Raw genomic sequence first — 132,989 nt, 5'->3', positions numbered from 1 at the left:
TTGTGAAAAACTTAGAATGGGAAATATCTGAGGACAATCACCAGTGTCAACAGATGGTCATTGACACCAATTCAACATCAACAGAAACCCCCACTTTGGGGTGCCGTGAGGCAGGAAACTTTATTCAGTACTAAGCAGCTCATTCGTGACACAGCACATCTCTGACACAGCCCTGAGGCCAGGCCCCTCTTCTGCTGGACAGCTCTACGCTTCTCCTCAATGGTCTGCTTCACTCTGCTCCGTGCTGCACCACTGTGTTTTGGTTGTTCTGATTTGTGCCACTCTGCTCTGGCGAAACATCTTTGGTGTGTCACCTTACCCAGGGAGACAGAGTCTGTTGGGAACCACCCTACCTGGTTTCAGGAGCTGTAACCCCCCCATGGCTAAGGCTGAGTGAGCAACCTTCAGATCATAAGCCTCTAAGAAGACAAAGCTTATCTCCCTGGCAGGAGTGCCGTTTCTGCTCCTTTTTTCATAACTGGCCCCCAGTGCTTGATCAGTTAGCCAATGACGGGTAAGATTCCCCAAGGTGGTAACAACCTAAGAAAGGCATGATCAAGTGGAGGCCCCAGGGAAGGACTTGGGGGGGCTATATGGAGAAAGGGGGTGATGGACCCTCACCCCTTGGCTTTGACAAAGCCTGAGTCCTCAATTTTCCTAATTCCTTGGCTATCTTGCCTCCTCTGCCTGACTTAAGCCTGAAACAATGACAGGGGGCGGTGCAGCCCTGAGCTGGAAAGGGTGGGCTCCCCGGGTGATTAGGCCTAAGAAAGGATCTGTAAAATTCTGTGAAACCTGCTTTGCTAAGAATGCTCTTAGTTAATTGATAAAGACCCAAGCAGGAAATGAGTTAGTTTCCCAGTTTTGTAGCCTTTTAACTGATAGACCCTGACTCAGAAGCAGCCCTGATAGTTTTTTGTATGCTATCTAGTGTTTGATCCTTACTGCCTGACAATGATTAATGAGCTGTACCTGTATTCCTGCTCAAATTAAACTCAATAAAAGCCTGCCTAGGCAAAGGTCAGGGCGCTCTTCCCTTGAGTGGCCAAACTGCTCTGAGGTGCTCTCCCCTTGAGGGAGTAGCCCTGCGGTCTTTTCCTCCACAGGACTCGGTAGTCCATGTGAATTTGTCTCATAGCTCATCCATGACGCCACAGACACTGCAGGCTGGTGACCACGTCAAGAGTCTACATTGGAAAGGGAAAGTACACACTCCATATAACTAGCTTATATGGACAGAAGCCCCCATCCTTGGTCCTTGATTGGGCTGTCTTCATGCAGATGAGGACTCCAAATCCTAGAAGTTGGATTGGTCCAAAAGGCATTGTTCTGATTGGTCAGTATAGAGCCTCTCAGGTTGGTTGACACTGCACAACTCCATTTGGATTGGGAAAACCCCAGTGCTATTGGTTGAAATAGGATTCTAGGAGCTTTGTAATAAGGCCTGGCTCAATTCGAGAAGCACAGTGCAGAGCCAGGCAGTTCAGCGCAGGTTTCTCCCTGAAGTGGCTTGTGTGGGAGGCTCCTGTGTACCGATGACTGCTAAGTTCCCTCTGTCTCTCTCCCTCTCTCTTTTTCTTCATCTTTCTCTCTTTCCCCCTTTTTAAAATTTGAGCCCAGTTAACCACCAAGAATCCTTCTTGGTAGGTGTCTTCTTTCTCAGGGTTCAAACCTGTGAGCAATTCCCATTCCACTTTCCTTAATCACTGGAAATTTCAACATTCTGAGCACTTTCCTCTCTTCTTTTTCAGGGTGCCCACACCATTACTTTTCAGACTTTCTTCCAGATCTTTCTCTTTACTGAACAAACCAAACATCCTGACTCCTTTTTCCTACCACCTGGCAAGACCCTTTTCTGTGGATAATGAACTGCCCTCTATCCCAGCCTTTCTTTCAGGATCTCCTTACCTCTTAGATAATTTTAGAGTGTTTTTATACAGACAACTGTAGAAAGACAGTCTTCTGAAGACACTGGAGATTTAGCCCAAAATGGCATCTCATAACTGTAAATTTTCTTTGTCATTTATTATTTTACCATCAACATGTACATAAATTTTTCACCTGACTTCGAAATACAGGGTCCGGCAGAAGTAAGGCCTGCTTGAGTATGGTTGGTAGGGTAGTAATATGTGTGTAATAACTTACAGTTTTAATTTGAATGTTTCACCCCAAAAATCATATGGTGTGCTTCAGTGTAATGGTGTTATGTTACAGAATTACATGCTTATGATTTTTAATAAAAGATTTTGTAATAAAAAGGGGTGTTATTTGTGCTGGCCCCTGTATATGTGAGTTGTGCTAAAGATGTATGAAATTGTTTAGCATGGGTAGAAATGGAGGCCACAGGAAGATATGCCTTGATTAATTGTGGCTTTCGATACTCCCGTAAGCCTCCCTCCTGAACGTTGTTATTTTCACATATCCACAAGAACATGTTTCTTGAGATACAGTGGAGGCCCCATTCCACTGCTCCTCCAGTTCTGCTTCCAGGCCTTTAGTCTTCCACCTGCCTATGGAGGCCCAGCCTCACCGAAGGCTTTTTATCTTGTATCATCCTTGTTAAACTCATTGTATTCAAGCCAGACTTTCAGACCCGGCTCACAGTCTTTTTTTGCCACACCCTAGGAGATTTCAGTGTTCATGTAGGAAAAGATTCCATCCTGATTTCAAATTACCAAGATCTCTTTCACGTCACCCTGTTTTCCGCTGCAATACAGCCCTTCTCCAAGGGTCATACCTCTAACAGGTCATTCAGAAACTTCAAACTTCCATATTCAAAGCTTTGTAAAAAAAATTTTATTTTCTTCACCTCTCTCATACTATCGTTCCTACCAAATTTGTACAACAATTTCAACAAACCCTCCAGCCCCTGGATTCTCTCTCTTTTTTTTTTTTTAAGTTCCTTGTTCAGTCCCTAGGTTGCCTTCCTTACTTAGCTTAGACTTCAAGGTTGTTCATCTGAAGTTTAATATCACCAGCAACCTGCAAAACGCAAATGTTTAAGCAGTAACAATCAACATTTTTTGTTTCTACATATTGGCAGTTGAAAATATTGGGTTCTAGTCTTGGCAGATTTCAATCCCCCTCCATCTTCATCGAGAAAACAAAGGCTCTCCCCTTCAGCTTCCCATGTCGTCACCCACAAAATCTGTGATCTCTATACAAACAAGTAACAAAAGATCCTTTAATTCAGAGAAAAATATTTAAACTATTTTCAATCCTTTCAGAGGCCCTAACTCATTTGATAGCTTAGATTTCTTAGAATATAGAAATAGACCCAATCTGGTCTGAATAATTATAGACAACAGGTGGTCTAGTCTATGAATTCCTGCCTAAATGATAACTGGACAAAAATATTTCCTACTCCGGCATTTATTGTTTATAAACCGTACACATGCTTTAAATTCTGACACAGTACAACAGATGTCTAAAATTGAAAGCATTTCAGTAGGGTGGCACGAGACCCTGCTTTGTAAGCTGAAAACAACAGTCTATCTTTGATGACTGTGTCAGAGAGAGAGCTGCCGAGGCCTCCTTCTCTGCAGCTCCCCACTTCAGAGCCCTCACTTTCATCAGGACGGCTGCCTGCTGTTATTACGGACAACTCAGGAATACTACAGTTGCTGTCTTGGAGAATTTGGGTTCTGTGCCTAGAAACAATACAAACCAATATTTTTTTTTGCAACATTCAAGAGAAAACATTCAGCTAGTCATTTAGAAATGACTTCCCTCCAGTAAAAGAATTCAGTGTCATTGATCTTGGAACACTTTACAACAAGCAGGAGGATTTGCAATAGCTTAATGAATTATATTTCTACTTCCCAATTGAGAAGGCAAAAAGCTAATACAGATGGCTTTGTTTTGGAAAAGACTAGTAGAAAATTTTATGCTTTCAGCTGAGCTTCCAGTTTATCAGGGCTCAATATTTCTTCTCTTTCTTAAATGTAAAATATGTCTTATGTAAGCAAAAAAATAGTATAAGACACCAGTATGTTTCATTTCATAGGTCAGATTTTCTCTGCAGAATTTTTCTTTTCATTTTCTGCCAGAGCAGTGCTCTTACATTGACTAATTGGGATTATTCCCTGAGTGGATGAAACATTGCATTTTTCTTCCACTGTTCGGGAAACCAGCAAAATAACAGATTCCAATGTAAGAAAAAAAATTAGGTTTCACTTTCATAAAAACCAAGGATCTGTCTAAAATATTGGTTGCCAAGATAAAAGTATATTTGTAAGATCCACCCCCCACCCCCAAAAAGTTGGTTAAATACTTTATTTTTGACATTTCCCTGTCTTCAATACAAAATGTTTCTATTCTCAAAGGTAGCTTTCATCAAACTAAGCCCTTTTTTCTGGGGGTTGGAATTTCTCCTTTTATTCCAGGTAGAGTTTCAGCAACTCAGATAGTGGTGCTCATCCACACTGCTAAGACCCAGGCTCCCCTGCTCCTTCAAGGGGTGGGAGATTCAGGGGCTGGCCCAGAGAGCGCTGAGCACAGAAGGGCAGATGGACTCTTCCATGGTTCAGGCACCCGCCAGCTCAGCAGTGCCCCCAACAGGCATCCAACGCTCCACTGCCACTGCCGTCTCCTCCCCAGTCTCACAGCCCAGCTTCACGCCACTGCCCAGGTCCACCCTCTTGCTGGCAGCCCCTGATCCTGCAGACAGCGGGCCTTCCCCCAACCCTGGGGCCATGCCGTGCCACCTGCAGAGGCTGAAGCAAACCTCTTTTTGTTCATTATATTTTTAATTTCCAAAATTAAAATGTTTTTTGGATCTTCTCTTTTTATGAGTGTTTTTGTTTCACGGGCATTTTCTCTTTTCTTATATCCTTGATGATATTGATTTCTTTTTGTTTCTTCTATGGCATTGATTGTTTTTGTTCAATTTTTTCCTGTTTTTGTCTGTCTTCTAAGTTATCTTTTCTCAAACGTCTGGTGATTGTTCGGCATCTTTTAATACGTGAAAATGGGAAGCTTCCTGCAGGAAGTTGATTGGTGGGTATTAGTGGGGAGCTCGTGAACCTGGCTGTCTGGGATTCCAGGACCAAGGCAGGAAAAGCAGCCTGCTTGCTGGCCCTGTATTTCAATATGTAGATTTTTCCATAGTGCTACTATACTTAGCTCCTATAGTCACCCCTACCTTACCCTGCATCTATTATCTCTGAATCTTGAAGCTCCCTGGCTCAGCTTCTTCAGACTAAGCCTGTTGCTTCCTTATGGATGTGAGTAGGGTAGCTTCCAGAATGTTCAGGGAAATACAGAAGAGCTGGGAAGTTCAACCAATCGGTACATAGATTTTTTGCTCCATCATGGTCCCAATCATACTTCACCCCATACTATGGACATTCTATAAGGCAAATTATATCAGCTACTGTAGAAATTCCATGTCCTACAACCACACAATTTCTATTTCCTCTAGTCCGCTAGGTCTGTTCAATTTTTGCCACCAGTTTATTGTGCAAATATTTTTTGAAATCTTTCATCCACTGTTGTCTCTTATGTTCTCTTTGTCCTCGTGGCTAATAGCTTTTTAATTCCTCACTGATATTTCAATAAAGTTTTTGAGGAAGAGATGATGAACAGAATGGCCAATCATCAAATTTAACTGGAAGGGCTCAGGAGTTAGCTGTTGACATTTCTGCAACACTGGACATCCTGTGTATATATGACCTGAGAGCAATATGGGATGCTATACATCATTTGTGGCTTTTTCTCAACCTTCAGTGTATAATCACAATTTAAATCCCCTAGCAACCTTCATCCTAATCCAGGGATATATCCTAGATCAAGTCATTACAGTCTGTCTCATGAGTTGAAACAAATGTAGGAAATGACAGAAACTAACCTGGATTTACCCCAATGCCTGAAATCTGCCCAACAGCTGACTTCAGCCCCACACCCAGCATTGGAGGAGAGGTCCTATTTCATGGCTGCACCATTCAATGAGCAAATACCTGGCTGCCATTTTACTTATTTTTTTAAAATTCCCCCCCTTCATTCCCCTCCACCCGCACACTCCCTCCCCCACCATTCTCCCCCCTTAGTTTATGACCACGTGCCTCAAGTTCTTTAGATTCTATATTTCCCCTACTATTCTTGCCCTCCCCCTATCTATTTTCTACCTACCTTCTATGCTATTTTCTGTGCCTTCTCCCCCCTTCTCCTCCTCCCACTCCCCTGTTGCTAACCCTCCATGTGTTCTTCATTTCTATGGTTCCACTCCTGATCTAGCTGTCCTCTTGGTTTGCTTTTGTTTTAGGTGTGGTTGTTAATAACTGTGTGTTTGCTGTCCTTTCACTGTTCATATTTTTCATCTTCTTTTTCTTATATAAGTCCCTTTAGCATTTCATATAATAAGGGCTTGGTGATGATGAACTCCTTGAACTTGACCTTATCTGAGAAGCACTTTATCTGTCCTTCCATTCTAAATGAAAGTTTTGCTGGATAAAGCAATCTTGGCTGTAGGTCTTTGGATTTCATGACTTGGAATACTTCTTTCCAGCCCCTTCTTGCCTGTAAGGTCTCTTTTGAGAAATCCGCTGACAGTCTGATGGGTACTCCTTTATAGGTGACTGTCCCCTTATCCCTTGATGCTTCTGGGATTCTCTCCTTCATTTTAGTCTTGGCTAATGTAATTATGATGTGCCTTGGTGTGTTCCTTCTTGGGTCCAACTTCTTTGGCACTCTCTGAGCTTCCTGGATTTCCTGGAAGTCTATTTCCTTTGCCAGACTGGGGAAGTTCTGCTTTATTATTTGTTCAAATACGTTTTCCATTCGTGGCTGTTTCTTTCCCCCTTCTGGTACCCCTATAATTCGGATGTTGGAACGTTTAAAGATGTCCTGGAGGTTCCTAAGCCTCTCCTCATTTTTTTGAATTCTCATTTCTTCATTCCTTTCTGGTTGGATTTTTCGTTCTGCCTTCTGGTCCATTCCATTGATTTGAGTTCCCATTTCCTTTCCATCTCTATTGGTTTCCTGTGTATCTCCCTTCATTTCAATTAGTTTAGCCTTCATATGTTCCTCTAATTTGTGACTATAATCAACCAGTTCTGTGAGCATCCTGATAAAGTGTTTTGAATTGTGCTTCTGAGAGGCTGGCAATTTCTCGGTCTCTGAGAGTTATCGGCTCTGGGACTTTGAGTTCTTCTTGAGCCATCTTTTGGGCTGTTTGTGCCTGTTCCGTAGCAGGATCGGAGCCCTAAGGTGTTCACTAGCGCAGGGCAACTAAGTGGCTGGGTTGTGACATTGTATGTGGAGGCGGGGTCAACGAGGATGTGGTGTCCCGTCAGCCGCCTCCCGCTGCGGCCCCCACAGGTGCTGCATCTGCCACTGTTACCGGGCCAAGCATTTCGTCCCACTGCACTCGAGTGTGCCACCACCGTCAGCCCTCGCCCCCTGGGGCCTGTGCGGTCCGTCTCACTGTGCACGAATGTGCACCCTCGATCAGTCTGCCCCACACCCCAACTGGTTCCGGGCTGCCTGCGTGCCTAGGTCGGAGGATCTGTCCTGCCCGACCCTGCTCGCTGCTGGCTCCGCCCCTCTTACCGTCCCCGTTGAACGGTTCGATGTTGTCGGACTTCCGTATAATTGAATTTTCTGTTTTTTGCTATGTCTTTGTTCTCCAAACCTTTGTTGTATTCAAACTTGGTTGTGGGAGAAGGCACAGTGTTTCCACCTATGCCTCCATCTTGGCGGAAGTCCTATCCTGACTGCCATTTTAAATAATAAACTTCCAGTTTCCCCCAGATTTAAATCTGACCTAATGTTCATTTGCCACCGTCATGTGTGCTCACCTGCTTGTTAACTGCCTTCCCCACCTGCCTTCAGTAGGAGAGGTCTGTGTGACTGAGACCCCTGCATTCTATGGCAAGAAGAAAGGGGTATAGAGTGAAGAGAGGAAAGCCCCATGAGTCCCCACAAGCAGGAACCACCTTGCCTGATATCTTTTAGTTTTGTCAAAATAACTACAGTAACCTTTCATTGAGTAATCAGCCTCCCCTGCTTATGGTGTACTTGTGGTTCCTAGTTTTGCTTTCAACAAACCCACAAAGAGATGTGGAAACCACGTGATGCTAAGGGTAGGTAGCTGAGCCAGTCCTAAAATGAGCACCTTATCCCTTAACACCCAAACACCAGCACAGCTAGTGCAGCTTGGAGAATGGGTTCTGGGAGCATGTGAAGTACCACTTTCAAGGGAAACATTGTCAAAAGAACCACTCACCTTCAGCGTAAAATCCAGGTTTCTTTACATGACATACAAGGCTTTCCAGGACCTGCTCCTACCAGTACCTTTGAGGCTTCTGCCACTCCTTATCCGATGGGTTAACTTTGAGGAAAACTGATCTGCACACAAGCACGCATGCGCCCGTGCACACACTGCGCCTTTGCTCATCGGGGCCTATCTAGAATGCCTTTCTCCTCCACACGTCTCTCATCTCCACCCCTAATATTCTCGAGCTAACTCCTCATCCTTTAAGAAGCACCTCTGGCTTCAGTTCCTATAAGTAATTGTCTCTGATCAATCTCCACCACCACATTGCTGGGGCTTTAATATTTTAAATGTAGGTTCTTTATATTTTAAATGCTGGCTTGTTTTTGTAGTACGGCTGTTTCCCACATCAGACAAACAGTCACATGAGTGTAGTGACTGTGTGGTTCGCGTTGGAATGCTCTCCGTGTCTAGCACTGCCTGCCAGAGTACTGGATACATGTATTTGTTGAAGGAAAGAACAAAGGAGAAGAACCATGGGTTTGTTTAAGGGTAAAAAGCAATTAGGCTAAACACTTTCAATTAAGATTAGTGTTTATCTATAGCTTCAGAATTATCCAACCATAAAGAATACCATTGAGACTCTTAATGAAAGAACTAAACTTCAATACTTTAATTGGGAAATAATACTGGAACAGGGACTGTAGAAAATTAATGTTCCTGTTGACGGCATGTGTACACCTGCACACATGTTCTTAGGCTCTGTTTTTCCAAGATAACGTTTCACTGAGCTCTCAGGAAAAGCTGGCTCAGGGGAAGCTCTTGTCAGGTCCTAAGTTGAGGTGGAGAGAAGAGAGCTTGCAAGTGAGACAGAAAAACGGGAAAACATTCATCTGACTTCGGTAGGAAGTATCTTTCATGTAAAAAACATGTAATGGTATGTAAATACACCTGTTATAGAGTAAAACATTGAGATTCAAGAAAAATATAAAGAGATACATTTATATGAGAGTATAGATATGGCTACTATGCCATGAAATAAAATCTTAAAATATGTGGTAAAAAATCGGATTAATAGAGAAAATAGATCAACTTCACAATGGAAACATTCTGAAATTAAAAATAACACCAACGAGCAACAGAAAAAGTAGAAAATATGTCTGATATTAAATGAACAAGGTGAAGTCAATACTGTGATACATCACATTAGTTGTAGAACTCAAGAAGAAAAATAAGGAATCTCCAAACTTCAAAAGTAGTAGGGAAGTAAACAGATTACTCTTAGGACACCCCACTTCATAGAGCTCAGTCTGCAAAAGACAGTGACGTGACCTCTGTTCTGCAGTGGTCTAACTTAAAGAGAAAGCAGGTGACTGAGGCTGCTGTGCTCTCGTTCCCAGACAGGCCGACTTCCAATATATTTTCTACTCATGAGTCTTTCTTCAGAAAACAGTAGAATATTATACTTAGAACACAAATAGCTAAAGGAACACTCAAAATAAAATTTCAAATGTGTTGTAAACAAACTACTCATTCTAGTCAGACATAAATAATATAAAAGAAGAAAAGATAAAGGAATGATCATTAAAAGGGTAAAATACAAACATCCAGACAGAGAAGTTTGTATGGATTTTAAATAACTCCAATAATTTTTGGAACAAAATCATATTTTAAGTGTCAGTTCTCTATATAAAAATCATTAAGAATATGACAGGACAGGAACAGAAAAGATTAAAAAACATAAAATACCCAATATAAAAAAAAGTTTGGGGATTGCTGAGGCAGATGCAGCATTATGTATTATATCAGTCAACAAATATTTATGGTGTATTTATGTGCCAGACACGAAGCCAGGAACTGCAATAGATAATAAGTGATAAACAGCAAAAACAAAATGCCAACTGCATGTCAAGTAAGAATAATTGATGCAAACAAATGTAAATGGCAGAGAGAGATAACAGAGGATGCTCAAAGGCTATGGAGAATATAAGGAAGAGTCCTAATGTTCCTGGCTTTCCCAGTAAGAACTGAAAGTGTGATTTAAATTGTTTACAAGAAATTTTATAAGTAGAATGCTTACATTATGAATGATGCTTTTCCTTCTAGTCTTCATTGCCCTAGACAACTCCATTCAAACTTGCTCAAGTATCATCTTCCATCTCTTCCTTCATTTTCATGATGCGTGCACTCACCTAGAGTGTTATTGTGACATCTGTCCATGCTGCCCATCACTTACCTCAATCACTATAGCCACTGATTTCTCAATCCGAAGTCTCACACGTAAAGCTTCTTGGGGACAGAAAACACGTTCGCTCCACTTCACACCACCAGGGTCTAGCATAGGAAAACCCTGTCCTTCTCTGTCTCAGTGGAAACTCTCAGAGGTCCCCTCTTCCACTTCAGTTAGGCCTATATGCGTTATAATCTATTTCGAGAAACTCGTCTAACACACACACACACACACACACACACAGCCACTCAAAGATAGAGGGAACTTCAGGTCCTGAATTGAGTTCTTGGCATTTCTGCTTCCAACCCTGGGACAATAAAAATAAAAGCTTCCCTGTGTTCTTGAAATGGGTTTGGAGGGGTCTCCTTTATTTTTTTCCATGGCTTTTAGCAACCCAACACAAATTATCTCTACAAATTATCTTGCTATATTTATTGTGGGCAAATTTCTTAGCAAGAAAATTACATACTACTTAACGCAATAATAAATAAACTCACCAATTGCCATGATAAATACAACATAATGGGTAATTATTAGTGGTAAAATACATGATCTGCAAAGCTTCAACTTTATGTTACATTTCAATTCAGTTTATCTTGAATGAAGTGTTACCTTTTGGATTCTGTGTATGACACAAGCCATCGGCTCACTTTCCTGCACACAGCTGAGACCACATAGACTTATCTTGCCTATTTTCACCTATAATGTATCAAAAATTTTCATAAATGTGGGTCATATTAATTTAATCCCTTGAATATTTAATAAAATGTTTTAATATACTTGATTAGAATTCTAATTAAGGATTTGTTCTAATTACTATTTTTACATAAAAAATAACCCTACCTCTTAGCAACTTAAAGCAACCATTTGATTTGGCTCACAAAGTTATGAGTCAATTACACATTAATAAATCTGAAATAAAACAAAGAATATGAAAGAACTCAGCTGGGTGTTTGTCACTGGGGTCATTCATGTCATTATAGGGAGACCTTAGCTGGGGCTGCAATCCACCCACATGACTCACGCACATGGTAGGTTGCTGACACTAGCTATCAGCCGGAGCTCCTGTCTGCTGTTAACCAGAGCCCTTACATGTAGCCTCCAGTCAGGCAGACTCACATAGTCCAACTTCTTACTTGGCGGTTCAAGCATTCCAACGAACAAGGCACGAGAGGCTTTTTGTGGCTTAGTCAGAGATGTAACACAACATAGCTGCAGCTACAAACTATGGTTACAAAAAGTAATGTGTCACCCAGATCTAAGGAGAGGGGATGTAGACACCAAGTTCACTAGGTAAGACATGGGATGGAAGATACTATTGCAGCCATCTTCGAACTACACAATGACTTAACAGGGTTCAAGGCCATCTATTGTGTTGGTGTATATACCAAAAATATTAGGAATGTTTCCTAAAGTTTCTACAGATATAAAACAAGTCTTCCACATGTATCATCTTTTAATTTCAGTTAACAACAAATTTTTTTTATTGTTGCTCACATAAAACTGTCTCCATTTTCACCCATCCATGCCCTTTGACCCTGCCTATCTCTACCTCCCACCCTTGATACCACCCTCTGGCTTTGTCCGTGTGTCTTTCATCATGTTCCTTGATGGTCTTTCCTCATTATCCGCCATTGTCTTTCTCCCCCCTTTTCTCTAGTTACTGTCAGATTGTTCCTTATTTCAGTGTCTCTGGTTGTATTTTGCTTGTTTGTTTTGTTGACTAGGTTCCACCTAGAGGTGAGATCATATGGTATCTGTCTTTCACTGCTCGGCTCGTTTCACTTAGCATAATGCTTACAAATTTTGTTACTAACCGCTTTTTCACCTGTCACTTCACTACATACTTCGAAGGAAAAGATTGTTACTAGCCTTAATACTAGATGTGGATTTTCCTTCATGGGCTCTGATGAAGGAAGATAATCAATAATAATGTTTATTAGATTCATGAGGTGAGAGTGACAAATTATTCTTACCCATTAAATTATATCTCTTTAAAAGAATTGCTCTTATAGTTGCTATTTGAGATGAATCAAGAAAAAACTAAGGTCATTTTTTCATTCGTTTTTTATTAATTCCTTTAAAACTCCTCATTAAATCAGAGATAAATGTATGCTGAGTTACATCTCTCTGCTCTGCTGTGATAAGTACTATGTTTCCAGACATACATGTATCTACATCTACATCTCCAAGTACATCCATATCTACATTCAATCCTCATATCAACCCTCAGGTGAAGTAGAGGCTCAGTGACATCGAGTAGCTCCCCAAAGTCACAGCACTAATCTGCAGCAGAGCTCAAAGGCTCAGTGACATTGAGTAGCTCCCCAAAGTCACAGCGCTAATCTGCAGCAGAGCTCAAGTTTTCAGTGACTTTCAGCCTGTGCTCTTTCCACAGCATCATCTACATTGAAATACTAGTATAGGAACATAATTTTTCTTGATTGAGTGGTCATCTGAGGACCTTCTCAAATTTCTTTTCTTTGAAAACATGTATTTTCATCAATCAGTATCTCTTCAGATACTAGATAAGTAGGCAGCTTTCGTAAGTGACACATAATGATTTCCTCGGATTGCAGTCATGTTTCATATTGACTTTCTCACCATCTGAAAATGTCAGGAAACTCAACACACAGTTGCAGAGGTGAGAATCTCTTCATTTACATCTGCATTCATTCAGTCATGGCTCAGAAATTCCATTCTAACTTGATAAAAGAGTCCTTAACACAACAAGGACCTTAATTGTTTCTCATTGAATAAAATTTGCCACCAGATAGGTCATTTTATAAATCAAATCCTTCCAAATAACTTTACCTTGCTTGGATATCCAAAACCAACACTGAGCAGCTTGCATATATGCATTATTAGAGTTTTTCAACAAATACATTCCTACAATCTATATAACTGAATCTCTAAAATCTTTGCTATTTCAGTTTTTATGTAGAACACTTTAATTGCCACCTCAGTAATACTTTAATAAATCATATGTTTTCAGAGCAGTGAATTATTACTTCCTGAAAGGATAATAAGAAGAGACTTCCGCCAAGATGGANACTGAGCAGCTTGCATATATGCATTATTAGAGTTTTTCAACAAATACATTCCTACAATCTATATAACTGAATCTCTAAAATCTTTGCTATTTCAGTTTTTATGTAGAACACTTTAATTGCCACCTCAGTAATACTTTAATAAATCATATGTTTTCAGAGCAGTGAATTATTACTTCCTGAAAGGATAATAACAGTTCTTCCATGACCCACTGTGCCTAGTTTATGCCTGTGTTATACTAATCATGGGCTAGGAATGTTTGAAATCTTTGATCTTCTACTTTAGGCACTTTACCATATCATTTTGGGGGCCTATGAGGACTGCCACAGTGTCTGACAGAGAACTGCAGCTGTGAACTGACAACTAAATTAAGAGTAATTCAGCTGTACATAAGCAATAAGGTTCTTTATGGTGATTAACTGTCACTCCCCACTAAAATCTTTAAGGTAGGTGAGAATTTGCTATTTCTCCTCACCTCACTATCCAGTTTAATGAAAAAAAGATTCAGACCAAATTCTCCCACACATACAGTCATGTATTAAACCAGTGTGTCCTAGCAAGGAGGCACACAGAGACTGCACACGCTGTTCTGTAAGCTCAGTGAGATCCCAGCAGTTTGTCCCTGGGAGTTCCAGCCACCACTGTGCACCACTGTGCCTGAAAGGATTACCAGAGCTGAGTGCAAAAGGATGAACTTGGGGAAACAAGATTAGTTTGGTTTTATGTGTTAAGGTAAGCAGTTTGAACTTTTCTGAAAGATAGGGGAAACCATGGGAGAATCTTAATCGTGGCAGTAATGTACATTTCAGAAAAATCGCTCCATCAGCGATGCGTAGGATGGGCTGAAGTAGGACTGGAAAGAAGCAGGGTTGATGAGGGGTTAATGTACTTGAGAAGAGCTGGAGCAAAGCACTGGTAAGAGCATAAGCCTCAAGAGCAGTGAGGGGGACAGAGTCAAAAGAAATAAGCCAAAGGAATTGAGAATGAGTGGGCTATAGGAGTGTCAGAAAGTTCTAGAATTTCTCAGAACCTTGGACAATTGCGTGGATAGTGCTGCACAATAGTGTGAATGACTGAAAATCAGTGACTAATCAGGTCAACAGTGGCTTTAACATGGGACATTTATTCTTTATATATGAAGCATCCAATAAATTAATTTTCCTCAGAAGTTTTATAACCATAAAATACAAGCGGAAGGCTATGACAAGAGCTTTTTCTCATGATCAGATACTAATACACCCCTGCCGACCCACTAGATTCTCTTTTCTCTTGCTTGGCTTCAGTTATATAGGCTCAGTTCTTTCTACTTCTTGAAGCACATTCACTACAGATGTTTGCCCTCATTGGTCAGCCTCATAGTAATGACAGTTTTTCACAGTGTGTGCATTATTGTGAAGCACTGGGAACCCCAATCCCACAATATGCATGTTACTCTGCAGTAAGCATAGCTTATTGTGTACAAATTTCTCCTGAAGTAACTGACAACTTAGACTGACTGGAAATCCAATGTAATTCATAAAATGTGTTTTATATCTGTATCAAAATTGTGAATTATTCTAAGTGACTCTCCCTGTGCAGTCACTTCATCAAAAAATATAGATTTATATACTATATAGTTTAAAATAAGAACATACACTTTTATCTACAGCTGCTCCATCATGTAAATGCATATTTATCTCCTAATTAAATATAGCTAAAAAAAATCCTAAAGGATAGCCCTTGTTTTCTAATAAAATGTGAATTTTTCCTGAACATCTTGTAATACTTTAATTTATAATAGAAAAAGTAAAGTAAATCAATATATTGAACTCAATAAACAGTATTGTTAACTGGGAAAGCAATGCTATATCAAACAAGTAACTACTTTTTAAAGACCTAGAGAATGATAAAATACACTTAACTATGAAATTCATGCAACATCATTATAACATACAACAATATTTTAAAGTTAATCAAGAGATATTTCAGAATCTCCAAGACCACTAAGAATAGAATTTCAATAGTCAATTATCACATTTTGTGTGTTTGAAAATATTACTTCTATTAATGCTCTTCTATTGAACTGAATACTAAACAATAGATTTTATACACAAAAGTCAAAAAAGAATGCAGTGAGGCAAATGCAGAATGATTTCTTGTGCCACCAGTTCTCATTTAACAAAATACACCAACTAACACTGAATATGTATTTTCTAACTTTACACAGAAATAACTGTGTAAGAAATTGACTACTAAAGTTACATCTTCTAAATAGAGAAACTTCCGATAGATAACCACATATGAATATTTACACTAAGAGTGTAGAGGTTTATTTAAAAGTATGCTATCATATTAACATGTTAAATCCTAGAAGAATCATGACCCCCTTTTTTGTACATTTTCTGATTATACTCAGAGGAAAATATTACAAAATGATATTAAAAATAGGTACATTAAAGAGCACTAAATACAACTTTATCGATGAAAACACTATGTGCATAGTGAGCACTCACAGTATTATCAGTCACTTCAATGTGAAAGCCATTCTAGGCCTTAGGACAACTACACTCATGTAAATGTTTCCAAGTAAAAGAATGGCGCAGAGATGTCTTCCAGCACATTGCTTTAATCACAATAACTGAACTGAAAAAATTCCAAGGAATAAAGAATTTATCTAGTGAAAACAGCCCTAAAATAATTACACATATTTTCTTTCTGATATTTCAGGAGTGAGTTTTGGCACCTCCTCAAATATTGAAAAGGTACTATTTTGAATTTATTTAGTTCACACACATCACATTTTTATAAGGTTGCCAATGGTATAGATGAATAAAATTATATGCAAAAAATCATATTCAACAGAGTATATATTTTTAGTTTTAACCACTTATTTTGCTCAATATTATATTTTCTAATGTATATTGACATATAGAGACATTTTTTAAAAATTATGAACTCAGAAACAACTTTATAACATTCTCTTCTTTATATTTCCAAAGAAATGAAAAACAAGAATTTAGAAAAATTGATTATAATATGTCTAACCATTAAATAACATCTATTCATAAAAAATGTTTCAGTTGTTTATATACCAAAAAAACCAAAGGTGTTTAGAATAACTTACATTCATCTTAAGGCACAAAATATCTTTTTATATTTTGAGAATTACTAAATTATCCCTCAGTCCATATATATGATAATGTACTTTTTGAGATGCTTATTTAATAATCTAAGAAAACATCCCATCTCCTATTTTGTACTGTTTCTCACTCAATAATAATTCTGTGCAGGTTATAAGGATCACAGATAAAAAATAAAATAGACAAATAGACCTGGTCCCTAGAATAATTACATTGTGTTCTATTGAACAAACAACAGCACATAATTTAGAAGGCAAGGATTCACAAGTCTGTGTTGAAATATGCATTTTAGGGGTAGGCCTCCATAATTCAAAAATATTTATGTTACAGAAAACATCCATAATCACCCTGCATTGAAATTTCCTCTTGCATGCCCTTTCATTCCTTCAACATTATTTTCATATGTTTTAAACAAGTTGAACTATTTCAATATTAAAAGCTTTGAGCTTAATTCCAATTTATCAAATTGAGAATGGTAGCAATTTTATTTGGGGAAATGAATAGAAAAAATGGAAAGAAACTTGGTTACTACAATAAACGATTTCATATAGTCTGATACAAATGTTACTTTCCTATGAAGGCTAATAAAAACAGCTCTGAAATATATTCAAGGTAAGTAGTAAATCAAAAATACAGATAATTTCAAACTTATAGACAGACAGGTACTCACACTTGCACATTAATATACACATTTCCCTATATATTCCTTTCTGAATAGTTCTCTTTCCAGATTCAACTTTTTTGAGGGAAAAAAAAAACAGAATAGAGCTCTAGAATAATACATTCCAATGACTGATCATACTTTGCATTAAATTAATCTCTCCTTTAAAATGCTTAGCGCTAATTTTAAAAAACTTTAAACTCCCCATGGAGTACGTAAGATAGAAACAAAGTCCTCATCATCCACCACTCCTATACTCAGACCTTCATAGTAATCTTCAAATTCCCCATACGACACTTCATCAGACTTGCTGCAGGCGCCTTTTAGTGTTTCTAGAAAAGATAATTCGATTTCTTCCTCTGTGGAATGACCTGCAAAATAGTGCTGACCATGTAACAATCTCCTTAAAATTTCAGGAAAATGACTGATGGTGGTAAAGAAATACTTAATCACCCTGTAAAATCTTTTCAACGAATTAAAATCTTATGTCAACCTATCCTCCAATTTATTTAAACATTTTCTTTCATAAACTGGAATTTAATGATTAATGACTTTAACAAACATTGGAGGCATCTTTTAAACTTCTGATAGGATGCATCCTCTCTGTAGAGTCAAAATAATAGTTAACTACCATAGATATCCTGATTTTTCCTAATGTTTTAAAGGATTCACCTTCATTCCCATTAGAAAGAAGAAGAAAACAAATGCTTTCAAAGATTAACACAGTGCTGCTAAGTACGACGAAAGATATCTCTACATTCAGGCATTAGTTACTTTGTGAATCAGTTACAACTGCAGCTAGAAAATATAACTGCAAACACAAGATTCTAGGGCCTATGAAAATGTTTGCTGGAAGAACGTACATTTGATAAATCATTCTATCTCCATCTCTTACATTATGTAGGCTATTTTTATTGGCTTATATTAAATATGACTGACTTTATCCTATTAGAAGATGCTGAGAATCATATATGTAAATGACTGTAATTCTTTAGTTTGTTATTTAAAGAGAAAACACAGAATATCTGATTCTTTCTAAAAATTCACTTTATTTTTTAATTCAGAAAGAGAGGAATACGCTATTTAAATAAGTAACTTTGATCACATTAAGGTCAGTTAGAGCAGAAGACCCACCTCAGCTTAAACACCATTCTCTTGGAAAGTTTCCACTGACCACCCCAAATGTGGGTTCTCCATCATAGAACTCTTCTCACTAATCTGCCACCCCCCTCACTGCCTACCCTTTCTTGCACTGATTTACTCTCAGGATCTTAGAATAGAACAGGAAAAGAGACATTCATTAATTTTTTAATATGAAGAGAAGAATTAAGAGAAGAAAGGAAGCTACAGATAGTCAGATAATAAAGAAAATAGAGGCCCATATACAAACAGAAAAGATGTCTAAAAAAATCTTTGGACTCTATAAATGATTTTATATTTTTAATTTATTTTTATAAGGATAGTTGGTATAAATCATTTTAAAGTCATATTGCATTTTAAAATAACAAACTTAAATTGGAATACCACCTGAACGTTCATCTAACAGAAGAGGCAAAATTATGGTAAGAGCTGGCTCTTTCTCAAACGTCAGAGGCTAACAGACTCAGGTACTCATCGTAAAGTACCTTTCGAACTAAAAGAATAAAATCTGCTTTGAATAGCAAAATGCTTGCTGTCTCTTAAAAACATGAAAGAAATAAAGAACACTGACTATTTTTTAAAAAACAGGTCAAATAAGGACTGAATATTTATGCTATACAGAGATAGTAATATAAAATAATAAAGTGAATTTGTGATTGAAATCATGGATAAAATCCATGGATAAAATCCATTTGTGAGGGAAATCATGGATAAAAATTAATCAAGATCTAATCTATATAAAAATATATAGGAATATTTCCCCCTCTGTGTATAATCCATATGTTTGAACAGATAAATTTTCATACTATTTTTCTAGGGAAAATTTTTTAATTTAAATTTATTTCAAATACTCAAGAAATTTGTACTTCTTTTGTATTCCCACCCAGGAAATACCTATCTTCCATCATTTGTAACTAACCCTTCTTTTGCTTCTCTTAATATTTTAATAAACAACATTAGACTTCTAATACAATTACACAGAAAAACACTTGATAAATTCCATTTCTATTAAAGCTAAGTACTTTTCAAAATAAATTATTTAAACAAGGTAAAATTGTTTTGTAGTTAAATTATGTCTGGTGTAAAAGTAAAAGAATCAATTTGAAATTAAGCAAAACTGTAAACAATCTATATCCCAAAAATGGGCATGTGAATAAATTATAATTTTGTAATAATATATTATAAAATTTTTTTACACAGTAACAGGTTTTCCTCTTTTTAAAACTGTATAGTTTTTTAGTTTATCTTCTTTAATCTGAATATAAAGACAATGAATGTAATTTTTTAACCTAACAGAAGTTTATCCAACTACAAAACAAAAATCTTCACCAACAATTCAACAACACAGTAAAAAAAAACTAAAGCTATTTAAACAACATACAATTATTAGAGAAGACAAAGATAAAAAACACATGGTGTTAAATCACCAAATTTTGAAATAAGTAAACTATCTTGTTTTTATCTTTACCAAGATTAATTAAAGGAAAAAAGCAGAGAATGATATGAGTTTTAATGGAAAGATATAATATGTATAACTAATTCTGTAAATTCTCTTTTGGCAACCGTAGTTCATTTTAAGTCATTGATAAGGAAATGAAGCTATTTTGACCTGAAATATATTTTTGAAAATTGGGAAGTCAGTGGTGATTATTAACTTTAATCTTTGTAACAAATTATGCTTCTTTTAACTTCACAATGAAAAGTAATAAAGAAACTATAAGGGCTATGAATAGTAATAAACCTAAATAATTACATTATATTTTTAATATTAAAAGGAAAATTCTAGAATAACAATATTCTTTAGTATTTAACTATATAATCTAAAATATGAATTAGAAATTATTCATTAAATGTTCATTAGAAATGATCAACAAATATACAAAAATGTTTAACTTGCCTAGTAACCACAGAAATACAAATTTTTAAAACTTTAGTCTATTAGATTGTCAAAAATCTGAGGTAAAATGAATTTTCCAACTAATGGCAGTATGATCTGGAATAGCCATCTTACAAAGCAATTTGGAAGTAGCAATTAACTTCAAACACACATTCTAAGTCATGATAGTACCCCAAGAAAATAGCATAATATAGACCCAGGTAAACTGTACTATACTGATTTTTTAAAAGAATAATATGCAGAAGATAAAAAGATAGTTCAATGTGGATTAACATGAAGATTTCTAAAATACATTGTTGAATATAAAAAGCAACCTACATAACACTATGTTTCATGAACACTATGTTCATGGAAAAAAAAAACCTCAAAAAGCACTAGATATAGCATATATATAGCTATGAAAATCCATAGAGTAAGGACTGAAACATGTATATATGAAAAACCAGTAATTGCTACCTTTACAGAGGGAAATGTAATGTAAAGAGGGAATTACTATGGTCAAATGCTTTCCATATAATGAAAATTCACTTATAAATCAATTATGTAAAAATTGAAGTCAAAAGAAAGATAATAGATAATAAACCTCTAGAATTACTTTAAGACATGTTCTATATCCTCAAATTTCCATAGACAATGTATATTCATTATATGTATAGCTCTATCCCTACAGAAAGACATCCATCCCCTCATTCTGCCTTAAATCGTCAAGTATAAACACGTTCAGTAAAAATAATTCGGAGAATTTGCAGATGTACTTATCTGTTCTCTATATCTATTCTGTCCTTTTTAACTGAAATTCTTCACTATGTCAACAGGAAATAAAAGTTCAATATTGATTATAAACATCAAGGGAAAAAAAGTACAGACAATAGACCCAAGAATTTTTTAATTACGGTTAAATAGCTCTCAGTTTTTCAGTTTTAGAAATAATTGTTTATTCCTCCCTTAATGGCCTCAGGTCCACATTATGAATTAATACTATTTGAAGATACTGCTTTTTTAAATAACATTTTAGAAATCTAATGCCTTTTGACTCATAATAATTACCTGAAATCACTTCAGGGTGCTTCTTTGCACAGTAACATTTTCTTATGTCCATGATAGGCACACTTCCAGTTTTGTTGAAATCCAATTTCATAAAGGCCTAAATAATGACAGAAATATTATTTTTTCTATGAAACCATTAGACATGTGAACCTAACTTTTTATTCTGCAGTAGTTATTTACAGGTTCTAAAAAAGACAATTTAAAAATACTAAACTGGCATAAGATGGCAGAATCATGAATACAAGGAAGAAAGGTATTGGAGGAAGATGGTTGTTGGCACCAGTTCAAGACCAACTGGAATACCCAATCTGCACCACACAGTGAAGCAGGAAAATGTATCCAGTGCGAACAACTTAACTGTGATGCAGCATGGCTGTGGAACAGCTCCATAGCATTACAGCTTTATATGAAACAGGAGGCTGTGTAAAAGCATGGCTGCAAGGTGGTCCTCAGGAGAGGTGGCCCTTGAGTGAGGCCCCTCCCACAAAGCTCTGCTCCCATCCAGTCTGCTCCACTTTGCTTTGATCTGGGTCTGCCTGCTCTGCTCGCGTCTGCTTTGCTTTAGTCTAAGGAGATGTTTTCAATGTTTCAGCTTCAGCCAGGGAAAGCAGTGTTAGTCTTCAACAGAAAGAGAAAGTGCCCAGAGTCACAGGAAAGCTGTCTTATAGAAAGAGAAGTTCCCACCCATGGACCCTAATTAGTCCATCCTCATGCAAATGAGGACTCCAGATCCTTGCAGTTGGTTTGAAAGGCACTGTCCTGATTGGTCAGAAAGGAGCTGCTCTGATTGGTTGGTAGGATGCTAATGAGAGTATAGCTGTACAGCTCCAACTGGCAAGGAAAGCCTCAGTCCTACTGGTTGAAACACAATTCCAGAACTCCTTTACGAGGGCTGGCTCCTATAGCAGGAACACACTGCAGCCAGGCAGTTCCCTGCAGGCTTCTCCCTGAAGCATGGTCTGTGTGAGGTGCTCCTGTTTAGGAATGGCTGCTAGGCTCTGTTTATGCATTTGAGAACAGTCACCAGGAGCCCTTCTTGGTAGGTGGCTTTGATAAAGTAACCTAACCTCTGTTGCCCCGGCTTTCCTCCTCTCCACACTGGAGTTAGGTTAAAAATCTGTCTGGTAAGTTCCAGCTTACGATTCACATGAAACTGATGAATAGCTAAAACAAACTGCCAGAACTATTTTGACATATAAGTGGATTTCCAAATATTCCATCACTAAAACCAAAGAAGTTATTAAGTTAAAAATAGAATCATCGGGGTGGACCTAATCCAATGTGACTGGTGTCCGTATAAAAAGAGATTGGGGCAAAGACAACGCAGACCGAGGGTGGGCTGCGTGAACACCCAGGGAGGAGATGATTACAAGCCAAGGAGAGAAGCCTCAGGGGAAACCACACTTGCTGAAACCTTGGTCTTATGCTTCTAGCCTCCAGAATTTGGGGGCAGATTTCCATTGTTTAAGCCACCCAATCTGCGGCACTTGTTATGGCAGCCCCAGCAAACTGATAGTGTACTTTGTGACACTACTTTTGTCCTCTACTCCAAACACCAAGATAAATAAAGGAGACAACTCTCCAGTTTCTACTTCGGATACCCAAACCTGCCACCAGGATATGTAAAGTGCCAATAAATGCAAATTTATAAATACTATGAGGTGAATTTGTTTGACTTAAGGTATTTTTGTGTATCTGTCGGCCAGTTAATATTCTGATATTTTTCTATTTGTGATTGATACTTGATGTAATTGTCTATACAACTCTATATACAATAGCTTTGTTCAGTATTAGATACATACACATTTTATATTAGGCACATGAACAAAAGGAAAAGAAAACTATATTGCTCAAAAGTATGTTCTAAAACTGGCTACCAGAACTGCAATAATTTGTAGCTTCCTATAAAAATCAGGACTCCTGTTTTTTAATTCCAATTTAACATGATTGTTTTAATCCACATTTTAACATTTAGCACGCATATTATAAAAACCAGAGAACCGTCTCAGTCATCCTAAGATAGCACATATTGAGCGCCTTGACCACAACAAAGCCACAATGTAAAGTTGTATGTATTATCTCATTCAGACCTTATAACAACTCTGTGAGACAAGGAACTGAGGTTGGGGATATTTAAAAAGCACATATAGTCACAGAGTGAGTAATTTATGGAGCCAGCAATTTATGAAACTAGTAATTTGTGAGCCAAAATTTGATTCAGATTTTATTTTCCTTTTATAATATTTCCTGAAACAAATGCATGAATTATTTAGCTTTATCCTGAGAGAGTTGTATTTGTACGTGTTTTTTCGTTTGTTTTACTAAAACCGAAATACATTATAGGTAAGGGATTTAAAACATTTTCAATGGCAATTCATTAAAGTTTTAAAATAAGGAACCCAGAAATCTATTAAAAGAAACTACATGTATTTGAAAGATCACTTAACAAAGTTACCTTCCGAACAAACGATTTCCTATATTCATTCATCTCACCAATAATGGCACGTTTGAATTCTCCGTGATCAACCTTGCCACTGCCGCTGTCATTCAGAATCGACCACAAAGAATCGAAATCCTAGAAGTAACACACAGACCAACCATTCTTGTACCCTGAAGTTGTATGTGACTACACGATCATAGTATTTCGTTACATCTTTTGTAGTACTAGACAAAGTAAAAAATTATATATAAATCCAACCAAAGCCACTCAGAAAGCTCTTTAAAGAAACTCTGTGGTGGGCAGTTCTGTAGAGTTAATAACCATTTGAGAGGCATTAAGACACAAATTAACTTTAAATTCAATTCCTTTGTACACAAAAATAAAAAACACCACTTACTTGCATCTGAACATTTAGTTATTTTTACATATTATACCTTTGACAATGAGAAGGTCACTTCAGGTTCTGGGGTACCTCCAATAGCATTGGGACCACTAACTATTTATGTTCATCTTCGTGCTTCCAAGTATAAAGCATTTTTGAATGACTCTAATAATATTCCATAATTTACACCAGAAGATGTTATTTTAAGTAAATCCCTTATGTAAATTTGTTCATTTTACCATTGCCACTTACTGTTTTTATAAATGCACTATTTAATAGAATGTTCTATTCCCACCCAACTGTTCTAGGCTCAACCAACTCATAGAATACTAGAATTAAAAAGATAACACTAGAAGCCCTGGCTGGTGTAGCTCAGTGCATTGAGCACGGGCCTGCGAACCACATGATCGTGGTTCAATTCCCAGTCAGGGCACATGCCTGGGTTGCAGGCCACTTCCCAGCGGGGGACTCACGGGAGGCAACCATACATTGATATTTCTCTCCCTCTTTCCTTCCCTTCCCCTATAAAGATAAATAAATAACATTTTTTAAAAAAGAAAAAGATAACACTAGAGGCTTAATATAAACAATTTTCAAGAATTGAATAATTTACCCAAAGTAGCAACAAATCTATGTAACTTTTTCAGATATGAAAAATGGTAATTCAGTTGAAAATAACTGACGTTAATTCAATCACGTTATTTCTATAGAAATTAAGCTATTTGGTTGTATACTGTTGTTTTTTTTTTTAATTTCCCATCAGGGAGAGCAACTATGCCTTATGACAAACTAGCTCTACAATTAGGTTGGTGATTATTATTTTCTTATTTTACAGCCACTTACATTTGTTTATCATTGTATGGTCAGTCTCCAGTGATATCAGTGATATCCAGTGATATCAGTAATATCAGGGGAAAACAGGGACTATTATTTAAAATACATGAAAAAGGGGGAAAAGCTTATTCATATTTTCATTATATATGTTCTCCCCATAACAGGTACCTTATATAATTTTTCTTAGTTTTTATTTTTGAACCTAATCATAAAAATATAGCAAGCCAATCAAAAAGGGAAATTCTGATACAGATTGTCCCAGATTATCTGGGCTCCAATTTTACCTCAGTTATTAATTACCTGTATAATTGCTGATAAAGACACCAAGGCTTTCTAATTTTCTATTGCTGTCTTTTTGGGTTTTTACTTTTGTTTTGTTTTATGAAAGAAAGAGGCCGTTCGATAACTCACGGTATGTGTCACAAGGTGGGCCATGAGATTAAACATTGCAAAACCCCAAAAGTTAGTTCTATCACAACAATAATATACAAAATCACACTGGTACAGATTCTATATTCAATAAAGCATATTCCCGTGTAATTTTCTCACTAGGGCTTCACAGCTCAAATACTCTGACTCTAAGTATTATCTCTGGTTTGCCCAGGCAGAGCCTATCAATTCAGAAAGTGAAAAGACCTACTCAAGATCACACAGTTAAGTAGTAAGCCTAGGACTTGAACCTGTATCTCATAAACTCAACTTCCAGTGTTCCTTCCACAAAATACACTACATCTCGTGACAAGACTGTTGAAGCAAAAATGAACAATGAAGGAGATTTTTTAACTGAAACTCTTAAGGTAAAGTGGTTTCAAATTTATAATTTTATAGTAAATTCCAAACTTAGCATGGCATGAAAGGCTTAAATGTAATAGACCCTCCTAAGCCTATTTCTTTTCATTCTTCTCTTTTCCTTCCACCCATCTATCCATTAAAAGTAATGCATTGTGTATTTACCTATTCGGCACTTGCTGTATGCCAGAGTCTACTGTAAGGTGTTAGAGCAGGAAACTAGAAGCACCCTGGTCCCTGCCCTGATGGGGTTAACATTCCACTCGCAGAGGAAGTGGCATAAAGAAAATAAAACGGGGAAGTGCAGAGGACCAGAGATCGGGTAGGGCTCTCCTACAGACAGAAGTGCCAGGGCTACTCTCAGTAGGGAAAGCTGGGGCCTGAATGATGAGAAAATCTAACCACGCAAAGGTCTAGAGGAAGATTACTCACAGCAGAGGGAACAGGAAGTGTGAAGGCTCTGGGGGTGGAGAGTGAGGGGACGAACCATTTGCAGTTCCCAGGCAGGCCACACTCCCTCTGTCCTCCATGCTTTCACAACAAGCTTCTCTTTTTGTGAACTATCCAGTGTCTGATCCACACTCCTCCCCTCTTGTCTGCCTAATTCCTCATCTTTAAAACTCAGCTCAGATATATCCTCCGCCAGGAATCCCTCTATGATCTTCCCTCTCCTTTCCTATAACATGGTATGGAATTTATGCCGCGTGTTCTGAAAGCATTCTCTACTTAACGCATATCATGTTGTTTTGTAACCATTTATATTTTTCAATCCTTTTGTTATGATTGTTATGAAGACCTTAGAGTGTATCTTCTCATTGTCTTAGGACAATGGCTAGTTAATATGTGCTCTCTCTATATATATCTATATCTATGAATATATATATGAATACGTATTCATAGATATAGATATAGATATAGGTATAGCTATATATGAATATGATAGAAGAATGAATGTTGAAATTTTAAAAACCAACAGGATTTGTTACCTGATGGCTGAACATTGATATCAGGGCCTAAAAGAATAAGGAGACAAATGAACTACTAAAATATCAGTAGAGAAGTGAATATCACCTAAGAATAAATCATTTACTGCAGTGAAGTATCTGTGATACATACCTTTTCAGACACTTGTAAGTGAAATACTTCTAGAGCTTGCTTAAAATCTGATTTATCTAAAAGTCCGTTTCCTTCTTTGTCCAATTGTTGAAAGTATTTTCCCAAACCAGACAAAATACGAACACCTTTCTTATGTAGCTGTTTTTTTAGCTCATCTGTTTAGGAAGAGGAGAGATGGAAACCAATAGTTCCTATTCACAAATGTATCAAATTGCAAATGCCTCTCACGTAAGAAAACTAAAGTTGATGTCATATTATAAAATTGCCAACCAAATCATATGTATGACTGATTTAAAAAAACTTTGGAAAATAGATTTCCTTGTAATAAAGAAGGTTAGATATAAAATTATTGTAAATATACCAGAACTATAGCACCACTGTGTGGTGAAAGTGTTATATTTTAAATGTAGGAAAATAATGTCACTTGAGCAGTATGAAAATAACCTAAATGTTACAAATAAAATTTTATTTTCTAGGCATTCTCTTCATCTAACGACACCACATTTTTCATCTCTTTCTTCTGTCTTTGTTGATACCAACTGAATTACAAAATTGACACCAGTCAAATCACTCAAAAATGATCAGTTCAAAATGTCTAAAATAGTTTGCAATTTTTCAAGTTATAACATATATGTGAAATGGCATCACAGCTTTGGAGTGTTATCCTATGCTGACACTTTTAAATTAACCCTTTCTTCCAGTAACTCATAAGAGGTTCTATTCGCAGGCCCCAGCATTTTTTTGTGGGTCATTAATCAATTTCACTTAATGAAGTTTGTGCCATTTTAAGAACATATAGTGAACTTTACTAAAATAGTTACTAAATGCAATACATTAGAGGTACAAGTCACCAGATACAATAGTGACGAATACGGTTTTGACCATGATAGAAAAAACAATTTACTAACAATGATGTCAAGAAAATTTGAGACTTCAAATACCAATTTCAGACAACTTTAAACATTTCTAGTCGTCTTACTCCCTGATTGTCTTTAAATGATAAACCAGAATTTTTTTAATTCATAAATTACATGTTGATTTCCTGTGGTTACTCCTAGACTATGAAATTGAGTGCAAGAATTGTCTGAGCCTATTATACTGTAGTAATTAAAAAATCAGACTCTAAAAATAAAATATGCAACATGTTTGAGTGTCCAAAGCCTGTATATATTACAACTATGAAAAGTTAATAGAACAGATTATTTTCCCCATTTTAGAGATGAAGAAAGAGGTACAAGAGATTTGCACAATCATATGTCTATTGAATGATAGAATTGAGGCTTCTAGTCTCAGGTCTTTTACACTAGGTGACCACACATCTCTTTAGGATGTCATCTAATGCATGAGACAAGTACTATGTTACAAAATTGGCTACATTTGATTCAGTTCATGAATAAAATCCATATAATTGAGTTCTTTCTAGAACTGTTAAATTCATAACTCAAAGAATACCAGTTATTCAATTAGAATCATTAAAGTAGGAGAAATCTTAAAAGTATTTTTAGACATATATATGTAATTAACTTACAAAAAGATAAGCAATTTGGAAATATAAATAAAATGCCATAAAACTAAGAAATATCTGAAAAATACTGCTTTAGTATGTACAAAGAAAACTGTTAAACATTTAAAATAGTCAAGAGTAAATAAAATGATACATACCTTGAATGGCTTTAAAGACCAGCCTATCATTGGCTTCTTGACTGGTTGTACCATCCTCATGTTCCACAGAATCAGTCCTGCAATTGACATGTTCACAGTGATAAAAGCACATTCTGTTTTGGTACCTTGAGTATGGAAACTCTAAGCTCTTCCCCATGCTAGATTAAATGAAAGTCTCATCAAAATTGGAAGAGTGCCAATTTAGTCAAATCCCACCTTCTATATGCTGACTTAATTCCCAGGAGGATTAAGTATATACTAAGGACTAAAATTCTTAAAACCTTCCAGCAAGTATCTTTAAGATTACATTCATTTTTTAGCTATTTTGGTGTCCTTTTAAAATATTTAAAACTATTAAATTTAAAAGCAGTTTTGCCTTATAAAGTATAAAATGTAAAAATGTTATACTACAAAGCCAAAAACTGCCTTTATTTTGAACTATACAGTAAAATGACATAGTAAATAAAAACTAACTTACAGCCAATTCATGGGATATGGACTCTGGTGCACATACAGTACAGCAATTATTAGCATTTTGAATTATACTTATTACCAAGAAATACTTGTAAGAATAGCATACTTTTACCACTAAGAATCATTCAGCAAGAATAACAGCACATAAGGATATAAAAAATAGCTGAAATAGCTCAAATTCATTTAAATGCATTTTCATTCATAGTATTATTCTTTATTATTCATATTACCAATAAATACTATTAACATGTGGAGGCTGAGATATTTTTAGTGCTAAAAAATATCACACTAAAATATGGGGGAAATATTAATATTGTACTGTATCCCATCCTTTAAATTTTATGGCTTTGTTAGCATTTCATAAAAGTGTTATAGCAAACACAAATTAATAAAGTACCTTTAACATAAAATGGACATTTTTGTTCTTTACTTGATTGTAACTATTCCCACACATGAAGTATAAGATAACACATAAAATAGACAAACATAGCTAGGCTCTGTTTTAAAAAATATAAATCTAAAGTCAAAATACTTTCAGATTGAATCTCATTTTAAAGTACTGAATAACAGTGTTTTCACTTACCTTCAAAATGACAAATGTATGTTTGACTTACCTGAATGAATCAAAAGCCATCTGATCAATATTTGTGATTCGCAGTATAAGTAATGTGCTTTCTTTTATGCTTTCTGGAAGTGTGGGATGATCAGAACTTAAAAATGTCAAGTTTGCACCCTAAAAAAATAACAAATGAATTATCTAAAGCTTAGAAAATCTGTAAGGAGTAAAACACAATTAATACTAACTTTAACTATTCTGATTATGTGACATAATGTGGTTTTATAATGATTTTTGGCAATGTGAAAAAGGTGGGATAACTGTAACTGAACAACAATAAAATGATTTCTTAAATAAAATCATAAGAAAAATTAAAAAAATAAAAGATACTGGATCATGTCAACATAAAAATAAATAAAAATAAAAACATTAGAGGAATTTGATAGTAAAAAAATAAATAAATAATACAAAGCATTTTAAAGACCAATTAGAAACCACATGGGCTTCAGTTAATAATGCAGGAAAATACAGAATAACCTCAATCAATCTCTGAATTAGAATCATCTTCTATTTAACCACCCATGTGAAAAATAATGTAAGAACTCCATTTTTATAAGAATCTGAGGAAGAAAGGATAAATTCTTTGAGGAAGTGTTTAGGAAAAGATCTTGGGGGGGCATATAGAAAAGATACGTTCCAGAGTAACATCTGGAAAGTGAAAAAATCCGCCCCCCCCCAAAATGAAGAAAAAGGTAGAATATGCCCTGGCTCGTGTGGTTAAGTGCCAGCCTGCCAACCAAAGGGTACCAGTTTGATTCCCAGTCAGGGCACATTCCTGGGTTGCAGGGCCACGTCCCCAGTAGGGGGCACATGAGTACAACCACACACTGATGTTTCTCTCCCTCTCTTTCTCCTTCCCTTCTCCTCTGTCTTAAAATAAATAAATAAAATCTTTAAAAAGAGAGAGAGAAAAAAGGTAGAATATGTCTGCCTTTCCTCTCTCTCTGTAAACAGATCTTCAGAGAAATAATAATAATAATAATAATAATAAATTTTAAAAAAGAAATGGGATTTTGTAGGGAGGAGGAAAAGATGCAAGGAGTCAAAAAAAATGAAGAGGAGGGCTTTTACCATGGGAAATACTCAAGGGACATATATCTAAGAATGAGAATGTCTAATCATAAATTGTAAGTTGCTGAGATGCTGTAGTATTAACCTCTTTCCATGTCCCTTTCAAAACGTCTGTCACATACACAAGGCATCATATGCATGGTTTGCATGCAGACTCCACCCTCCTCCCTCTTCCTTCTTTTCTTCCTTCCTTTCTTTCATGGAAATCATGAAAGAGAGCAGAATCTTACATCTTCTGAAGGGACAAGGAACAGAAATAGTGGGAATAAGGCATCAACGGCACTAAATCAGTGGGGACAGCACTCGGAGCAGGAGGTAACTGCAGTTGGGGGACCAGCACAAACATCCTTTTTGCAGGCTCTGAAATGGGGGTCGAAGCCGATTTTCTCCAGATCCCAAGACACGGACTTGAGTAATGTACATTTAATTCAAGTTTAAGATGTGAAGTTTTCCTCACCTCCAATCTCTCACCTAACAGTTACTACATCTTACTGATTCTACATCCTAAAGATTTGCTTTGTTTATTTCTCTAATTAGCTTCACAGCCACAGCTATCTGTCTAATTCAGGCTGCCATAATGTCCTTCCTAAATTTACATGTTCAGCCCAATCTGGCTCTTTATACCTAGTCTTTAATCTATTCCCCACATTGTGATCTTTCTAAATCACAAACTTAATGTCACCTCTTCCCCTTCTATCCACATCTTATCTTTCAATGACTCTCCAACACATTTCAGATAACTGTTTAGCAGAGGCTGCCCTTCAGTTCCCACTCATTCCTGATAACACTGACCTTGAACTCTACAGTCCAGACGGATTTTCCTACCCTCGCCGATCTCCCTATCCCACCTAGCTGACTCCTTCTCTAGGTGAAGTTTACATGGCATTTTCTTCAGGAAGCCCCTTGACCCCATAAAACTAAATGTGTATCACTCCTATATGAATGTTTCCCATGAGACTAAACTCAAAAGCAGAAAAAGGGTCTTACTTACTCACTGTTCTCTTTCCAGTGCCCAGCCTATGAATACACATTTGCTACCATCCCTGTGGACAGTGCTGCATTTTAATCACAAGATAACGTGTGACTATGATGACTTGAAATGCAAGAACACTACACACTTTGTGACATTATCTATGATTGACACATTCTAGAAAGATCCCTGTAATTCACCACGTGCCAGAAGTTGCATGAGGTGGGAAAGTCACAAGGATAAGCTAGCAGATACATGACAGCTCCAGAAGCCAACTACCCCTCTGTGTGGGGAAAAACATTGTGCATCCTCAGAAGATAAGCCTGTTCTAGGGGGAGCATCACCTAGTTCTATTGAAGTGGCCACTTACTCAATGGTACAGCCCTGTAAAGCCCTTAAAAATACCCAGAGACAAACTTTCCTGGGCTTATACTTCAGACTTAGGGGGCAGAGGGGAAGAAGGCAGTGTTAATGGGAATAAAAGCTGAGCCAGAGAGGCAGAACCTCCTGGGAGACATCAACCATGAGCCATTCACGCAAGGAAATGCCCCTGGCTCAGGAAGGATAGAAAATCAGCCGAAGATGAGACACCCTGGTCCGCCAGCCCCACAGGATCCCACAACACCCAGTATCTGGAATTAATTTTGTACACACACCCTTAACTTACAATATAAAAATCACCAAGTTGGTATTGTTTTCCTTTTCTTCGTCCACGCTGATGACTATAAATGTTTTTTTGAATAAAAGGAAGCACATTTGTTCTGGAAGTTAAAGGACAAAAATGCGAAGTCACTCAGCTTCTCTCAGAAGTAATCATCTTGAGAGTCGTAACGGTGCTTTATGGCATACCTATTTTTCCCAAACTGCCGATATTCATAAAGTGTAAGGGACTGGTCATGAATAAAAAAGAACCCAACCAGCTCTCTGCAAGCATCACGTCCATTTCTACAAAAAGAGAATAATATCAAAGAGTTTTCTCAGAGGAAAAAAAAGTAACTCCCTCAAATGTGTGGCAATAGCAAGGGATATGGGGAGCTACGGGGAAAACATTCCATGGCTTGCTTAAGTATGGGTATAAGGTACATTTGGATGGAGACGAGCTTTAATTACACTGGTGTGAATATGGATATACAGATTACTAATTTGATAGAAACTTCTAAGATAAAGTAAGAGATCTTTTAAAAATGTTGAGCTTGCAAGAAGCCACTCAATGATATACATGTATTAATTACCCTTTGTCCTAGAAAGTTTACAATCATTGAACAAACATGATAATTAAAAATAAACCTTTACCATTAGTATACACAAAGAATATCAAGTAGCATTATGTTTTACTGGAAGTTCGTAAGACTGAGAGATTTAAGAATCACCTACTTAGTCATCTTGAATCTATCAATAATATGTTTACTAAAACCATGAAGTTATATAAAGCAGCTTATATAAAGGTTAATTTTTAAATGGTTTATAATCTTTTAGTAGTAATATATATACCTTTTTAAAGTTCACTTCTACATTTCTTTTTGAAAGACATTTTAAACCACATTTTAAATGACTTCTAATTAAAATGCTTTTCTTTAGGTTCACATTTCCTATAACTTTTGTAACAGATTAACTTACATATATTACTCAAAAATATTCCAAAATCTCATTTTAAGTTGTTTGTGATAAATTTAACTAATCTCATTATTGTTACTTCTATTTGAAAACAAAATACATTTTATAATCCTAAGATTTAAAAGTTTAAAAAAGTCATAATTACCTTGATATGATCCTACCATCAAATTGAACTTTATGAGAAAGCATATTTTCGGTTAACGTAGAATGCGTTCTTATCCTGTTAAGGAAGGGACTAGTCAAAGAACACGTATGAGTGACCCATGGACATGGACAGTGGTGTGGGGATAGACTGTGGGAGTGGGGACAAAGTGGGAATAATTGGGACAACTCGAATAGAATAAACAATAAAAAATAAACACATTAGTCAACAATTATTTTAAAGTTATATACATTTGATATAAACAACAAAAGTACTAAAAAGTTAATATTTGGAAATGCACAAATTGTATTAGGATGACTGTATAAACCTCTTTTTTTCAGATTGTTCATTGTAACCAACACATAAGAAATAACCCTAAAATACAGTATACAAGCATGAACAACTTCTATATAGAATGAACAGTGACGTAGTGCTATAAAAGTAAGTACTGAACAAAGACAGCACTTTTGTGACCGAAATTGCTGCAGTGTGACCCAACAGGCATTTCTAGCCCTATTCCCCTTGCTTCCTTTCCACCGCAGAATTTGTTTTCTTAGGCTCTTTACTTTGAGGTGACTAAGGGACCCAGTTCTGCCCATAAACTCCCAAGAAAGACTCTGTTTTGTCCTGGTAAGAGAGTGGCATGTGAGGAGTTCCTGCCACTCGGGACGGATACGACGCTTGGAGCCTCTATGTCAGAAAGGCCAGTGAAACTGCAGGGAAGCCAGCCCAGAGCAGCACTGTCTCTGAGCCACTGAACTAAAACCAGCGGCAATCCCAAGCAGCTAGTTGTATATGAAAAATATATCCTGACTTGGTTAAACCACTATCAGTCCAGTTTTAAGTTAGGGGTAGCTTAAAACATCCCTTACGAAAATGACAGAAGAGTGAAAAAGTGGTAGATGAGGTTTTTAGCCTTGAACTTGGTCTAGCTATGAGACATACAGACCAGCTGTTTAATCTGTAGGGCCCTGAGACAACAGTGAATAATCTCACAAAGATGGCTAATTCTTAACATTCTGTTTACTAGCATTAAGCAAAACCCAAATGCATGCACTCTGGCACTCTGCTACTGTCTTCTGTACGCTAAGAAATCTAAACATTCGGTGATGTCTCTATTCACCTTCCTAAACTGTCTTACAATACTCCCTGTAGGTATAATCGCATTGCAATAATGTAAATAGTCATATGGGGGCATGGGGACCTTGAAATGTTATGCCTCTATAAAAGCTAGGTCTCTATGAAAAGTAAGTAAGATACAACCAACAAGAGCCAGTGGACCAAGTAAGTTTGTGAACACAGCCTCGAACTATAAAAGCTTGGACATCTTGATTCAATTTAATCAATTAGTATTAGTGTTTATTGAATGCCCATTCTGTGCCATAAACAATTCTAAATGCTGAGAAAATAACAGCACTAATAATAGCTACCATTTATTGAGAACTTCCTAGACACTAGTTGTTATTAAAATCACTTTAATGTGTATTGGTTCATTTAATGCTTGCAATAAATCCATGAAGTATTATTATCCCATTTCATAAATAAATTTTACAGAGCCATAATACAGTTAGTACACTGCAAGCTAGAAGAAACCTTACATTATATTGCTTCTCAAAGGTGAACAGAACTCCATTTAACAGTGATAGGCTGAAGTAACAGCTTCAAGAAGTCTAGAGTCTCCTTGGAAATACAAAATAGCCATTTATATTGTAACGGAAAGTTCCAAGTTAGGCTTCTAGGTATCTGATAAGTAGCACCAATAATCTACCCAAGTTTTTAACCAATACAGAAATAAGAATTACGCAGCTTAAGTCCAAAATATGAATTTTATTATTAATGAAACCTTTGGCAACTATGGCTTAGGAGTGCAGCAACAGGAGGCTAAGGCCTTGACATCAGAATTAAACAGACCAAGCCACTCACTCCCTCTGGGGAGGGGCGTGTAAACCTTCATGCGTGGGACAGAGTGTGGACTGCCACAGGCAGCGGTCCCTCTAGGGAAAGACAAGAGGGAGGGTTGCACTTCAGTTGCCAATTTTCCGCTTCTGTCTCTTTGAAGCAGAATTTTCTCCTCTTCCTCTAGAAATAACGAATAAGAGAGGAGGGTGAAATCCACAAACTCAAATATTCTAATCAATATCCTCATAGAGTTTTTCATAGAACTAGATTTAGACTAGCTAAATCAAAAATTTCTACTAAAGAGAAAAGGGTCTATTATGCCAAGGCAATATTTAAGATAAACAAGCTGCAAGTATTTAATAAAAAAACAATACTAATTAAAATAGAAAAATATTGAATATAACATAGAAAAATACAGGTAGATGAGACCAAAGAAAAAGCTTAGAAACCTACCATGCATTTACAACAACTTGATGTATGACATAAATGGCATTATAAGTGAGAGAAACAATGAGTTTGTGGTAAGCAGAGATTTCTCAAAGAAGATAGAAAGGATGCTAACAACAAATGGAAAGAATGGAAAACTAGCCTACCCTGAAATTAAGAAACCTGATCAAGAGAATGTAAAGGTAACCCCAGAGTAGTAAAATATGTGTCCAAAAATATAAGTGAAGGGATTTGTAACTAGAATATATAAGTGAGAATATATAAATATATAAATATATTTCACAACCAATATGAAAAAGATAACCCAACAGACTCGAAGGGAAGTTTCATATAAGAATATATTTATATGACCAATATACATATGTGAACGTGCTAAACTTCATTATTCACCAGAGAACGGAAGTTAAAATTACCATCTGGATGGAGACGTACATCCTTATAAGAACTAAGTTAAAAAATATAGACAATACCAAGCATGGGCAAATATAAAGTGCAAATACCACCCTCTTACTTCTACCGGTGACATGTTAATGGCAAGAACCACTTTGGAAAACTATTTGGCAATATTTTTTAAAGCCAAACATATGCATGTTAAATGGCCCAGCAATTCCAGTTCTAGGTGTGCACCGAGCAGAAAGGAGTACATACATTCACCAAAGGGCATGCACAAAAGTTCATGGCAGCACAACTCATAAAGAGCCAGATGTCCATCAACACCTGTACATACACTGTGATACATCTGTACAGTAAAATACTGTATAGCAATGAAAGTAAATGGCAACTACAATTAATAACACAAATAAAATGCACACCACGTAATGTTGAACAAAAGCAGCCAGGTGTAGAGTCAAAATTTCGTGCTTTCATCTAAGTGTCTGACCAGGCAACTATGACCTGTGGACAGCATGACAGAGAGGCCAACCTGCTGGGGCAGCAGAAGTGGATAGTACCTGGGAGACAGCACAGGGATGAGGGCTGGGGGTCCTGCTTCTGGCCCACTTCTTCACCTAGAGACTTGTTCTGGTTGTGAACATTCATTATGCTATACATCTAAAATGTGTACACTTTATATTTTAGTATTTCATTTATTTATACTTTAGAGAGACGGGAAAGGAAGGAGAGAGAGAGGTAGAGAAAAATGGGTGTGTAAGAAATATGTCACACCCCCAACTGGGGACCTCGCCTGCAACCCAGGCATGTGCCCTGACTGGAAATCAAACCAGCTACCTTTCAGTTCGCTGGCGCTCAATCCACTGAGTTGCACAAGCCAGGGTTAAAATGGGTTCATTTTGTGAATATATGTTTTATTTCAACAAAAGTTTACCTTAAAAAAGAGATTTAGAGATGTTCCCCTAAAGATATCCATGTGCTAACCGTCAGAACATGTAAATATGTTACCTTACATACTACGGTAAAAGGACTTTGCAGATGTGACTGAAGATCGGGAGATGAGAACATTATCCAGCATTTTCTGGGCAGGGTCAGTGCAATCACATGGGCCTTAATAAGAGGGAAGCGGACGTGCATGTGATGCAGAGGAGTGTCAGAGTGAGAGGACACAAGACAGGCTTGGCCAGCCACTGCTGGCTTTAAGGTGGGAGAAGAGGCCAAGAGCCAAGGAATGAAGGCAGCATGTGGCAGCTGAAAAGCAAGAAAACAGATTCTTCCCTGAAGCTTCCAGAGGGAATGCACCCTGTCAAGATCCTGATTTTAGGCTTCTGACCTCTAGAACTGTAAGAGAATTAATTTGTGCTGTTTTAGAAGACTATTTGTGGTCATTTGTTACAGCAGCAATAAGAAATGAATACATGATACATTCGAATACTTAGAGTTATGAAAACTAAAGCTTCAAGAAAATAAGACAAAAAGATAAAAGTTTTAAGAAAATAGCTGCCCGACAGTTAGAGCTGTCTGAAAATATACAAGAATTACTACAGAAACTGGTAGATTAGAGCTGAGGCTCTAACACTCTGTCTATTAGAGCTGAGGCTAGATGTCAATAGGCAGTGAAGCTGTTGGCAAATTAAAGTGAACTACACCAGACTGTGAAAGTTTACACCAATCTAAAGATTTTATAAACTACAAAGTAAATGCAAAAGAACAATAACTTTTAAACAACACCAACTTTGAATATATTATGTATCAATGAGCTTTGGCCACTATGTATTGTGTACATACCAAAGTCTCAGTTAATGTTATACATTTTATGCAAAAGGAGATACATATTATCTCCTAAGGTTGTGGCTATTACTCCTAAATCACAAATAAAAACCTGAAGATTAAGGTCAGAAATCTTTTTTTTATTATTTTTTTTTTAAGATTTTACTTAATTATTTATCTTTAGAGAGGAAGGAGAGGGAGAGAAACATCAATGTATGGTTGCCTTTCGTGCGCCCCCTGCTGGGAGTTGGCCTGCAAGGAACCGGCCTGCAACCCAGGCATGTGCCCTGACTGGGAATCGAACCGCGATCATGTGGTTCGCAGGCCCGTGCTCAATTCACTGAGCTACACCAGCCAGGGCTAAGGTCAGAAATCTTTATCCCAATATCTTAAAGTGGAAGGAGTAGAGACTAAACTCCAAAAATTCACTTATCTTTCAAGAGAAAAAAGCAAAAACTTTCCCAGTTGGACACAAAGTAAGATTTTAAATGATACATGTACAAACAGTACATCCTAACTTTATACACATTAAATCTTACTTTGTTTCATGTAGTGTTCTTTTCCTAAGTCGAAGAGGCGCTATGTTTGAATCTGGAAGGATAAAAGCACTTTCTTGTTTCTCCGTAGATAAATTTTGTTCTGGATCACTGATTACAGCCCTATACAGCAAAATCCAAAGTTCAACGGTTAAATGGGACAATCTATTGTGCTAGCATTCACATATTTGTAAGCAGTTTTGAAAAAGCCCATATAGGAATGCAAATTCACACTGCTATCAGAATTACCTATCTGTTAGATATTAAATGAGTAATTACTTTGTGGTGGCGTGGTTGGGGGTAGAAATATTAATAAAGTGAGTTCACAAGATAATGAAAAGAGATGCACTGGAGATTATAATAATTATTTCAATTTACAGAAAAACATGCAGTGGAATATCATTCTTTTTGCCACCTAATGAAATAATTTTCTTCAAAGCTAAACTTAAGTCTTACTTCTGAAATCTCCCAGTATTTACGTGTTGTCAGGCAATTTAGCTCAGCAGGTGCCAAAACTTTATATAGTTTTTAAGGGTTATTAAACTCAGATTATGTTTTGCAATTCATATGATTAGTCCCACAGTTCCCAAATGGTATACCAAGTCACCTCCGGGATGCCCCAGACACTTCCCAGGGACACTGCAAGGTATTTTTAATTTTCAGGAGAAACACAGTATTTGATACTTATTAGACACCACAGGAATTATTAGCGTCAAGTAATTTACAGTTTCAATAAGACACACTCCTGTCTCATCTTCGAAAAGCTGGGCTTCCTACCGTCCTGTGATAAAAAGCAAGCGCCATGCGAAACAGAAAGTGGGAGTGCCAGCATGGTAGACAGTCCTGAGGTTGGAGACACTGTGCAGTGCCCCGGATGGTGCATCCACCCCATTAGTAAGTGGTCATGGCTACTTAAGAATAAAAATATATATACCTTCTTTTAATTTACGTGTATTATTTTTTCCAATAGCCATTAAATTGTTAGGAAGTAAATATTCATTAAGTTGTTTGGATAAAAATATTTAATAAGTGGAACTGATGGGTATTTCTATTGGCCTAGGAGTACTGTGAAAAAAACTACTAAAACACCATCAGTGCATTGAACAGAGAAAGTGTGGGAATGTCTGAGTTGGCCACTGCTTGACCGACCGAGGATATGGGCTGTCAGCCATAAGAAAATATCTAATGAAGACTTCCTGGATGCACTTCTGGTACCAGACCAACTCTCACCGAGACAGGTGGTCTATCATCACTTGCTCCTCAACAGTCTGTTTCTTCTTCTCAACAGCCACAATCTCCTGATAAGAGAAAATAAAGAAAATCTCACTGTCCGGAAAGCAGAATAACACTATGGTTAACACGAGAGGCCTAAAACCTAAACCATTCATGGTGCAGGAAGCTGAAACTGAACTGAAATCATTCAACCCTATACCGAAACTAAAAACAAACAAAGGCATCCCATTATTAAAAGGGCACTAATATTTTCCACACATGTAATCCATTAATAAGCCTTGATCAACTTTTCTCAATTAATGCTTTGACTAAACTCTCTTTATAACATTGTTTGCTTTTCCAAAATTATCTCTACTATACTTTGGGTCACATCAGACTGGTGAGTAGTCACTCAATTCCAATTAGATTATGCTGTAACTAGAACCACTAAAATGTTTCTTCTGAAGGGCAAATAAAACCAGTTAAAAAAATTAAGAAGTCAAATAAAACTTGTTCCACTTTTATTTTTTAGTTCATCTTTATTGTATATTTCCATTACCATTTAGTCTCCTTAGACCCCTTCCCCCCGACCAACCCCCACACTGTTGTCCATGTCCACGAGTCTTTCTCCATTTGGCTCAATCCACCCACCCCCTAACTCTCCCATCACTAGATGTCACCCTGCTCTCCATCTGTGAGTCTGTCCCCATTTCCCTTGAATTCAAACTTGTTCTATTTTTAGAATGTAAATTACCATCACCCATCCCCCCTCTATCATTTCAATAAATGAAATCAAGTAAGGTAGTGTTGCTTAAGATGAAGACTTTGCAACTTTAGAGAGAGTACACTATTTAAAAGTGATGCAAAATTCAAATAGGAATAACTAAAGACATATTATAGAAACAAAAGGTGGAAACTCCTAAGAAACAAGGAAAAGCTGAGCACAATTATATAAATGTTAGTCTATAATTGAATTTAGATTTTTGTTTGGCAGAAATTTAAGATGTATACTTTATACATCCAAATATGCCCCATATACATACTTTAATACGTAATGGCATCTTGTATTCTTAAGCTAGTGACACTTCATAATGACTTTTAATGATTTTTTAAAGTTAGAACTGTGTAATTACAGGTAAGCAAGGTACAGTTTATATCAAAAGGTGATTCAGAAAATGAACACTGACTAAAATGTGAAATTGTATATGAAAGAAGATCATCCAGAACACAGATGTAAAACCCAGAACAAGCAAAAAAGGTAAGATTAATAAATATAGAGCCCATGCAGAAAGCCCACCTTAACTGCTGACATTTATGGTGGATTACATTTTGCAGAGAAGGTTAGAGCCACTCTCAGGCACTTTGATTTAGAGGTCTGTGTAAACATAAAGCCGATTAGAAGCAGAAATCAACTGATGTGAAGACTCTGATACCAGTGAAAAATGTCAAGCAAACTAGAAGAGATGAACATGAAAAAAACACACACTCACCGCTTCTGTTGTCCAGTAAACTAACTAAAATTAAACTTAAAAGTTGTCACCTACATTTTAAAAATAAATACTAGCTTTTTATGTACTCAAAGTTAACTTACATAAACACTTCCTTGAAAAAACAGATAAATGAGTACTACCACAATTAAGTGAAATACACTTGATAGTAAATTTATATATCTTGCCAGTAACAAAGTAATTGTAAATAGAAGAAATCCAGTAATACCCAGATGGCTTCGGATTATACCAAGAACAATACCCAATGGACCTTAAATACATATTGGTGATATGCGTTTAAAGTATAACTTCAGACCCATCAATAAAGCTTCATTTGAGACACTATTTTTGCTTTATAAAGTAACTGCTTTATTTTTTAGGATGATTCTGTTATATTCCTTATTCTATTAAGCTTAACTATCTAGATAATAATAGGCATAGAAAATAATGTGTTTGTGATTTCAGTAAAAGAACTATGACAAGTTAGCAACTTGGAACATCCAGAAAAAAATCAGTCCACCTGGTCGAGATTGATTACACAAGGCTGTCAATTCAGAAGACCATCATTCTGCATGAGTATGACCAAAAGAAAACACATATTAAACTTCCTCCCCTCAATGATAATGAAAATGTAACTGGCTAAATCCATATTGCATTATTATTATTTGGTTTATCTAAACAAGAATTTTCCCAACTTTTGAGCCAACACACATTGGTATTCCATCAATCCATTACAGGTGTGCCTGAGATTTTAATCACCCGGGTGTGTCTCGGGTGGCCAGTGGGCTCCAACTTTGAGCAGCTTGGTCTGACGGGTGGTGGACACCCAATGCGACATAAAGATGATGCATCGTAGAATCACATGTTTGAAACTTATAACTTTATTAACCAATATCACCCCAATAAATTTAATTAAAAATAAACATAACATTAAAGAGTATCTATTGAATAAAAAATAAAATTTTATTTTAATGTCAAAAATATGGTGTAATTATCTTGTACCAGGACCAGACTAAACAATACTCACTTAACAATATAATTGATTTTCTAAAAGATATATTTAATATTGAGAGTCTAACTTCTAAGTTTTGCTTCCCTCTTCCTAAAGAGCATTTACTTTACTCCTGTTCTTTTCTTTAACTGCTCTGAATTTCTCTAGTTTTCTTAGCTTCTGACTTAGAAAAAATAACCAGACTACTTTGGGGGAGGGCCAGTGCCAAATAAGTCCACCGATATAAATAGCAGCCAAGTAAAATTTGGAACATTATAAACAAAATTTTTACAAACTCCAAAAATTTTAATTTCTCCACAGTAAATATACCAAACATCAATCACTTATAAACATGAGGACTCAATTTGCACATTAGTGAATGTTCACCTCAGTCCAAATTCAATTGCTGAAATTATTTATTCAATTATAAACCTGTAAAATCTTGCAGGGCAAATTATCTTACCCGCCACCACGTAAGTAAATATACTGCCAACTTACGGCGTCAGATTTTCTCCCCCGCTGCTGCGTGCGGTGAGGGCTGTCTGCGTAGCGCTGCTGTAAGAGGGCCTTCCGATCCAGAGTGGTAAGGTCAGCCGTGAACGCTCCTTCTTCCCCTTGTGCACACTGTACATGAAAGCAACAAGTAAACCTCATATACATACTTTGCATATTTGTTTTTAACAACAACAAAAAAGGATTAAAGACCCACTGAACACATCAGTGGTTATTTGTGTAGGGCGTAATAGTAGAAGCTCAGACCATCAGACTTCCTGTTGGAATTCCACTCTTCCACTTTCTAGCTAGACGACCTCCCTGCTTTGATTCACACAGGGCAATGGGGATTCAAACAGGAATTAATAAAAGTAACTACTTTGCAAACACACACAGAAAAAGATTAAATGAGATGACACATGTCCAACACTTAAAAAAGCACCCAACATACGATAAGCATTAAATAAAAGTAGTAATAACTACTATAACTATTCCTGTCCGTTTAAGTCTTTGTAAAGTTAATGAATGTGGACATGTCCACTCCTTTACAAACTTAAATTTGGAGCTCAAGTACAAAAAGAGGGGGTATATCCTTTGAGGCGAAGATCCCCTGGGGTCCTGAAGAGATACGCACTACATTCTTCTCTGATTATAAGATATGCTGATGTTCCATTAACAGTAGCAAAGGGGTTCCAGTAGAATAATCACTGACGAAAACTTGTCTTGTTTTTGAAACTCTTGTTTAAGAGATTTCACACCTTAAAATGCTAATTATAATCCTTTAGAGTTCTTATGAATCATAAACTAGTTAATCTAAGTAAAATACTTAAAACAGTCCGAGGCACACTTATTATAAGTAATAGCAAGGCATATTAGACAAAAAAAGATGTTTCTATAATATGTATGCTCTTTTTATAAAGCCTCATACATTACCTTGTCCTCTATCTTGTTTCTTGGAGATGGTTGATGTGTGGTATTTGATTTTGTCTTTTCTGCATTCCTCTGACTATACTGTTTATACCCTTCGTCCATTTCAGTTTTGCACTGCTGATATTTTTGCTTATAATTTCCTGTTGTTGCTGGCAAATCTTCAGGTACAATGTCCTGCACCTAAGGCAAAAAGAAAAAGTATGCTGTCTACCAGAAAAAAATCAAAATAATTATTAATCTGTCGTATTAACATGAATAGGTTTATCACTTACCTTGACATTAATATCTATGTTCTCAACAGAAGTGGTAGTTAAAACATTTAGCTGTTCAGCATCACTAAGCAGACAGAACTGCTCAAAACAGGCACTGGCCTCCAATGCCAGTAAGTCGGAACCTTGTTTCCCAGTGAAAATCACCCCTGGTTCTAAAATAATTTGAGAAGACAATGAGCAACTTTCCTTTGTTTTTAGAAGTTCTAGATAGGCCCACAAAACCTCCATGGTCAATCATTTCTTCCAGAACAGTCAGAGGAATTACAGATCACTAATACTGAGAAGTACTGGCTGCCATTTCCAGAATATTAAGATATTCTATCTCCTGGTATTTTTTGGTTCCCTGCCACACTTCCATGGAAATGAGACATAATAGAGCCAGAGAATAAGAGAAACCAGAAGCATTAAACAAACCCCAGGGCATATGTATTGGCCCACAGAGAGGCAGTCACTTCAAAAGGAGTATAATGCCAGTACAACCCTTGAAAACTACTGATAACATCCAGGTCTAACCCAGAAGAGAAGGATGAGGCACCGCTTCAGGGTGAAAACCGCAGCATGATACAGACTAGTGTACTATCAGCACAGTTATCCACAGTGCGACTGAGGAGAACATGAATAGAGCCACTTAGGTGAACAAGACTAACAAAGACAGAAAAGTAAGCCGTACTCACAGACTACTCAGAACTTGTGTTCACAATGTGAAATAAAAAGCATTATTTCATAATGTGAAATAATGAAATATTATGTGAAGTATAAATATGTCCCAAGGAGATACCTTGAAATTAGTATACTTATTTATTCTATGGCATACTAGTAACCTAAAGAATGAGTCAGTTTCTAAGAAACAAATACTATATTGTTAAACTACCAAGATCTGATCTACTATTCTGCCATAATTTTTAGATTCCTGGATTCCCTATTAGGATAAACCTGTACTTTACCAATTTTATAGGACACCTTAATAATACCATTCCTATATGAGAACAAAATGTAAAACAAAGTCCAATTATTTCACCAACATTATTGTTTAGGATGTTAATACATATAAAATACTTAAATAACATATAGACTAAACCTAATGAAATTTCTGGATTAAATACAGTGCTAAAATGCACACCATAATTCAGAATGTTGGTAATAAGAAATAAACACTAACCAGATCACTCAGGTGATGCTGAGTATATGGTATTTGACATGGTGTGACCCAATCAAGAGCAGGAGATAATTTGGTGGGTCAAAATGAATATGCGCTGTACTAAGTGGAATATATTTTTTAAAATCCTAAAAATAAAATTAAATGAAACAGTATATGCTACAATACATGTAATATTGTATCCAAATGTTTGTTATATTAAATACTAAATAAAAATTACCTCTTCATCAGAGTCAACAAGGCTTCCCAAATCAAGTCGTGGGACCCTGAAAGAAATAATCTATGCAGACCATAACTTAAAAATAAGACTTTAATAGTTGAAAATTACATATGCTGACTCATAAAAAGGTCCACTGAAGCCAGTGGTGTGCTGATGCCTACCACCTCTGCTAGCTTTTGTTAAATGTTCAGTAATTTTTTAGCATATTGTTAACATAACATCATTAAAAAGAAAATTACATAAACTTAAGAGTTAAATAAGTTATATAAAAACAAAAGTAATAAATACTCAAAGTCATTACTTGTCAGTGATGTTATGATATTTCACTACTACTTGTGCCCTAGGGGTTATTATACCTATACCCGTATGGTAAGATAATGGTATACATCTCTCCAAATCTGTGTTCAGTGTTATTACATAGATAGCTTGAAATCAACCACAGTGGGATTATTTACACAGAAATTGGCAAATGCTATGAAGCAGGACTTGATTTCTTACTTTGTTGATGTCTGAGACTTTAAAAAGTGGTGGAGAAAATGTTAATAATGCAGACTAAACTTAGAAGTGTACCATGTCTTGCCCCGGCCAGTGTGGCACAGCCAGTTGGAACATTGTCCCATGAACCAAAAGGTGGAGGGTTCAATCCCCAATCAGGGCACATGCCTGGGTTGTGGGTTCAGTCTACTGTCAGGGCATATTTGGGACACAACCAATCAAAGTTTCTCTTCCATTGCTGTTTCCCTTCTTCAGTCTGAATGTATCCTTGGGTGAGGGTTAAAAAAAAGTGTATTTTGTCTTAACTGACACACCGTGAAGAACAAAAAACAGAAATAATGTTCCAGTATTCAAAACTATCACTTGGTTCAGCAAAGAAATCATATCATCCCACAGTAACTGAAAATATCAACCAATATTTATGTTGGAACTACATTGGTGAATCAGTTACAGCCATTGGTTGACTATAGCTACAAGAATTCAACAAAAAACAAAGATATGTTTCTGTGACAATCAATTCACTACATGGAATTTCCAATAAAAACTTTATATGTTTTATATAGTGTTTATAAATTGCTTGCTACATATCCTTTATATCTGTAAAATTTATAATCAATTTAAAATATACTTGATTATTGATAATTAACAATTGAAATTTATATGAAATTTACAGTACAGTTTCAGAAAACCAGTGGTTAAAAGCATTTGCTAGCACACACTGCCGGTTGTTACACACTCGACATCCTGTATCTAGTGCTTGCGCCTAGCTCCATTCATTGCCTAGAGGAGCATCCGGGTACCTATTATGTAGAATCTCAAGAAATTTCTGATACTTGCCAATTTCATGTAGCTCAGCTTAATAATAGTTGGTTTTAATTTCTATTTTCCAAGATGCCCTATAATCTAAAATACTGCAAAGGACATAAAAACATATACTTCCAAATTTTAAAAGAAAAAATTATAAAGCATATGACCAGCCAATGTATCATAGTTCAAAATAAAATCATTTTAATAAGATTGATAAAGTTGTCATATTCCTCAAAATAAGTTCCAATCAAATTCATTTGGACTATCCTAGTTATAAAATGCAAAATTTTATATATCTCTTTAATAAATGCACTTAGCTGAACTTTCTAAGTAAAGCAATATTTATATATTTTCAAGAATATATAAGAACAATATTAAATAAAATAAAAAGCGGGAGAAGTATGATCCTTAATCCTACCATCCTACATAAGAGTTACTTTAATTTTGGCATAATAACTTCAGGCCATCCACATGCATATAAATTTTTCTGTAGTTGACAATCATAGTTATATATATACATATTTTACTTTCTTTTTATCCTTATCAATAAACATTTGCCCATTAAACAGCTCAAATGTTTTTAAAAAGTGACTTACACAGGAAAGGAAGGAGGATTCTGGATTGCCCATGATCTGGAAGTCCATCCATGCTTTAATTTTTAAAAAAAACGAATCAGTATTTAGACTTCATTTATACTTTAAGAGATAAACAATGAATCAATGCAATATGGCTAATTGTAACTCTTCTTAGTAAACTATATTAGAAATATTTATTAAGTCCCTCCCAACTATGCTCGAAACACAGAGACAGAAAGATAAGCAACTTACTGGGTTGGAAAAAAACTGCTACGTTTTTTTATACCATGGCTCTCACAGTGCTTAGTGGTCTTTTAATTCTAAACAATTTTTTTAGATTGTATTGTGACAGCTGTCTTATCACCATGCACTTGAAAAAAACTTATCAAAACTGGTTAATTTTTGTGCAGCCATTTTAATATTGAAGATGGAAGAAGATTTTCAGCACATGGTGCTTTATTATTTTAAGAGAGGTAAAAATGCAACTGAAATGAAAAAAAAATAAAATATTTGTACAGTGTATGGGGAAGTGGCTGACCAAACATGTCAAAAGCGGGTTTGCAAAGTTCACTGGTACTACTGACATTTTGGCCACACAATTCTTTGCTGTGGGGCTGTGTTGGGCATTTTGTTAGCAGCACCTCTGGCATCTACCCACTAGAAGCCAAAAGCAGGAGATAGCTGACATACTCAACTGTCCAAATCAATAAAGTTATTGATGAAAATGAAAAATATGTCTTATTCGACAGAAAAAACTAAATGGACTTTTTGGCCAGCCCCACAGATAATTCCTACCTGCAGTCCATCTGCTGAGGAAGACACTCACTCAGACAACAATGGGAAAAATAAGCACTATGACAAAGCAGCTACATATACCATGTATGTCCAACCTCGTCTAGGGAATTGATGAAATTTGTAAAAGCAAAAACAACCATTACACGGAGCTCTGCAGGGGGAGTGGGAGTTAGCTAGAGGAAGAGAGAAGACAGGGAACTGCTTCAGCAAGAGGAGCAACTTGTGTTGAACGAGCCCCAGGGAGGAGCCCTTGCAGAGGGTACAAACCCAGAGTGTGAGGAAGTGATGGCCAGAGCAGTTACTTTGTAACAGAAGTAAAGGAACTTGGACCTTGTCCCAAAGGTAAAACAGTACAGACTTTAAGCAAGGAAATGACAAATAAATACATGTATATATTTGTAAATATTCAGTCTTACTGCCCCCCCAAAATTGTGCAGAGAACAGAAACTTATAGTAAGCTTAGCCACTGTAATAAGAAATACGTATGAGTCTTAAGGAAAGTTGAAGTTAATAAAAACAGGAAATAATTCACCCGGCTTATTCTGAAATATCTAACTAGTCTTTTTTGTGATTCTCACAGCAAATATAGAGATGATATATAAGACTGAGCTTCATCATTCTGACCACAAGAGTAAGAGAAAACAAATTTGCCCTTGTATCAACTTTGACATGACATTGTTTTAAATACTATCCTAATAAATAGTCAAAATGTAGATACAGAAAATCATAAGATTATTTCAATGTAAGTATATTTTAATATATAATAATCAAATAAAATATATATTAGTTATATTTAATTAACTTTATATAGTGATAAAATAATATACAGAGGGCCCAGCAGAACTAAGGCCTGCTTGAGCCTGGTTGGCAGGGTAATAATATGGGTGTAATAATTTATAGTTTTAAATTGAACACTCCACCTAAAATGTGATATGGTGTGCTTGAGTGTAATGTTGTTATGTTACAGAATTACATGCTTATGGTTTTGTAATAAAAGAGTTTGTAATTTTAAAAAGGCATTATTTGTGCCAGACCCTGTAATGTAGCAGTACATTTTCATCACACATCAAAGATTTTAACTGTACTTGGGAACACCATGACATCAACTAATTGTAGTAAGAAAATCCAAACAGAATTTAGCTGTAGTTGTCATAGTCATGATTATCATCATTATTATTCCCCAGAAAGAGCTTTAATGGACTTGTAGACAGTCTTCTGAAGTCACAGGAGTAAATATTTTTGAAATGGTAGTTATCTTTCTTTTGTGCTAGCCAATTTGATGCTAGCCAATCCAGAAAAAAGATAACTTACAGTTGATAAATTTCAAAGCCAATCCAGAATACAAAATTGAGTTAGCCAACCCAGAATAACAAAGAGTTCCTAAATTCCCTAGGGCCAGGAGGCAGCAAACTCTGGCCCAGCTGTTTCTACAGATGAAGTTTTATGGGAACACAACCAGGCTCATTTATCTGCAGGTTGTCTGGATTCCCACTACAACAGCAAATGGGAGCAGGTACAACTCTACAGCCAAAATATTTAAAGCTAAAAATATATACTACCTGGCCTTTCATTTCAGATGTTGGATTATTTGTGTAATCTCCATAAGGGTACATTAGGTTTCCCCCTTTGCGTTGTACATTTTACATAGGTTTACAAGAATTTGTAAGGGTACGTATACTATCTTTTTCAAGCCATTTTCTGTTACTACTTAAAATTGTTATTATTATGACTACATAATATTCTATCTAAAGGTTTTGCCACACTTTGTAGAATATTTTTCAATTGAGGACTGCTGGTCAAGATGGTGGCATAAGTAAACACAGCTTGCCTCCTCTCACAACCACATCAAAATTACAACTAAAATATAAAACAATCATCACTCAGAACCATCAGAAATTGAGTTAAATGTAAGTCTGATGACTATGAGATTAAAGAAACCACATTCAACCAGACTGGTAGGAGGGGCAGAGACATGAAACAGTCTGATCCTACATCCACATGTGGTGGAAAAAATTTGGAAGGATATCTCAAAAGCAAAGAGTCACAGCAATACACCAGAGCCCTATCCCAGGGTTCCAGTGCCAGAAAGATAAGTCCCTATAACTTTTAGCTGCAAAAATCACTGGGGACTGAGTTGGTAGAAGGAAGTTCTAGAGACCCAAGTAGTTCCTCTTAAAGAACCCATACATGGACCTACTCAGACTCACTCCCTCTGAGCTCTAGCACCAGTATAGCAGCTTGAAAGGCACCAGTGGCATATAGGAAGAAACTGAAGTATCTTGCACCAAGGTGAGAGCTCAGGGACAGCTTTCTCCCAGACAGAAAGGCAGGCAGAGGCCATTGTCTCTTTTCTGAACCCTCCCCAAACAGAGCCACAGAGCTGGCAGGGAGGTGCCATATCTGAGACTCCATCAACCTGGCTTAACACTATTGCCCCACCCTGAGATCCCCTAAGACTATATTCCACCCAGATTATGGGCCCACCCAAGCTGTTAACTTCCATATGCATGGCTGGTCTTGGCTCATGTTTCACATCTTCCTAAATCCTCTCAAACAGGCAACAACTGGCCTCAGTGATCACCCAACCCCCATACGTCTTGATAAGTGTCCCAGGCCCCAATATTAGCAACAGCCATCCTAGATTCACAGTTTGGCTTCACCTGGGAATCTCCAAGACCAGCACAAGTAGCAGCCATTTCAGATTGTTTTGTAGCCCAGGATGGCCCTGAGCAAAATACAGATAGGGGCTGACCTTGGCCGGCACCACCCAGGAAACCCCAGAGCCCGCATACCCAGTGGACAGTTACAGACCATGTCAGACATCACCAGCCAACCCCTGCACAGCTTATCCTCCACAGAGGATGGATGTTGGCAGTTAGTGGTCACAGTCAATCCTTGCAGCTGCCATTGACCTGCCAACAAAAATCAAGGCTCAACTACAAGAGGAGGGTGTACTCAGCCTACAGGAAGGGTGCGCCTTGAGTACCCAGCATGGGTGCTGGGAAAGGTCGTGCCACTGGACCCTACAGGACACCTACTACATGAGGCCACACTATCAAGACACAGAGTCATGGCAGCTCTACCTAATACATAGAAGCAAACACAGGGAGGCTGCCAAAATAAGCAGACAAGGAAACATGGCCCAAATGAAAGAATGGATCAAAACTCCAGAAAAAGAACTGAACAAAATGTAGATAAACAATCCATCAGATGCAGATTTCAAAACACTGGCTATAAGGATGCTCAAGGAACTTAGAGAGGACCTCAACAGCATAAAAAAGATCCAGTCAGAAACAAAAGATTCAATAATTGAAATAAGGAACAATTTACAGAAGAACAACTTACAAGAAACAACAGTAGAGTGACTAAAGCTGAGAATCAAATCAACGATCTGGAACTTAAGGAAGTAAAAAAACAATCAATCAAAACAACATGAAAAAAGAATCCAAAAAAAACCCCCCAAACCCAAGGATAACGTAAGGATCCTCTGGGTCAACTTCAAGCATTCCAACATTCATGTCATGGGGTGCCAGGAGAGAAGAAAATGCAAGAAATTGAAAAACTATTTGAAAAAATAATGTAAGAAAACTTCTCTAATTGGGTGAAAGAAATAGACATGCAAGCCCAGGAAGCACTGAGAGTCCCAAACAAGATGGATGCAAAGGGGCCCACACCAAGACACATCATAATTAAAATGCCAAAGTTTAAAGATAAAGAGAGAATCTTAAAAGCAACAACAACAAAAAAAGAGCAGCTAGTTACCTACAGGGGAATTCCCATAAAACTGCCAGCTGATTTCTCAAAATACATTTTGCAGGCTAGAGAGGATTGGCAAAAAATATTCAAAGTCATGAAAAGCAGGGACCTACAGCCAAGACCACTGTACCCAGCAAAGCTATTATTTAAAATTGAAGGACAGGTATAGAGCTTCCCAGACAAGAAAAAAACTAAAGGAATTCATCATCACCAAACCACTGTTATATGACGTGTTAAAGGGACTTAAGAAAAAGAAGATCAAAACTATGAACAATAAGTGGCAGTAAATACACATCTAAAAACAACAAAACCTAAAAAGCAAACTAAGCAAACAAGATGAACAGAGACAGAATCATGGATGCAGAGAGGGTTTTGATGGTTGCCAGATAAGAGGAATTTAGAGAAATGGGTAAAGAGGTGAGGGGATTAAGAAGTACAAATAGGTAGTTACAGAATAGCTATGGGGATATAAGGTACAATACAGGAAATGGAGTAGTCAAAGAACTTACAGGAATGACCCATGGACATGACAATGGTTGGTGGATTGCCTGAGGGAGTGGGGGCTGCTGGGTGGAGAGGGGCAAAGAGGGAAAAATCGGAACAACTGTAATAGCATAATCAAAAAAATATTATTAAAAGAAATAATAATAATTGCTACTATAGCCTAATACACATGTCAATCTCATTTTTTTTAAGTGTGGCACCCATCTGCAATGCACCAACTGGACTTCTGAGTACTCTCAATATTACATTTCCTCCCCAATTTAACCGAGGCATAAGGGTATATCATTATGTTAATTTTCATTCCNGCTGCTGGCTCCGCCCCTCTTACCGTCCCCGTTGAACGGTTAGATGTAGTCGGACTTCCGTATAATTCAATTTTCTGTCCTTTGGTTGTGTCTTTGTTTCTCCAAACCTTTGTTGTATTCAAACTTGGTTGTGGGAGAAGGCACAGTGTTTCCACCTATGCCTCCATCTTGGCGGAAGTTCCTCGATCAACTTCTTTATATTCTTATCTCCCACATGAATTTATCAGTTGATATTTGTAATCATATTTGAAGCATTAAGTCCCACTTTTTCAAAAAAGTTTATGCATTATTTCTATCTTTTACTTCCAATTTCAGAAATGGTAGCTGATAATTACAATAATGATACTTTGCTGTTAAACTCTAAGAAACAATAACCTGGACATCTGGGATTATTTTTTCTTAAGGAACAAGAGTTCTGAAAAAAAAAAACCAGGAACATGTCCCCTAAATCCAACACCAGGTCTGGACCTTTCTAACAGGGAGATGAAGGTGTTAAGTTTAAAGGAAGACATTATTTGGGCAGGAAAAAAAGGTAATTTTAGAAATCTTTCTTTTAAAGAACTTAAACCATGAGCTTTCATTAGCAACCAGGAAAAAAGTTGTTACTATGATAAGCAAATAGTGAGAAAGAATGTAATACTGTACTTGATCTTTTGACTAATAAGAAGTCTCCTCTGATTCACATTATCAAGCACTTCAGTTTGTTTTAACACATAATATTGTAAAACATTAGAACGCCAAAGTACCACCTTATTATAAGCTGTAGGAGACCTTTCTGCCTGGCATGGGCCCAGCTCCCACTGGAAGATGCACAGGACCCACGCCCACGGACAGGTTCTCCCGTGGGGGATCGGGCCTGCTATGTACCTAGGATGCTTTCAGTCTTGCTTTTTGCTAAAAACTCCCTCACGGGATTTGTGGCAAACATTTACTGCAGAGTAACTTCCTAAAAACCATGCTAAACCTTCCAAGGACCAGTGTAACCAGTTCATTCACTTTTGCCCTTTTCATTTGCAAATATCCCACTTCTGTGATGTAATTAGCGGCATTGGCTCCTTTGTTTTCTGTAAAAGATAACCACCTAAAGCATCCTGTGCATAGTAAAGGAGGACCATCATGTTAATGTGCCAAGATACCCAATAAAGGTTGTTCCCAGCAAGGGCCAGGGCTTTTGCTCCCCTTGAGAGAAAAGCCATGCCTGCCCTTTTGCTTCACGGGACTAGGTAGTCCTTGAGAATGTCTCATTTCATCCATAATGATGCAAACACTGCAGGCCAGTGTCCGCATCAATAAGGGAGATGGCGGAACTCAATAGAGAACACAGATCTTGAAGTCAGCATTGAACTTCAAAATCCTGGCAAGTCACTTATCTCTGTCAGCCTCACTTTTTTCATATTTAAAATAAGGTAAAAAAAAATCCTACTTCAAAAGTTTATTGTAAGAGTTAAGTGACATAAATTATTAGAACATTTATCACGGCTCACGGACAAGCAGTAGGCATTCAATATTTGGAATAAGAACAGCGAGGAAATATACATCACTTTTATGTGTTTCTAAACTAAACTTTACGTACACCCAATTACGTGGTGGATGGAGGAACAAAATAGCTTTAAACGTCCTTAATCAATGATATACACAACAGTGTATAACAGAAGTTGAGAAGAATAAAAGTCACAATAATAGAAGCCCAGATTTTCTTCCTACCTAGTTAACGCAACATATGAATTAAAATATTCATATTTTATTTTTCTTTCTACTGTTTTTATTTTTTATATTTTCTGCAGACACACACAGATAATTTTTAAATAATAGTAAGAAAATAGCAATAGCTTAATATTTTAAAATAATACTAAATTCAAGCAGTTACCAATTTTCAAGTAATGATTACCTCCAAGTTTAGAGGTTCAATTCTTTAAATCAGGGAAATATTGATCTTACATATTTGTGACTATAAGTAGCCAGAAAACTTCAAGAAAGGGGTCAGAAAGTTATTTAATGACTCAACTACAAGAGGGAAATTACATAGCACACCTACTTGCAGTGGCTTCTTTCTTCCAGAGAATGACTGAGTTTGGCTCCTAGAAGCGGCAACTGTTTTAACCTCTAAATCCATTCAAGTTCTTGTTTAGATTGTGCAGTATACCTTGAAAAAGACAAATACACACACTCACACATATATATATAAATATAATAATCCCTACCCTAATTTTAAGTAAACCATATAAATTACATAATAATATGTCATAGAAACCCTGTAGTCACTTTTCCTTCTTTCACTGAACTTAGGTAACTATGGTGGAGCAATTACATTATGTGAGGAAACATTTATGGGGTAAATTCTAGTCTGAATAATGGCCCCCCTAAGATGTTGATGTCAAATCACCCGACCCTATGAATATGTTACCTTACATGACAAAGTTCAGGGTTCGGAGGTGAGATTAAGTTAAGGGTTTGAGATGTGGAGATTATCCTGGTTTAGCTGGTGGGTCCACCAGAATCACCAGCGCCCTTATAAATGGGAGACAGAATGATCAGAGTGAGAAAGAGAAGATGTCAGGGTGGAAGAGAGGTCACAGAGAAACAAAGGCACTTGCCACTGGCTTTGAAAGGGGAGGAAAGGTCACAAGGAGTTTCTAGAAGAGACAAGGACTGCCTTCTCCCCGGGAGCCTCCAGAAGCAACCGCCTGTGCTGACACCTGGACTTTGGTCCATTCTGCATTCTGACCTCAGAACCATAAAGTAACAGATTTAAATGGCCTCAAACCACTACATTGTGTTAACTTTTTACAGAGGCAGTAGGAAGCTAATGCATGCACCTCTTCTCCATCACAAAGTGGTTTTACTTTCTTATTCTTTTCCTAAATATTTATGAGTTTAAATTTTCCCAGAGTAGGTTGAAAATATTTTTCAGCAAGCAGCATTATTTATCTAATACAAAGAACAAAGTCGAGTAAATGATCCAACTAGCAATTATGAGATGATAAGCAAAAATGCATGCAAAATAATCAACTTGGAAATATGTACAAAATAAAAGTCATATAAATATCTGTCATCCAAATTCTCAGTATTTTATTTCATACTTCAACCTCATATTATGAAAGATATATTCTAGTCTATCAATTCATTCATACTTTCTTTTTATATTATTAGACTTGGATTTATTTTTACAGTAAAATATTTTTGGTTTGTTTTATTTTTAAGAAAAGTTAACATGACACAGTGCTTGGAGTCAGATAGGCTGACATTAAAATCTTCTTTTTTGACACTTTCCCATAACATTAGCTTGGGTAAGAACCTAATTTTTCTGAGCCAAAATAGGTAACATGTAAGATGACTTTAATGTTAGCACCTTTCTCACCCTCCTGTATCACGTAGAACATGGTTAACATTCAATCCATGGTAGCCATCATTATTAATATCACATGTAAAATACAGTTTTATTTCATGGCCAATGAAATCCTCTTACCTGAAAGATATACCAATTCTTTATTAATGTATCCATGTGATTCCCTTCACCCCCGTGCCAAAGCCCCCTCTCCTAAACACCCCACTCCCAACACAGGAATTCTACCAGGGAAGTAAAGTCAGGAAGACTTACCAACCAACAGTAGACATTATGAAAACCTATCAAATCATGAGATTTCAAAATACTACTACAGCCCCGACAGAGGGCTTGCTTTTCACAGACAGCTTTCTCAAACAAACAACTTCTTTTTTTTTTTTAAACTTGATTTTATTTATTTATTTATCTTTAGAGGGGAAGGAGAGAGGGAGAGAAACATCAATGTACGGTTGCCTTTTGTGCGTCCCCTGCTGGTAGTTAGCCTGCAAGGAACCGGCCTGCAACCCAGGCACGTGCCCTGACTGGGATTCGAACCAGGATCGTCTGGTTCGCAGGCCCGCGCTCAACCCACTGAGCTACGCCAGCCAGGGCTTCAGACAAACAACTTCTTAAAGTTCTTGCTGGTTTGGTGGGCAGAGGGCTTTGCTGCTTGCTTTTGATCACATCACAAGAGCTGTTGGGATTTGCCATGATGATTAGTGGCCAACAAACCCAGGTTGAGTTGAGGGTGTGGAACAATCAACTAGGTGAATTTTTCCAAACATCAGTCACGCAACCATTTATACCTTAGTAATTACTATAGTCATTTCGGATCGCTATAGGTCACTTTAAATCATATAATTAATTTGCCAATACGAAAAGCAAAAAAATTTATACCCTCAAATCTCCAGGTCCACCTCATGGCTTCTGTCTTCACCCAGACTGTTCCCACTCATGACAGGTTATTGCTAGCAGGCAGTGAACATTACCAGACCATCTTCAACACTACCAAAAGGAATTAAACTCACTTCCCACTTTTCTCATTTTTTTAAGAATGCTTATTTCCAATTTGAATTATCATCACTTTTCTCTTGGTTAGTGGTATTAGTGGCTACACTGTTGCTTATACCAAATCAGAACACAGTGGAAAGCAAAGAAAAAACTGATCAAATCCAGCCCACAATCAAGGAGAAAGAAATGAGATTTGAAAATATTATTTGGTATTTTAAGCTCCATGCAGGCAGGGACCAAGGAAATCTATCTCAGCGCCCAGGTGATAACAAGCTCGGGTATCTTAATTGAACCTGGGGTCACTGATAATTTCAAATGAGGCAAAGTAATTCCCCTGCATCCTTCCCAAAAATTGAGGTTATACCTTGAGGCCATGGTACTTGAAAAGCACTGGAAGGAATGCTCCAGGCTCTTCCTATCTGGGACATAAGGGACAGCCATCCAGACTTAGTTCCATAAGCTGGGTAAAGACCTGGTCCAAAGTGGGAGTACCGGGAAAGCTTATAAACTGGGGCGATTCCGCCAACAACCCTCTTAAGACGGGTTCAGACAGGCCAAGCTGAAACAGGAGCAGTTCCCAGAAAAGGCTCCAGCCAACTCGAGCCTGCGTCTGCAGGTTGCCTGGCAACAGGCGCCTCACCAGGGCCTCCAACCTTTCTCTGAAATCCACAGCAAAGAAAGTGATCGGCCCGTCCCCTGCTCCATCCAGGACACCTCCTTCAGGCTGTGTTCTCCTCCCCCGGCATGCGAGGCAAAACCCTGCAGCCCCCTCGGAAGTACTCACCAAGAAAAGAAATCCCAGTGCGAGCCGGGGAACCTCACCCTCCCGCCCAGCTCAGTGATGCTTCTAAAACCCGGGGCGGAGTTAGAGCGGACTCAGTTGAGCTTTTCCTGCACAGGGAGAGGGCCAAAACCCGGCCCGGATCAATGGCAGTTGCATAATTCTTCATTTAGGTGAATTTTATTGTAACGTATTTTATAGAAAATCTACCAGGTGTGAGCTCCAAGAATGATTTTTTAACTTACTGGGGTTGTCTTTTACTGTACAATATTTTTATTGTTGTTCTATTACACTTGTCCCAGATGTTTTGAAGAGAAAAATATTTAAGCATGAGCTCTCAAGGAGCTTACAATTATTTAAAAGACAAGAATGCATATGGTATTACAGAGAGACATGTAGACACAGAAAGAAGTATTACTTTATTGATAGGTGCATGTATACACAAATATATATGATCACACAATATTATGATTACAAATTAAAATGCTGATGTAATAGGAACACACCTAGGAATCGGGAAACCTCCGTTTCATTCCTTGCTCTCCACACAATGTCTTTGGGTGTCAGCTCCTCTTCCATAACAGGAACCCTCTGGTGTGAGGTATTACTAAGGTTCCATTACACTCTAAGATGCTTAACTTTCCTGAACCTCACAGCTAAGTGTCAGCTACCCAAACTAGAACTAAGACCATCTGAAGCCTAGTCCAGTTCTCTTCCCACAAAATCAAGTCCTTTTCTGTCCTGTAGTTTCTTTTGAAAATTAGCTTCTTTCCCCAACCAGTGGTTTGGTTGGTTGGAGAGTCTTTCATGAACTGAAAAGTTGCCTGTTCATCCCCAGTCAGGGCACAAACCTAGAGTACAGGTTCTGTCCCCGGTCAGGATGCATAGGAGGGGCAAGCATGGATGTTTCATGTCACATCTCTGTCTCTCTCTGTCTCTCTCTGTCTCTCTCTCTCTCTCCCTCTCTCTCTCCCCCGTCCCCCCCATGCCATTCCCCTTTCTCTCTCTCTTTAAAAACAATGGAAAAATGTCCTCAGGTGAGAGTAGCTCCCTTCAAAATATATGTATTTAAATTTCCAATTGGAGTCAGTTTGAGAATAAAAAGACAAATACATTTTTAAAGCATAAAAACAGTAAAGTTAGTAGTTATAAGATCATGACTTTCCTACGTGCCATAAAATTCATCTACTCATTATCCCCACACAGGAAGAAAAGCAAAAATAAGCTTAAAAGTAATAATGAAACAAAAACTAAACTTCAACTTTTAAAACTTTATCAAAGACCTTCAAAATTCTAGTACCCAACCAACATTGCCCATTCCACAAACAGATATTCAAGAAAATAAAATATCTTTGTCTATTTCTGACACTTAGACTTACTATCCTTAAATTGCTTTGGTGTTTCTAGATGGGGTTCTCCAAGTAATTAGGAATATGGTCTAAATAAAACAAATCTATCTAATCCAGATATTGTGTTAAAACATCTGTATAAAAACAATAATCTTGGAGTATGTGTTGGCCAGATAAATTATACTTTTTTGCCACAATACAATTCATTACTTTACAAAAGCTCTGTTGTTATTGTGCCAATTAATTTCTCTATACATGAAATGAAACTAAATTAAGCAGGTTAACCTATATTATTTTCAGTATCAGAATAATTTGCATTTTAAGCTCAACAAACATCTATTGAACACCTACTATCTGAAAATGCATCCAATGTCATAAAAAGTGAAAGTACATAAGCCTGCTTAATATTGTCCTGTCAGCTGAGTTTAAAATATTTATTGTGTCACTACAACATAATGAGATATAGTTTCTAAAGAAGCTTACATTTGTATACAACATCGTTGGAAAGTTAAAGAGTGCTCATTTCTTCATTAACTCATTTTGAGTTAATTTTTTTTTTTGAGTTAATTTTTTTTTGAGGGCATAAGGGATCAGTACCAGATCTAGTGCTATATATATAGCAGTGAAGCAAACAAAGCCAGTGTCTAACAAAGGTTACAATGTAACAGAGGTGACAACCATTAAATAAATAAATAAATAAGTAATATGATGTCAGGTACCAATTGGTTGGGGATGTAGTGTACTCAGGTATGGCTTTACTGAGGGGAGTTCTGAAGGCAAAGGGAACAGCAAGGGTAAAAGGCCTAAGGAAAGAGCATCCTTGTCAAGCTGATAGATGTGGCTGGAGCAAAGTGAGCCTGGGAAAAATGTAGGATAAGGGCCAGAGATAAGCCATGGTCAAGTTTTTAGTGCCTTGCAGGACATAACTAGAACTTTAAATTTATAAGTATGACAGGAAATTATTAGAGGGCTTGGAAAAGAGAGGGCCTAATGTTTTAAAAGGAATAATCTGGCTGTTTATAGAAAACAAATAGCAATGAATTAAGAAAGGATGCAGAAAAACTGAGTATAAGGATAATACCTGTTTATTCAAATTCCTGTCTAGATGTTTTGTGGGGATCAATTTTAGATGTGATTCACATTTAAATCAATAGACTTTGAATACAGCAGATTATTCTCCACAGTGTTGGTGGGCCTCGTCCAATCAGTTGAGGAACTTAAGAGCAAAGACTAAAGTTTCCTAAAGAAAATTCACTTCTGCCTCGCCAGTGCAATGTAAAAATTCTGTCTAAGTTTCTAGGCATCTACTTAAGTTCTTAACATCAACTTTTACTTGAATTTTCAGCCTATCAGCTTGCTTTATAGATTTTGTGCAACAATAAGTTAATTGTTCCCACTGTATAACTTAATTTTCTGCTTTCTATTAAAAAATGATGAGTAGTTGCTTCAAAGTCCCCTGCCCTGCCCACGTGAGGAGGCTGGCTGACTACAAAGGTCACTACTTGTAAATATGTGTCCACTTGAATTATACGGCACTGTCGATGACCTGAAATCATCAAATAAAAATTTGAAACACAGAAATACTGAAAATTTTCATTTATTGTCACAGAAAAATACAGGTTTTGTAGTAAACAATGTGATAGCATGGACTTCAAACATTCAGCCAAATAAAGTTGATTTATATTGCAATGTAAGCAAAACCAGCAATTAAATGCACTCTGTCCTAGATTTTGGCCCAATCAAAGCAGTTTTTTATTTGAACTTTTTATACCAAACCATAAGACTGTTTCAAACTTAAATTTCGAGAAGATTTTTATCCAAGAGAATTAATCGGCTACACTTTCCACGTGTTTATGTTTTATCTTTCTAGACAGTCTCTTCAGATAAGAAAACAAGCAGCAAATTATTAAATTGTTTGACAACATAGTAATTTAGGATGACACTATGTCATAGAGTATATTCTGACTTTATCCACCATCTCTGAGCAAACAGGCAATATGATGTTGAAGCTTTTTTTAAACAAACAAACAAACAAAAAAAGAATGGACGCACGGAAGCTGAGTCTATGAAACTAACATACAGGGTTTTGCGCAGGCCCGGTCCATTATAGCATCTTCTCGCAGGTGACCTCTTTTACACAACACAGTGCTGCCTGCTTGTTGCAATCTAGATTAACATTCAGACGCCCTTCTCAGTGATTCCGGATTAGGTCCACAGAAAGTGCCTTCAAGATGGTCTAAACCCTGCATCAGAGAGCCACTCAAGGCTTTTTCTTCTGTAGCCCATGGCTTTTTGGCCGGCTACTCTTGCGGTTTATTCGGCCTCGGTCTGGTCCCGCCCGCTGGGGCTGCGGCGCACCCGGGGCGCTGGGCTCGAGCCTGTGCAGGAGGCTGCAGCCAGCAGAGAGCGTGGTCCCGGGAGGCCGGGAAGATTGGCCTAGCCGTTAGGGGTCCGTGCAGCCAGAGCATCCTTTGCGTTCCGCCATGGTTCTGAGGAATGAGTTAAGTTGCTTATGGACTTTAAGTTTCTGTGTGGTAGCCGGTAAATTGTCTCTCACTGTCCCATCCATCACAGACGAGAGTTTCATAGATGAATGTGTCGCTGCTCACAACGAAATGCGTGGCCAAGTTCAGCCCCCCGCGGCCGACATGAAACACATGGTGAGAAAGAACCGGGCTGGGGTCTTACTAGGTTCATCCTAAGGCATCTTGGTGATTCGTTTTATGAACGCATTTGTATGAATTCGCTCAGCACTTAATTAAAAAATCACTCCTTGGCTGACCTGTCTCCTGCGGGGCGGTGATAGAAGGGAATCAGAAAGAAAATCTTGAAGCTGATCTTTGCCTAGACTTAAATATCTGTGTGTTTACACACAGGATGAGGATCTTTTTTCTGGCACGGATTTATGTCCGTTAACATTTTTGACCCATTTGAGTCTATTTTTTTATTTGTAACGCAGGACAAAAATAGTGGTTGATGCTAGGGATAATTATCTCCCTCCACTTAGGGAAGGTCCTTCTGAGTATTCTACACAATTCCCAAGATTCTGAGGTTTTCCAATCCCGCTTGTGGGTAGAAGCAATATTCCCAGTAGTGTGTAAGTATTAGGTAACATGCTCTTATCCTTTTGAGTGATTCTTTCCCTGGCCTTGGATATATTCTTCATATGTGTGTGCTAATCAATAGTCTGCTATTGGAGGCAGAGGTGTCTCCTTTCTGGTATTCCAGTATGGCCTGGGCAATTATAAGACTCACCTTGTTGGTTTCCCTCCTCTCAAAAATCACTGGTCTTTATTGGCTAATATCATAGGTCTTGACTGTTGCTTTTTCACATATGTATTTTATGTTTATTGTTTCAAGTAAGAAGTTAAATGTAGTCCTGTCACTGTGTCTTGGCCAAAAACGGAAGTGCTGACTGCTAGCTAAGCCTTCAACAGGTGTTTCTCCTGCCACGTACTACTGAACCATCAGTAGACTGAGGAAACTAGCCTCCTCATTTTATATCTAGCTCTATAAATGTCAGAAAAGATAGACCACAATGTGTTAACAAATAAACTTTGAAATCATGCAAGCTTTTTTATTTTTATTAACATATAATCTTTTATTAAAGTAGACAACCTAACAATTTAATATCTGTGTTTATTGCAAAATGTTTACAGTAAATTTAGTTAAGGTTCATTACCTCACATAGTTATATTTTCTTCTTGTGACAAGAACTTTTAACATCAAATCTCTTAGCAATTAGCAACTGTCAAATATATATTACAGAATGGTTAACTATACTAACCATGCTATACTCTACAGCCATAAACTTGTTTACATTGCAATCACAAGTTTGTACCTTTTGAACACCTTTACCCTTTCACTTACTCCCCACCCCCAAACTCTGAGAAGCACCAATGTGTTCTCTGTGTCATGAATTTGGTTTTTTAATATTCCACATATAAGTGACCATACAGTATTTGTCTTTCCCCGTCTGACTTATTTCACTTAGCATACAGGTAATTTTTAAAACAACATAGGTTTAGCATCTCACTCAAACTACTCTCCACATCACTTGTTCTCCATGCAGTGCCTTTGGGCTGTTTATATCTTGGTTCTTTCATATCAACATTTGTTCTTCAGAGTCATCATTGAGAAAGCTGGAGGGCTACACCGGACTTATATGATCAGACCTAAAGGTGATATATGCCAGTCCCACCTGTATCTGGCCAGAATTAGTCCAGTGACCTTAGTGGGCTTACCTTAAATGTCTCTACTACAGACTGTTTTTTTGGTCATCAAATATTGTTTTATTCCTTTCATTCCATATATAGAACAAATTCAAGGCCTCACTCAGAGGATAAAACACAATAGTGTTCACTTGCTGAATTAGAGTCTCATAACATTGAGTGGTATGCAACAATTTTTTTAAAAGGGTTGGTTGTGGATACCCTTGGCCATGTGACTGCGTGTTTCCTCCACAGAAACATTTAATGCTAGCACAGAGACAACTACAAGGAACATTTCTATTCAGGAAGTAGAAGAATGGGGACCCACACAGCCATCATTGATTCAGAGTGATTTTGAAATCTTTAGAGCAGGTATTATGAAGAGCTGCTAACCTGAAGGTCAGAAAATTTCTTTCACTAAGGATGGTAGGAGTTCACTTGTCCCTTGTTTTTTCTTGACCCCATCTTCTCCATCTAAAATGTTCTTCCTTGCCCATCATCCTCCTTGGCCCAATTTTCTACTGAAAAACGTAATAGAAATTTAAAACTCGCTGGATGGGCTCAACAGCAGAATGAATGTGATAAAGGGGGGAAAAATCAGTGAATCAAAACTAGAGCAATAGGATACCAAATCTGAACAACAGACAAAATGGACTGAAAAGAAGTGAACAAAACATCAGGCATCTATGAGACAATAACAAAATATCTACATTCATGGCATTGGCACTCCAGAAGGAATAGAGAAAGGTGGGGAAGGGCAGAAATAATTTGGGTAAAGACATAAACAATAAACCTGAGAGATGACCAAGTATGATGAGCTTAAAGAATTTCAAGGCAAGATACAATATAATAAAACTTCATAAACTTAAGACAAACAAAATCTTAAAAGTAGCTGAAAAGATATAACACATTAGCTAAAAGAGAACAACAAGTTCAATGTCATCAAATTTCTCACCCAAATCCATGGGGGCCAGAAGGAAGTGGCACAACATTTTTCATTTTAACTTCAGTGTCAGTTTCAAGGAAGACTCATGTAAGAAGTCTATGCAGAGAAAATACACTTCAGAAATGAAGGTAAAATTAAGATATACTCATATTCAGGAACTAAGATAGTTTCTCATAAGCAGACTTACTCTACAACAATACTTAAGGAAAGATCTTCAAACAGTAAAATAATGATAAAACAAGGACTCTTGCAACATCAAGAATGAAGAAACAAAAAGGCAAAGAGTAAAAATATGGGTAAATACAATAAACTGTTCTTCTCTTATGTTTTCTAAATTATGTTAACACTTGAAACAAAAATCATACCATTGTCTTACATGGTTCTTATGTATGTAGATTTTTAAGACTTTTATTTCTATTTTGTTTATTCATTTATTTTCTTCTTTACATTCCACATAGAAGAGGCCATTAAGTAAGATAAAAGTTACTTGAACACAAGCACTGCAATGCTGTACCAGTATATCTGGAAATATTTTATTTACTTATCTTTAGAAAGGAAGGGAAGGAGAGAGGGAGAGAAATATCAATGTATGGTTGCCTCTCATGCATCCCCTGCTGGGAACTGGCCTGCAACCCAGGCATGTGCCCTGACTGGGAATTGAACCTCGATCATGTGGTTTGCAGGCCTGCACTCAATCCACTAAGCTACACCAGCCAGGGCAAATATTTTATATTTTTGATACTATCTGCTTCCAGAGTAACATGGAAATACAGCTTTTTATATTTTCCTGATATCTGGCAACCTTGATAGTTTTACTTATGTTTTACAGTATACCTTGTACATTCATTTGAATTTTCTATTATGCAGTTTTGTCATCTGTGAATAATGGTAAATTCCAATCAATCATTATGTTGCCTTCACTATTTAGTTAATTATTAATGAAGAAAAGGGGTGCAAAGGGAATAAACTAGGGCATTTGTATCTGTGTGCTTCACCAAGAAGCTACAGCTTCAACATCCAAAGGATTATAGCGCTTCTCTGCCCAGGGCATTAACATTCCTTCCTTCTCACCTCCCATACGTGATTACCTGGAGGATAGCAGGGGGAGGCAGGCACATGCACCAAAGAAGTCAAAATGGTGTGAAGGAGGTGCATGACCAAAGAGGACTGTCAGTCTAACTAGGGGTGTGAACCCATCTAAAGCCCATGAAAACTCGGGAAGTTGATCAGTCATTTTGAAAAAGCACCTGGTCCATCTCAAACCCAAGCTAATTATTTTCCCAGAGAGCTAAGAAGCTCTGTCTCTTCCTTGCTCATGACTGCCACTTGCCCTGTGCATTCACATGTCCTCTCTCACTCTGCAGTGTACGATCATGTGGGTGTAGCATCTACTGGAGCCCGCATCAGGTGGTGTGAGCTCCAAAAGGACTAAGCTTTAATATGAAGCTGAAACTCTGGCTTTTGCTGTGCCCTTGCTGAGGACAAGGTTGGACTTTTTCCGTGACAGGACAGACAAACATGGAAAACTAGAAACTCAGGGGGCAGCTGCTATATCCACCTAAATAAACCATGCCACACCACAATCTCTCATGTGTAGGTACTTTAAAATGCTTTCCTCATGGTTTCATGGAAGAGCTTAATTTTCACTGACAACAATTAGACATTTTATATCCTTTGTCCCATATATTTTATACTACCTAAAATCCAGTACAGTTCTTATTAAGGATTTTATTTATTTATTGAGGGAGGGGAAAAGAGGGAGAAAGAGGAGAGAAACATTGATGTGTGGTTGCCTCTTACACACCCCCTAATGGAGACCTGGCCTGCAGCCCAGGCATGTGCTCTGACTGGGAATCCAATCAGTGTCCCTTTGGTTCACAGACTGGCATTCAATCCACTGAGCCACACCAGCGAGGGCTCCAGTACAATTTTAAATAGAATTGAGACATCTTGTTTCATTCCTATTCTTGGGTGGAAGCTTTCAATAATTCACCATTTTTGTATTAATGTTTGCCATATGGTTGCCATACACACACGCACACACACTTGATCAAATTAAGAAAATTCTATTTCTAGTGTGCTAGGAAGATTTTTCCTTTTTAATTATAAGTGCATACTCATTGTTTACTTATGATATGTTTGCATGTCTTTCTGAATTACTAGACTGTGAACTTCAACTTATTTAAATCGCATTCAAATATTTGCTGACTGTTTATACTGTACCAGGCCAAAAATGAACTGTCATAGAGTGGGCCATAGAGGGTTTCTGAAGCACAACTAAAAAGAAATGACAAATGGTGAACATAATAAATGCCAAAGAAAAACTGTACTTTATTAAAATTAAAATTTAAATAAAATTTAACTGATTACAATAACTAGAATAACTTTAATGCAAACAAATATGCATAATTCAATTTAAATTATTTTTGTCTTCCAGACTTGGGATGAAGGTTTAGCAAAGACAGCAAAAGCATGGGCAAACAAGTGCAAATTTATCCACAACAGCTGTCTTAAAAAATCATATAAATGTCATCCCACTTTTGAATTTATTGGAGAAAATATCTGGATAGGTACATTACCTAAATTTACACCAAAATCTGCTATTGTTGCTTGGTATCGTGAAAAAGATTTTTATAATTATAGTAGTCTACATTGTTCCAAAGTTTGCAGCCATTATACACAGGTAAGTATTTGACATTTTATTGATTAGTTCTTATTTATGCCCATTTCAATCACAAGACATGTTTTTTAGCATTTTCTTTTGAGTTTCTGTTGTATATCCTAAAAACTCACCTTCATTTAAAAGGTAGTTTTACTGGGTATAAAATTCCATGGAGCTTTTGTTCTTTGAACTTTAAAAATCACTCTCCTGTCATCTCAATGCATTAATTCCAAATAAGCACTCTACTGTCAATCTTTCATTTATTTCTGTGTGTATAATGTGCCTTTTTTCCTTTGATTAACTTCAAAAATGTTTCTTTGTGTCAGGTCTTGAACAATTTCATTACTAAAGTTTTCTTCATATTTTTGTGTTGCAGTTAACTGAGTTCCTTAGCACTGTAGTTCTATCAAATTCTGAAAAATGTAGTTTAAATCAAATTTTGAAAATGTTGGATATTGTTTCTTGAAATAGTTCTGTCACCATCTCTCACTTCTCTCCTCCTGGAGTGCAGTCACCAGGTAGAAGACCACCTGAGTTTTCCTATGGTTGATTGATATTTTCTTCTCTTTTTGCCCTAAGTTTCTTAAATTTTTTAAACTCTGTGGTTAATTTCAGATGGCCTCATTTTTTAAATTCACTAATATGTTCTTCTCTAATGTTTAATTTACTATTAAAAACATTTAGTCTATTTTTCATCCTAGATGTTAAAGTTTACCTCTCTAGAAGTTTGATTTTGTCTTTTTTACGTCATCAGTAACTACTTAAAATTCTTGACCTTTTATCTAGTTTTTCAATCATATGAGATAGTTATAGTAATTGTTTTAACATTTTCTCTGTTAATACTAGCATCTACTTTAGTTCTCGGGTACTTTCAATAGGTTGATTTTCCCTCTTAATTTTTCTGCTTGTCACATCAGGTATGTTTTATTATATTCCCAATTTTGTAAATTTTGCCTTGTTGGATACTTGATTTATTTATATACTTATAATATTCTTAAATCCTCCTATGGGATACAGTTAAGTTACCTGGAATTTGTTAGATCCTTTTTGTTCCTTCTTTTAAAATATTAATTGGAATGAAGGCAATGTTTAGTCAGGGCTAATTGTCTCTCACCAGTGAAACCAAATTCTTCTATATGCTCTACCCTAGTGCCCCAGAAAGTATGAAACTCACCAGTCTAGATAGTGGGAAAGACTCTACTCCTGGCCCAGTGCAAACCCCAGTATTCTTTCTTGCAGTTTTTACAGATGGTTCTTTCCCAGGTTGAGGGTGCTTTATTCAAATGAATGCTCCAATTAGTACTGTGCTGAATTGATGATGGAGATCCCCTGAAGATCTCCACACAAGTGTCAGAGTTAGATTTTCACCACTAAACTCCCACCTCCTTGGTCTCCCCAGACTCTCCACTGGGTGAACCCATCAAGCTTCTCCTGATTTCCCACCACCCCTTCCCCTCCAGCCACCACGTGAAAACTCTCTCAAAGCGATAAGCTGAGACAATTGTACAGCTCACAGCTTCTCCCCACCCCAGCTCTCAGGGGACTTTATCCTTTGTTGCCGTATGTATAATACATTGAAGAACTTTAGTTCTATAATGTTCCAATTCTTTTGGTGAGAAATAGAAGTCATATTTAGCCAAATATACATACATGTAGTTGTATAGTTCATTAACTTTCTAAAACATTCAAGAGCAATGGGGTATTTTAAGAATCTAGCTTAATCTCACATTATTAAGTGGGAAACTAGCTCATAATTGATTCTTCACTCTCCAAAGCCACACACGTGGTTATAAGTAAAGCTCATCTCTTTTTTGTTCAGAGTGATTTTATTGCACTTTGCTGGCCCTCAGGCAAACAAAGAGCCATTAAAATACATTTTGTAAAACTGTTGATTACAGTTTTATACCTGGGCCATGGGAAATAGTGAGTAACGCATCAGCTGATAAATTGTGTCAACGTGCTTTGTTAACTGAATTGTAAAATAAATGGGTCCAGAAAACTCACTTGTGTTATCAAAATCTGTGTCAATTTTCCTGGTTATTTTGTTTTCCAAAACAGCACATTTTCTCCTTTGTCCATTTGGGAAATGGAGAAAAATTCTATTATGTCATTGTCACAAAAGAATACTAAGTTTTTCACCTCCTTACCTCTCTCCCCCATAGCTAGGTCCATGTAAATCTTCTTCTGAATAACTGCTCTTCTTTACAATGAAACAAAAATATTCACCATTCCTATGGCAGGCGTGTTTTTTGCACAAACCCAACATGTTCTGACTCTCAGTCCTTATTTGTCTCTTTTGGTTTGACAGAGATAAGAATATGGTTAAGACCACTAAATTTGATATGTGATAATAAATTTAATGAGAACATTTAAAGAAAAAGAAACAAAAGTTAATTGTTTCCCTTTTAAAATCTGATTTTAACATTGTGTGTATTAAATACCCATGGAGAAAATAAAAATGTTTCACAAATCATATAGAACAAGTTATTATTTTGTATTATATCACTATGTATTATATCCTTTTGATTTCTGAGAATTATCAATGAGGAAAAATTAGTTAGGTGCCCCCATGAGAACAGTCTTTTAAAAATTGTTTTAAACTAAATGTTAGGAATTAAGAAAAATAGCCAACAAGAATTTATGTCTATTCGTTTTTATAGCATGACTCTTATAGCTATTCCTGTGATGCACTGTGGCATAGAGTTGTTTTGCATATTTTATTTAAAATTTTTTTCCTTGTAGATAGTTTGGGCCAATTCATATAAAGTTGGCTGTGCAATTACACTTTGTCCTAACCTTGGGAAAGCTGAAACTTCAATATTTGTATGTGACTATGGACCTGGGTAAGTAACTTTGCTATTAACAATATTTTATATTGAAAAAAGTGTTACAAATTGTTTCCAAAATAGGGTCTTACACTAAAAAGACAAGAATATATTTAATAAATAAAGTCTCCCTCTATAATGCTAATCAAATGATACAGATGAAAATAGAAAATCATGAGAGAATCTTGCTATTACTTTGTGTAAATAATTATACCTGCCATGAAATATTTAAAGTTTAGAATGAAAATGATAAATATTGTTTAAGTAAAAAAACCAGATAATCTAAAATGCATCGTCATACTAAATATTGGGAAACAAAAGAAGTTGGTAGATGCTTTCCTAGCATAATACAACATAACTGGAATGAGCAAATGATTCAGAATTATAGTAAAAAGCACATTCTTCTAAGAAGAAAATACCAAAAGTTTTATTGCCTTTTTGGTAATTGCACACCTAATTGGAAATATAACATAAGCCTAATGAGAGGGCCCAAAAATGAAATTCTGGAACTCTAATATTCATGATGGACAAGAAAGAGGAAAAAATCCACTCACAATCCAACCATTTAACAAACAAAAATATTCAAATAAAATGTACAACAGATGAAAACACAGGCATAGAATAAGTATACAAGGATTTGGTTAAAAAAGAAGAAAGAATAAGGAGAAGAAAAAGGAGAAAGAGAAGGAAGAAAAGGGGGAAGGAGGAGGAGGAGGAAGAGGAAGAAGAAGAGGCAGAAGAAGAAGAAATGCGGAGATGTGCCAAAATTGCTGTGGAGAAGAACAAAGGTGTATATCTCTTTCTGTATCTCTTCTACTCCCTCAGTTAGCAACAGAAATAACTATGACAAAAGCATAACTTAAAGAGAAGAAAAATAAAGGACAAATGAAACAAATAGGATAAATAAGAAGATGATAGCTTTAATCTTAACTATGTCAATATTCACCTCAAATGTAAATGCTACAGACACCCAAATGCAAAAGCAGAGATTACGAGAATAGATAACAAATCAAGAACCAATTATATGCTGCCTATAAGAAATATACTTTAAACATAAAGACACATATACATTAAAAGTAAAAGGATGGAAAGAGCTTTACTATACTAACATTAGTAGTAAACCTGTAGTGTTTATGTTAACCTCAAATCATGTGAATTTCAGAGGAAAAAAATGTCACCAGAGATAAAGAAGACAATTAAAAATAATAATGCGGTTAATCAGGCAACTTGCATAAAGTGAACAAATCCTTAAAAGACACAAACTACAAAGAAGAAGTAAAATGAAAAAATAAATACAGAGAAGTGTCTCTTGTGAACATAGGTACATAGATTCTAAATAAAATTTAAAATTGAATCCGATAATATGGTAAAAGCACAATATACCTTGTCCAAATGGAGTTTGTCCCAGGAATGTAGGTCTGGTCTGACAATCTAAAATCAACCTATGTAATTAACCACATCAATCATCTTAGAAATAAAGATCATCTCACTAGACTTAGAAAAGGACAAATATTTATTCCCAATAAAAGTTCTCTGCCAAGTAGAAATAGAAGGAAAGAAACTTCTTAAACTAATAAAGAGCATCTTTGAAAAACCTGCATGTGATGTTATGCCAAACAGTAAACAAAATTTTCTGTAAAGTACCAGACAGTACTTTTTCTGTAAAGTACAGATAGTAAAAGTGTTAGGCTTTCCAAAGCACATGCATTCTATTACACATTTATCTTTTTGTTTTTTGTTGCTCTAAATAACCCTTTAAAACATAAAAAATCAATTCTTAGCTCACAATCCACAAAAACAGACCACAAGCCAGGTTTAGCTTAGCGACCAGACTTTGCTGACTGCTGATCCATAGATCTATATAGAAAATCTGAGAGAATCTGTGAAAACTCTTCTAGAACTAATTAGTAAGTTTAGAAATTTTTCAGGGTACAAGATCAAAATATAAAATGCAATTACATGTCCATACCCTAGCAACAAACAATCATAAATTGAAATAAAATGATAATACCCTTTATAATAGCATCAAAAACTATAAATTATCTACAGATAAATCTGGCAATAGATATGAAGGACCTATAAAATGAAAATTACATAATATTCATGAGAGAAATTAACACATACACAAATAAATAGAGAGATATACACAGTTAATAGGATAAAAGACTCAATATTGTTAAGATGTAATTTTTCAATAAATTGACCTATAAAACCATACATGGGTTTATTTTTGCAGTGAAAAACAGATTTTTTCAACAAATGCTACTGGAACAATATGTCATCCACTTATAAAAAACAAAAGTAAACTTGAATCTACACAAAATACAACCTACAAAAATAACTTAACAGGTCTTAGACCTAAATGTAAAACCTAAACTATAAAACTCATGGAAGAAAACATGGATGAAAACTTTGTGACCTTAACAGCCAAAAAATTTTAGCTATCACACCAAAAGCATGATCCATAAAAAACAAGCTTACAAGTTGGATTACATTAAAATTAAAAATTATAGCTATTCAGCTTCCCGTCAAGATGGAGGCATAAAAAAAGATTAAAACTAGTCAAAGGCAATGGTAAAAGAATAAAAAGATAAGCTACAAACTGGAATAAAGTCTTTGCAAAATGTATCAGATAGAAGATTTGTACTACCATACTTGAATATAGGAGGAACTGTCACAACTCTATATCAGAAATACTTAAAACAATAAAAATGGATAAAAAGTTAATCAAGGAAATACGCAGATGGCAAATAGGCAATGATAAAAACCGTCACATCATTAATCACTCAGGGCAATACAAATGAAAGCCGCGATGAATACTGCCGCACAACAATGCGAATGGCTGGAGACTGGCCACTCCAGATCCACGGGAAGACGTGAAGGCAGCAGAATTCCCAGCCACAGCTGGTGAGCGTATATAGTGTCAGAACTGTTTTGTAAAAACAGTATGGCAAGTCCTCAAAAACTTAAATATGTACCAACCACATGATCTATTTATTCCAGTCTTAGATATGTATTCATGAAAGTGTATGTCCATAAAAAGACGTATAAATATTCAAAGGTGCATAGTAGTATTGCCTGTAACAGCAAAAAACTGGAACAGCCCAAATGTCCATCAACAGATGAATGGATAAATGAATCATGGCTTATTCTTTAATGGAATACTGATAATGTCATTAATGTTTTGTTTTGTGTACCCTAAGTAACACTTTTTAAACTATGCCACAGACAGGGAGACAAAAAAAAAAAAGCAAGTTTGTTAGAATGTATCAGCTTATATTATTGAAAAGCAGGCATAATATCTGCCAGATGGTGGACCAAATGGTGCCATTATTTGGTACACCATCAAACAGAACTACATAAGGACTATGGTATTGTGTTTCCATTTGCAATTTAAATTGTACTTATTTCATTTACAAAATGAAGAGATAGATAGTCTTTGTGTTTTACAACAAAAATAAAATCTGTGTCTGTTACATACATAATTACTGGGTTCACAGCTAACTTGTGTTCTACAGAATATTCAAGAATATAACATGCTGGCCAAGCAGTTCAGTTGGTTAGAGCGTCATCCAGACATGCCCAGGTTGCAGGTTGGATATCTGGTCGGGGCCTATAAGAGAATCAAAGAATAAATACATGAAAAACAAATTGACGTGTGTGTCTCTTGCAACCCCTCACTTCCTCTCTCTCTTTCAAAAAATTAATAAGGAGGATACAACGTCGATATTCATAAACTGAAGGCATGTTTTTACAACAACAATGAAATATTAGAAACAGAAATCAGGGGGGAAAATTCCATTTCCTAGAGAAACAAGAAACATAAAGTACCTAGGAATAAACCTAACCAAGGGAGCAAAAGATCTGTACTCAGAAAACTACGCAACACTGAAGAAAGAAACCAAGGAAGACACAAACAAATGGAAACGTATACCACGTACATGGACTGGAAGCATTAACATCATCAAAGTGCCCATACTCTCCAAAGCAATTTGCAGATTCAATGCAATCCCTATTAAAATACCAATGACACAGATATAAAACAAACATTTCAAAAATGTAGGTGGAACCATAAACAACCTGCAATAGCTGCAGAAATTTTGAGAAAGAAGAGCAAAGTAGAAGGGATGACCATACCTGACATCAAGCTATATTACAAAAGTACTGTAATCAAAACAGTATGGTACTAGTATAAGAACATACACACAGATCAACGGAACACAACAGAGAGTCCAGAAACCAACCCAAGTCTCTATGGCCAATTAATATTTGACAAAGTGAGCAGAAGCATAAAATGGAGTAAAAATAGCCCCTTCAACAAGTGATGTTGGGAGATCTGGACAGCTACATACAAAAAAAAAAAATGAAATGACCACCAACTACTACCACACACAAAAATAAACTCAAGGTGAATAAAAATACCTAAATATAAGTCACAACAACAATAAAAGTCCCATAGGAGAACAGGGGCAGGAAGATCTCAGATATCCCACACAGTAATATTTTCATTGATATGTCCCCTAGAGCAAAGAACATAAAGGAAAAAATAAACAAATGGGAATTCATCAAAATAAGACACTTCTGCATGGCTAAAGAAAACATCAGTAAAATGAAAAGGAAACCAACCATATAGGAAAATATATTTGCAAATGGTAATTCAGACAAGGGTTTGATCTCAAAAATATATAAAGAACTCACATGACTCCACTCCAGGAAGACAAACAATCCAGTTTAAGAAATGGGCATCCCTGGCTGATGTAGCTCAGTGGATTGAGCGTAGGCCTATGAATCAAACAACCACGGTTCGATTCCCAGTCAGGGCATATGCCTGGGTTGCAGGCCAGTTCCCAGCAGGGGACGCACAAGAGGCAACCATACATTGATACTTCTCTTCCTCTCTCCTTCCCTTCCCCTCTAAAGATAAATAAATAAAATCTTAAAAACAAAAAAGAAATAGGCAAAGTACCTCAACAGACATTTCTCCAAGGAAGACATACAGAGGGCCCAGAGACATATGAAAAGATTTTCAGCATCACTAGCCATTAGAGAGACGCAGATTAAAATCACAATGAGATACCACTTCATACCAGTCAGAATGTCCGTGATAAACAAATCAACAAACAACAAGTGTTGGAGAGGTTGTGTAGAAAAGGAACCATACCACACTGTTGGTGGGAAAGCAGACTGGTACAGCCACTGTAGAAAACAATATGGGATTTCCTTAGAAAACTAAAAATAGAACTGCCTTTTGACCTGTCAATTCCACTGCTGGGATTATACCCTAAGAACCCTGAAACACCAATTCAAAAGAATCTATGCACCCCAACATTTATAGAAGTGCAATTTATAATAGCTAAGTGTTGGAAGCAACCTAAATGCCCATCTGTTAATAAATGGATCAAAAAACTGTGGTAAATTTACACAATGGAATATTATGCAGCAGAAGAAAAGAAGGAGCTCCTACTCTTCACAACAGAACAGATGGAACTGGAGAGCAGTATGCTAAGTGAAATAAACCAGGCAGTAAAAGACAAATACCATATGACCTTACTTATAAGCAGAACCTGATCAACAAAACCAACAAGCAAGCAAAATAGAACAGAGACATTGAAATAAAGAACAAATGGATGGTAACCAGAGGGGAGGGGGCAAGGGAGATAACAGGGGAAAGAAGGAGAAAAGTCATCAAGGAACATGTGTATGGGACCATGGACGAAGCCAAAGCGGGGTGAGATTGAGGGTGGGAGAAGGGGGTGGGTGGGCCAGGAGGGTAGGAGATGGGGAAAATAGACAACTGTAGGTGAAAAACAATAAAAATAAATTTAAGAAAATTAATAAAGAAATATTTTTAAAAGAATATAACTTACTTTTATGAATATGCCGTAAAGAACAATTTTAAAGTTTCTTTTTACAAAAGAAATAAACATAAAATTGGGACAAATGTTATTTTCCTTTCAAAATTTATCATTTAATGAGCAACCAAAAAACTTACATAAACAAATGAACAAAATTGGAGTAATAAATAGCCGTTTGGCTACTCACTGTTTCTTTTTGTTTACAGAGGAAATTATATAAAGACACTCCCTTATAAAAAAGGAACACCCTGCTCTATGTGTGGAGGAGAAACCTGCGAAAACAAGCTCTGCAGTAAGCAAAAAGGGGGGAAATAATTGTAACATTCTATTTAGAAGGCAAACATTTAGCTCTTTTCAAGTTTATAAAGAAGTTGTATACAGGATTTGATTGCTGCTATATGATGGTATAAGTCATTTGTGATAAATTATATTTAAACTCAGATGATTGTGGGGCAATTGAATGCTCTCCCTCTCAGGCTAAAGGACAGAAAGAAGTGAGTCATAAATTTGGTGGAGTCTGCTGGTACACGGTATATATTTGCTACTAGACAAACAACCACCAGTTGAAATGTTTATTAGCATTTGCCTCCATTCTCCTCCTCTTATTAATCATTATTAAAATAGTGACTCACTCAGAAGTAATACATTAATTAATGTCCAAATTAATTGTGATTTAAAATGAATGTTTCTCTTCTATCATCAGCCTTTTGGTTCTCAAAAACAAAGATACGTTTTAAGGATAAGTGCATAAATCCTTTGAGGATAAAGTCAAATCGGTGAAGGGGATAGATGATTTAGAAATTGTTAAAAAGAAAGTTGTGATGCAACAAAACAAGAAAGACACCAAATAATAGCATATCAAATGATTCCACTTACATAAAGTTCAAAATCAGGCAAAAGAAATCTACATGTGGAGTCAGGAAAGCTCCTCATCCTGACCTTACCTTTAGAGGACATAGGAGTTAGTAATTACAAGAGGATACCAAAAGGTTATCTAGGTGTGTTCACTTTGCGATAATTCATCAAACTTCCCATGACATATGCATATTTCTATATTCATGTTATACTTCAGTTAAAGATGTATGGTGCCTCTAATTCCAGATTACCTCAAAACAATTTAAAAAGTAAATATATTTATGTTTATTAATAAATAAACATATTGGCCAGTGTGGCTCAGTTAGCTGGGCATTATCCCACAAACCAGAAGGTTAAAGGTTTGACTCCGAGTCAGGGCATGTACCTGGGGGTGGGGTTGGTCCCCAGGTCTGGGCACATGTGAATGGCAACCAATCAATGTTTCTCTCTCCCCCTCTCTTTTTTCCTCCCTTCACTTCTCTCCCTTGCTCTCTAAAAGCAATAAAAAGAAAATTCCTAGGGTGAGAATAAAAAATAAATAACAAGTAAACTTATTGCACTATGTCTCATAATACAATAATGCATTTTGCATAATGCAACTGGAAACTATTGTTTTCTAGTCAAAGACATATCAAGATAACAATGATGCACTTTTTTTTTCACTTTTCCTTCCTGCCCAGTGTCCAAGCCACTGTCATTTTTCTCTGAACTAGTACAGATTCCTATTTCTGTTTGTATTCTATTCCAAATTGTTTACACAAAGAAAATTAGATCAAATGCCATATTTTCTTAATATTTCTCAATTGCTTCTTACTGCAATTGAAGACAAATCTGACTCTCTACTGCACAAGCTGCAAAGGCTATGATAAACTCTGAGATCTGGCAGGTCCTCTCCCAACTTGTTCCTTTTCCAGAAATTATTTGGCTATTCTTGGCCCTTTGTTCTTACAAATTAATGTTACGATAAGCTTATCAATTGCCCAGAAGACCTTGAAATTTTGGTTGGCATTACATCTAATTTAAAAATAAATTTAAGAAGAATTACTGTATTTTGGGGACCATAAGATGCACCTAGGCTTTAGAGGAGGAAGTTAGGAAAAAAATTTTTGAAGCAAGAAATGTGGTAAAATATTTAATAATATAAATAACATAATATTTCTCCAATGTAAATGTAAACAGAACCCAACAGCAGCATTAACAACCATTATTCTGAGACTTCCAGCCAAGATGGAGGCATAGGTAGAAACACTGTGCCCCCTTGCACAACCAGGTTTAAAGACAACAAAGTTTTAGTAACAAAAATGCAGGCAAAACACAGAAAATTGAACTACACAGAAGTCCATCAACAACGAACCATTCAGCTAGACTGGTAAGAGGGGTGGAGCCAGCGGCTGGTGGAGCGGGGTTGCGCAGGAAAACTCGGCCAGACTGACCCAGGAGGGTGGGCAGCAGTTGGAAAATCCCAGGTGTGGGGTTGTGACGGGCAGACCCAGTGAAGGCATAAGGCAGCAGGTTGACTGTGGTCACACATTCGTACACAGATAAACCAGTGAAGGAATGAGCAGTGAGACAGACCACGCAGGCTCCAATGGCCGAAAGCAGCAGAGGGGACTGCCATTGCCCCTCTCTGACCCCGCCCCCACATACAGCATCATAACCCAGCGACTGAGTTGCCCTGCCCTGGTAAAGACCTAGGGCTCCACCCCTCATATGTAACGGGCAAGAAAGAGACTAAAACATTATGGCTCAAGAAGAACTCAAAGCCCCAGAGCCAATAACTCTAAGTGACCAAGAAATAGCCAACCTATCAGATGCACAATTCAAAACACTGGTGATCAGGATGCTCACAGAATTGGTTGATTTTAGTCACAAATTAGAGGAACCAATGAAGGCTAAACTGATTGAAATGAAGGGAAATGCACAGAAAACCAATAGTGATGGAAAGGAAACTGGGACTCATATCAAGGGAGTGGACCAGAAGGAAGAAAAAAATGACCAAACAGAAAAATACTAGGAAACAAGAATTTTAAAAAATGAGGAGAGGCTTAGGAACCTCCAGGACATCTTTAAACGTTCCAACATCCGAATTATAGGGGTGCCAGAAGGGGAAGAGAAAGAGCAAGTGGAAAACTTATTTGAACAAGTAATAAAGGAGAAGTACCCCAATTTGGCAAAGGCAATAGACTTCCAGGAAATCCAGGAAGCTCAGAGAGTCCCAAGGAAGTTGGACCCAAGAAGGAACACACCAAGGCACATCATAATTACATTAGCCAAGATTAAGATGAAGGAGAGAATCCTAGAAGCATCAAGAGATAAAGAGACAGTCACCTACAAAGGAGTTCCCATCAGACTGTCAGTGGATTTCTTAAAAGAGACCTTACATGCAAGAAGAGGCCGGCAAAAAGTATTCCAAGTCATGAAATGCAAGGACCTACATCCAAGATTGCTTTATCCAGCAAGGCTTTCATTTAGAATGGAAGGACAGATAAAGTGCTTCTCAGATAAGGTCAAATTCAAGGAGTTCATCATCACCAAGCCCTTATAATATGAAATGCTAAAGGAACTTATTATATGAAATGTTAAAGGAAAAAATATGAACAGTGAAAGGACAGCAAACTCACAGTTATTAACAACCACACCTAAAACAAAAGCAAACTAAGAGGACAGCTAGATCAGCAGCAGAACCATAGAAATGAAGAACACATGGAGGGTTAGCAACAGGGGAGTGGGAGGAGGGGAAGTGGGGAGAAGATACAGAAAATAAGTAGCATAGACAGTAAGTAGAAAATAGACAGGGGGAGGGCAAGAATAGTATGAGAAATATAGAATCTAAAGAACTTGAGACACGTGGACATAAACTAAAGGGGAGGAATGTTAGGGGAGGGGGTGTGCAGGGTGGAGGGGAATGAAGGGGGGATATAGGACAACTGTAATGGCATAATCAATAAAATATATATTTTTAAAAAACAACCATTATTCCTCTCAAATTTGGGGGGGAGGAATGTGTCTAATAGTCCAAAAAATACAGTAACATCTTTACAGCATTGACTATATTAATGAAGATTGTTTATCTGGGTTTTTAAACATTTTTCAGTTAAGTTTTGAAATTTCCTCAGTAAAGGCCTTACATATCAAATTAGATTCCTTAATAACATGAATTTATTGCTATTAAAATGGTATTTTAAAATTATATTTCCCAATTGATTTTTGTTGATTTATAGAAAGATAAATTATTTTCACGTTAGTCTGATATCCAAGAATCTTACATAATTATTTTATTAATAGTTTGTTCATCTTCTTGGATTTTCTAATGCTCTCTATAAAAAATGTAAGTTTGTTCAGTCATCTAATCTTTATATCAGTTACTTACTTTACCAACATTAGTAGTCAGTGAATCTTCCAGTGCGATATCGGACATAAGGAAATGTCAGTGACACCATTCTCTTATTCCCGACTTTAAGGACGATGTTCCACCAGGTTATGGTAGGTTTCTCTTTTCCTTATTTTGCTTTGAACTTTCATCTTAAATGAGTATTTAATTTTATCAGATTATTTTTTGCATCTCATGAAATGATTCCAAATTTTTTTCTTTAATGTCTTAATATTGTAAACTACACCAAAGAATTTCTGTCTTTCTTCTTTCTTTTTGGAAATTGTCTTGGAAGTAATACTTTGTAATTTTAATTTTTTTAATTTACTTGTACTTTCAATTCCTCTTGAATAGATACAATTTTTAGAAATAAACTGGTTCAATTCAGCAATATTTTCAAATTTTTGTAAAGAGATTTTGTACACGGTGATTTTTACTTTTTTAAATCTTTTATCACATCCTGTTTCCTGTTTCCATTTACTTAATTGTTTCCTTTGTTCTTATTTTTTAAACAACTTTATTAAGGTATGATTGACATGCAAAAGTTATACATATATTTAATACATACAACTTAAACAGCACAATTTATATTTTCATATAGGTACTGAAAGTTATGGCCTAGAAATCCTCAACTTAAAACTCATTTTTGAGTCTCATAACAAATCCAAACTAGTCACAAGTTTTCTTTTATAGGTGGTTAGATTCTTGTTAATATATTACTTAGTGTTTTCATTTTAATTTTAGATACATCATTTGCCTGAAATTTTCCTTCCTCATTTCTCTTAAGATTTTGACTTCAAGGTTGAAATAGCCTCATAAAAAAAGCTGACAGTTGGAAGCATTACCTCTTTTAATATTTTGGTTACAGTTTGTAAAACATTCTGATTATGTTTTGAATGGGAGTTTTCTGCGAAATAATCTTGTTCTGGGTTGTATGTGTTTGTGCATTTTAAATTACTGGTGAACTTCGTTAAATGTTATATGATATTAAGATTTGGTGGCAAAATTAGCAAATTTCTGTTTTATACATGTTTTAATGAAAATATCTTTTATTTTTAACTACTCTATTTGTTACAGTTATGTAAGTCCTATGATTTTTGATTTGTGGTTTCTCTCTCTCATTGTTACTGTTGCTCAGTTTCTATGAATGCCAGTTTTGTTGACTTCCTTTTTGAGAGACAGGATATATAACTTAATGGATAAAAGTATAGGTCTTGGAGTAAGATGGCTTAACTCAGGAGGTGATTAAGAGCATTTGAGTATGATAAGTCACACACAGTGATTTGAGTACATTAAATAAGTTCTTATTATATTTTAGTTATTATTTCAGTTAAGTTCCTCATTCTTTTCTATCTTTTGGCCTGATTTCTTTATTTATTAGTTTTTAATCCATTCCCAAGGACACTGCTTCATTACTTTTTAGAGACAGAGAGAAACACTGATTGGAGAGAGAAGCATCAATCAGCTGCCTCTCATATGTGCCAGACCCAGGATTTTATGTGCCCTGACCAGGAATCGAACCTGCAATCCTTTGGTTACGGGACAACATTCCAACCAAACGGGCCACACCAGCCAGGAATGGCCCAGTTTATTTTTTTCATAATACTAATCATGTTCTGAAATGATTCTTTTTACTCATATATATATATATATATATATATATATATATATATATTCATATATATATATTCATATATATATAAAGTCAATTTTTAAATCGGTGATAGATTTTTCTTCTCTATTTTTCTGTAAGGAGAACTTTGTTTCTTCTGATAACCGATACATCCATATCCAAAGGCCAGAGTCATGCTAAATACACAATAGGCACTGAAAAAATGAATAAATAAGTTTAAAAAAATAAAATAAAATAAATGAATGCTTAACAAACTGCAGAGCACTGATAGAATGATAAATAGGGAAGAAACATTCAATGAGGAAAAGATGTAGAGCAAAATTTGGAGCAAGGGCCACTACAGAAATGAGTAAAATATTTGACGGAAGGCTCTGGGCACCCAAAATTCAACATGAAAAACTACCTTTTGCAAGGTTTTAAATGGGCAAATCAGAGCGGCAAAGGTCAAGTTACACAGTTTAGTCTGTGTTTGACTTTCATGCCTTCAACACGAGAGGCATTCTAGAAATACTTGTGGACATGACAGTGTTGGCAGGGAGCATCACAAGATTTTCTTAAGTTAAAAAGCCAATCTTTCCCCCTGAGTTGATTATCTTATTCTAAAAGCCAGAAAAGCAAATAAATGCTTTTAATTTTATATTTTTTCTATTTTAGGAAATAAAGAACGTGATGAAATTCAGAGTATGTATCAAAATATTTGAGTATTGATTTAAAGACTTTGTTCCCTTGAAATGAAATTGAGCTCTTAACTGTTGTATTTTGTTGACAGAATATCCGAATTGGAATCCTCAGGGGAAAGGGCTTCGGTGGAGAGCATGTAATCTATTGTGCTTCGTTTGTGCTCTTCTGAGAATGTTTTAATTGTAATTCCTGTACAGAAAAACTTCTTAATGTTTTAATTTTAATTTATGTAGAAATGACAATAAAGAAATAGTTTATGGCTAAATGTAAGTCTCCTCATCTTAACTATTAAAACTTCTACACTCTTATCTGTTATCTAAATTTAATGGCTGGTTATAATTCAAAAAGTGTATTGCAGTATAGAAGAATGATAGCAGTTAAAAATTTTTCAGGTTATTCATTTGAAATTACAATTTTATATGTATCAAGAGTCCCATTCTGTAATGTTTTAAATAGTCCTTTTAGTTACAACAGACCTACAGAACTAAACATTGTATTTTTCTTATATGCCAGTAGTTTCCTTTAAGAATACCATCAATATTTTCAGAAACTAAAAATTACTAAGGTAATATTTGGTAATTACCTTACTAAAAGTAAGGTAAATCATGTTTCTGATTACATGAAACATGAAAACATATCATATAATATTACTGTCATATCAATATTTGTGGAAATGGATGAGAAGAGAATTGATGTGGATCCTGGCCTGCAAGATCTGTGTGTTGTGGTTGCTATGAACAGATACAGAAGTCCTGTGGAGGAAAAGGGATGGCACGGCCACTCTCTGAGTGAGACGGGGCCCTGGACCCTGCCTGGACAAGCTTTTATTGCTTTTCTGGGTACATTACATTGAGGATGGTCCTCATTTACTATGCACAGGTTTGCTGCAGGTGATTACCTTTTACAAATAACAAAGGAAAGAATTTTGCTAATTACTTCAAAGAGAAGGATGTTGCAGACCAAGGCAAAAAGTGGTTGGACTGGTTACATTCCATACTTGGGAGGTTTAGCACAGACTTTAGGAAGTTAGAGTAAGCACTTCTGACTCAATTCAGGGTGAGGGAGTTTTAGCAAAAGCAAGTCTCATAGCAGCCTACGTACAATGCAGGCCCGATTCCTCCCGAGCAAACCTATCCATGGGCGCAGTCCTGTGTGATGACTCACTTTCCACTGGTTTTCCACGGTGGGAGCTGAGCTACATTTCCATGCCACGTGAAATGGCTCCTTACACAGAATATACAAAAAGGGAAATCAATAACATTTTAAAACTGATAGGGGACTTCCGCCAAGATGGAGGCATAGATGTAAACACTGTGCCTTCTCCCACAACCAAGTTTGAATACAACAAAGGTTTGGAGAACAAAGACACAGCAAAAAACAGAAAATTGAATTATACGGAAGTCCGACAACCACTAACTGTTCAACGGGGACGGTAAGAGGGGGAGAGCCAGCAGCGGAGCTCGGTCGGGCAGGAAAGATCCCCAGACCTAGGCACGCAAGTGGCCTGGACCCAGTCAGGGTGTGGGGCAGACTGACCGTGGTCGCACATTCGCGCACAGTGAGACGGACCACCCAGGCCCCAGGGGGCGAGGGCTGACGGTGGTGCACACTCGCGTGCAGTGGGACAAAACGCTCAGGCCCGGTGACAGTGGTAACTGCAGCACCTGTGGGGGCCGCGGCAGGAAGCGGCAGACGGGTCCTCATTGACCCCGCCCCCACATACAACGTCACAACCCAGCGACTGAGTTGCCCTGCGCTAGTGAACACCTTAGGGCTCGAACAGCCCAAAAGATGGCGCAAGAAGAACTCAAAGTCCCAGAGCCGATAACTCTTAGCGACCGAGAAATTGCCAGTCTCTCAGAAGCACAATTCAAAACACTGTTTATCAGGATGCTCACAGAACTGGTTGATTATAGTCACAAATTAGAGGAACATATGAAGGCTAAACTAATTGAAATGAAGGGAGATGTCCAGGAAACCAATAGCGATGGAAAGGAAACTGGTACTCAAATCAACGGAATGGACCAGAAGGAAGAATGAAACATCCAACCAGAAAGGAATGAAGAAATGAGAATTCAAAAAAATGAGGAGAGGCTTAGGAACCTCCAGGACATCTTTAAACATTCCAACATCCGGATTATAGGGGTACCAGAAGGGGGAAAAAAACAGCCATGAGTGGAAAACTTATTTGAACAAATAATAAAGGAGAACTTCCCCAGTCTGGCAAAGACAATTCACTTCCAGCAAGTCCAGGAAGCTCAGAGAGTCCCAAAGAAGTTGGACCCAAGGAGGAACACACCAAGGCACATCATAATTACATTAACCAAGATTAAATGAAGGAGAGAATCCTAGAAGCAGCAAGAGATAAGGAGACGGTCACCTATAAAGGAGTACCCATCAGACTGTCAGAGGATTTCTCAAAAGAGACCTTACAGGCAAGAAGGGGCTGGAAAGAAGTATTCCAAGTCATGAAATCCAAAGACCTACAGCCAAGATTGCTTTATCCAGCAAAACTTTCATTTAGAATGGAAGGACAGATAAAGTGCTTCTCAGATAAGGTCAAGTTCAAGGAGTTCATCATCACCAAGCCCTTATTATATGAAATGCTAAAGGGACTTATATAAAAAAAAGAAGATAAAAAATGTTAACAGTGAAAGGACAGCAAACTCACAGTTATTAACAACCACACCTAAAACAAGAGCAAACCAAGAGGACAGCTAGATCAGGAGTGGAAGCATAGAAATGAAGAACACATGGAGGGTTAGCAACAGGGGAGTGGGAGGAGGAGAAGAGGGGAGAAGGCACAGAAAATAGCATAGATGGTAGGTAGAAAATAGATAAGAGGGAGGGCAAGAATAGTGGGGGAAATATAGAATCTAAAGAACTTGAGACACGTGGTTATAAACTAAGGGAGGGAGAATGGTGGGCGAGGGAGTGTGCGGGTGGAGGGGAATGAAGGGAGCGAATAGAACAACTGTAATGGTAAAATCAATAAAATATATTTAAAAAAAGAAACAAAAAACTGATAGGTAAAAGTATGTATGTTATGAAAATTAAAATCATTCTTTTAAGAGATTTTTTAAAAATAGGCCCTGTATAAGATAACAAATACAGCCCCGGCTGGTGTGGCTCAGTGTATTGAGTGCCAGCCTGCTAGGGGCATGCAAGAGGCAACCACACACTGATGTTTCTGTTCCTCATTTTCTCCCTCTTTTCCCCTTTCTAAATATAAAATAAATAACATCCTTTAAAAAAGATAACAAATGCAGATAGTACACTTTTTAAAACTCTATACCAAATTATCTGTAGAACGCATATATTAACAACATCTTTACAAACCAAAGAATTGCTCATTTCTGGCATTTAGTCCGAAGACAATAAATAAATAAACCCACCAGATTATTCCATTAATGCAGTTTAAAAATCTTTTATGTTGCATCGTTGATCCCTCTGGACTAAATTATCTAGATCTTTTCCTTCTAAACTAAAACAACCAACTTCCCTCAGCTATAAATATTAAAAACCATTTTAAATATATTTTTAACTGAGAGTTATTTTATATACATTGCCAAATACCTAGGAATTTCCACATTGCTGGTTGATTGATGCTTTACTAAATATGAAGCCAAGTGATTTTGCATTTTAAATCCACTTACATTAGTCAAGGTTCTCCAGAAAACCAACAGGGGGAGATGGTGAGAGAGAGCAGGAGAAACAGGGTGGGGGAGAAGTTTGAAGAAATTGGTTTAGCTCTGGCTGGTGTGGTTCAATGAATTGAGCGCTAGCCTGCAAACCAGAGGGTCACCGGTTCAATTCCCAATCAGGGCACATGCCGGGGTTGCAGGCCAGGCCCCCAGTATTGGCTGCACAAGAGGCAACCACACATTGATGTTTCTTTCCCTCTCTTTCTCCCTCCCTTAACCTCTGTCTAAAAATACTCCCTTACCTCTTCTGTCTCCTTGCTCATACAAGCACGTCAAAGTTCCTTTTATCAGATTAATTGAAATTCTACAGACCACATGAAAACTGAATTCTTACAGAATGATATTCTCTGATTTTGAAGAAATATGTGTCAGAGTATTAAACTGACCCTGCCACAGGAATGTGCTAGAAGTGACGGTTCTCAAAAAATGGGGTGTCTATTTGCAGAGAGTTCTACCTATGCTTCAGCTGTGAGCAGAGCCTGGGCAGGTGGGAGTCCTCTGCTTTACCAGTAGAGTTTCCCTTCACTGGCAAAAAAAGAAAAATGTGGACCAAGGAGATATCTACCTTCCCTATTTCTTGAGTTCATAATGACAGACCCTTGACAGGTTGACAGGATATCTTGGGAGGCCTGGTATCACTTGGAATTCTTTTATTCTGAAGAGATCTTATTCTTAACAGTCACTGTAAGTAACCCTCCTATTTTACTCACATTGGATTTATTAGACAAAGTGCTCCGGGCTTGGCCTTTTCAAATAAAGGAAGGCAGTTAACTCCGGGTGTGGGCAGTGCAATTTTCTAGAGATCCTTTTGTCCTACTAGACTATGGTTGAAATTCCCAGAAATTGCCTGATTGCTTGGAGATTATGAGATCAGACTTGTCAGTCTTATCCGGGCCCGATTTACCCCATTCTTAACACTCAGGAAGGGTGGTGAAAAGATGGTTTAATGTAGTCCCTGTAGCTCCAGCCAGGTGGCCCAGTTGGTTGGAGGACTGTCCCACACACCAAGAGGTTGCAGTTGTTTCCCAGTCAGGGCACACACATCTAGGTTGAGGGATTGAACCTTGGTCCAGGCACCTACAGGAGGCAACTGGTCAATGTTTCTGTCTCACAGAGATGTTTCTCTCTCACATGGACATTTTCCTTTCTCTCCCTTCTTCTCTCTCTAATACATATTCTTCCCTGTAATTTTTAATGCACCCCTATCAGTTAAAAAATATTGCTGAGTGACCTATAGTCCTGATTTGCCTAGGACCGACGGGTTTCCCAGACCACAGGAAAACACAATAAACCCAAGGTATTCCCTAAACAAACCATGAAGTTGGTAACCCTAACTTTGAACCAAAAGTATGTATGTAGCATTCATTACATGTATTCTGTATATCTTTATAATAGAGCAAAATATGAAAAAATTAAACTAAAAAGGTGACACAAAATGAATTTAAAAATAAGTGTGAAATAAACATTGATGCCAGGAAAATGACAATCAAATTATTGATACTGTTTGCTTGTACTTGCACTTGTACAACTACAGTCTGCAATATCTTTTCAACTATTTTTGCAAGGCATGATTATTTTGTGATGCTTGGCTTAGTGAAAACAGGTAATATAATCTGCATAAATGTACCCAGACTGACACACCGCAGCAAAGGAAACAGATAAATCCCGTAATCACCACTCCCTGTGAAACTCCCATTTCCCCTGGGAAAGTGTGCTCCCCGGTCAAAAACACAAGGAACTCAGCTGGCGTTGCACACACTGGGTTTGCTCCTTGCAGCTAGTGAGACCACCGATTGTCGTAAGAACAATTCAGTATGTGTGTATTAAGAATGTATAATACGTCTGGCAAGATGCTAAGTGTTAAAAAAATCTATTTTAGTTCTTATCAATATACATGAAAATGAGGTACAATTTATTAACATGATCAATTTAAAAATACCTAATAGTAAGTAATGTTTTCAACATGCCAAGCACTAAGTGCTTCACATATAATAATACTCTCAATAATTCTGTGAGGTAAATGCTATAACTTTTTATTTCTTGAACTGCTGGTAGACTTAAACACATTTTCATAAACTGAACTCAGGTTTACAAATATATATTTAGGAATTATTAAGATAGTCTGGGAGAATACTGTTCTTTTAGGGAAGATTCCTAGGAATTGCTGCATACATATTACATTACTGAATAAATATTGAGCTCAAGAATATTAGAGTAATGATAATTTAGGGGTCAATATTTCATGTAAATATTCCCAGATTTATACTTGATTTTATGGTTTTGACTTTGCGATGGAGGCAAACTCTTGGGTGGCTCCTGAGACTACCTTTCACCACATTATTTTGTCTTTTTTTTTGTCCCTGTTCGGCTCCTTCATTTATTTTTCTAAGGATGCCGTACATTTTCTTGGTAATTTTAAATTTTTCTTAAGCATGCATGAACGGCACATTATATTTTAATAAGGTAAGTTCATCTTCCTGTTGGTAGGATAGGTAGTAAACTAAGGCAATGAGGAGGAGAGAGACATGTCTCACCCACCGACTCAGCAGTCCTGAGCCTGGCCCAGTAAGACTGCCACGGGTTCCAAACATCACAAGTGGGAGTTAACACAGGAGGAGGGGAGCCCTGGAGACTCTTTGCTGGGAAGGGAACCTCTCTAGCAATACAGAGTCTTTACTAGCTGAGAAAGAAAGTTTTTGTAGCTGTACATTATTCCCAAGGTTTAGAAGGTAAAGGAGGGGGAACCTAGAAATTCAGTAAAGTATATAACCCCTGAACGCTGATATAGCAGAGCACCCATCTATAGCCTCGGGGCATTCAGGCCAGCTGGGTGCCTGCTTGCAGCTTTGTGCTCATATGTGTTTCACAAGGAAACTTGCTGTCTCATTTCCACTCTATGAGTTCATCTTTCCTTTGAATTCGTCTCTTGCTAGTGAGACAAAAACAGAGGTGGATGGGGAGTCCTTGACTCGGGTCTCCCCCATTAACCCTTTCACGTTTTTTTCCGTTTTTCCGTCTGTAAAATGGACATAATAATATCTGTTTCTTAAGGGTTTTGTTTTTTAAATGAGTTGATATTTTCCAAGCATTTAAAACAGCACAGGAGTGGTGATGATTCTACAGCATTGTGAATGTAACTGCCAATTAATTTTATAATAAATGTGGTTTAAATGGTAAATTTCATTATGTATATTTTACAATAAAGTAAAATAGCACCTGACCCATAGCAAGAATTTTTAAAATAAATTTAGCATTTACTACTTTGTATTATAATTGCTTGATGATTGGCTCAGAACACCTTCAACTAAAAGCCTCATGTGGATAGAAATATCTAGCTTACCCAACATTTGTAGCTCTGATGCAAATGGGGTCCTAAAGAAATACTTGTCAAGTGAGGTGTGTAGAATTGAAATGGCCTGCCTGAGAGATGGTGACTTCACTGTCAGCGTGATGTTTTAAGCAGAGGATATAATGATCACCTGTCAAGTCTACTACACAGGACTAGTAAAAGTGTCTAAAATGTCTTTGTAATCTAATATTGCATTATTCTGTTTGCCTCGTGCTTTACTAAAGCAATTTTCATAATCCAAGAACAGTATCAACATAATAAAGAAATTACATCTCAGCACTGGCCATCTTCACCCCTAAAGCAGGTTCTGGTCATAGTAAAGCACTCTTAGCCTTTTCCACTCTCCTGGAAAAACTATTACATGGTTTTTCCTTCATTTAGAATGCACTATTTCACCTACCTGTGTTATTTACTTTCTTGGTGTCTCATTTTCCAGAAAGGCTTTTTATTTTTTATATGGTGTAATAGTTACCAACTTTCTAGTTCTCTAAACTGTAAGCTACTTGGAGCAGGGTCTATGTCTCATCCACTGGTCTTTCCCAATCCTGTTGCCTAATAATAAATATTCACTAAATGACTAAATGCTTGAATGAAACCATCTTATGAGGTATATTGCTTTCAATTGTGTATACCATAGACAATTTTTAAAGACACATTTCTTTTTAGACATTTTGGCCAAGCGGTTAACAATGCTTTCTTTGTGGCAAAATTCTATCCTTGAGTCAATAATTTTGAATACCTTAATTCTATCAAACACAATATCTTATATACATATGGGACCCCCCAAACAAATATGTGCTTTTATTTTGTGCCTAGAATTTATACTCTTCAAAGCAAGCTTTTGAAAGCAAAATGTTTGGAGGTAAAAACCACAGACTAAAATCTGCTAGAACACTAGTCAGTTTTGTCTGAAAGAAGAAATGAGGCCAAAAATAATTTCTTATCTAATATGCACTGGACAATTTGTCAGAGACAATTACTATTGATATTCTAGGCTGTCTATAAAGTGCTGATGAGAGAAAATATGTAAACATTACAAGCTTATGAGAATATGACTATCCCTAGTTTAACCCTTAATGATGAGCTTTCCAATCTTCCATTTATTTTGTGATCTCCCACAAAGAATCATTGAAACACTGAACAAAAGATATTTTTCATTCCACGATGAAAATAAAGGATGCATCCGGCATTGAATTCCCAACTCAACAGGTAAGGATGAAAACATAAACGTATTCAACAAACTCACGGAAGAATGATCATCTATCCTTGCATAATTAGAAGTTTCCTCAGGCACGTTAATTATTCAGCAATTGGCATTTACTGTAACGAGGGCTTAAATGATGATGCATCACTAGGTATCAGAATACCAACTGGACAATACCAACTGGAGGATAACCAACTACATTAATTAGTTCAGTGAAGAGCCTGCAGTCATTTGACTCAAGCCTCCCCTAAGTTCCACCGGCCAGCAGCTATGACCACCTTTCCCAAGGACACAGGCCACTTCTGCCCTCACTCTTTCCCCTCCCGTCCCGGCCGGGCGGGGCGGGGCCAGACCGAGGAGCCCAGCCCGGTAGATTCGCCCGCAGGTCACCGGGCGGGCCGGCGCGTGTGCACTGGTCTGTCTGCGGCCGGTGGACCATGGAGGCTCCAAGTTCCTTCGCACTGGCCTGGGACGTCCGATCTCTGCCTAAGACGCGAGGGGGCACAGCTTCAAATCAGCTGTGGCTCTGTGAGCTCTGGCTACTACTGCTGGCTTCTGGCCTGAGCGCGACTTTTCTGCCGCACGAAGAGGACGTGAGCTTCATCAACGAGTACGTGAACCTGCACAATGAGCTCCGAGGCAACGCCATGCCCCGAGGGGCTAACTTGCGCTTCATGGTGAGGCCCTGAGGCGGTTTGCCCGAACCTCTCAGACGGCGGGTGTCGGGACGCACCCCCTCGGCCTCACACAGTGCGGGCCTCTGGTCTGAGGCTTAAGGATCTCGGGCAACTGCACTTTTAGTTTGGGTTTAAAAATATGTACAGGTAAAGTTCATCCACTGGAGAACTAACAACCACTGTCTCTCTAACTCGCTTATTACCAAGATTTTGCACGGGCTGGGACTGGGATGAGTAGAGGCACTCACCAGATGGGCAAATTTTAAGGAGGCCTCAACTCGAGAAATTGATAGTTGAATTTTATATATATAATCAATGCAAAAATGTCATTGGTGAAGACAATATGAACTTAAACAGGACCATTGGGCTTGAATTAGAAATGCAAATGAGTCACTCTCAGGATGGTACAAGTGAAAAGATCTTTTTTTTAACTTTATTTTTTCTCATCATGGCTGTTTTTACATTAATTTTGCTTTTTAAAACTATTACTTACCTTGATTATTGACTTTTTGGTATCCACCCTAACTTTTGCTCCCGAGGGAGTGTGTCGGTCACAGCATCCTTGTCCAACCCTGATTTTGCGTTCCCTGAAATGCTTCTCGCTTCTTTCCAATCCTGCCCCCGCCCCCTGCCCATTTCTATTTAGGGTCTCATCGACTATTTCCGTGTTGCTACCGAGTCTTCATGATTGTCATTAAAACTGACTGCAAAATGTACTGAAATAACTATTATCAGGTAATTAGGAGCTTCCAATTAACATTATAAGTGATATTGCAAAGACTATCTCTGTAGACCTGACCCTTTTCTCCTGGATTAGTTTCTTAGGTCAAATTCCAAAAAATGGCACAAATAAAGAATGTGTTATTTTTAATTTATATGACACATAGTGATTGCTAGTCTAAAGCATTGTGCCAAAATAAGCAAATACCAACAGTGTGTAAATTCGTTTTTCAATCATTTGGTAAACTGATAAATTATAAAATGGTACTTCCTATTAATGTTAACTTTAAAATGCTATTTTGATTGATCATATTTTGGTTTTGTCTTGTTCATTTTCTTTGTCATTTGAATTGTCAGTGTTTCCACTTCTGTTTATATATTTTCTTATAGAAATATACTAGGATTTAGCACTGTTGCTGAATAGTAATTTCCAAGCCAATTTTTATATTTTGAATTTAATAATAATATTTGGGAATATTTGAGAGTTTAAGCTATGTACAACCCCCTTTATGAGTAATTCTGTTTTTTCTAAGTTTGAAGATTAGCCTTCTTTCTGATAGTTAATAAACACACAATAGCTTATAGTACAACATTTTATAAGTTATGTTTCTCTAATCTCTAAATATTATATTTCAAACATAAGGAAAAGTAGAGAGTAATATATAGAAAATATATAGAGAGTAAAAGTATAGAGAGCAAGTACCCTTGTGCACTTGCAATATATATTTTAATATATGGATATTTTAATAGGAATATTGTATTGGAAACAGTTTAAAGCCCCAACCTAAACGTATACCCTTCTGCTCTTTCTAAAAGTTGGTGTGTATTTTTCCATTGATTTCACTAGGATGTAAATATTAACTGTAAATAGCATAATTTATTATAACAGTATGGTCTCTTCAAACTTTTCCTCGAGAGATTTGAAAACCATACATTTATTTTCATTTTTATTGGTCATTCTTAACATTTTAATATGCACATGAGTTTACAAAATCCAGCGTTAATAAACATCTATAACCTCCTTCCAAGTATATAAAGATCTTGCAACGCAAATTCAGCCTCCTGCTGTTGTCATCTAGTATTTCTCTACCTTCTTATTAAACTTAAAAATGTAGTTTTTATTGTTCTTGTAAAATACCTAACATAAAGTTTACCCTTTTAACCACCGTTTAGTGTAGAGTCCTGACGCATAAGCACGTTCACGTTGCTGTGCCACCATCACGGCCATTCGCCTGCTGAACGTTTTCATCTTCCCCGGCTACGACTCTGTCCTGTCAAACACTGACTCCCCATTGCCTTCTTCCCCAGTTCCCAGCTACCTCCATTCTGCCTTTCGTCCCTGTGGATTTGACTACCTGAAGTACTTCATGTAGGAATCATGTAGTGTTTCTCCTTGTGAATGGCCTATTTCACTTAGCAATAAGATTTTCAAAGTTCACCTATATTGTAGCATGTATCAGAATTTCCATTTTTAAGGTTGCAAGTCAAAACTGCAATGAGATGTCACCTGACAGGTATTAGGATGGCCATCATCAAAAAGACAAGCGATAGCAAGTCTTGATGAGGATATGGAGAAAAAGAAACTATTTCTATGGAGAAAAAGTGCACTATTGGGAGCAGTGTAGACTGGTATAGCCGCTATGGAAAATATGTCGTGTATTGGTTTGATATTCTTTCAATTCCACTTTTATATAACAAAAATGAAGTTATTCTAAGAGCAAAGTTGTTTTGACATAAGAATGAAGTAAAATGTGTCAGGATATCATCACTTCATTTGTTGTTTTTGCTAAGCACTTAGGAGTTAAGCTGATGAAGCTCACTGCTGGAGCTTATCCATAACATCTGAAGGAACAGCTATGAAAGGACGTTTGGGCTACAAATAATAGAGTTTTGGCCTTAGCAAGGCCACTCTTTGCTGAAATAAATAGCTCTTTGAAGACCTTTGGGGCATTAGCTGTGACGGCAGTAAAGGCTCTTTGGCTAGCAGTGGCCAAGGCTGTGCAGTGGCCCCGCGAAGATCAGCTTGTCGGTCAACACCAGGACCATTGTACCCTAGCTGCTTGCTCTACCAACAAATGACTTCTTCATTTTTGCACTGGCAGCTGGACCCTGGGTTGCTTAGCTGTGTCTCCTGAGTACCAACTTATAAAAAGTGCACCTCCAGTAAATTTGGACTTTATTCCCATCATCTCCCCTTGCCTGGAACAATAGTGTAATTAAGCTATCATTGTTTTAAAGTATGTTATTTTTTAGCCCTGGCTGGTGTAGCTCAGTGGATTGAGCTCGGGCCTGCGAACCACAGGATTGCGGTTCGATTCCCAGTCAGGGCACATGCCTGGGTTGCAGGCCAGTTCCCTGCAGGCCAACTCCCAGCAGGGGACCCACAAAAGGCAACCATACATTGATGTTTCTCTCCATCTTCTCTAAAGATAAATTAATTAATTAATTAATTAATTAAAAAATAATAAATAAAGTATGTTATTTTTTACTGGCTTATTAAGGGACATCATATATGCTATTGGCTTATGGAATTATTATAATTCCCACAGTGAACCGTGTTAAATACTAGCAAAACATACTAAGTTTCTGAGCATAGTATTTTCACCCAAGACAAAACATGACAGTTCCTTAAAAATTAAAAACAGAACTGTCATGTGATCCAGCAATTGAACTTCTGGGTACATATCCAAGGGAAATTAAAAACAGGATATCAGAGAGATTACTCCACTCCAATGTTCATTGAAGTATTACTTACAATAGCCAAGATGGAGAAACAACCTAAGTGTCCATCATTGTTCTTTTTCCACAAATGGATAAAGATGTGGTGTTTATATACAATGAATATTATTCAGGCAGGAAAGAAATCCTGCCATTTACAACAACCTGAATGTACCTTAAGGTCATTATGTTAAGTTAAATAAGCCAGACAAAGACAAAAGCTGCCTGGTATCACTTATATGTAGAATCTAAAGCAAAAATGTTTTTAAAAGCCTGACTCTTAGAAACAGCAGAAAAGAAAGTTTCCATGAGCTGGGGGTGAGAGAAATAGGAAGAGGATGGTAAGAAGGTATTGACTATAGTTGAAAACACTGCATTATATAGTTAAAAAATTATGTATATTTCATTTGTAATTGAAATGTTTGCAATTGTAATTTTATTTCAGGGTGAGCAAAGAAATTTGTAAATGTCATAACTTATTTTACACACAGTCAGGGAAAACAGTGGAGTAAAATGCGTACGAACTTGGAGTTGAGAGTTAGACTTCCTGGGTTTAAATTTAGGCGCCACAATTGGCTATAAGTGACTACAGGTGAACTACTTGTTTGATTTTTAGTTGCTCCCTTTGTGAAACAAATAATAATAATAATGCATACCTCATAGGGTTATTCTGGACATCAGGTGAAATGATGCATAAAAACAATAGTGACTGGTACATACTGAGCATGTGATGAATAAATGATATGCAAAGTAAGGCAGTAAAAGGATGGTTCATAGAACATTGTTTGCCAATGAGACATAATGTAAAAGGTCATTAGGAGTGTAATGATAACATTCATTATATGCTATCCATACAATGGAATACTATGTAGAGATTGCAAAAGTTAAGTAGAGCTAGTTGTGCTAATATGGAACAATCTCTGTAAGGGAAAACTGTAAGTTTCCAGTCAATAGTGCAAGGAAAAAAATTTGTTTAAGTAGCCATTTTTTAAAACAACAATTACCTTTGGGGAGGGAAGTAGTAGGAGAGAGTATTCTAAAGGCCTGATCTGTATATTTTCTATACTATATACTTCTGTATTGTATATGATGGGGGACCCCCAAAACCGGAATTATCTTCTGGAGGGCAGGCCCCTTGTCATACTGGCTCCCCACCTAGGGTTCTGGGAACCCATCTGTAGTAGTGTACCAGCAAGTGTTGTTGTGAGAGGCTGTGCTGGGCTTCAGTGAATTTTTTTTTAAGACTTTCAACACCTTTGCCCGTTTCATGATGGGTGGTTTACAAGCCACCTGCCCACACTGCACTGACAAAAAACAGCCTGGCCGCCAGGCCCCACCCTCCCTATTCACCTGATCTTGCCCTGACTTTTTTTGTTTCCCCATGAAAGAAGTCCACAAAGGAAAATGTTTTGCCTATGTTAGAGGGAGAGGGGGGAAAAAAACCCAGCAGAAGCACTACAAGGTATCAAAATCAAGGAGTTAAAAAACTGGAGCAGTGAAAAAAACACCTTGATTAGGGGTATGCATCAAATGTAAAGTACTTAGAAAGTGATTGAAGTTTAAATATGTAAGAATAAATATACAAATTTTTAATAAATAGATTCCAGGGATTTTTGGGTCCCCCTCATATATGTGTAATCTATGAAATTAACTAAGAAAACCCTAAGGAAATCTTAGTATTAGTTTTAGATATACTGTAACATATATACTTAGCATTTTGGTTTTACTACTATTTTGTTGATTTTTCTGTGTGTGTTCTTTTTGTTCTTGTCCTTAACAATGAACTTAATGAGGCTCTAAATAATGACAAAAGTACACATTAGTGTATGTTTCCAGAGAGTGGCCAGAGAGCAGCATTTAATGAAATTTTCTCATGTTTCTGGGAACATCATAAACTTTATGTTCCTCTTTTACAACATTATAAACTACCATCTATTGTGTGTGTGCATATATATATGTGTGTGTGTATATATGTGCACATATATAAAATATCCCAGGTTATTACCTTACAGTAAGCAGCTACAGCACTAAATTTATACTTTATGTTTTATTCCTCACAAAACAATATTTTGCATAAAATCAGTGCTCAGTAAATAGTTCTTAGATGAATATTTTATTATATTACTATGAATACAAGTCATGAGACTAACGATATATATTCTGAAGAGACTACATGAGTATTACATAGTATTATAGAGTTCGGAACAGACTACATGTAAGAGTATCACAGTCATTTGCTTCATCTAACACACTGACTTTTTAATGACAAGTATGTCCATAATCCTTTGTCTGAGGAAATAGTTGTGTCGTTTATGATTATCTGTAAAAAACTGCCTCACAGAAATTCCACAAATAAGACCCATATGCACAAAATTAGGATTGTTTCCCTTAAATCCTACTATAAGAACTCCAGAAAAATAATGTAGAGCAAACAAAGCAAAACACCTATTGTTACTATTCTGTTTTCTTTGCTTTCTGCATTTTTTTCAGACGTGGGATGTAGCTTTGGCACGGACTGCTAGAGCATGGGGGAAAAAGTGTGTGTTTGAACACAACATTTATTTGGAAGAACTACAAAAGGTCCATCCTACATTTAATGGTGTTGGTGAAAATATGTGGGTCGGCCCTGAAAATGAATTTACTGCAAGCCTTGCTATCAGAAGTTGGTATGAAGAGAAGAAAAGGTACAATTTTGAAAATGGCAGTTGTTCTGGTGACTGTTCTAACTATCTACAGGTATCTAATTTTTATGTTATTAATTCCATGGACTTCTTCATTGCTTTACTATTCAGTTGTTATTGATTATTTCAGTTGTACAAGCAAATTGAAATGGTAAAATTATTACTTCTAATAGAATCAAATTCTTATCAGTCCTAGGTCTTCAAAAGGTCTATAATTTCACCTATCATGTGAAGTATACAATTAAAGCATTCTTTTATTTTTTATTGTTGTTCAAGTACAGTTGTCTCCATTTCCCCCCACCACCACTACCCCTCAACCCCACCTTGGTTTTGTCCATGTGTCCTTTTTTTTTCAGTTGTTTTTTTCTTTTTTTAAAGATTTTATTTATCTCTAGAGGGGAAGGGAAGGAGAGAAGGAGAGAAATATCAATGTATGGTTGCCTCTCATGAGTCCCCTGCTGGGAACTGGCCTGCAACCCAGGCATGTCCCTGACTGGGAATTGAACCGTGATCATGTGGTTTGCAGGCCCGTGCTCAATTCACTGAGCTACACCAGCCAGGGCTCCATGTGTCCTTTATACATCTTCCTGAAAACCCTTCCCCCTTTTCCCTCATTATCCCCTACAATTAAAACATTATTTTGAATATAGGAAATCTAATCTTCATAACCAAAGATGAAAGGTATTTTTTAAACATAATAAACACTGGAAAACGAAGAAACTGGAAGATAAAATTTATTTTTAAATGATTGGCTATAAACATACTGTAAGTAAAAGACTTGATATTTTTTGCACAGATCAGTACATATACTACAATATAACTGATGGGTTAAAACATTTAAATGCAAATGAATAGTACTATTTCCCTACTCTATATCTAATAATCTACCCTTACACTTGATACACCGCCCTTACACTTTATACTCCAAAAATATTGAACCACTTGTTATTTCCTATACATACAATTGTTACTTCACACATCACATTGTTTAATAATCATCTACATGTGATTCCACACTAAGAGCAGGGATCTTGTCATATAATTATTCTCAATACAACAACCTGACATTAGTTAGGCCTTCAATAAATATTTGTATCAGGGTGAACTTCCCACCTTATTTAAAATATTATTATTTTCTATCAATAGATTCTAATATCATGTTTTATGTACAACTTTATGTTGCATTCACCAACCACGAGAACAAATGTCAGAGACTTTCGGGGTTCCAAAGATGTTACTTTATTGGCCAAGTTTAACCTGCGCAGGGGCGAACTCTCCAAAGTGTCCGGAGACACGATGCCCGCAAGGGCTGTAAATGAGAGTCGCGCCAAACGCTTACAGGCTTAGGGTTTTAAGGAGGTGCGCAAGCAAGCTGGATACAGAAGCAGATGTGGCGGTTAGCGGTTGGCTCAGGGGCACAATAGGGTTACTGATTATTGGTGAGTTAACTCGTGCACTGGCTCGTGCTCCTTTACTTGATTGATCAGTTGAGCTCGTGGACAGGGGTAAAATTTCCCTCCCTAGTAACTGTCCAGATGGCTATCTGCCTGACTAACCTTTGCTCTTACACCACATCCTGGAACACACCCTGCTCTTCGGGTGTGTCCCGGAGCCTCTTTGCGTTAGTTAGTAAAACACCTTTTGCTTCCTTACAGCTATGTTCTGGCTAGTTCCCCTTTGCCCTCAACATTTACATCTTTGAAATTTTTCGTGTTGAACTCATATCGCTTTCATCAAATTAATCATACTGTGGAAATGTTTGATCTGTTTAATGTTATCCAAGAAAGTTATAGTGGTTTTCCATTGCCTTACTCATATCAAAACTAGTCTCCTTAATGTCACTTCACACTCTGCTCCCTGACCTACTACTGTGTATTTGGTACTCCTTAGTCCTAGGATCTTAGACATTTTTGTTTTCTGCATTTGACCTAACTCTAATTTAACTGTTGCAGACATTCTATTCTCTAGTCTTTTCATGCATCATTCTATTTCTCTAAGAATCCCATTTTTAAGACCAATGAGGCTTGGAATAAAAATAAAACTAAAACAGAAATGGTTCTCCTCTCTCTTACAGAGGTGAACACAACAAAACGTATTTTTTTGTCACTTGAGACTATTAGAAATATTAAAGTCATACAGACAATTTCTGGAATATCTTTAATTCTCCTCATATCATTACTCCAATTTAAGACCTGTTTTTCCTTTTATAAGAACAAGCTTCTTTCTTTATTTTTTAAATAAAAGGTTCAGACTCTATTTTTTTTAAAGATTATTTATTTATTTATCTTTAGAGGGGAAGGAGAGAGGGAGAGAAACATCAATGTATGGTTGCCTTTTGTGCGTCCCCTGCTGGTAGTTAGCCTGCAAGGAACCAGCCTGCAACCCAGACATGTGCCCTGACTGGGAATCGAACTGCGATCGTCTGGTTCGCAGGCCCGCGCTCAATCCACTGAGCTACGCCAGCCAGGGCCCAGACTCTATTTTATAACAGAATTTTTTCAACAAAAGAAAAGTGCTAATAGTATTCAATTCCTCTCTACTCTTGAATCACTTTTCCTTCCCTTCTGTAATCTTAGCATCGCTCTTTTTCTCCCCTTTGTTTGCAACTTTTATTCTTAGATAACTTTTCTCTTTCCATCTTCCTCTAGAACTCCCAGATCCACCCAGAAGGTGCAACTGATCCAGCAGGTGGGCCTTTCTTTGGCTCTGTTATTCTGGATCAGCATTTCTCAAACTCTTTAACCTAAGAATACTTATTGTTTAAGTATTCTTAAACAAAGTATAAAGGACACATGGACAATAATTAAGGTGGGGGGTGGAAATGGGAGGGAGGTGGGGAGCACTGGGTGGGGCAGAGCTGGGAATATAAAACAGAAAACTACTTGAATAAGAATTTAAAAAATAAAAAAGTATTATTNAGTGCGCCACTGCCGTCAGCCCTCGCCCCCTGGGGCCTGCGTGGTTTGTCTCACTGTGCGCGAATATGCGCCCGCGGTCTGCCCCGCACCCCAGCTGGTTCTCGTCCGCCTGCGCGCCTGGGTCGGGGGGCCCTGTCCTGCCCGACCCCACTCACTGCTGGCTCCGCCCCTCTTACCGTCCCGTTGAACGGTTAGATGTAGTCGGACTTCCGTATAATTCAATTTTCTGTCCTTTGGTTGTGTCTTTGTTTCTCCAATCCTTTGTTTTATTCAAACTTGGTTGTGGGAGAAGGCACAGTGTTTCCACCTATGCCTCCATCTTGGCGGAAGTCTCCAATTATTACTTCTTAAATGAATCTTAACTTTAGTATCATTTCACAATACTTAGCCTAATTAACATTGAATTTAAATTACTTTTCAAAATAGTTTATCCCATATTATAAGAAAAGTAAAAAAAGGTAAAATTACATGTGTTAAAATGTATGCTGTATGAGTTATTTCAGGAGTACATCTAATTTGTAATATGAAAAGACACTTTTAACTGACTATTTTTTGGAGATTGCATTATTAATGGGAGCTAATATCATACACATAAGGAACTGTAATATCTCAGAGATGGAAGAGTACTTTTAAGGTCTTCCAGCCAAACTATCCATATGGAATTTGAGTTCCAGAAAGATTGTACCAATTTACTGTTCCCTGACATTTGCTGTGCTTACATGTGCTTATCAGTTAAGCTTCTCCATCTTCTCAAAAGGATGAGTGAAATATCTAATGGTCATATCTAATATCTATGACCACTTTTCAGTGGTCATTTAGTTTTGCTTTTACCTCAGTTACTTCAATTATGAGTGGGACAGTAGCTTTTCATACAATTTATGACCATTTTCTTTTCAGGAGATAATCTCTTTATATCTTCTGCACATTATGCTCCTGGGTTGTTTCTCTTTTTGATTTGTGTGAATTCTTTGTAAATTAAGGCAACTGACTGCCACATATCCCAGAAATATATTTTCCCAGTGTATTATTTTTTTCTTTGGCTATGTCTATGATATTTCTTTAGCCATAGTTAGTTATAAGGTTTTGTAGTATCAAATATATACATTTTCTCTGGATTTTTATGTTCTGCTTGGTAAGGCCCCACGCCGTTTTTGGACAGCTCTCCATTTTGGCTGGGCCCCAACCGCAACTCTGTCTCCTCAGCACTACGCACTTTCTGAGACCTCTGTGCAGGTCTTCAGCCTCCAAGTAACTCCAGGGTCCTTCCAGTATCTTGCCTTGACACGTGCAGCTTAGGAACTGGCGTGGACCCACAGAAAATTTTTATAGGCTCTTGGGAGCTCTTTCTTGCAGCTCCTCCTCTTTGGGAACCTTGTTCTAAATAACAGATACCTTAACATCAATAAACACAGATGTCTCCTTTTTCCAGAAAATGCACATTCTTTGTTTGGATTTCGTTTCTCTAGCTATGTTTGGAGAATGCCCTCAGAGAGAAAAACCAGATAAATATAAGGTTCCTATTGAGTTATTTGCAAAGATCATAACCCTATATTGGTTGTTTTCTAATGCCTGAAAACAGTTATTTTATATACAGGGAAGGGTGGGCAAAAGTAGGTTAAATTATAAGCCATTATTAGCTAAAAGATAAATTATAAGTATGGATATGAAATAATAACGTTAATAAGAAGACAACAGTAATGCAAATAAATAATGCAATAATTAATAAAGAAATAACGCAAGAAAAACTCTATTTCACATGCTCACAACTGTAAACCTACTTTTGCTCACTCCCTGTATACTTTGTCCAGTCTTTATGGTTATTTTTAAAATTTTTTAATTTTATTTATTTATTTATTTATTTATTTAATGTTGAGAATGCTTATTAAGGCTCTGGACAGTGAAACAAGGAAGGACCTAGGATAGAAGAAGCAATAGGAAAGCCTAGGAGGGCTTAGTTCAGCTCCCTGAGAGGTCAGAGGAATGAGGCCTCCAAGACAAGCCCATTGCTCCCTGGCTGCCAGTTTCCTAGGGCCCCTTAAAGGTTAGGAGATGCCTGCCTGTAGGGGACAAAGAAGGGCAAGGGAAAGGTGAGGGTGTGCTTCCAGGAAGGAGAGTGAGCTTCTTTATGGTTATTATAAACAAGAGACTAATTTCTTTTTTAAAAGATTTTAATTTATTTATTTTTAGAGAAGGGAAGGGAGGGAAAAAGAGAGGGAGAGGAGCATCAATGTGTGGTTGCCTTTTGCACACCCCCGACTGGAGACCTGGCCGGGTATCAAACAGGCAACCCTTTGATTCTCAGGTCGAATTCAATCCACTGAGCCACACCAGCCAGGGCAAGAGACTAATCCGTATATCAACTTTCATAATGCCTAGAAGTAAAGTGTATCAAATATTTAAAAGTTAAAAAAATAAAGAATTGCTAGAAGAAAATGTGAGATACTATTGGGTTGACCAAAAAGTTCATTCAGTTTTTAAGTAAAAATAAAATACATTCTTCATCTTCACTAATAACTTTATTATATAATATATTCACCATTTTGTTCCACCATGTTCTGCCATCTTTGAGGCAACTTCATAATTCCATCTTCCCAAAACATTTTGTCTTTTCAAGCAAAAAACTGTTTCACGTGTCTTTTGCAGTCTTCCAGAGAATTGAAAATTTTTCCATTAAGAGAACTTTGTAAAGACTGAGATAAATGGAAATCCAAAGGTACAATGTCTGGTGAATGTGGTGGATGAATCAGAACTTCCCAGCCAAGCTGTAAGAGTATTTGCCTGGTCATCAAAGAAACATGGGGTATTGCATTATCCAGATGGAAAATTATGTTGATTAATTCTGGACACTTCTCATTGAGTGCTGCTTTCACTCGAGTGGTCCAATTTGGAGCAGTACCCATTGGAATTAATTCTTTGGTTGTCCAAAAGGACTCCCTTCCAATCCCACCATATACACATTACCTTTTTTTTTTTAATGAAAATTGGCCGTTGGTGTGGTTGATGGTCGTTCGTTTTGCTTGCCCTACGATCTCTTTCATTCCACATTACTGTAAAGCATCCGCTTTTCATCACCCATCACGATTTGTTTTGAAAACAAAGTATTTCCCTTGTGTTTAAGTAGAGAATTGCATTCAGAAATGTAGTCAAAAAGGCTTTTTTCACTTAATTTATATGGAACCCAGACACCAAAGCCATTGACATAACTAAGCTGGTGCTGATTTTCAGTGCTTGAATTGGGTATCTTGAGTATGGTGGCTATCTCCCGAGTGGTATAACATTGAATGTTTTCAATTAATGTCTCAATTTGATCATTATCAACTTCAGCTGGTCTACCTGACCATGCAGCATCCTCCAGTGAGGGGTCTCCAGCAGGAAATGTTACAAACCACTTTTGACACTTTTGATCAGTCGCCGCACCATCTTCATACACTGCACAAATCTTTTTCTGTGTTTCAGCTGCATTTTTCCCTCTCTTAAAATAATAAAGCATAATATTCTGAAAATGCTGTTCATTTTCTTCCATCTTCCAATATTAAAATGGCTACACCAAAATCCACCAATTTTGATAACTGTTCTTTAAATGCATGCTGATATGACAACTTGTCACAACACAATCTAACAAAATTTTTTTCAAATGAAGTTAAAGACAGCTAAGCACTACTAGAACCATCTTATGAAGAAACTGAAGAGATTTTTTGGTTAGCCCAATAACATTTTTGGAAGGCTTGTAAAAGTATGTCACAAATCTCACACCATGAAAAAAGTATGGATTTTTTCTATAATAAAAAGCTCTATTTGGCAAAAAAAGTATATATAAAGTATACTTTTTTCACTACAGTATATAAAAAGTCAAAAGTTAAACATCAAAGTGGAAAATACTGGTGAATGACATAACATGAAAGAGCTAATTTTCTTACTTACATAAAATATTCTGACAATTGAAAGAAAAAGTCCAAAAATAATAAATGTATAGGAACAGTCAATTCCCCCAAAATGAAGTCCAAATATTCTGAAACGTACAAAAGATACCTAAACTCATGTAAAATAGGAGATGAAATTTAAAAATATACTGAACTCAAAGCAATAAATAGCAAAATGTTTGAAAATACGTTAGCAAGGGAGTTGAAAAATAGTCTTATATGTTGATGTAAAAAAATTTTGTCATAAAAATGTTGTGACCATGGTGAATAGATATTTAGCAATATCAATCCAAATAAAGGTAGATGTGATCTTTGACCCAGTAATACCATGACTGCCAAACCACCAATTACTTATAGGTACTAACTCACGTGGAAATTATATGTCTACCTGGATAATTATGGCTGTAATAAAAATAATAGCCCGAATGCCCATTAAAAGAAGAAAATTACTTAAATAATCCTTTGCACATCTATTAGAAAACACTGAAAATCTTAAAAAGAATCTGGAGACTTCCAGTCATATCATTAAGTAAAATAATTAACACCACAGGAGGTGTAATGTGCTCCTATTTGAATCATGAAGATACACACACAGAGAGACTGACATACTCTTGTATATACACAGAATGAAACTTTTAGAATAAAATATTAGGGAGGGTAGCTGAAAGACTGGTATGGAAACATTACTTTCTCCTTGATGCCTTTGAATGTTTGTCATGAATATGTATCAAATATCAAGTGTTTAATTAAATATGAAGTAAATTTTTTATTGAACTGAACTAAAATATAATGCACAGAAAGCAACAAGGAAGAGGCTGTATCATATGGGATCCTAAGGTCCAGCAACAGCTGAGAAAATATATAACTGCAAATATTCTCAATATTAAGTAGGATTAAAGATAAAGGACTAGTGCATATCTTTATAGAAACAGCAACATACAACAGACCCTCCCCCTAAAAATACTTAAAAGATGAAATGTCTTTTGAAAATAATGACATAAAAAACAAAAAAAGAATGAGAACGGGTAAATAAATATACAAATCTTTTGAAAGATCAATAAAATACTTTAAACCCTCATGAGCCCAATTAAAGGAAGAAAAATTTCGCTATTAAGAATTTCACTACATTTTCTCTTCTTATAATTCTCTCCTGCTTTGTTCTAGATAGAACTTGCTCTTTCAATTCTTCCCCATCTGTTATATGTTCTGTTTTCTTGTTTAATTTAACTCACTAATGTGACACTGATTCACAAAACCATAGAGTTTTCAAGTATACAACTCAATAAAACATCATCTGCACGCCTTACTAAATGGAATTGTCATTTCTTCTTCCTAATTTTATTCATTGTCTTGGGAGCATCTCATACAGTTTACCAGCTTGTGCGTCTTGCCTTATGTTTTTTACTTGGCTTGTAAGTATTCTTATCAGAATTGTTTGGGATTTCCCCTTATCTTTTTTTTTGAAATTTTAAAGTCTTTTTTAAAATTTTAAAATTTTAAATTTGAAAATTTAAAGTTTATTAAATTCCATGATGAAAGCTATCCAAAGAATATCCTCCTGAGTCATTTTTTCTTAGGGAAAGAAAAGGGGACATCAACATCCTGTCAGCGTAGCCACAGATACTGTGGCAGTCAAGTCCCCCTGCAGCCTGGGGTAGTCTATGAACTGGTGAAGTCACTTGCGGGGTCAGCAGGGTCACCTGCATCATCCTCCAGTTCCAAGTCATTCATTCCCTGGAACAAAGACTCATTTACCTACACATTGTTTCCAGTATTCTCCAAGAACTGGCTATCACATGTGTCAAGAGAATGATCTATAATATTTTAAATAGTTGTTTCCCACTTAGTTTATTTTTTCCTTCTTGTTCTTCTTTCGTTCGTTACTTTTTAATGTCCAAGAGTTCTGCATCAAACTTGGCTTTTTCCAACTTAAGAAATTCTCAATAGGAACAGGAATGCCGTGAAATAATTGCTTTTCAGCTTCTTCTGCTTCTTTTTGTTTCTTTTCCTTATCTCCGAGTTTCTATTTGATCTACTATTTCATTTAATTTTTCTTGCACAGCTGCCATTAAAGATCATCCCCGTACCAAGGTTTTCTTCTGCCTGTAACACTATTAATTTTAAAATGCCTGAGACATTATTATATTCTAGATTTTCCTGGGGGAATATTTCACGGAGGGGGCTTGATCTGGGTATTTTTCACTGTATGTAAAGCTGAGGGTTGTGTGGGCAGTATTACCATTTGCTCCAGCCCCCGCTGTGGCAGTGATGGTGAAGCTGGGAGGATTTTCTGATAACGCTGTAGAGAAGTCGGGGTAGATGGACTTCAGTGCCTCCAACTCCTAGTGATGCGAGCGGGCTTAGAGTGAGGGAAGAGAAACATGTTGGCAGCTTGACCGTCTCTTACAGCACCAGATGGGAAGTGGAGCGCATCACTGCTACTTCCAATACATTAGCTAGGAAACTGTTCATATGCCACATCTAAGATACAAGAGTAGTTGGGAAATACAGCTTGCCATTTATATGCCAAGCTAAGGTATTTTTATTTCAGTATTTCAAGAGATATTTAAATTTACAACGAGTGGCCTCTATCACAAATACAGAAATGCTAAGAACTTTTGTGAAAACCTTTTTTCCTGGAAGAATTCATAGAAGCTATGAAAGAAGTTATTTTGGGGAGACAGATGAAAAGAGTAAGATGGAGACATTTTTCCTTTCTTTATAAAAAGATGTTATTTATTTTAAACAGAGGGGAAGGGAGGGAGAGAGGGAAAGAAATGTCAGTGTGTGGTTGCCACTTGCGCACCCCCTACTGGGTACCTGCCCTGCCCTGCAACCCAGGCATGTGCCCTGGCTGGGAGTCAAGTCAGTGACCCTTTGGTTCATCGGGTGGCACTCAATCCACTGAGCCACACCAAGCCGGGCATTTTTTCCTATTTAAGGTTGCTTTTTCTGCTTCCTCCATCTACCATATATGTACAAATATTATACATGTACTACTTTTATTTATTTATTTACTTTTATAGCAACAAAGGATATCTGGAATGATATTGGAGATGTATTTAACACATTTTAGAAGGTATAAATAACAGGATTTGTACATCATTGTATGAAGTAATGAGAGACAAGAAACAGTCAAGGAAGATTCTCAGATTTATGACTCAGTCATAAATAGCGTTGTTGTTAACTGCAATGAGGAACACTAAACCTTTTGGGAGGGAAAACAATTCAGTTCCATTTGGGACATAATGAATTTGAGTTGGCTATGAAATACTCACTTTGATATGTTTAGACAGCAGGTGGTTACATGGATCAGAAGCTTGCAAGTGAGGCATGGCACAGAGCAAATATTTGGAGGGCCAGTGGCAATTGAAATCATGGGAGTAGATGGATTGTCTGTGAGGGGCGCACAGAGTGTGAAGGGAGGAGGCCTCTAGACTCTCATACTGACACTTACGGGCAGCTAGAGAAAGATAAAGGGCAGGGGCCACCTAAGAAGAGTGGGCAGACAGATAGAAGAAAAAAAACGAGAAGAGCATATCATAGTGGCATGGGGAAAATGTTTTCAGAAGGAAGGTTTGCCTAACATTTCAAATTCTAAGAGGTCATGCAAAGTGAAGATTTAAAAATATCAGATTTAAAGAGCAGTTCATTGATAAACATAGGAAGAGCCACTGGTGTGGGGGAGAGGAAAGTGATCCAGGTTGGAATGAATCAAGGACTGTTTGTTATTGCCTTTATTTTGTTTTGTTTTTAAAATGGGAATGATGTGAGTATATTTAAATATTGGCATGAAGTACCTAGTAGAGAATAAAAACAATTCTTTATCTATAATACAGGTATAAAGAGATTAACCTTAGAAGAAGAAGTTCTTTAGTTTTATCAGAAAAGAAGGAAAGATGGGGTGGGAATATTTGTCATATTAGTGATAAAAATTTTCTCAAGTTCCAATCTAAGGGCCACTATGTTTCTCTGTGAAGTAAGACAGATAATGTTCTGAGAATAAAGGGGAAGACGGTGATGCTGGAGTTTTGAGGATTGGGAAGATTTGAAATAGTTATGGAAAATGAGAGAGAAGTCTGGCTAAGGAACTGTAGAAAGATTCTCTACCTAGTTTAATGATTTTTCTCCAGCAGCCTGCAGCACCCTGAAGCAGACATGGAACATTCAGACAGTGAAATGACCTCATGTTTTCCAACCCTGGGGTTCAATTAGGTGGATGTACAGGAAAAACAGTGCAAGAGGGTTTCAGGTTTTTAGCCAAATATGCAAACATTAGAATGTGTCAAGACCTAATCCAGACAGAGAAGAGAGAGCAGGGTGGATTGGGAGAAAATAGGCTTGCAGCACCAGTGAATTTAATGGATAAGTAAGTGAGCAACCAGGAAGGGTAGGAGGCTGCAGTCAGTGAGAGTAATGTTTGGTTTTTGTGATTTCAGAGGTGGAGCAATTTCGGGGATAACAAGGCCCAGAGTGTGGCTACAAATACAACAATTACAGAGTATTTGGGAGTTTTGTGATGGTGAAGACATCCGGTAACAGAGAGATCAGGTTATTGGACCAATCACCTGTAAACAATGTAATCATCTAGGTCCCAAATTCTAAGACAATGGCCAAACTTTGACTAAAGGGGAAATTGTGAGCCAGGCACCAAAATGAGTAAGAAAACATGATCAGAAAGGAAATAGTGTCTCGGGGAGAATTAGAGGATGGTACAGCAAAATAACATCAGCCTTGAAGGAGCTTTGTCAATGTTTAACTGTGGTCCCTAGCCATTTAGTTCCAAGAGGTTGAAGAGGCGGAGATGTGACCAACTGAGTTTTACCCAAAGTGATGCAAAGTCACATAGCTTTGCACATAAAGGGATAATTTGAGGCAGAAAAACAAAAGGATTCATGCTTTTCTTGACCTTGAATAAATCTAGGAAGCAATCATAAAGTTTTGGCAAAGACAAATATATTAGATGTATCAGAAGGAGAGTCAGACAGGCTCTCTAAAATATAATCTTCCTTGCTGCTTATTGCATTGTATTTTTCCCTAGCCTACTGGGATAGATTATTTGAATCTGCTTGGGAAACCTGTAGGTGTTCAGATGTGAACAAGAACCCAGCACTGTGGTATTTCTCAATGATACACAGAAGTAGTGAAAGTGGTTATTGTTTTCATGGTGTAACTATTCCGTAACTATGACATGAAAAGATCAACATCTATTGACCTTCTCTTGCCATTGTCCTATGGACTATGTACAAAATATGTGAGTCTGTACGTGGAAACTTTGAGAAAAATCTGCTTACAAATTATAATTGCTAGGTTGTCAATCCATGGAACTGAATTGCCTCCTCATGAACAAGGTAGTGGCAGAAATGGGTATAGTGTAAGCAAGTTTCTCCTTCCAGAACAGAAGAGTTCTATTATAAAATTTGAATAATGGCTTTCCAATGGACTTTGGGTTGGACATGGGTATATTTTCCCTTAGGCAAGCCAGACAATGTGTCCTGTCTAGGGCCTGCACACATGTCATGTAGATGGCAATAGGCTGAAGATGCAACCAGATAAGAGTTTCAGAAAATTTCCAGAGACTTACAGACCTAATGTTTGTTTTTATAGCTTCCAATGCATGTGGAGTAAATAAGCAATCCTGTTCAGATGACCAGTATTAATGACCCTCCCCTCATTCAAAAATAGTTTTCCCTAACTACTTCTTCTTTCTTATCCTAGGTCTTTTATGTAAGCTTCCCAAATGGTATCTACTTTTGGGCCTCTTTTCCTTACTTAGCTTTGGGCAATTGACAGAGTAATTTCTCACTTCTCCTCTCTGTTCTATACAATGGTTAAAACAACTTTGTAAAATTTCATTTATATTTATTTGCTGGTTTATATATTTATGTATGTTTCATGTAGACCTCGAAGTAAGCCATGCAACTAGGTCTTTGGGACAATAAACATTTCAAGATATTGCATACTCATCAGAAAATTAATATATCATTTCTTTAGAACTTTTTATACATTTGTGCTAACCAGAAAGTAGTTAATTACAAAACATTCTGTAACATCCATTTTTACAGAAAAACTTTGCTACAAACTAAGATGAAAGATGCTTTAAAACCCAATCATATTTAAGTTATACTATTTTGTTTTAAGGATAAGGAAATTAGTTTAAGAAGACACTTTTCAGTGGGGAAAAAGAGAAGGGAAGATTGCATCTCCAATTTAAGTACCTCCTTGAGTCCTTATTCTTAATTAAATCACCTCTATAACCTAACAAAAAATGACAACCATATTATTTAAGTAACACACAATTTGAGACTTTTTCTAAGTAAATGTTTTCCGCTTTTTTGTAGAGCAACTCGGACAAGAAGGCCTTATCAATCGGGACTAGTTTGCACTCAGTGTAACGTAGAGGACAGATGCACAGATTTTCTATGCAGTAAGACAAAGAAAATAACTTTAACATGAAAACAACCCATAGTGCATAGGATGATGAGAAAAGTGAAGTGTTGAACACTAATTTTTGTTCCTTTGACCAGAATAATATCATATTATTAAAGAGGGTTGAAACAGTACCATCTTTAGAGTTTTCTAAATCACAAAGCCCTTTCTGCCCTCTCCTACCCCTATTCCTGCCCCTAAGGTCATACCAGGGTGTCTAAAAGAAGAAATGAAAACTAATAGCTATACCTTGAAAAAGCTTCACAATCAAGTCCTGAAATAGCAGCTTGTTTGAAAATGACAATAAGATATTGCAAGTTATTTATAAAGAGAACTAAAGTAGTGAAGGTTCAATAGTTTTCTCCCCGAAGAGTCACAAGATGAAAGTAGAAAAAATGTTTGATTTAATTATTTTTAGTTTTTCCAAACATGAGAGCATAGACTCCAAAAGTATAATTACCTGGAATGTATGATACTTAGAGGAATGTAAAGGGCATATTATGCTTTGTGTTAAAGAAACCAGTGGGCAATTTTTTCATAATGCCACTTCTGGGGTGAGTCCACTCTAACATTTCTGCCCTTGGTTTACTTGAATCAAAGTGCAAAGTATTGCTCTTCCTCTTCCCCTTTTCTTCCTGAAACATTCAGTCCTAAGGCCATAAGGTCGGTCAGAATGAGGTAAACACCCACACAGACAGCAGCCAGATGTGGCAGGTTAGAGCCTAGGCAGGATGACAGGGCATCTATACACAGTGCAGTGGACGCAGGGAGACAGCCTGAGCAGGATGAGGATGGTGTCTTCATTGGAATATGGTCTTGTATGGAAAGTTAGAGCCCCCATGGAGTGAATCAGGGACCCTGCATGACATCAGGCTTGGTGTACCAGGGACATATCATGATGAAGGAATGTTCATGCAGAGATGGTCAGTAGGCGGTATCTGAGCCCAAGCAAGGGGAGGACAGCATCCCCATGGGGCGGGAGGGAGGAGCTTGGCATGGAGTATCAGAATCTGAACAGGTAAGGAAGGCATCTAGTGGGATGGTTTGGCACTGGTTGTTGGAGCTCAAGCAGAATAAAGGGAAGATTCACAGAAGGGTGGCCTGGCCAGAGGTATTGGAAATTAAACAGGTAAAAGGGCATCCATGCTCAGGAGCAACTTTGCATGAGATGTCAGAGCCCAAACCAAGGAAGGCTGTAACATGGACTAGGTGGCCTGGTATCAGAGGGCTCGGAGCCCGAGTGGGGTAAGGAACGAATTTGTACATTGGAGAAGTTCGAAGCTGGGTTTCAGAGCTGAGCTGGGAAGAAGGGGGTCCAAGTGAAGGATCAGATTATAGGTTTCCAGATTAAATACAAGATGCCCAGTTAAATTTGAATTTCAGATAAATGAAAAATACTTTTAGCTTAAATATATTTCTAAAAAATTATTTGTTGTTTTCTGGAATTCATATTTAGCTAGGTGTCTGTATTTTCATTTGATAAATCTGGCAACTCTTCCAGCCTGGTGTGGAGTGTCAAAGCCTGAGCAGGATGGGAGGGCAACCAGGTCGGGGGAGAGAGCAGGAAGTGGGGGGAGACTGGGAGCATGCCAGGGGATGGAGCAAGTAACTAAATAGATTAAGGATAGGGAGGCCAGTTTTCTCACTGTCTGATAATGGAGTACAAATATGTAAAGGAAGAAAATTAGCGTGAATCTCATGATGGATTGGAATTAGAAATATTAGAACTTAAGGATTTCAATAAATGTAAGTAAACTAAATGTAAATATTCCTTGCTTTGGGATGGCCTTAAAGCAGTAGCCCCCTCAAACCTCCAGTCAATGAGCACAACTAGCACACAGATCTTGGTTTCTAAATTTCAGTGTGTGCTCAAAAGAACTGGAGCTCATTGGAGGGAGGTTGGGTTCCAGGGTTAGGTCAGGAGACATGTAAGACAAACCTAGAATATCTTTTTATACCTGAAAGCAAGAAAGTGCTCAGAGAGTGATGGGGACATGCAACACAAGAGACACGGAAGGACACAGAAGCCATCTTCAAAGGGTTCTCACTGGTCAAATCTGGGACAATGTGAGCATGAAAATAATGATAATAGCAATCGATTGTAATCATTGAATAAACCAGGAGAAACTATGATTCAAAATGATATAAATGAATAAGTTAAAGTTTGGGAGGAACAGTGTATTTACGTAGTTCCAAAGTAACTGCCCATAAAAACGTTTAACTCCTAAAGGAATAAGAAATGGAGGAGCCTGGCAGAAACCTCCCTAATCAAGCTATCAGAGTAAACATCGTCAGTAAGAAAACACTTCCAAACTGTGTGCCACCTGAGAGGATGCAATGAGAAGAGCACAGCATCACTCCTGTGTTGTTCCTGCCAAACACCCATAACCTAATCTAATCGTAAGGGAGCATCTAATACACCTAAATTGCTCATTCGTTTTAAAAATTGAGAATTTGTCTACAGAATAACTGTCTTACTTTCTTCAAAAATTTTAAGATTGTGAATGTCAAATAAAGGATGAAAAATGGTCCCATACCCAAGAAACTAAAGAGACATCAAAACTAAATGTAGTGTGTAATTCTGAACATGATGCTCTTGCTGTCAAGGACACAATTGGCACAACTGGAAAAAATTGACCAAGATCTAAACATTAGGTGGTAGTAACATAACTGTTAATTTCTGATTTTGATGGCTCTATTATAGTTATATAGAAGAATATCCTGAGGAAATATTTAATACTCTGAGATGATGAGGTATCAGGTTGGCAACTTGCATTAAAATATTTCAAAATATAAGTTATTTGTACTGAATTAAAAAGTTATTTTTACTGATTGAGACATTTAAGACTTAGGGAGTCTTTTGCGTTTTAAAAATTTTTTTTTAAATTGCAAAATCTGACTTCCAGCCAAGATGGAGGCATAGGTGGAAACACTGTGCCCCCTCTCACAACTAAATTTAAAGACAGCGAAGTTGTAGTAACAAAAAACGCAGCCATAACAGTGAAAATTGAACTATACGCAAGTCTGACAACAGCGAACCATTCAGCCAGACCGGTAAGAGGGGCAGAGTCAGCAGCAGAGCGGGGTCCGGTTGGAAAGATTGTTCGGTCCCACCAACCCAGGAGCAGAGGTGGAGGCAGTTGGTGGATCCCAGGCATGGGGTGGTGACAGGCAGACCCAGTGAAGGCGCAGGGCGGCTGGCTGACTGCGGTCACACATTCACTTGCAGATAAACCAAGCAAAGGAGTGAACAGTGAGACAGAACACTCAGGCTAGGGCCCCAGCGACGGGAATTAAAGCCTGAAAGCACCAATTGGAAAGACATTCTTGGGGTCAAGGGGCTGGGAGAGGCTCCCAGGCTCCCAGAGAGTTTGTTGGAGAGACCCACAGGGTCCTGAAGAGTACACAGGCCCACACACCCAGGAACCAGCACCAGAGGAGCCCAATTTCCTTGTGGGAAGCTGCAGAGGGGACAGAAATCTGAGAGAGAGCAGAACAGAGCAAAGCGCCATTCCCCCCCCTCTGACCCCGCCCCCACAAACAAAATCACAACCCAGTGACTGGGTCGCCCAGCCCTGGTGAACACCTAAGGCTCCGCCCCTCAAACATAACAGGTGCAAACAGACCAAACATTATGACTCAAGAACAGCTCAAAGCCCCAGAGCCTATAATTCTAAGTGACCAAGAAATAGACAGCCTTTCAGATGCACAGTTCAAAACACTGGTGATCAGGATGCTCACAGAATTGGTTGATTTTAGTCACAAATTAGAGGAACATGTGAAGGCTAAACTGATTGAAATGAAGGGAAATGCACAGGAAACCAATAGTGATAGAAAGGAAACTGGGACTTGAATCAAGCGAGTGGATCAGAAGGAAGAAACAAACAACCAAACAGAAAAGAAGGAAGAAACAAGAATTCAAAAAATTGAAGAGAGGCTTAGGAACCAGGACATCTTTAAACATTCCAACATCCAAATTATATGGATACCAGAAAGGGAAGAGGAACAGCCACAAGTGGAAAACTTATTTGAACAAATAATAAAGGAGAACTTCCCCAGTCTGGCAAAAGCAATAGTCTTCTAAGAAATCCAGGAAGCTCAGAGAGTCCCAAAGAAGGTGGACCCAAGAAGGAACACACCAAGGCACATCATAATTACATTAGCCAAGAGTAAGATGAAGGAGAGAATTCTGGAAGCAGCAAGAGATAACGGACAGTCACCTACAAAGGAGTTCCCATCACACTGTCAGCAGATTTCTCAAAAGAGACCTTACAGGCAAGAAGGGGCTGGACAGAAGTATTCCAAGTCATGAAATCCAAAGACCTACAGCCAAGATTGCTCTGTCCAGCAAAGTTTTCATTTAGAATAGAAGGGCAGATAAAGTGCTTCTCAGATGAGGTCAAATTCAAGGAGTTCATCATCACCAAGCCCTTATTATATGAAATGTTAAAGGGACTTATATAAGGAAAAGAAGATAAAACAGTGAAAGGACAGCAAACTCACAGTTATTAACAACCACACCTAAAACAAAAGCAAACTAAGAGGACAGCTAGATCGGGAGCGGAACCATAGAAATGGAGATCACATGGAGGGTTAGCAACAGGGGAGTGGGAGGAGAAGGGGGGAAAAGGTACAGAGAGTAAGTAGCGTAGATGGTAGGTAGAAAATAGACGGGGAGGGCAGGAATACTATGGGAAATACAGAATTAAAGACCTTGTGACACATGGACATGAACAAAAGGGGGGGAATGGTGGGGGAGGGGTGTGCAGGGTGGAGGGGAGTGAAGGGGGGAATGGGACAACTGTAATGGCATAATCAATAAAATATATTTAAAAAATTGCAAAATCTAAGTAAATCAAATTAGTGTGTAGGTTTTTTGTTATAGCCCAGAGGAGAGATTAGGCTCATATTGGAGTATTTGTAAGAATTTAGAGATAATGTGACAAATTTGATTAATATTCATGGAGCAAAATTAGCAAGTCTTAGAGTGTAATTTGATATGATGATGAGAAAAAGAGAGTCTAATATAAATATTAGGTTTGGGGTTTGGGTGACTGACTAATGGTGCAATTTATTGAGATGAATTCTATGAAAAGAGGAAGCTTTGGAAAATAATGAGTTCCGTTTTAGTCATTATTAGCTTTAAATACCTGTTAAACATCTGTGGAGATAAGACTAGTAAGTTTAAGGTACAGATCAGGGCTGTGTTTTAAAATTACTAGCATATCGATGAGACTAAAAACATAAAAAAGGAAGACCTCACCCAGATACAATACATAGACAAAAATATTATACCAACAATGAAATCCAGGGGGGATGAAAACTACGGGGAAAAGGATGGGGAAAACAGTGGAATGAGAGGAACAGGGACAAGAGGGTACGCTAGTGCACGCATTGAACCTGCAACACAGAGATTGGGGCCTGATAGAGGTGTCAGAGGGCTGGTAGGAGAGCAACCAGATTTCTAGGGGTTGAAAGTAAAGAAGGAGAAATATCTACAGTAATACCACTGGGTCAAAAAGCTTGGTTAAGGAATTTCTATTTTAAAGTAGCATCTTACTCAAAGATTCCAAGAAAACTCTTAATTTTCCATTAAAGTGCCAATTGAGATTTTTATTTAGACAATCACTGGTTGACAGTGACCAGAGGGGAGGGAGTTTTAGGGGAAAAGGGGAAGGGTTTATGGGAACAAGTATATAAAGGACACATGGACAAAAACAAAGGGGGCTGGAAATGGGAGGGAGGTGGGGAGACCTTGGGGGGTGGAATGGGAGTAAAAGGCAGAAAACTGTACTTGAACAACAATTAAAATAAAATTTATTATAAAATTATTTTAAAAAGAAAATATATTGCCAAACATTCTACACTAAATAAGTGAATGTTATACAGAGAGAGAGAGGAAGATGTGGGTGGCGGTAGGGAGGAGGAAGGACAAAACCATGTATTTATTTAGCGGTCACTGTGTGCCAGACATTGTGCCATGCAGGGGTGGGGAAGCAGGGGAGAAGGGGAATGATGAGGAGGGAGACATACTCCCTGCTCCGTTTGAACTTACAGTCCAACAAGAAAGGTAGGCATTTAAAATAAAAAATAATAGTATAAAGAATAAAACTATCATTTTATGGTAGAATGGTCATCATTGATAAATCAACAAACAAGTGCTGGTGAGGTTGTGCAGAAAAGGGAACCCTAGTGCACCGTTGGTGGGAATGCAGACTGGTGCAGCCACTGTGGAAAACAGTAGGAAATTTCCTAAAAAACTAAACAGGAGTCCTGGCTGGCGTAGCTCAGTGGATTGAGCGCGGGCCTGCGAACCAGACGATCGCGGTTCGATTCCCAGTCAGGGCACATGTCTGGGTTGCAAACCGGTTNTAAAACTATCATTTTATGGTAGAATGGTCATCACTGATAAATCAACAAACAAGTGCTGGTGAGATTGTGGAGAAAAGGGAACCCTAGTGCGCCGTTGGTGGGAATGCAGACTGGTGCAGCCACTGTGGAAAACAGTAGGAAATTTCCTAAAAAACTAAACAGGGAACTGCCTTTTGACCTGCCAACTTCACTGTTGGGATTATACCCTAAAAATCCTGAAACACCAATTCAAAAGAACCCATGCACCCCAATGTTTATAGCAGTATTGCTTACAATAGCCCAGTGCTGGAAACAGCCTAAGTGCCCATCAGTAAATGAGCAAATCAAAAACTGGTACATTTCCACAGTGGAATTCTATGCAGCAGAAAGAAAGGACCTTCTACCCTTTGCAACAGTATGAATGGAACTGGAGAGCATTATGCTAAGTGAAGTACGCCAGGCAGTATGATCTCACTTATAAGTGGAATCTAATCAACAAAACAAATGAGCAAAATAGAACCATAGACTTGGAAATAAAGAACAAGCTGACAGTAACCAGAGGGGCGGGGGGATTGGAATAACAGGGAAAAGAAGGGGAAGGGGCAAGCCAAGCCACTGGCACAGACAGTGGTGGGGGAACTGCCCGTGGGAGACGAGGTAGGGGAGAGCAATGGGGGAAAAGGCAGGACAACTGTAACTGAACAACAATTACAAAAAAAGAAATAAATTAATGTATCCCTGAAAAAATATATAAATAAATATGGAACTACCATATGCTCCAGCAATTCTACTTGTGTATATCTATCCAAAGAAAATTAAAGCAATAACTCAAAATAATATATACCCCCATGTTCACTGTAAACCTATTGTTTACAATAGCCAAGGTATGGAAACAACCGAAGTGTCCATTGATGGATAAATGGGTAAAGAAATTGTAGTATAAAGTATGAGATGTTATTTAGCCATAAAAATGAATAGATCTTGCCACTTGTGCAAACAATATGGACTTTAAGGGCATTATGCTAAGTGGAATAAGTCAGTCTTAGCTTTACTTCTTGATCTGTTTTCAAACTCCAGAAGTTTTCAGCTATTTCTTCATATATATTTTTTCAACACCACGCTCTTTCTCTTCTCCTTCTGGGATTCTGGTGACATGAATGTCAGTCCTTTATGCAGGATTGTGAATTGCCAACACCATTATTCAAGTCAACTCTGTGTTGTGGAGCTGAAACCAGAACTAAGTACCTTTCTGTAAATAGAGGGGGGAAATTCAGGCTGGTCTCAAACTTTTCTACAGTAACAGTCAATGCAGAGACAATGGAGTGATGCTTAAAGTCTCCTTAATACAAGAAGTGTCATCCAAGAATTTATACACAGCCAACCCTATAATTCAAGTATAAGCAAATAGACACATATTATGGGAACATGCAGGAACTTGTACTGTATAATTCTCATGAGCATTTCCTCGATAAACTCCTAGAGGATGACTTTCACCAAAAAGAAGAGACGAATGGAAAAGCAAAAAGCTACAATGAAAGAACTATCCATAAGCATTTAATCTTTATTTATAGACAAACACTAAAAAAACCCCTGAAGTTTATAATTACAAAACAAAATATAAATGTAGTAAATTTTTGCAATATACAAATGGTGTAATTTTTAAAAACTTGGGAGGAGGAGAGAAGAATTCCCTCATCTTTTAGAGCCAGAGGTCAAAATATATTATTTAGATATGCAAGTTTAAGTGTATTTAAATGATCAAGTGCAAAGCTAAAAGGATAATCGATAAAAATTAGTGATGAGAAATGAAGTAATCTACAAAAAGGAACATACTAATTACATGATCGCTTATTCAAAGTGATCAATAGGTACATATACACAGAATGAAGTAGAGAAAATATATGGACTACGTGGCAAAAGATTTTTTTAAGGAACTCTCTAGTGTATAAATCCTTACATAAAAAATAATAAATATGATCAAGCACCAAAGGCTAAATAACCTCAAAGATCCATCAGAAGATCAGTTCATCCCTAAAGTGCCTGAAGAGTGATTTCTAAATTTTCTTCTGAGGGTTTTACTGTTGCTGGACGGAGCTTCACGTTGCCATTGGGCTCTGCCTGTGTGAGAACTCATTTATCCTCTTATTCTCTGCCCTAGTGGAATCCAGGAAAGGTGGTCTGACCGTCTCTGCCCAGGAGGGCAAAGGAAAGAAAATGTATTTCCTACAACACATTAGGATAGCATTAGGCTAGATAGCAAAAACAATGAATGCCTGGCTATAGTTAACTTTGCCACATAGGAAATGAAGAACTATAAGCTTCTTAAAATAAAGATTAAATGAGGAAAGTGAGTAGATTGAGAAGATTAATTTGGAATAATCAGCAGGGGAAAAAATAGAGATGAACAGAATCCTGAGAGATGTTATAGAATCCTAGAAAACTGGAATTGGAACAGTCTTTAGAAGGCAGACATGAAGTGATTTGTATAAGGTGACACAATGATTTAGAGACAGAATTAGCACTAGAATTCACATCTCTCATTCCTATACTTGTATGCCTTCTCTAGCAAACCAGGGGAGAAATCAAAGATAATAGACATATGCCTGAGAGCTAGGAGAATGATGTCGTTATTGTTGGAAAGATTATCTTATATTCTACTGAAAGAAAAAAATATGTAATTCCTTATGGACTTTCTTTTTTCTTTCTAGGTAATGTAGATCGTGACCAAGCCAAATGTATGTATTGTCGTCCTTTATTTCTTGAATGATTTAATTACTTTATGTGAAATCCTGCTTTCAACTGCTTGTTTGTTTACAGATTATCCGTTTTGGTATCCAAAATGGGAAGTGCCCCGGCCACTTGTGTGTGATACTATCTGCATATTTGTTTTCATTTTGAGAACACTGTGTCTTATACTATGTGCCACAACTGTTATAATAATACAGTATCGGTTTCCAAATATATTATTGGAAGAACAGATGGTATTTACCCCTGAAGTAACAGAAATAGAAGAAACATTGGAGGTAAAGGAAGACAAGGAGGAGGAGGAGGAGGAGGAAAAAGAGGAAGAAGAAAGGGAGGAGGAAGAAAAGAAGGAAGAGGGGGAGGAAGAGGATGAAGATGAGGTTTAAGAAGATGAGGGGTAAGGTATACCATCACCAAAGGACAAAACTATACAAAAATGGCCAAAATTAAAAAAATTAACACTGAGCTTTAACAAGAAAGAATATGTACAAACCACTATCGAAATATCTTTTATTCCTTCTATTTTTCCATACTTATTGAACAAGTTTAAATTTGACAAACAAACAAAAAACATGTATTTCTAGTAAGCACTGCAAGGCATGCACTTGGGCACCAAGAACAGATGAAGATGTGTTGATAGGAGCACTAAAACTTCTATTTGACAGTCTAATTAACCTTAAGATGTTACTATGTTATCCTGATAAAGTAGACAATTTCCATTTCTAAATATATTTCTATCTTTGTGTTTTAAATATTTTTAAAGAGGGTTAATAAGTTTCTCGAGCATTAAGATTTATCTGTGAGGTATGTAGGACCATTCCATTTCAGGACAGCCATTTGGTAACTTTTGGTTTGTTGTTTTTATCACTACTATTTTAGTGGTGATTAGTAATGGTGATCGTGGTAGTGGTGACATTTTCCTTTTGATATCAATGCACCAAATATTATTATTTTTATAGTTATATGTTTTGATTGATTTAAGTGGTACTTGTATATGCTGTCAGGAGACAACAATTTATTATTTCCACTTTGTGTCTGGTATTTCTAAAGCCTTCCTGTAATTCTTTACTAGACTATATAATTTGTTGCCACCAAGGACTAATAAATGTCAAAATTTAATTAGGTGTGCTTGAGCCATCTGTGTGCTTTTGAATTTAGGTGATAAAATAAAATTAAAAAATAACTATTCACTCATAGTTATTCAAAATATATAATAAAAGTGCATAAATTAGTAATATAAATTAACTACTTACCACCTGTAATACTAAAAAATGAACTAAATAAAAATATTTAACATAGAAAAATACATCAAATAGTATAAACTCTATGTTTATTAACTCTGTTAGGTTAAAAGCCGGTGCTTAGGTGGGGCAAAATGAGAATTACACAAAAAAGCCCTGAATTATCTTTTCAGATTTGATAGTTTCTGAGGGCTTTTTTCATTTGTTTTGTTTGTTTTTAAGAGCTTGGCCATAAATATATATATATGTTAAATTATTTATAACTATATATTATATATTTAATTTTGTATATATTTATAAATATATATCATATATTCTGTTTTATATACTTACATATAATTTTATACATTTAATTTGTGGATTTATATTTATTAAATATATATTTATTATTCTTGTCTTTATTAAATATATATATTTCAGTGAAGTCAGCCTCTTTTCAGCCAAACTTCTAAAAATACGTCCTTAGGTAGAGAAAAAGGCTGGTTATCTACAACTATTTTTTTAAATTATTATTATTTTACATTTGTATACTACTTCATAGCTTCTGAGATGCTTTCCCATAATTAGTTTATACTCAAAATTACTCTGTGGAGTTAGTACTGGCTTCATTTTTAAGATGAGAAAACTAACTATGGATTTGTGAAGTGGTTCAAACTAATTTCTGAACATTCTGATGCATAAGTAGAAATTCTTCATACCATGTTCAGTTCCCAATATGACTAACTTGTTATGTGTCTGTGTATCTAACTTCTACTCCTCCACCTCTGCTCTTCAACATAGTCCCCAGGTAATTTCATGGATTGTGATTGCCATAGGCCAGTGGCTCTTAACTGAGGGAAATTTTGCTACTTCTTTCCCCTACCCTGCTCAGGGACATTTGGAAAAATCTAGAAACAATTTTGATTGTCGTGATCAGAAAATTACTGCTGGTGTTTAGTGGGCAGAGACCACAAGTGACGATGAACATGCTACAACACACAGGGAAGCTACAGCAAGGAATTACCCAGTAAAAAAAAATGTCAAAATTGTGCTGAGGTTGAGAAACTCTGCTGTAGGCTTATTTCCACCCAGGATGCATGTAAATTATGGATGCATTATATGTTGCTATGTTTCCTTAAACTCTCATTTTTCTAAAAATTGTTCTCCCATTTCTCTTTACCTCCCTTTCCTTGCCTTTTCATGTCCATAAGTTACCATGGAAGCAATCCTTTTTCATTGTGATCCTGTGTCCCTAGTTTGGGGATGATCTACTGACCGCAGTTGGGCCTTGTTATAGTCGTGGGTTTGGGGATACAGACAGATATCCAAGGAAGTTCATACATGGTGCCTAAGTTTTTAATATGTAAAGTTCTGAGACTGTTTATCAGACTACATGGCAGGAAATAATACAATACAAACAGAGAGCCAGGAGTAAAAGACTATTGTCTCTGATGTCTCGTTTCGTTCCAACCTTTTTCCGAAGAAAATATAAATTTTCTTCCAGCTATGTCCTATTTCTACCCAGTAAGTTTTCTTTTTCCTTACGTTATTTTGAGTTGGATTTCTGTAACTCATTTAGTTGACAGGACATTTTCACTATAAAGTTACTTTTATTCAAAGTTTTATTATTCAGAAACAGCATGAATAATAATGACTCTAAAACCCAATCTATGGATGTCCATCATAGTGTCACGTGATCAAGGAAATAGAATGCCTGCTTATGTTGTCTTTCCCAATAAAACTTACTCCCCATTTCTCTCCACCTCTCCCAGAGCCACATACCCTATATGCTTAGGTTTCTTATTTTTGTTTTCATTATACAAGTGACAGGTTGACTCCCTCAGCTGGCATAAGGGATTATTAACATGACTCCTGGAGGTGTCAGGGAAAATTACTCTTAATCTCTTTCTATGGCACTGAGTTTAGGAATGTACTTTGACCAGGATGTTTTCACCTCAGTAGTCTGGGGTGATAGATGAGCATTTGGTTCCTTTCTTGAAGTGCTGTGTATTCTATTCTGCACTGAAAACTCTGGGACTGTGGAAATGCTTGTTCCTGGCCCTGCCAAGGTAATTTCCAGCAAATGTCTACTGTATGGCATGCAGGAATGCTCCAGCTTATGCCTGGTCCAGAGGAAGACAGCTACACTTCTCCTCCTTCATTCCTGCATACTGTAACTGCTGCAACCATACATCTGCTGGTGAGGTTTAACACTAGGAAGTTTACACCCTCTCGGTCCTGGAGAATGTCGCTGATCTCTCCACCATTTATCGGGACATTTTTTGTGTGTTCTTTACATGAGTAAAACTTGTTTGATGGTTTCAAGTGTCTGTGCTTTGTCTACCCATTGATCCATTTACACTGCCAATGTAGCAATGCTGCAGAGCGGTAGCCAGTGGAAAGGATATACATCCAATGTGGATAAATCTCTGTGCGGAAAACTCCGGGATAATAAAGGGGACCGAGGTGATACTGTGATGCAGTGTTGATTTTCTACTTGTCCTTGATTTAGCTAAGAGCTTGAGAAAGGATGAAAGAACAAGTACACTTGTCAATAAATATTGATGGAGGGTTAGGGATCTAAATGCTATCTTGAGTCTTTGACCTAAATAGTCAAAGACTAAGTAAGTTACTCCCTGAAACCAGATAAATGGGAAGATTATTGGGTCTGCTATAGGTTCCTCAGTTCCCATAGCAATGAGCTGTGTGGTAATAGACACCACACTAAGGGAGGCTGGAGAAAAAGAGGAATGAGTACAGGCTGTTCCCAAGCAACAATGCATAGCAGTGCAGGAGGAACTAGAGTCATAAAGGCTTGGTGCTGTAGAGGTGGTAGCACCTGCAGTTACTTAGCATAACCATGAACCTCTTCTCCACCACTCAACATAAGGTTGCTGGGAAACCAGTTTGGTCAGCAGTGGTGGGCTGGGATGGAGCGGGGCTCATGGTGACAGTGAATTTTCCCTCCCTTTCCTAGCAGAAATTCAATATTTTTTGTCCTGTAAGTGGAAATTGCCAAAATCACGTGCCTGCTCAAATTCAAAGTACCACCTGAGTGAGGGAAGTGTGATCATGGGTAATGTTAGAGAAGATTCTTAAAAATATTAAAAATCTCAGGAGTATTAATAATATTCCCCTTATTTAAATGATTTTTAAAATATTTTATTTATTTATCTTTAGAGGAGAAGGGAAGGAGAGAGGGAGAGAAATCTCAATGTATGGTTGCCTCTCCTGTGTCCCCTGATGGGAACTGGCCTGCAACCCAGGAATGTGCCCTGACTGGGAATCGAAGCAAGATCCTCTGGTTTGCAGGCCTGAGCTCAATCCACTGAGCCGCACCAGCCAGGGCCCCTTATTAAAAGATTTGATCGACCTCATCGTTACAGGAAACTATAATCACTATCCTTTTGACTCATTCCAGGTGGGACAGTACAGCATTTGTGACTAGTCTGTCCATATTGCACTAACCAATTCAGAAAATAAAATCATACAGTTATAACTTATAGGTTAGAGGAACCCTGGCGACGTGTGCTGGCAAAGGCGTGCCAGTTTGCAGAGCATGAAGTCACACAGCGGGTCATCGGGAGTGATGGCGTTTAAGCCCCATCCAGCTCTCACCCCTTGGTTCCTGGCCCCATGCAGAACGTTGCTGACATACCCCTACAAAGTGTTGCCTCTAACTTGGTATGTTAGTTGTACCTTCAAAGGACAACCCCAGAGCTTTAGCAGGCCAGGTTTCTACACTGTGAAATGTGTCTGATACAACCAGTGGATTCCACAGTTGGGGCTCCCCTTCTGAAAATCCTTCTCTGTGAGGTGAGACCTCTGATGGAATGCTAGGTCGTGCTTGTTCCTGTGGATCAGGCACTCAGGAAACCCACAAATGGTGGTGTTGACTGAGATTTCCAGGGCAGAAAAGTCAAATCCGTACCTAGTAACGTATGAGAAAAACATAAGACCAATCCTAATTAAGGGACATTGTATAAGGGATACTGATCAGTATTCCTAAAAACTGTCAAGGTCATCCAAAACCAGGAAAGCTGGAGGAACCATCACAACCAAGAGGAGTCAAGCTTAGAAGTGTGATTACTAAGTATAGTTTGATATCCTGGCCAGGCCCTGGAACATAAACAGGGCATTAGGTGAAAACTAAGAAGATCTGAATAAAATGTGGGTTTTAGTTAATGACAATGTAGCGGTGTTGGTTTAATCATGATGAATGTGCTGTAAGGTGTTACTAGGGGAAAGTGTGAAGAGGGTCTAGGGTATATGGAACCTCTTTGTACTGGCTTCACAATTTTTCTGGAAATCTGTCTGCACGATTCTAATTTTACAGCAATAACCAAGTCCTTCATAGCTAAGTAATGGGCTCCGTTATTAGATTAATTATTGTCTGGCCATTTAGATATTCAACGTGTTGGAAAGGAAATGGTGATTACTACAGTTGGCCACTCCCTTGGCTCACACTTTATTCAGGACACTACTTCATGGATTTATTAATTTGCTATTTTACATACGAGAAGGACTTAAAGATTTCCTTAGTGGCTTTACTTTTATATACATTAACATTTAAATATTTATTTTTTGAATTTTTAAATGATGAATCTTATAAATTTTTCTTCATTTTGATAATTTAACATGCCTTTGACCATGTTAAAATTAAACATAATAATACTTATAAAATTGCTCTAAAATAAAAAATTTTGTGAAAATAAAAACAGAACACTTTGTGGCACATGAAATTTACAGAAAAATCAATGTCAGTGTCTACAAATAAAGTTTCACAGAAACGCCAACACGCAAAGGGCTGGGGGAGCAGGAGTAGGTGTGGACAGCTTCCCACTACAAGGCACCTGGGAAATTCAGTGTCAGAGGCTCAAACTGAAGTGCAAGTCCAAGAAAATATCAGCCCACACAAGGGGGAGCTGTGAAGCAAAAATCCCCCACAGAGATCTTTCAAAATATGTATTGAGCAGAGATGGCTTTTAAGGCTGCCATTCTCAGTCATTGGCTGGGGTTGGCCAGGGCGAGTATAGTCTTGGCTAAGTTGCTCCAGAAGATTCCTAAATTGCTGTAGCTGGAGGCTGTCAGCTAACAGCACTCCTCACGGCAGTTTCTATCTTGAAGGGAAACATGAGGGACGTGCATCTATACGGTGAGCAAAGAGGACCTGCCTGCCTGCAGTAACCGAAACTTCACGTGAGTCCACCCATACAGGCAGCGCATATTGCAGCTTCCAGGGAGGGGGTGGGGGTGACGAAAAGAGGCCACATACTACACTTCACAAGCCCAGGGGAGGCCTGCGTGGCCGACCTGCAAACGCAGAGACCAAAAGCAACCGCGTCTGAACATAAAATTTCCTAACTAAAAGTGGGTTGTGTCAGGTAGTCACGCCCTATGCCTGCAGCTTCCTTAACAAAGGGCAATCCTTACCTCACAAGAGCCTGTCTATTGTCTTTGAGCATCTAAGATAACATACTTTTGAAATGTCAGAGTAGTCCCTTCTCGGCCCCTCAGGGCACAACCACCTACCTCCGAGCACAAGACCACAGAAGCCTTCATTGTTATCCTGCTGCCCAAATGCCATCTGTGTACAGTGAATGTTTACCGTCCTGTTCCCGCCAATGTAAAAGAAGCATGTGTCTCTCCATTTTGCTTTTCACCCAATTCCAGAGATTTCCCCATTTTACTCTCTTTGGCCTCTTTAGTCTACCACCGATAGATTTTATGTCTTCTTTGATTCCAATGTATAAAATAAACTACAAAACTACCATTTTCCAAAACACTTCCTCAATCTGTTGAGATTCCGCTTCCTGAAAATTGTTGGTTTGGCTCAAATAAATTCATAAACATTCTCCACAAGTCTAGGTGTCTCTTACGTCACAAGGGAACAGTAATTGTAAAAAGTTTAGATTAAAGAGTCTGAGATTAAACTCTCCTCTACAAAAAAAATAATTTTCGAGAATGAGATAAAAATTCCAGTTGACAGGCAGGCTGAAGCTGTATTGTGGTAGGCAGACAGACACGAGCAGAGCAAGGATGATGGGCCAGGTATAGAAGGTCACCAGGCAGAAAGCCCTGGGTGCCTAGCAATAGGCAAAACTCAGAAAATAAGGACCTGGCCCCCAGGGTAACCTTTTCTCCCCTAGGATATCTCTGGGCACGCAGTTTGGACCCCTGACCTTTTGTATCGCTGGTCATGTGGTTCAGACTCTCCCCTGACTTTTCCTCCCCTGGCATGTTGCTAGTCATGCAGGTTAGACCCCCTTAGAGTGAGAACAAACAGAGGGGTGAGAGAATAGCCCTTAAGCATTAAGCCCCCAGAACAATGAGATTCGGACACACATCCAACATATCCAGGCCTCCGCTATATTTTAGCTCCAGGCCCAGAAAAGCAGCAAAACAGATAAGTGACACCATGGCTGACCTCAGGGCCAGCTGCACTGACTAATGACCCCCTGCTCTGGCACCAACCAGTCAGTGGAGACTGAAAGGACACACCTGGAAAGCTGATGAATCTTCTCTTGGGATCCTCCTCTAGGATCTCCCCTAAAATCTCCGTCCTTAGTTCTTAAAAGCCCTTAGGACAAAGGACTCAGCACACTTTCCCTCCCTCCTGGTATCGTGCCCAGGCCTCTCCCTTCTGCCTCTTCTCCCCATGGGTTACCTCTACTCTTCTCTCTCCTAAGCCCCAAAGGCCCCTTCCTTTACCTCTGTAACTTGTTTCCTGAGCCGTTTCTTCTACCCTTCACTTCTTCTACCTCTGTGACTGTCTAAAAGATGTTTCTCTTACAGTTTGAGTTTGGGCTCTGAATTCTTTCTTAGCCAGAACTGAAGTATAGAGGTTGCTGAACCAAGGGCCGGTCTGACCCCACCAGTATAACACCTGGTGCCATTCTAGCTGCCACCAACAGTATGATGAGGTCATGGTATAATGGCCTGAGGATCAGGAACAGAAACTTCCGGGTATGGGGCTCAATGTACAATATAACCCAGATCCTAGGGCAAGGACCATATATCAATATTGAGGGGAGATAAGGATGCATTAGTGAAAGGGTAAAAGGTACTAGGTTCGCAAACCAGTAACAAATTCTGTTATTAGGAATGTCAGAGCCCATTACTGGTATGGGCGGTATGAGTAGGAAACTCTGCTGCCGCCACTGAGAGTAAGGCAGCGTTCAGTAAGCGGGGACGCGGACGGTCAATGCGAAAGACGTAGGAAGGTTCAGCAACACAGACCTCCCTTCCACGCCGTGTGTGTGCCACAACAGGAAATTGTACTTCTGAAAGAAGAGAAGTGCTACAGGGAAGCATATGGGGTTTTAGACCTAAGGACCCTTAATCCAGCTGCTCACCACTTTCACTTTGAAATACAGTTAGAGGCATTATACCGGATAGTGAATGAAACTATACTTCCTAATGAAGGACTCCAGTAATTTTTAGATCAAAACGTCCAGTAAGAACCAGAACCTGAGTGCTGTCAGAAAACCATTTAAATAAAACAAGTAAAAACAACAACAACAAAAAAGAACACCAGGAAGGTCATCAAAGTAACTTGATTAAATAGAAATGATATATTCAGAAACCTGTCCGTAAACAAGGGGAAGACACCTCGCTGGGGCCACGGCTGCCTCTGTGAGAGGCAATGTTAGAAACCCTCTGACACTGAAGGTTTGCGTCCCACTTCACCATGTCTATATTCAGAAAAATAAAAATAAAAATGATGGAGCTTGCTCTATGGATGGCAATGCTCGGTGAATGGAGATTTATGTCGGAAAAATGCCAGCTAATGAAAAGTTTCTTTTTGTTTGTTTTAAATGATAATATTTTATTTTTTATTTTAAAATATTTATTTTTACTTATTTTAAAGTATATTTTATTGATTATGCTATTACAGTTTTCTCAATTTCCCCCCTTCATCCCCCCTCCACCCTGCACCCCTCAACCCTCCAGCTCTCCCCACTGCCGTTAGTTCATGTCTGTGAGTTGTACATATAAGTTCTTTGAGTTCTCTGTTTCCTATACAATTTTTGACTTCTCCCCCTCTATTGAATGCCTACCAATTATGCTTCTTCTTCCCTGCACCTTTTCTCCCCATTCCCCCTTCCCCCTCCCCATTGAACTCCCTCTGTGTGATACCCATTTCTCTGATTCTGTTCCTGTTCTGATTGTTTGCTTAGTTTTTGTTTTTGCGGTTTTTCCTTCTTTTATTTTTTGGAGTTCATTTCTTGATAGTTGTTTGTTCTCATTTTACTGTTCATATTTTTGATCTTCCTTTTCTTAGATAAGTCCCTTTAACATTTCATATAATAAGGGCCTGGTGATGATGAACTCCTTTAACTTGACCTTATATGGGAAGCACTTTATCTGCCCTTTCATTTGAAATGATAGCCTTGCTGGACAGAGAAATCTTGGATGTAGGTCCTTGCTTTTCCTGACTTCAAATACTTCTCTCCAGCCCCTTCTTGCCTGCAAGGTTTCTTTTGAGAAATTAGCTGATAGCCTGATGAGTGCTTTTTTGTAGGTAACTATTTCCTTTCCTCTTGCTGCTTTTAATATTCTCTCCTTATCTTTAATCTTGGGTAACTTGATGATGTGCCTTGGTGTGTTCCTCTTTGGGTCCAACTTCACTGAACGCTCTGGGCTTTCTGGACTTCCTGGAAGTCTATTTCCTTCACCAGATTGGGGAAATTTTCCTTCATTATTTGTTCAAATAAGTTTTCAATTTTTTGCTGTTGTTTTTCTCCTTCTGGTACCCCTATAATTTGGATATTGGAATGTCACAAGTTGTGAAAGAGGTTGAAAAGCCTTGCTTCATTTTTTTGAATACTTGTTTCTTCATTCTGTTCCAGTTGCATGTTTATTTCTTCCTTTTGTTCCAAATTGTTGATTTGAGTCCTGATTTCCTTCCTGTCACTGTCAGTTCCCTGAATATTTTACTTTATTCCATTTTGGGTATCTTTCATTTGTTGTTTCATTTTTCGACCAAGCTTAATCAGTTCTTTGAACATTTTCATTACCAGGGCTTTAAATTCTCCACCACATAGGCTGGCTATCTCCTCATCGTTTAGCTCTCTTTCTGAAGCTTTGCACTGTTCCTTCACTTTGGCCATCTGTCTTTGTTTGGGGCCCTATTAAGTTATAAGTTGTAAGGGGGCAGGGCCTTCGGTAGTCATCCAAGCAGGGCAACCCTCCTTGCTGCCTGCAGCACTGCCTGTGGGAGAGGGGCCAGAGGGGGTCACAGTGCAGCTCGTCTGCTCATCTCTAGTGCACTTTTCAATGGACTCTCATGTGAGACTGGGACTTTCTCCTGCCATGGCAACCACTGTAGTCCACAGCCCACCCTGAGTCTGCTTCCCCTTAAGTCAGCCCTGCCCACACAGCCCCCCACCTCACCGCAGCCAGCCCAACCCACAGTCCACTGCCGTGCTATGGTTTCTCTTCGTCTGCTGCCTTACTGGTCTGGTTGCTCTGTTCGGCTGTTTCTTTAATTTCATGGTTGTCAGAGTTCCATGCAGTTTGATTTTCTGGCACTTCCAGATGTATATTGATTTTAGATTGGCTGTTATCCTCCTTTTGGCTGTGCAAGGAAGTGAAGGGTCTCTACCTACACCTCCATCTTGGCCGGGACTTAGAAAGTTTCTAATAAAAAAAAAGAAGTATATTAGCAAAATGGACAGTTAGATACAACATGACTAGCATTAACCTTCACTGGGATAAGTAGATGAGATAGCTAGCTAGATAACACATAGGAGTCTGTCAATGACCAGCGGTCTAACCACTCATTTGTTTCAGCAGGTGGGACACAGGGAATCAAAATTAAACTGCCAAAATTTGGAAGCTGGACTTAAAGAAAAAGGCATGAGCCTTTTAATCTAAAAGCATGGATTAGTCATGTTGATACTCATCAGTCACATTCAGAGAAGGAAAGTGCTCGTTGATTAAGAGAATGAAGTATGTTTGCAGTCACACCTCTGTACTTGGCTTCAGAACTAGTCAAGCCTGGTCCTAGTCTCATTTTGACAAGAGCAAAATGGTGCTTTCTTGCCACTGGTCACACTTGCTAGAACTTGTTTGAGTCACGACACCACCTTGCAGGAGAAAATGCCTCATCAATCATCACTTGCTCGCAACTTGTGAGAACGAATTAATGACGAGTGCCACGGCACCACTGTATCTGTGTGAGCTTTGGCAGTGCTAGGTTCCTGAGATGAGTGTGCTGGAGCTGTAAACCCAGTTTCAGGAGACAAGTCTCCAGAAATTGCTCTTGTTTCTTGGGATAGTCCAGTCTGTGATTAGCCAAAGACACTGTAGTCAGTAAACAGATCCCAAGGTTACATGGCTCATCACCCACAGGAACAGCAAGCTATAACTAGGTTTTCTCTGGCATTGACATTTTTTTTTTTTGTTTTGAGTTTGTGACCGAAGCTTTACAAAAGGCAAAGCAAGAAACTATTCACAAATACAGACCCAAATGTATGTTATCAGCGGATCAGGGCATAGCATTTTACAGCACGGACAGTACTGGGTAGGAGGGACAGGGAACGAAGTGACCCTGTTGTCAGTGTCAGAGCAATCAAACTTGTAAATAACTTTTGCAGAAGTATTTGAGCCAAAACTGACAATTGATGGGAAGCAAGATCTCAAATGCTTGGGAGAGTAATGATTTTGCATTTTCTTTTCTTTCAAACTCTTGAAATTAAGGAGGGGATGAATGGAAGTTTACATGAGAAGGGAAAAAAAGTAAGGCAGAATTGGGTTACAGGTTAGTCAACAAACATGTTTTCTTGAGGGCAGTTGTGCTTATTTCAAGGTATGTTTAATAAAAACAATGGACAGGACTTGTTTGGGGCAAAGATAAACCATTTACTAAAGAAGTTATGTGCATGGGTGTGCCCACTCACCACAACTTGCCAATTAGAAACTTATAATCAAATCACCCTGTCGGGTTACTTTCTTCAGAACCCTTTATCGTCCACACTTCCAACAATTCACATCAACCACAAAGCAGAGGAATGAATGAAATTAAAAAGGACACTTAAAGCCACTACTAGACAAAATATGGGGGTAATAGAGAGCAATAAGGAGTAACATTCCAGATTTAAAGAATGTGCTTCAACTCATGCTGAAATCTAATTAAAGGTAGATCATCAGTTGAATTGTTTCTAAGAGACAGGGTTGGCAATAAAGAGGTAGTGATAAAGGATGTAACTCACATCATAATCACCCAAGTAATTTTTAGACCATTTTTATTCTAGTCATTATTTTGAAAACAGAGGTTCGGTCTCTAAGATAGGAACATTAAAATTCCAGTAATCTGTGATTTGTTATGCAAATGTGACTCCTAGCATGTCACCAATAAGATTGATGGGCTGGATCAACCCTGCTTCTCATGAATAAGCACATCTGATGCTTGTAGAATCTCACGGCCAGGAGGAGAGAAACTCCACAGCATGTAGGCTGGATGTAAGTTGAAATGAATAGAGGGGAGACTGTGGCCATGCCATATTTGCTGCTCACTGTTGGAATGTATCTCAAGGCCGTCTTCTCTGGTAGTGAAAAGGGAAGATGCAGAGGAAGACAAAGATAAGTGGTGGGAGAACGAGGCAACCCTATGCTGGCACTTTAAAGGAGAATACAGAACAAGAGAATGAGCTCTTGCATTCTTACCATTTAGGTCTGCAGCCTTTAAGGAAAGATCTTGAAAAAACATTCCAGCACTGAGCAAATCATTCTGAATCCATTGCTGTGGACGTGGACAAAATGCTATCCTGTATGGCAATAATGAAGGAACATTGGGGGTATGGCCAATGCCTAATAGGATAACTGTAATTTGGAAATAGAAGTGGGAATAATAGGCTATTTAATAGCTGTTGAGATTTTCCACTAAGAACCCAGGGAAAAATTTACGTGAAGAAACAGCCAGCCAGACTATTAACAGAAATGCAAAGCAGAATGCATGCTTTGGAATCTATCAAGATACTGACATTTATACCTAGATCCTAAAAAGGATCTAGGAAAGGGTCTGAAAACAGCTTACTTTACATAAATGGCTGCATTTTGTGCATAAGGAAAATGACAGTGCTTTTGTAGATGGTTTCTAAATCCTATGCAAAAAGTATGATCTTGATACCATGTGGTACAATGATAATTAGTTTAGGAGCTATCAGCCAGAATAGAAAAGAAAACTGGTTTTTATGAATCAGACATGTAATAAAATAATAATAATAATAATAACCACAACAGTGAAATGGGAGCAATGAAGACATCCTGTTTCTGGATCCTGGCAGAGTGAGACATGCAGAAGCTTCATGAATGTGGAAATCTAAACTTAGCTTTGAGACAG

The 132,989-nt window shown here is 37.4% G+C and overlaps 3 protein-coding genes across 6 annotated transcripts; 2 read left to right on the top strand and 1 right to left on the bottom strand.

Annotated features, from left to right (window-relative positions):
* Positions 1-15,870: 15,870 nt before the first annotated feature.
* On the bottom strand, positions 15,871-57,698 carry CAPS2 (calcyphosine 2). Of its 4 annotated transcripts, XM_037049419.1 has the most exons (17): positions 57,624-57,698; positions 54,542-54,649; positions 47,168-47,220; positions 45,270-45,315; positions 43,625-43,801; positions 42,698-42,823; positions 39,740-39,807; positions 38,513-38,632; positions 33,471-33,545; positions 32,561-32,656; positions 32,379-32,472; positions 29,669-29,787; positions 28,581-28,657; positions 26,919-27,073; positions 23,813-23,932; positions 21,358-21,454; positions 15,871-17,644 (listed from the first exon to the last, which is right to left on the bottom strand). In XM_037049419.1, the coding sequence occupies exons 2-17, from the start codon at positions 54,617-54,619 to the stop codon at positions 17,469-17,471; spliced, it is 1,677 nt and encodes a 558-aa protein (XP_036905314.1). In that variant the 5' UTR covers positions 54,620-54,649; positions 57,624-57,698; the 3' UTR covers positions 15,871-17,468. The 4 variants fall into 4 exon arrangements, with proteins under 4 accessions (XP_036905314.1, XP_036905316.1, XP_036905315.1 ...); XM_037049421.1 differs by lacking the exon at positions 23,813-23,932; XM_037049420.1 differs by lacking the exon at positions 32,561-32,656.
* A 3,689-nt stretch (positions 57,699-61,387) lies between these two features.
* On the top strand, positions 61,388-69,635 carry GLIPR1L1 (GLIPR1 like 1). The gene is made up of 3 exons (XM_037049916.1): positions 61,388-61,629; positions 66,564-66,809; positions 69,531-69,635. Exons 1-3 carry the CDS (start codon positions 61,453-61,455, stop codon positions 69,633-69,635), a joined length of 528 nt encoding a protein of 175 aa, XP_036905811.1. The 5' UTR covers positions 61,388-61,452.
* Positions 69,636-72,425: 2,790 nt separating this feature from the next.
* Positions 72,426-119,809, top strand: GLIPR1L2 (GLIPR1 like 2). Its single transcript, XM_037049915.1, has 7 exons — positions 72,426-72,520; positions 90,533-90,941; positions 96,870-97,115; positions 99,709-99,748; positions 110,188-110,325; positions 119,387-119,413; positions 119,496-119,809. The coding sequence occupies exons 1-7, from the start codon at positions 72,426-72,428 to the stop codon at positions 119,807-119,809; spliced, it is 1,269 nt and encodes a 422-aa protein (XP_036905810.1).
* The last annotated feature ends 13,180 nt before the right edge of the window (positions 119,810-132,989 follow it).

The sequence above is a fragment of the Sturnira hondurensis genome, unplaced genomic scaffold (genome assembly GCF_014824575.4).
Source record: "Sturnira hondurensis isolate 20B ecotype Veracruz unplaced genomic scaffold, ASM1482457v3 Scaffold0006496, whole genome shotgun sequence".
Classification (NCBI taxonomy): domain Eukaryota; kingdom Metazoa; phylum Chordata; class Mammalia; order Chiroptera; family Phyllostomidae; genus Sturnira; species Sturnira hondurensis.
Note: the sequence above shows the minus strand (reverse complement) of the source record. Positions and strands in the feature narration are given on the sequence as shown.

Excerpts from the sequence above, each read along its gene's own strand:
- CAPS2 (XM_037049419.1), bottom strand. The coding sequence starts at position 54,619 with ATGGATTTAGAGGTTAAAACAGTTGCCGCTTCTAGGAGCCAAACTCAG. Across the intron at positions 42,824-43,624 it reads GAAACAAGATAGAGGACAAG|TGTGCACAAGGGGAAGAAGG; the intron begins GTAATGTATGAG and ends TTTCATGTACAG. Across the intron at positions 38,633-39,739 it reads ATGATAGACCACCTGTCTCG|GGCTGTAATCAGTGATCCAG; the intron begins GTGAGAGTTGGT and ends TTTGCTGTATAG.
- GLIPR1L1 (XM_037049916.1), top strand. The coding sequence starts at position 61,453 with ATGGTTCTGAGGAATGAGTTAAGTTGCTTATGGACTTTAAGTTTCTGT. Across the intron at positions 61,630-66,563 it reads CGGCCGACATGAAACACATG|ACTTGGGATGAAGGTTTAGC; the intron begins GTGAGAAAGAAC and ends TTTGTCTTCCAG. Across the intron at positions 66,810-69,530 it reads TTTGCAGCCATTATACACAG|ATAGTTTGGGCCAATTCATA; the intron begins GTAAGTATTTGA and ends TTTTCCTTGTAG.
- GLIPR1L2 (XM_037049915.1), top strand. The coding sequence starts at position 72,426 with ATGAATACTGCCGCACAACAATGCGAATGGCTGGAGACTGGCCACTCC. Across the intron at positions 99,749-110,187 it reads AGGTGCAACTGATCCAGCAG|TAACACACAATTTGAGACTT; the intron begins GTGGGCCTTTCT and ends ATATTATTTAAG. Across the intron at positions 110,326-119,386 it reads ATGCACAGATTTTCTATGCA|GTAATGTAGATCGTGACCAA; the intron begins GTAAGACAAAGA and ends TTTTCTTTCTAG.